This window comes from Somniosus microcephalus, chromosome 9 (assembly GCF_052327205.1).
Source record: "Somniosus microcephalus isolate GS21.2 chromosome 9, FLI_Smic_1.0, whole genome shotgun sequence".
In the NCBI taxonomy this organism is placed as follows: Eukaryota; Metazoa; Chordata; class Chondrichthyes; order Squaliformes; family Somniosidae; genus Somniosus; species Somniosus microcephalus.
In genome coordinates, this window is record NC_140995.1 from 42,830,206 (window position 1) to 42,938,303 (window position 108,098).

The 108,098-nt window shown below is 46.8% G+C and overlaps 1 protein-coding gene across 1 annotated transcript; it reads right to left on the bottom strand.

Moving 5' to 3' along the window:
• Positions 1-6,302: 6,302 nt before the first annotated feature.
• lgsn (lengsin, lens protein with glutamine synthetase domain) lies at positions 6,303-87,303 on the bottom strand. The gene is made up of 4 exons (XM_085996536.1): positions 86,835-87,303; positions 20,823-21,573; positions 19,819-19,991; positions 6,303-11,020 (listed from the first exon to the last, which is right to left on the bottom strand). The coding sequence occupies exons 2-4, from the start codon at positions 21,484-21,486 to the stop codon at positions 9,866-9,868; spliced, it is 1,992 nt and encodes a 663-aa protein (XP_085852662.1). The 5' UTR covers positions 21,487-21,573; positions 86,835-87,303; the 3' UTR covers positions 6,303-9,865.
• Positions 87,304-108,098: the final 20,795 nt, after the last annotated feature.

Consider the following 108,098-nt stretch of genomic DNA (forward strand, 5'->3'; position numbering starts at 1 on the left):
TGCACCCTCAGAGGTTGGAGCTTCCTCTGAGGAGTCTGGCTGCACGGCCTCTTCCTCCTCCACAGTGAGGACGGGGGTTCTGGATGGTACTGTGGGGGAGTAAAGGAAGAAGTTAGAGATATAATGCCAAGGTTCCTCTGGTGACTCCCAGCGAGTTGGCATCTGCTGACACCTGCATCCATGCAGCATTGGTCTCAGTGGGAGGCCTCTTCCTCCCTGACCTAGGGAAGAGGACCTCCCTGGGGGCCCTAACCCCATCCAATAATGCCTGCAGTGAAGCCTCGTCGAATTTGAAGGCAGCTCGGGGCCTGGCACTGGCCACAGCTGCTGCAGGCTCCTTATGCCATCCTGTATGGTTCATTTGGAAGCCTTCAGAGGATGCAGTGCTTGCCATGGACCTTGAAAGCACCACGAATGATGACATCATACTGTGGGGATTTCTGACTCGATTTAGACAATTAGCAAGGCTTCCCACCTGCTGGGAATTAATTGGCCACTTGAGGGAAAATTGCGTGGGGCTGGCTGACACTTTTTTATGTGTGTCAGAAACCCCACATTCGGGGAAATGCGACCATTTCCCACACAAGCTGAAAATCGGGGCCAGTATCTCCAAATTTGCAGACGACACAAAGCTGGGTGGGAGGGTATGCTGTGAGGAGGATGTCGTGAAACTCCAGTAATATTTGGACAGGTTGGGTGATTGGGCAGAAACATGGCAAATGCACTATAATGTGGATAAATGTGAGGTTATCCACTTTGGTGGCAAAAACAGGAAGGCAGATTATTATTTGAATGGCAATAGATTGGGAGAAGGGGAAGTGCAAAGAGACCTGGGTGTCCTTGTGCACCAGTCGCTGAAAGTAAGCATGCAGGTGCAGCAGGCGATTAAGAAGGCAAATGGTATGTTGGCCTTCGTAGCAAGAGGGTTCGAGTACAGGAACAAGGATGTCTTGCTGCAGTTGTACAGGGCCTTGGTGAGACCGCACCTTGAGTATTGTGTGCAGTTTTGGTCACCTTATCTGAGGAAGGATGTTCTTGCCATGGAAGGAGTGCAGCGAAGATTCACCAGGCTGATACCTGGGATGGCAGGAATGACGTATGAGGAGAGATTGGGTCGATTGGGCTTGTACTCACTGGAGTTTAGAAGATTGAGAGGGAACCTCATCGAAACCTATAAAATTCTGTCAGGCCTGGACAGACTAGATGCAGGAAGGATGTTCCCGATGGCCGGGGAGTGCAGAAGTAGGGGTCATAGTCTAAGGATAAGGGGTAAGCCATTTTGGACTGAGATGAGGAGGAATTTCTTCACCCAGAGAGTGGTGAACCTGTGGAATTCTCTGCTACAGCAGGCAGTGGAGGCCAGTTCATTAAATATATTCAAGAAGGATTTGGATATATTTCTTAAGGCAAAAGGGATCAAGGGATATGGGGAGAAGGCAGGGACAGGGTACTGAATTTGGATGATCAGCCATGATCTCATTGAATGGCAGAGCGGGCACGAGGGGCCGAATGGCCTACTCCTGCTCCTATCTTCTATGTTTCTATGTTTCTATGTACAACACAGAAATATACAACACAGAAATATCCAACAACACTGAAATGTACAACACAGAAATAAAGAACAACACAGAAATATACAAAACAGAAATATACAGCACAGGAATATTCCACAACACAGAAATATATAACACAGAAATATACAACATAGGAATATTCCACAACACTGAAATATACCACAACACAGAATTATACAACACTGAAATATACCACAACATAGAAATATACCAGAACAGAGAAATATACAACAACACTGAAATATACCACAACACAGAAATATACCAGAACAGAGAAATATACAACAACACTGAAATATACCACAACATAGAAATATACCAGAACAGAGAAATATACAACACTGAAATATACCACAACATAGAAATATACCAGAACAGAGAAATATACAACACTGAAATATACAACACAGAAATATACAACAGCACTGAAATATACCACAACACAGAAATATACAACAGCACAGAATTATATCACAACACAGAAATATACAACATAGAAATGCATAACAACACGGAGATGTACAACACAGGAATGCACCCCAACACAGAAATATACCACAACAGAGAAATATACAACACCGAAATATACCATCACACAGAAATATACAACACAGAAATATAGAACTACACAGAAATATACCACAACCCAGAAATATACCACAACACAGAAATATACCGCAACACAGTAATATACAGCAACAGAGGGTTGGATTTTCTCATTAGGGGCGCGTTGAGGGTGGGCTGCTGGTTGTCGGGATTCATTCCCGCCCCCAACAATGTCTGGCCAACCCATGATATTTTCCCTTGATTGTCCTTGTTAAGCCCGGGCTTAGCAGGCTCGTTAAGGGAATGCCAGGGCTGGGAAAATTCCCCCCACAGAAATATACCACAACACAGAAATGTACAACAATACAGACTTATATCACAACACAGAAATATACAACAACACAGAAATATACAACAACACTGAAATATAACACAACAAAGAAATATACAACACAGAAATATACAACAAAGAAATATACAACACACAAATATACCACAACGCAGAAATATAACAAAAAACAGAAATATACAACAACACAATTATATACCACAACACAGACCCGCTACAGCACGCCGGCCGGCAGCTCCTTGGCGGGAAGCTCGCAGTCCGACTGGGAGGAGAGGAGCCAGGCATGGTGGCCAGAGGTCGGATCGTGAGCGGGAGAAGCGGGCCACCACACGTGGAGCCGGCAACAGTGAGGAGGCCGCGGTGACGAGGAGGACAGAGCGGCTGAGGAACATCGTGCTCCCACTGCCACTGGATGCCATTGAATTGACTTTCTGAACACGGCGCTGTAAGCATAGCTGACGTGTCCCTACGGGGAGTAAGCATTCCATTGTATTTGTACTAGTACTAGTTACATATGGCAAATAAAATTGAATTGAATTGAATTGAAATATACCACAACAGAGAAATATTCAACAAGACTGAAATATACCACAACACTGAAATATACAACACAGAAATATACAACACAAAAGTATACCAACTTTCCACACTTGCACCCATCACTCACCTCCACAGCAGACTTTTTGAACCCTCTCACCCCCGTAGACCCACTGCTCGCCTCGCTGACCCTGGCAGGGTTTCCCGACATCGGGAAGCCTCCACTTGCAGGGGTAAAATGGGATTAAGCCTCTTAACTGCCTGTTAACAGGCAGTTAATTGGCTATAATCCCCTCCCCGCCGCGAGGAGGTGAGTCCCTGCACGCGTCGGGGACCCACCTCCCGAGAAGATGTCACGGAGGCTGGTTGGGAGCGGGGTTGGTACCCGCTCCCAGTTTCTGCCGTTTTCCTGGCAATCCCACCTCCATACCCGCCTCCCCAGGGCTGGGAAAATTCACCCCATAGAAATATACAACAACACTGAAATGTACCGCAACACAGAAATATACAACACAGAATTATACAACACAGAAATATACCACAGCACAGAAAATATACAACACAGAAATGTACAACAAACAATTATATCACAACACAGAAATATACAACAACACAGAAATATACATCACAGAAATATACAACACAGAAATATACAAGAACACTGTAATATACAACACAGAAATATACACTAAAATATCCAACAACACCAAAATATATCACAACACTGAAATATACCACAACACAGAAATATACAATGACACAGAAATATAAAACAACACTGAAATATAACACAACAAAATTTACAACACAGAAATATACAACAAAGAAATATACAACACGCAAATATACTAAAACACAGAAATATACCAAAACATAGAAATATACAACACAATCATATACCACAACACAGAAATATACCACAACAGAGAAATATTAATCAAGACTGAAATATACCACAACAGAGAAATATACAACAGCACTAAAATAGCCAACAATACTGAAATATACCACAACACTGAAATATACCACAACCATGAAATATGTCACAACATAGAAATATACAACACAAAAATATACCAACTCTCCACACTTGCACCCATCACTCACCTCCACAGCAGACATTTCGATCCCTCTCAACCCCGCAGACCCACTGCTCGCCTCGCTGACCCTGGCAGGTTTTCCTGACATTGGCAAGCCTACACTTGCTGGGGTAAAATGGGCTTCAGCCTCTTAGCTGCCTGTTAACAGGCAGCTAATTGTCTGTAATCCATTCCCCGCCTCGAGGGGATGGGCCCCTGTGCGAGTCAGGGTCCCGCCTCCCGAGAAGATGTCACGGAGGCTGGTTGGGAGCGGGGTTGGTACCCACTCCCAGTTTCTGCCTTTTTCCTGGCAATCCTGCCTCCATACCCGCCTCCCCAGAGCTGGGGAAATTCCCCCCACAGAAATATACCACAACACAGAAATGTAAAGCAACACAAAAATATACAACACAGAAATATACAACACTGAAATATACCACAAAACAGAAATATACCACAAAACAGAAATATACAACACAGAAATGTGCAACACAGAAATATACAACACAGAAATATACAATCACACAGCAATGTAGAACACAGAAATATACAACAACACAGAAATATACAACACAGAAATATATCACAACACAGAAATAGACAACACAGAAATGTACAACATAGAAATAGACAACACTGAAATATACCACAACACAGAAATATACAACACAGAAATATAAAACACAGAAATATACCACAACACAGAAATATACAACACAGAAATATTCAACAACCCAGAAATATACAACACAGAAATATACAACACAGAAATATAAAACACAGAAGTATACCACAACACAGAAATATACAACATAGAAATATACAACACAGAAATGTACAACACAGAAATATTCAACAACCCAGAAATATACAACACAGAAATATACAACCACACAGAAATGTAGAACACAGAAATACACAACACAGAAATATACAACACAGAAATACACAACACATAAATACACAACACAGAAATATACCACAACAGAGAAATATACAACACAGAAATATACAACACAGAAATATACAACACAGAAATGTACAACACAGAAATATACAACACAGAAATATATAACACAGAAATGTACAACACAGAAATATACAACACAGAAATATATAACACAGAAATGTACAACACAGAAATATACAACCACACAAATGTAGAACACAGAAATATACAACACAGAAATATACAACAACACTGAAATATACCACAAAACAGAAATATACCACAAAACAGAAATATACAACACAGAAATGTGCAACACAGAAATATACAACACAGAAATATACAATCACACAGCAATGTAGAACACAGAAATATACAACAACACAGAAATATACAACACAGAAATATATCACAACACAGAAATAGACAACACAGAAATGTACAACATAGAAATAGACAACACTGAAATATACCACAACACAGAAATATACAACACAGAAATATAAAACACAGAAATATACCACAACACAGAAATATACAACACAGAAATATTCAACAACCCAGAAATATACAACACAGAAATATACAACACAGAAATATAAAACACAGAAGTATACCACAACACAGAAATATACAACATAGAAATATACAACACAGAAATGTACAACACAGAAATATTCAACAACCCAGAAATATACAACACAGAAATATACAACCACACAGAAATGTAGAACACAGAAATACACAACACAGAAATATACAACACAGAAATACACAACACATAAATACACAACACAGAAATATACCACAACAGAGAAATATACAACACAGAAATATACAACACAGAAATATACAACACAGAAATGTACAACACAGAAATATACAACACAGAAATATATAACACAGAAATGTACAACACAGAAATATACAACACAGAAATATATAACACAGAAATGTACAACACAGAAATATACAACCACACAAATGTAGAACACAGAAATATACAACACAGAAATATATAACACAGAAATATATCACAGCACAGAAATAGAAAACAACACAGAAATGTACAACACAGAATTATACAACAACCCAGAAATGTACAACACAGAAATATAAAACACAGGAATGTACAACATAGAAATATACCAGAACAGATAAATATACAAGAACACTGAAATACATCACAATACAGAAATATACAACACAGAAATATCCAACAACACCGAATTATACAACAATGAAATATACTACAACAGAGAAATATACGACATAGAAATATACAACACAGAAATATACCACAACACAGAAATGAACAGCAACACAGAAATATACAAGAACACTGAAATATACAACACAGAAATATACCACAACACAGAAATATACCACAACACAGAAATATACAACACAACACAAAAATATACAACAACACAGAAATGTACATCAACACAGAAACATACAACATAGAAATGCATAACAACACAGAGATGTACAACACAGGAATATGCCACAACACAGAATTATACAACAGAGAAATATACAACACAGAAATATACAATCACATATGCAGCAACACAGAAATGAATAACACAGAAATGTACATCACAGAAATATACAACACAGACATATACCACAACACAGAAATATACCACAACACAGAAATATACAACACAGGCCTGCATTTTCTCAATAGAGGCTCATTGGGGCGGGACATCCTGGTTGTCAGGTCCCTGCGTGAGTCGGGGACCCGCCTCCTGAGAAAATGTCACAGAGGCGTGTTGGGAGCAGGGTTGGTACCGGCTCCCAATTTCTGCCATTTTCCTGGCAGTCCTGCCTCCATACCCGCCTCCCCAGGGCTGGGAAAATTCTCCCCACAGAAATATACCACAACACAGGAATGTACAGCAACACAGAAATATACAACAACACTGGAATATACCACAACACTGAAATATACAACACAGAAATATACAATGACACAGAAATATACAACACAGAAATATACAACACAGAAATATACAACACTGAAATATACAACACAGAAATATACAAAACACAGAATTATACAACACAAAGACATACGACACAGAAATATACCACAACAGAGAAATATACAACACAGAAATATACCATCACACAGAAATATGCAGCAACACAGAAATGAATAACACAGAAATGTACATCACTGAAATATACAACACAGAAATATACCATAACACAGAAATATACAACACAGAAATATACCACAACACAGAAATATACAAAACACAGAAATATACAACACAGAAATATACAACTCAGAAATATACCAAAACACAGAATTATCTTACAACACATAAATATACAACACAGAAATACACAACAGCTCAGAATTATACCAGAAACACAGAAATATACCACATACAGAGAACACATTTATGTTCCTTTTAATACATCTTGCAGTTTTACTCTTTTATTTTACAGCAATCATCAATTATTCAGAAGTAAATCAAACTAAACGTATTTTGTTCTGAGCAAAGTTTATGCAGGTAATGCAGGACAAAGTTCCAGGATTGAAAATAGGTCCAACAGGAAGTAATAGTGCTTCACTGATGGAAGACATTCACCCTCGTGTCTCATTTCATCTGCTCTTTGTCTGGACACCAGAGCAAGTTGACTAGACGTCATCAGTCCTGGCAGTTTCTGGTAGCCCATATCTCTGAGGAGGCAGACGGCCATCCTTCTTTCTCCTGTATCTTGTTGTATTGCTTCAGACTGAAAGCGTTGAAAGTGTTATCCAATTAGTCCCACTCTCCTGCTCATACCCCATAGCCCTGTAAATTTTTCCCCTTTAAGCATTTATCCAATTTCCTTTGAGAGTTATTTTTGAATCTGCTTCCACCACACTTTCAGGCAGTGCATTCTGGATCACAATAACTTGCTGCATAAAAAAAAATCCTCACCCCCACTCTGGTTCTTTTGTCAATTATCTTAAATCTGTATCCTCCGGTTACCGAACCTCCTGCCATTGGAAAGTTTCTCCTTATTAACTCTACCAAAACCCCTCATGATTTTGAACCCCTCTATTAAATCTCCCCTGAACCTTCTCTGCTCTAAGCAGAACAACCCCAGTTTCTCTAGTCCTTCCACATAACTGAAGTCCCTCATCCCTGATACCATTCTAGTAAATCTCTGCACCTCTCCAAGGATGTCTTGATATCCTTCTTAAAGTGTGATGCCCATAATTAGACACAAAACTCCAGCTGAGACCTAACCAGTGTTTTATAAAGGTTTAGCGTAATTTCCTTGCTTATGTACTCTATGCCTCTATTTATAACGCTGAGAATCCCATATGCTTTTTCAACAGCCTGATCAACTTGTCCACCCTCCTTGAAATCACAGCCTACGTGTTCAGTCTAAGCTTCATCATGAAATGGTCCTCTACGATGTTCAAGTGGCTGATTCTATTGTGGTAGTGTAGCGGTCGTGTTGCTGGACTAGTATTTATTCCAGAGACCCTCCCCACCACAGCAGTATGAGAATTGTAATCCAGTTTAAAATAAAGAATCTTGAAATAAAAAGTTGATATCAGTATAAGTGACCATAAAACCCAACTAGTTTACTGATGCCCTTTAGGGAAGGAAATCTCTCATCCTTAACCGGTCTGGGCCTATTTGTGCCTCCAGTCCAACTCCAATGTGATTGTCTATTAACTGCCTTCTGAACTGGTCTAGCAAGCCCCTTTCAGGGCAACTAGGGATGGGCAATAAATGCCGGCCTTGATAGTGACGCCCACACCCCGAAAATGAATATATAAAACAGATCAGCTACCGAGGATATTTTGCTCAGTGACTGGTTCCCTTCTGTGTGTCCAGGACACCTTGCTGTCCTTATGACAACTGACAGTGGTTGCTATATCCATTCTATGAGGCTGCAGAGTCCTCTGTAGAATTCACTTCTGTCAGTGTTGTGCTAATACAGTATTTCAAAGGCTTATCCTTCCTTCATATCGCCAATGCCAAGTCTGAATGTGAGTTCAGGAATCCATTTTTGTTTATGTTCTCCCCCCATCTTCCCATGCAAGTCTACAGAAATGCCTCAGGACTTGTTTTCATAAAGCGCCCAATAGTCCTTAACAGTTTTTGTTTTGCTCATCTCGTTTACCCATTTTAAGATGGGGGCAAGTCTCAAGAGTCATTGTAATATGAAGAATCCATCCCTGCTTTCTGCCAGTCCTGCTCCTCTGTTCATTCTTGAGAACTGTTTTGTTAAACTTAATGCCCAGAGGAAAATATGGCCCAATATTTTTCATATATCTCCTGATATAAAAGCAAAAAAGTCAATCTTTGGTTAGCTAGAAGTACATACAGTGCTTGTTTTTTTTTAAAGAAAAAAATAACGCCTTGTCTTCCCAGTTTACTTAATCTATCAAATTCCATTAAAATGTTACATTATACAAGTTTGTCATGCATTGTAGAAGTATCATGTGAAGGGACAGGATTTGAAGAGAAATGATTTCCTTCCCAAATATCAGACCTCCAACCCAGATTCCTAGACAGCAAATCAAGTGGTAGAAGCACACCTGCCTTAAGGATTTACCCCCTCCTCCCACCGCACCCCAATTCAGAGAATGAGGACTTATTTTCTGATTGGAGAGCTTTGAAACATTGTTATGAAGAGGAAGTGTCTATATATATTGTACATGATACATTGTATTTGATATATTGTATATTATATATGATCTATTGTATGCTATGTATTGTATATGGTGTACTATAATTACATATTGTGTATGATGTATTATATATTGTATATAATACATTGTGGGGATATATTGTCTATGATATATTTTCTAGATGAAGTACTCCAGGTATTTGTCCTCCTCGCCATCCAATGGCTGTGTCTTCAATTCAAACCGTTTGACGGCAATGAAATGCTGTGTGAAGAGCTCCCCCAGTGCTCTCCGGATGCAGTGGTCATGCTCTAGCGCTTCGAGTGTGTCCTCCAGCTGCACGGGAATGGCATAGGGTTTCAGTGTCTCACTGTCGGATAACCCCCTCCTGAGACCATCCAGGCCCGCGGCCACGGTGGCGGCGAGGGCAACATAAGGATTCGCCACCGCCGATCCCAACCGGTTTTCAAGGCAAGCGCCTCCGCCTCCGTGGAACTTGCTGTTAAAGATGCAGCTGCTGTCATTGGACCCGCAGGTCACATCGATGGCCCCTTCACCCTTCCCGTTTCTGTAGCGCTTGCGGCAGCTCATGCCAGACGCCACGAGACAACTGAGGGCGGCGGCATGCAGCACCAGCCCAGCCTGCCACCTCTTCCCGATGCTCGACAGCTCCCGTGCTGCTGTCGAGTCGTAGAAGAGATTCTGCTTCCCGTTTGCATCCCACAGGCTGTGGGAAAGTGCCCCCGAATTGTCAAAGCTCGAGGGCGTGAAGAAACTGGCGGCGTGATCATGCTTCCTCGCCAGCTCTTTGACACCAGTCCTGAACGCAAATGCATTGTCCGCTGCACCCATCCCAAATTCGGCGCGAAGTGAAACTTCCATTTGGCCAGGCCCGCTCGAACAGGAAAAGCATTCAACATCGACCCCAGCACCGTACATGCTTTCGATTAACTCCTGCACAAAGCACTGATTGTGGTTGTTCAGGAGGGTTGCAGCAGGGAAAAGTGCCGGTGCGTCTAATGTCTGAGCAAAGCTATAGAGGCAAAACTCATAGGTGAAGGATGAACGCAAGGCAAAGCCATATGCTCGGAGCTGCCTCAGTTGAAGCTTTGCTACTTGTCTAGGGGACGTCAGAAGAGGGCTGCCTGTTATTGAGCATGAATCGCAAATGATCCTTGCGGTTTTCTCAGCCCACGGGAGGACTCTAAAGGTCGCTATGTCAGGCATTAGGAGTATGTCGCTATTGAAACTGGAATGGTCTACTTCATTTTCCTTCGGGCTCAACGTAAGCTCCAGATAACCTCTTGGCATGGGCACACCGTGTAACACTTTCTCCTGTGAAGGAAGCACAAGTTTGGCTGAGCTAATCTCCATGCAATTCTTTTGCAATTCTAAAGCATTTAGTGTTGGTAATTTAAAAGAATATTTATGTCACCAATTTAGCACACAGTAAAATGGTTGACTGCCTTGATGCACTGCAAAGTTAAAGCAATGTGTACATTTGTATCACAAATAGGGCTGGGAGCTAATTCAATTGGATCTACAAAATTAGATGGTTAAAACCAACACTCTTTCAGTATCTAAGAAATACTGCTTAAAACACGTGAATGAGAAAAGGCCATTTCGCTCATTAAGTCTGCACCTTCCACAAACCGATTTTACCCCAGCCTTTTAACCTCCCGAGGGGCAGTTATGTGCAAAAAGTTCCTAATCCCCGAAACAAATAAAACAATACTCCAGACAATACATCCATCTTCATTCTCTGACCATTCAACGCTGGACTGCAGCAAGCTGCATCCCTCCCTCCCATCTCCCTACTCTGCAGAGAACGATGGTGAATTGTGGAGTATTTAATTGGGAACATGGGAGCAGGTGTAGACCATTCAGCCCCTCAAGCCTGTTCTACCATTCAATCAGATCATGACTGATCTGTATCTTAGCTCCATCTACCCGCCTTAGTTCCGTAACACTTAATACCCTTGCCTAACAAAAATCTATCAATCTCAGTTTTGGTATTTTGACTTGACCCCCCAACCTCAACAGCTTCTTGGGGGAGAGAGTTCCAGATTTCCACTACCCTTTGTGTGAAGAAGTGCTTCCTGACATCACCAGACAAAATAGAAATGACCTCAGTCTACATCTAAAAGGCAAATAAAATAACTGGGGCAAATTAATTGGGTCCGCGTATGTAAATATTTCCTGTGAGTAATTCCTGATCTCAATCAGACTGTTGAGAAGCAGGAGAAGGAGAAAATGGAAGGGGTTGACCCGAACAGGTCATAGCAAAGGATTGCAAAGGCAATGATGGCAGAGGCCCAGGGCTGATCAGGTGCTTTCTTTCCTTGCTAGGATCAACCATGGCTCAGTGATTAGTAGTCTCGCCTTTGAGTCACAAGGTTGTGGGTTTAAGAGTCACATTAGAGATTTGACTACATAAACTAGGCTGACACTCCAGTGCTAGTACTGAGGGAGTGCTACACGGTCGGAGGTGCTCTCTTTCGGGTGAGCCATTAAATCGAGGCCCCGTCTGTCCTCTCAGGTGGACGTAAAAGATGCCATGGCACTATTCTGAAGAGAGCAGGGAAGTTCTCCTGGTGTCGCGACCCAACATTTATCTGTCAACTAACATCACTAAACTACATTGGCCAAGATTATGGCCACCTGAAAAAAGAGCGCAGGCAGCACCGGTGTTTTGGTGCTGCCTGCTGATTTAAATGATTGGAGTGCAAAACCTACTGTGTAGCGCATTGTTTCGGGTGGTAGTATCAGCAGGAAGCTAACTGTAGCATGGCCATAGCGTATTTGGAGCAAGGCAGCGTTGTCTTAAAGCTAGCCTGTCATTTTAGAAACCAGTGTCAAACCCTTAAAGGGGAACAGCCTTCTAAATTAAAATTTTTAAATCATTTAGAAATGGCAGTCTTTAGCCCTTAGAGCGCTAACACAAATGGCTCAACAAGCCATGGAAGGTGCACCCAGGGTCTCACATGCAGCACTCCAGTTTTGTGCAGGAGGTTAACATTGCAAGAGAGGTCCTCTACCCACAGGGGCCAGGAGGCCCTCCAGAAAGAATAATGTGGGACCAGATCACTGAGACCATCACTGCCAGCAGTGTCACTCCCACGACCTGGCTCCAATGCCCAAAGAAGCTTCATGACCTCAGATTAGTGGTCAAGGTCAGTGAATGCATCTTCAAAAGCTGTCTCCTACCAACTGCGCCACTAGCCTCACACTCTGCTCATTGCACGACCACCCATCAGTCACCTACCAACAATCTGTACCAAACACGAGGCATACCTCACATTCCTAGCTTCACCCTCACCCACTTGGAGGAGATGTTGTTGGCCATTCTGGGCAGGAGCATGGCTGAGCCCTTGGCCAGTGGCGGAGATGAAAGAATGCAAGATGCTGGTAGCCTCATACATTATCCCCCTTCTCACACCCCACTCCCCCGCATCCCACAATATCTTCTGATTTACAAGGTGCACATGGTGTAAGCATGCAGTTCTTGCTTTCCCGCCCTCCGCTCACCACAACTCTACCCATGTGCCTTCCTCATTTCAGACCCCCAATAAATGCGGCCTGCCCAGCCAGGGGTTGACCAAGAAGAAGAGGGAGAGGGAAGAAGAAGAAGAAGAAGAAGAAGAGGGAAGAAGAAGAGAGGGGAAGAAGAAGAAGAAAGAAGAACAAATAAGAAGAAAGAAGGAGAAGGAGAAGAAGCAGAAGGAGATGAAGGAGATGGAGAGGGAGAGAGAGAGAGACAGAGAGAGAGAGGGAGAAGAAGAAGAAGAAGAAGAAGAAACACCATCATTCAATTTGACACACCCAGCCACCAGCTCCTCAAGGTTGACCTACAAAGCCATCTGCAGTGTCACCCACTGAAAGTCAGCAGCCTTCCACCAGCCATGCTGCAGCCACTGGGTTATCACTACATGACATCACTACGATGGGCAAAGGCACACATAAGACAGTCACTGAGGCCGTGATTTTGCTGACCTCGGCAGGTCTGTGGTGGGCAACGTCAGTGGCGGGTTCTGACCTCGCTGTTGGCTCCATCCTGCTCTGTGAAATGAATTTCCCTCGAGAGGGCTTGTTAAGCCCACCCAGCGCGTTTCCTGGCCAATTAGAGGAAGCGGGTCTGGTGACATCATTTGATGACGCGTCATCAGCCGGTTTCCTTAAAGGGACCATGTCCAAATTTATTTTGACATTTGTGCTGTCAGTGTTCTACAGCATTGAGGTGCTGCAAACACTGACAAGCACTGCACAGAGGTGCATGGCTGCACCCAGGTTCTCCCATGACTCCCTCCATATGCTTATGGAGGGAGTCACAGCACACGGGGAGGTCCTCTTCCCTTCCCATGGGCGGAAGAGACCTCCCCAGGAGATCAACACAGCCTGGTTGCACATTGCAGAGGAGGGCACAAGCAGGGATGTGGTCAGGAGGACCTGGGTGCAGTGCCGCAAACATTTCAATGATCTCAATAGATCACGAAACGTTAGTGCAAAGCCACACTCAACCTCAGCCTGCTGTGCCTCTCATCACATCCCCATCACTCTGCCTTCCCTGCCCTACTCCTGCACATCCTTACTCACACCAACTCACCTTGCACCTCCACCCATCCCTCTCTATCTATATTATCACATCCCCATCACACTCGCCACCCATCACATTCACCCTCATCCTAGTGCAATCATACCAACTAACAACACACAAGGGTAGGCACTTGGGTGTTTTATCTAATGCTCATGTAAAGTTTCTGTTAATGTGGTGTCAAACATGGAAATCTTTATTTTCAACACTGCGTTCTTGGACAAATTTGTGTGCATCTTTGGAAGTGGCTTAGTGAGTTGCAGTGAATGGTGAGACATGACGGTACCCCCCGCAATGGTGATGAGTGTGAAAGGAATGGCTTGGGGATTGTAAGGATGCTTTATGGTGTTGGTGTGGGGTGGTGCCAACCTGGTGCATCATGTGGCAGCCAGGGTGTACAGTATCAAGTGAAGTAAATCTGGACGTGGTGAGGCCACCCTGTCCTCCTGGGCAGCAATGTGGTTGGGTGCTGATGCCCTGTGTCCTGTGCAGCATCAGGTGAATGCAGAGAAGTTTGGTGTTGTTGTTGGTGCTGCTGGTGTGCCTGGTGCTGCTGGTGTTGGGACTGATCATGGTGGGATTCTGAAGACCAAGGTGAGAGGGCATAAAGGGCACCCCTGTTGATGGAATAGATGGCAGGTGAAGTTGAGATGACAAAAGCATTCTGTCAATGGTGAGAAAGGTTGTTCCAATGACACTGGATAAAGAGTTTGCTCCAAACACTTACAACCTGCATAAAGCGCAATCTGTGTTCCAAATGCAGTAAGCAACAGCTTCTGAGCTTGGAAAGTGAACAACTATGAGGTGGGAGCTTTTATAGCACATTTCAAGCTATCAAGTAATCAGCTGATTTATTGGCCATTCATCTCCCGTCTTAGCTTAACAGATGTGATCCCCAAGCAGCGAGGATCCCATGGGCGAGCAAGTAAAGTCAAAAGGTAAGTTAAAATGTATTCTTAATGATGTCTAAGCAAGGTCATAATGAGTTTAATTGCATCCCCCGCCGCTGAGTATCAGGTCTGCTCAGCGCTGACAGACCCGACATTGGGAAAGGTGCGTGGCAGTGGATTGACAGTCAGGTCCCGACCCGTTGTCAAAAACAATCCTTTTCCACTCAACCCGCCACTGATCATGCCCACTGACCCCCTGCAAAACTCCGGCCTCAGGGAATGCACAAGGGTGATTAGTTGATTTATTTAATGTAATATTGGATGCATATATGGATAAAGTTAGATTGGAAAGTTTGTTTTGTGATGGCTTTTATTTCAGCATTATGGCCAAGAGGACGTTGTGATGGTCAGTAACAGAGGGAAGGTAAGGTGTGGGACAAATGTTGAAAGGGGAATTGATGTTGTGGTCACTGGTACTGCAGGTGGATGATTCCATCCCAGATACAGGAAACTTTCGATTTACCGGCACCTAAATAACCGGAAATCTCGGTTAACCGGCAAAATTCAGGAGTAGGTTCAGGCAAGTTTTATTACTTGCCTTCCTCCATCTGCTGCTGTGCAAGGGTGTGGCTGCAGCTGTTGCTAAGCTACAGAGACGCTTGGAACTTGTGGCCATTGTTCTGAACCTGTTGCTAAGCAACAGGGTTTGTTGCTTTATACGGAGCTCTCAGCTCCGTATTTTTTACTATAGCTTTCGGTTATCCGGAATTTTTGATAAACCGGCACCACGTCGGTCCCGTCGGTGCCGGATAAAAAAAAGTTTCCTGTATCCCAGCCAGAAAAGGGCTGTCTGGGTTGCATCCTTCCTTCCACTTCCTCCTCTTCGGCTTCTTCCTCTTCGGTGTCTTCCTCTTCGGCATCTTCCTCTTCCCTCTGCGAGCAGCTTGTCCCCTTTGCTGCCTCTGCTTCATCGCCATGTGCCCTCCGGGACTGTGAGCAAGTGGTCTTCTCAGAGGCAAAATAATGTGGATGCTGGAAATCTGAAATAAAAGCAGAAAATGCTGGAAATACTCAGCAGGTTAGGCAGCATCTCGGCCTGAGATGTTAACTCTGTTTCTCTCTCCACGGATGCTGCCTGATCTGTTGAATATTTCCAGCATTTTCTGTCTTCCCAGAGGCCTTCCTTTACCATCCGAAGTCTTGCAAGTGTCCAGCAGCACTCCCTGCACACTTTAACAACATTTTTAATCTATTGCACCAAGCCACTACTTCAATAAAATATTTTTTAAAACAGTCCAAAAGCTGAAATCCAAACTTACATGAAAGATGTGTGTGTTCTTTAAGAAGCGCTGACAGCGTCTCCGCAGGGCTACTTCTGTGCATATTCAGGACACAGCGAAATGGAAAGTGAGAACATCCAAATTAGCAGTTGTGGGACAAATCAGGCATTGGATGCCGATTGACGTCACAATCTGCTTATTTAAATTTGAGAGGCCAGCACAGTCAACAGCAGCGCTATGGCCCTTACCAAAATGTCGGCCGCTGTGTCCCATGCCGGAAGCGAGGCGGCTGCCATTTTTTCTATAAAACCGGCTTTAATAGCCGACATTACAACATCGAATTTCATCTGGTCATTATCACATTGCTGTTTGTAGAACCTTGCTGCGTGTAAATTGGCTGCCGAGTTTCCCACATTACAACAGTGACCACACCTCAAAAGTACTTTGTTGGTTGTAAAGTTCTTTGGGACGTACTGAATTAGTGAAAGGCACTGTTGAAGTGCAAATCTTTCTCAATATAAATGCAAGGACAATGTGGTCAGTGTAGCATGCTTCGGAAGAACAGGCGACTTTGGACCTTATTTTCCCAAAGCTCTCCACCACTGGGGTTTTCCTCGCCTCATGTCTGGGTCTGTTGTTGACTAATTGATAGAGATTGATTGCCATGATTAGTCAACAACTCCATTATCATTGTATCAAGCGACTACCAGGATGATAGAAGAGGAACTAGATGGACCGTGGTCTTTTTCGTCGAGCAGTTCCTATTTGCTCTGCTCTACCTGATCTGGAAATACTTCATGCTGAAATCCCCCAGTGCTGACATCCTTTAATGTGTTAAGCACAAACATTCCCACAATTAAACAAATAATTCAAGACAGTTATTCACCAGATAGGGGGGAATCTTAACCCAAAATAACGGGTGGATTGGGGTCGGGTGGGAAGTTAAAGTGGTAAAAAACTGAATCCCGACCAGAACTCAGCTCCAATCCACCCACTCCTGGTTTTAACAGAGTCGGGACAGGGGGGCGGGGAGCCAACCCGCTCCCAGGAGGCGAGCCGTCCATTTAAATATTATAATGAGACTGCCATGCCTCAGATTTAACCTCCATTTTAAATTAAACTGTAGCTGGTTGGGTTTTTCAGGTCTCGTGAAACCTATCAGCTAAAGTAAGGCGAGGACTGCTGGATCTAGGAGGTAAGTGCCTTTACACTTACCTCGTGGATCCAGCGTTCCTGCCTAACTCACATCCCACATTCAGAGACCACCCCAAAAGGCCTTCAATCCCCCAATGTGACCTCCCCCACCTATGCTCCTCCAGCCCCCCCCGATGTCATCTGCCTCCCCCCGCACAAACCTCCGCCTCACCCCCCGATGTCGTCTGCGCCCTCCCCTCCTCAATGCTCCACCGGCCCCCCAATGTCGTCTGCCTCCCACCCCCACCCTCACCCCGCTCCTACGGCACCCCCCAATGTCATCTGCCTCCTCCCCTGCTCCTCCAGCCCGCCTCATGTTGTCTGCCTCCCCCCAATGCTCCTCCGGCACCCCAATGTCGTCTGCCTCCCCGCTCCATGCTCCTCTGGTCCTCCATGTCGTCTGCCTCTCCACCCCCTACTCCTCTGGCCCTCCATTTCGACGCCCCCCCTTAACCCCAACCCTCCCACCCCACTCTGGCTCCTCTGCCCCGCCCCCCCCCCGATCATTCTTCGGCACCCCCTACTCCTCTGGCCCTCCGCTCATTCTCTAGATCCCACCCCACCCCAGCACCTCCAGCCCTCCATGTTATCTATCTCTCCCCTTCCCCCACCCCACCCCCACACCCCACTCCTCCAGCCCTCCGATGTCATTTGCCCCCCCTCCACCCCGCTCCTCCGTGTAATGATCAATAACATGTCATTCTGGAGTGGTACACTAGATGGAGCTGTAGAGCTGTATAGAGCTGTATATTTAGTTGTATGTGTTTAAGACTACACTACCCATGATGCACTAGGCTACCCAGAAGGCAGTAGTCAAGATGGCTGCCTGCACACAGAAGCACACATGCTGGATCTCTACAGATGCTGTACCTAGAGAACGTGTACTGAATAAATGTCTAGCTAGAAGCTAGCTGTTCATAATAAGAATGTCTAGTTATTAATGAACATAACACTCCGCACCCCCCACCCCACCCCGATCATTCTCTAGATTCCCCCTGCACCTCCGGCCCTCCAATCATTCTCCAGACCCCCGCCCCCATGTTCCTCTGGCACCCAACTGATCAGCCGCCTAGCCCCCCTGTTTCTCCGGCCCTCTGTCATTTTCCAGACTCCCCCCCGCCATGCTCCTCCGCCGTCCCCCCACCCCCCAACCCCGATCAGCCCCCAGCCCCTCTTGATCCCTCCCTCCTCTCTGCGGCCTAGTGCCACAGGCCTACCCGCCCGCAGCCAGCCAGCCTCTCCATCTGGATTGGCTGCAGGGGAGGGCGGGAACAGGGGTTTCCAATGCAAATCAAGCCCTGCCGTTAAATTCAGCAGGGCCTGCGGGGTACCCGTTCTCCCAGGTTTCCCGACTACTGCCAAGCTCCCCCACTCCCACCCCGCCAAAGTATTAAAATTCAGGCCTATTGAAAGTGGCAGTACAATGAGTGGTTTGATTAGTGTTAAATGTACGTGGGATAGAGACCTGTATAGAAACGATGCTTTTTATTTCTATACAGGTCTTATACCTTCTCACTCAAAACTGAGAAACTCTTTTCCTCCCTCAAACTTCGCTAACTTCTACAATTAACAGGCTTTGAAAACCCACAAGTGGTGTCACCTGAACATGACTTCTTGATTTATCCTGTCTTCTTTCATACTATTTTCAACTTAGGTTGGACATCCTAAACTATGGTCCTTAGCCTAGACTTCTGAAAATAAAAAGTAGCAAAGAAACTTTTCGAAGTACTTTGCATATATTGAGTCGCTTTCAGGCAGGGAAACATGGCAGCCATTTTGCACTCAGCAGGATCCCAGAAATAACGATGAAATGAATGTTGGGCAAGAAAACTCCCTAGTCTTTACTGCTTATCACAGAGCCTTGATGTCTCACCTGAAGGATCGCACCTTTCTCAATATTGTACTGTGGTAACTTAGTTTTTGCACTCAATCCAGAGGCGAATTTTGAACCCACTGCCTTTGGACTCAGAGGCAAGAGTGCTACCAGTCGAGCCAAGCTGTACGACGGAGCTCGTCGACTCACCATTAAAATATAACAGAATTAACTCATGTGTTTCCAGATTATTTTCCATCGGTATAAATGTGGGATTGATTTGAAAGTGTTGGCTCAAAATTCTAAGTGGATTTCTTCAGTCGGTGCATTACCTTGTCCACTTAATGGCAAACGACCTATCATACCTGAAAAAAACGAGACGGAATAGTCTTCGATCTTGAAATCCCATGAAAGTCACTTGCTTCAAAACGGATAAACCGTATGTCTTCTCTTGTGATCTGTTGCTTCACTTGCTCAATAGTAGTGCTTGTTTGTGGGGTAGTTGAACAGTTGTTCATAGGTAGTTCTCTCATGTTATCTGTAAGATAAAAAGAGATTATTACATAAAATGGAATTACATAGAGGCTACAGCACAGAAACAGGCCATTCGGCCCAACAGGTCTATGCCGTGTTTATACTCCACACAAGCCTCCTCACAATTATATAGCACCTTTCACGACCTCAGGACATCCTGAAGTGCTTTACAACCAATGAAGTACTTTTGAAGTGTAGTCACTGTTGTATTGTAGGAAACGTGACATAAATATTGGATAATCCTGGTCAAGACAAATTACCATCTCATGTAAGTGGAGAAATGAGATAAATGGTTCTTAACACCATTTCTCAAGGGTTTCCACCAAAGGTATGCCGGGATATATCCCTCCATGGCCTCGCCCCTCCCTATCTCTGTAACCTCCTCCAGCCCTACAACCCTCCAAGGTCTCTACGCTCCTCCAATTCCAACCTCTTGTGCGTCCCCAATTTTTCCTTTGCCCCACCATTGTCAGCCGTGCCTTCAGCTGCCTAGGCCCTAAGCATTGGAATTCCCTCTCTAAACCTCTCCGCCTCTCTACCTCTCTCTCCTCCTTTCAGTTGCTCCTTAAAACCTACCTCTTTGATCAGGCTTTTGGTCACCTGTCCTAGTATCTCCTTATGTGGCTCAGTGTCAGACTTTGTTTCGTAACGCTGCTGTGAAGCTCTGTGGAATGTTTTACTATGTTAAAAACGCTATATAAATGCACTATATAAATAGTTGCTGCTGTTGAGATCGGGAGATCCCCATGGAAATTCTCCCCCTAAAATTGACTGGTTTGCATTGTACCTGTATTTGCATTCGGTGATTGGATTAGCAGTGAGGTAAAGTACTAACCAGTCACATTTGAACTCCAAATTGGGTCATGCTTTGATCCTTGCCCGCTGTCAGTGCGACAAGGTAATGTTGATGTCTTCAAGCTCGTTGGTTTGATGTTGGTACTCTCGGGTTTTTGAGCATCCGAAGTAGCCACTGCAGGCTTTGGTAGCTCATCTCTAGCAGACGTCTTTTTTGGTCTCTGTGCCGTCAGCTGTTCAGGGACGCTGGAATATGCTGTTGAGCAGGTGGAGGGTTTACCAGCTCCCTCTCTGGGTTTCTCCTCAGGAGTCTGCACCTTCAAATTGGAGGGCGAACAGATGGGTTTATTGCTCACTTTCTGCCGGCTGCTAATTAAAGGACTCTCCTTTAGAAGGGCTTTCAATTCTTCCATTGTGTCTTTTGAAATCCCGCCCTTTGAAACAAATATGCCTTTGTTCTTTTGCTCATCGTTCCCATTGCTCGTTTCCCATTCCTCCATGGACCTCTCTTCTTCCCTTTGACTGTCTACTCCCTGTCGATCACACTTTACATCCGCAAGTTGCTCATCTGCGAGAGGGGGTTGGGCTGGTTTGTGAAGGGGATCTCCTGTGACTATTGACAGACCTGGTCTATGAAGGTAGGAATGACCTGTCGAGCTTGATGGGTGTTTCCTCTCGACTCTCTCCCACTCCAGGGGCGGCATGTATTTTCCGCTGACTCTGACACCCCTTTTCCGCCCAGTGCAGGATATCCCACTGCCATCGATTTCGTCTGCTTCATCAGTCGCTTCCTATCAGTAAGACATTGCAACTGGTTACTAAATGGAAAGAAGACATTTGCTTGAATAAGCCAGGCTGGAACAAAGCATGCTCATCCCTCGGAGAGAGGAGCAACAACTCAAAGCTCAATTTAAATATTTCTGCCTGTGTAAAATGTTTGCCTGTAGCATTTTTAAAACTAATTAGTGTTCTTCATTCAGTCAGGAACAGAATACCAAGGCTTCCTTCACTTTTCAGGTAAGATGCAGCAAGTTGTTGTGATCTGGAATGCACTGCCTGAAAGGGTGGTGGAAACAGATTTAATAGTAATTTTCAAAAGGGAATTGGATAAATACTTAGAGAGGAAAAATTTGCAGGTCTATGGGGAAAGAGCAGGGGAGTGGGACTAATTGGAGAGCTCTTTCAAAAAGCACAGGCACGATTGGTCGAATGTCCTCCTACCACATTGTATCATTCTCTGATTCTGTGATGCTTTATAATTTCACTCCCCGACTTGATTAAGAATAGTAAATTCGTCGAGTATGGCATAAACCCTTTTAATAGTGAAGTGGCTCATGTTCCCCCCTCTTCCCCCCTCTGCTACTGGGTTTGTTTGCATCTCTACTTTCAAGGCTAACAGTTACCAGGAAGTTGACCCAAATCAGTAACACATGAGTTTTAATAGATCAAAAAACAGTGATACTAGTGCTGACACAAAGTACTTCCTAGCATCTAGTAGCATAGGAACATAGATACAGGAGTAGGGTATTCAGCCCCTCGTTAGATCATGGCTGATCTGTGCCTTAACTCCATCTACCGACCTTGGTTCCGTAACCCTTAATACCCTTGCCTAACAAAAATCTATCAATCTCAATTTTTCAATTTTCACTTGACCCCCAACCTCAACAGCTTTTTGGGGAAGAGAGTTCCATATTCCCACTACCCTCTGTGTGAAGAGGTGCTTCCTGACAGCACCCCTGAATGGCCTAGCTCGAATTTTAAGGATGTGCCCCCTTGTTCTGGACTCCCCCGCCCCCTCCCACACCAGACGATATCGTTTCTGTTTATCTATCCTATCAAATCCCATAATCATCTTAAACATATCAATTAGGTCGCGCCTTAATTTTCTATACTCAAGGGAAAACAAGCCTAGTCTATGCAACCTGTCCTCATAATTTAACCCTTTTAGCCCTGGTATCATTTGGTACTGCAACCTAGAGTTTGTGTCAGAGTCAGAGGTTGAATTAGAATCAACATCACTGTATGATAACAACTTCTTTGCAAAATCTTAGGATGCAAAATGTTACTAATTTTCCTGACTTTATGTTAAGGAGATGCATGTGTTTTGTCCTTTTTTACAATCCTAATTTATTTTCTCCCTCTACTTATTCTGGCCGTCTTATGCCATACATAACAACAATGTGCGTTTATATAGTGCCTTTAAAGCGTAGTAAAATATCACAACTACCCAGCGATCCTCTTTGAACTAGTTAGCTCAGTCAGTGCCCATGACCATGACGGATGGCAACTCACCAAGTCTAGAATAAATTCAAATCAAATTTCTACTTCACGCTTCACAGGAGTGTAATAAGAGAAAATTTGACGCCGAGTCACAAAAGGAGATATCAGGATAGGTGACCAAAAGCTTGGTCAAAGAGGTAGGTTTTAAGGAGTGTCTTAAAGGAGGAGAGAGAGCACTTTTGACAGTGCAGCACTCCCTCAGCATGGCATTGGAGTGTCAGCCTAGATTATGTGCTCAAGTCTCTGGAGCGGGGTGTGAACCCACAACCTTCGAGGCTCAGAGATGAGAGTGCTACCCACTGAGCCATAGCTGGCACCATGACAGATGACAGCTCTGGACTGTTCCCAGCTTTCCAGATGATTTTTCATCCAATTTTTTTCTGGATGATGAATATGGATTGTGTAATGCAGACAGTACAGAACTCAGAGATAACAGGCAGCATAAAAATGACAATAAATGTCCAGCTGTTTGTACCACACTAAGCATCTCTTTTTTCCTCTCGACAAGGTGAAGGGCTTGTCCACAAGCAGGAGTCTGGGATTTGTCTTCAGCTATTTGGGGTTTTTTTTTGCCAGATTTCTCTGCAGTTGTCATTTGAAGATCCCAGTTCAACAGTCAGGGGATAGATTCCAAAATGATTTCTGGAGACGCAGCCCCCACTTTTGACTTTGCTGTAAGTGTGTTAAAAACAACCCAGTAATTTGGCTTTAAAAGACAGGTACAGCCCTTCAACAACACGCCTGCCCATAGCCTGTCAGGTGGGGAAGCGCAGAATCTGCACAATGTGCTTTTGGATAATATTTACCACTCATGTACAGCCAGGGACTCAGCAATCCAAATTGTTATTCTGCAACTCAATCTTTATCATAATCTGGAATTTCGTGGGTAACTATCATTTATAAGGACGACTCGAAGAAGAACAGGGCAGTTCTCCTCGGTGTCCTGGCCATTACCTCATTGCTGTTTGTGGGCTCTTGCTGTGTGCAAATCTGGCTGCTGCATTTCTGATATTACAACAGTGGCTACACTTCAAAAGTACTTCATTGGCTGTAAAGCACTTTAGGATGTCGAGGTCATGAAATATAAATGTAAGATTTTCTTTCTAAACACCTTCACTGCTGCCTACTGTGTACAGGTGTGCTGGGCCCTGAAGATTCTGCAACATCTCAAGGCTAATTATCAACGCCCACCAATTTCTATGGCACAAGATTGTGGGAAATCTGTCCAGAGTTGGGAAATTTCCAGCAAGCTATTTTGGAGTAGAACAAGCAAGTAGGAAAATAGGAAAATGGGAATTGTTAAATGAAGGAAGTGCTCTCCCTGGGCCCTGCAAGGGTACTTTGAGCCTCCCCTTCCCTGGGTTCACCCCTCCCCCTCCCCCTCCCACCTCCGACCAGCCCCCCACCAACTGCAATCGTTCCCAGTCCCCTCCTTTCCCACGCTTTACAGCCAATGAAGTACTTTTGAAATGTAGTCACTGTGGTAATGTCAGAAAGGCGGCAGCCAATTTACACACAGAAAGGAGGGGACTGGGAATGATTGCAGTTGGTGGGAGGGGGAGGGGTGGTGTGAACCCAGGGTTGGGGCGGCTCAAAGTATCCTTGCAGGGCCCAGGGAGAGCGCTTCCTTCATTTAATGATTCCCATTTTCCTATGTTCCTACTTGCTTGTTCTACTCCAAAATAGATTGCTGGAAATACAAATTAATTTTCATTCTCATCAATATATTTCATGAGCTTCAAATCTCAGCAGTGATGTTATTGAAAGTATATAATTAGTGTCTTCATTGGTAAGGAAGCTAATATTGGTCATAAATGTAGTGTTGTGGCGGATCGCCACCTAAACGGGCGCAATCCACTTTTCCATCCGTGGACAATAAATCGGGCACCTTGCCTTTAAGAAGCATGCTGCCTTTAAGGCATGACAAAGGAGCGGGCGTCGCCCTCAGTGTGTACTCAAAAGCGCGGGTGTCGCCCTCAGTCTGTTTTCGGGTTTAGCAGAGAGAGGAGCTGGGGCAGCCATCTCTCAAGAGAATGTAATAAAAGCCATGTGTTCCTCAGATCGGTTCGGCCTCCATTCGTGTTCCGCGGCAGCCGCAACAGTGTACATGCAACGTGACATTTATCTCTCTTCAATTATACATACGCACACAATGGCACACACACACACACACACACACACAGTTGGTCTGTGTTTTCTTTTAACACGCTCGCCATGGTTCAGTTGGTGAAGGGACCGCCTAATGTGGAAGTGACCATGGAGGCCAGAATGGTCCCACCACGAACCCCAGTCTGCACCGCGTCAGTTGATCTCAGCCGGGGCCACATAGCCTCATTGTCCCTTGGTTACGTGGGCCTCAGAATCGTCCGTAATGCCCTCTGTGGCCAATAGCCTGGGACTTTTTGGTCTAGGCTCATACATGAAGAATGGCCATTTAGTGTCGATACGGGCAGCAGCTAATACCTGGAATCATAGAATAATACAGTACAGAAGGAGGCCATTTGGACCACCATGCCTGTGCCAGCTCTTTGGTAGAGCTATCCAATTAATCCCACTCCCCTACCCATGGAATTGTGCCCTGGCCTGAGTCAGCACCTTCAGAAGAGGAGGACAGAAACAATGAGAGGTCTCATCACAAGCCAAACATCTTGCGCCAATACTAAATAGTCTCTAGATGCTCCCCCGTACTGCACGAGACTTGCTCCTGCAGACTCTGCCCCTTGATCCAATGACACTCAGCGGGGTCAGAGACAGACTTCCATGGCGGACGCTGAGGTCACACCCACATGGATTTTTAGGACCGATATATTTAGTCGGGAAGCAAGTTTAGGGCCTAGAAATTCACTGGTGCCCCGTTTGGGGCGCCAGCCTCGCCAGGGCGCTGGAAGTAGCGCCCCGGAAGGAGTCGCAGCCGCCCACCGCAAATTCAGTTTCAGCGCCCCAGATGGAAGCACGGCGCTACTTGAGGCGCCCCGCATCCCTCTTGGGGTGCTGCAACTGAAAACACGCTGCGGCACGGTGTGCTGCGGTACTGCAGGCCTTCCTCCCCTTCTTAAAGGGGAGGGGCCTGCTGCAGCGCGCTCGAAGAGCGCGAGTGCCGGCAAAAGAGCCCGGCACCGAGGAGAAGCGTCGGGCTCTTGGGACACAGCCGGCACTCCGCGGGGGGGGGGCGGCTCAGGAGGCCGGGGACAGCGGCGCGGAGAGGTGCTGGCAGGCAGCCAACAAAAAAAATGGCCGCCCCACACCTCAGTGCCTCTACCGCCGCAGGTAGGCCCCCCTGAACCGGTCACAAATTGTGACCGGTGTTAAAGCAGGGGGCGCTACTAAATTTCGCGATCGGGGTGGTAGCGGGGCGCTGTGCACACCGATGACGTCATCGGTAGCGACGCAGCGCTAACGGCTAGTGCCGCCATTAGCGTCCCGCTAAATTTAGCGGGAGGCATGGCCAGTGGCGCAAAACCCACTAAGTGCCCTCTTAGGGCGCTAACGGGTGGTGCAGGCCACTGAATTTCTAGGCCTAGATCTCTGGCTCCGAGACTCAATGAGGCTCACTAATTATTCTATCAACATAGGAATGTATTTTAACATGAAGTTCACACAACAACAACTTGCACTTATATAGCGCCTTCAACATAGTAAAACGTCCCATGGCGCTTCACAGGAGCATTATCAAACAATGTATCACACTAAGACAAAGGAGGAGATATTAGGACAGGTGACCAAAAGCTTGGTCAAAGAGGTAGGTTTTAAGGAGTGTCTTAAAGGAGGAGAGAGAGGTAGAGATGGAGAGGTTTGGGAGGGGTTTCCAGAGTCCAGAGCCTAGGCAGCTGAAGGCAAGGCCGCCAATGGTGGAGTGATGAAAATCAGGGATGCGCAAGAGGCCAAAATTGGGGAAACACAGGGGAGCATTTTTACCTGAAAAAATGCGTGGGTTTGAAGCGTGGGGGTAGTTAAATAGTTAAAAATCAGAATCCCGCCTCCAACCTGCCCACTTCTGGTTTTAACAGAGGTGGGATGGGGTGCAAGATGGGGCGGGCAGCCAAATCCACTGCCGGGAGGCAGGACGCCATTTACATATTACAATGAGGCTGGAAGCCTCTTCTTTAACCACCATTTTGTTTTTAACTCTATTTGGTCAGGTTTTACACACTTCATAAAACCCAGCAGTTACAGCAAAGTGAGGACTGCTGCATCCAGGAGGTAAATGCTTTATACCCACCTCCTGGATCCAGAGTCCCTGCTAAGCCCACCCTCCCATGATCAGAGACCTCCCCACGAGGCCTCCGATCGCCTTTCCGCCCCCCCCCCCCCCCGCCATCCCGCGCAACCGATCATCCTGAGCCGGCCCACATCCTCTGGTGGCCGGCCCCGATCTGATCTTCCCTCCCACCCCCCCAACCCTCCCCCCCCGGATGATCTTGAGGCTGGCCCCAATCATCCTCCTCCCCCGCAGGCCCAGATCTTCTTCCTCCCACCCCAACCCTCCACAGGCCCCAGTTTTCCTCCCCCCGTCTCCACCGACCCTCCGGAGGCCAGCACCAACCCCCACCTGATCCCTCCCTCCCTCCTCTGTGTGGCCTAGTGCATGCCAGTTGAGTCTGAGGTAACAAAGGCATGGATGAGGCTTTCAGCAATAGATGGGCTCAGGTGGGGCGGAGAAGGGCGATGTTACAGAGGTGGAAGTAGGCGATCTTAGCGATGGAGAGGATATGGGTTAGGAAGCTCAGCTCAGGCTCAAATAGGACGCGGAAGTTGCGAACAGTGTGCAGTTCAGTTCCACATTTAGCAAGTGAAGAAAGGCTGCCTGTTACCAACGGTTACCGATAAGGCTGTCATTTTAAAAGCAATTTAGATTTCTTTTCTCAATACTGCAAGTCTTGATGAGTCACAAAGCCAGAGATTGAAACTAGCTCTGTAATAGATTATTAAAAGATAGTCTTCTTGTCACCGCACTTGCCCCCACTTCAATTCTTGTTCTAGAGAATTCCCATTATATCCACCAATAAGATGAGCCTGGCTTGTGGAATGCGAATGCTTCGTGTTCCTCTTGACCTGAAACATGAACTCAGCAAGCAGAAGAAAAATTGAGATGGGCCAAAGCTCAGAATTCAGGTTCTCATCTTTAGCAAGTGAAGAACATTAAACTAATTACATACGACAGAAACAGGCCATTCGGCCCCACTGGTCTATGCCGGTGTTTATGCTCCACACAAGCCTCCTCCCACCCAACTTCATCTAACTCTATCTGCATAACCTTCTATTCCTTTCTCCCGCGTGTACTTATCAAGCTTCCCCTTAAATGCAGCTATGCTATTCTCTTCAACTATAATTTCTTTTAGCCTTGCACGGCCCCTTTAAGAGGCTGCATGGGCCATTCAAAATATCACGTGTGCACGGGTTTTACATTGAAATGCCAGCAAGGCGGCTGCGCAGGTTCCTTGGAGCAGTGCGCAGCTGCGCAGCCATGCACCTTACAGGGAACACCCCTCTTCAACCATTCCATGTGATAGCGAGTTGCACATTCTCACCACGCACTGGGTAAAAAAAGTTTCTCCTGAATTTCCTATATGGATTTATTAGTGACTACCTTATATTTATGACCTCCAGTTGTGGACTCCCTGCATAGCAGAAACATCTCCGCTACATCTACACTATCAAACCCTTTTGTAATTTTAAAGACCACGATCAGGCTTCTCTTTTCTAGAGAAAAGAGCCTCATCCTATTCAGTCTTTCCTGAGAGTTATAACCTCTCAGTTCTGGTATCATCCTTGTAAATCTTGTTTGCACCTTCTCCAGCACCTCGGTATCCTTTTTGTAATAATGGAGAGTGCAAAAGCACTTTCTCCACTTATGGTATTCCTATCATTATTAAATAGAAAAACAATGGGAAAATAAACTTTGTTTTCAAATAAGCAGCACATTTATGCTCAGTATTATTTATCCCACCTATGACTGGGGCAGACACAAGCCACTCGTGATTATCACTTTGACCAAACCCCTTACCCTTGGCATAAATTCTATATTTGTGCCTAGAAATTACGGCCCATCTTAGGTACAGGAATGGCGCAATCTGCGTGGGGAGGGAATAAGGAATTAGGAGGCGGAACCTGATTCTCCCGGCTATCTGCCCTCTTTCTAGCCACTTTGCGGGCTTGTTCCGACTGCTGCCCTCCATCGTTGTGTCACAGTCGTAGGCGGGGCTGGCTGGGTTGACTGAGAATCCCGCCACTTCTGCCCCTGATGCCTTGCGAGTGCAGGTAGTCCCACCCACCCCCTTGCCCGTACTCACAGAGCCACCACTTCCGAATCGTAAATTCTAGGATTCTGATACCTGGGCCTAGAGTTTCCTCCGTGGGCACAACCCAGAAGTTAGACCTAAAAATACGCCAAATGTCGCCCTCATTTTCCCCATGTCAACTTATGCCCAAGTATCCCCCCAATCTCATTAGAATACGCCCGAACTTAAAATGGGCATAAATCAGCGTAAACAATCGGGGGCCAAGGAACCCACACCAGTAAATTTCTTCTTTAGGTCTGAAAATTTTAATTTCAACTCGTTTATCCATCATTCACGCATGCCAGGCACAACATGTTTGAGAACCTGCAATCGGGGCAGCTTACTGTGACTTACACTTATGCCATAACAATACACTAAAATAAACAGTTAGTACAACGCAGCTCTCAGTTGAGGATAAATATTTTAAATAATTAAAAAGAAATGGCAATTAAAAGACCAGAAGAATGATTTTCTTTCCTGCTGTGCCTGAAAATCTGGTCCATTATTCATACATGCCCCTTGACTGCGGGTGTCAGCGGGCTATTCGACTGCTGAAGCATCACCACCAAGCCCTCAATCCTTTCCGCACACTCATCCACATTCGGGCACTTCCAGCAGAGGGTTGTTGCCAGATAGAGATCAGGAACGGGAATCCTGGCCGATTTCGCCCTCATTAAGCGAGGGGTTTCTGAGGGCCAATTGTAGCTTCTCTACCCATGCCTCAGTTTGAGGCCATCTAACTCAGCGCTTAACCCCGGGGAACAAACCTAGGAACCTTCTGATCTGTATGCCTCAACTATTCACAAGGTAGACGAACTGAGCCAGACAAGGAGCCCCAGGGTAACACTGATATGATACAGGCAATTGCTCTAGGTCTTACTGTCACAGTGAGGACCTCCTCTTCTTCTGTACCTTCCATCTCCTCCATTCAAGCCACCATCCAACATAATGTAAATTAGGTAGAATATTGAAGGAATAGATGTCATCTGTTGAATATTTATAGACAGCTGGACAATGGTGATCAGAGAGAAAGTTCCGTGTTTAGTTTTATCAGTGTCTGTTTCTTTTGTTTCACTGGACAGTGTGATGACGAAAAGAAATTTAGTTCCAAAGCATCTGACTCCTTTACAACAAAAGCAGTGACTAATCCAGCTGACTCGCCCTGGAAACCAGAGTGGAAACTGCCCGAAGTACAGTACTTGTACTATTCAACGCAGTCCAACAAAACAAGTTCACGAATTTGTTTGATTGTGAAGGGGAAAAATAAAACTTGTTAAAGAGCCAGTGCAACATCCAGGCCATTTTGTTTGTGTCCGTTTCAAAGTGAAACTTCTCTTTTCATTCAAGAACAAATCAGTCAAAATTAAACCGTACCTCGCAAAAGTCTATATGGGCGGTGCAATTGGTTACTGCACTCTGGGGTCGAACTCGACATTGCAAGATAGTGTGAAATGGGCGATAGCGGGTCGGCAGCCCGCTTTACATCGCCCCCTATTTTTATTTCCATTATCATTCATTCCCTGTAGACTCCCTGGGTGAGGGGGAGTTCGTAATGAGATCTGCTCAGTCTTTGGTCATGGTGCCTCACTTGACCCGCCTACTCCCACTGCTCCTCATCCAGGTTCTCCATTATGATTAATAACAGCAGAATAGAATCATAGAATCTTACAACACAGAAGGAGGCCATTTGGCCCATCGTGCCTGTGCCGGCCCTTTGAAAGAGCTGTCCAATTCGTCCCACTCCCCTGCCCTTTCCCCATCGCCTTGCAAATTTCCTATTCAAGTATTTATCCAATTCCCTTTTGAAAGTTATTGAATCTGCTTCCACCGCCCTTTCAGACAGTGCATTCCAGATCATAAGAACTCGCTTTATAAAAAAAATTCTCCTCATCTCACCTCTGATTCTTTGGCCAATTATCTTAAATCTGTGTTCTCTGGTTACCAACCCTTCTGCCACTAGAAACAGTTTCTACTTATTTGCTCTATCAAAACCCTTTATGACTTTAAGCCAATTGATAGGCCATTCCAATACTTTCACCCTCTTATGAGTCTAGAAAGAGTTTTGGGTCCTGAAATGTATTTGACTTCCAACACTAACAGGACTCTGGATAGCAAAACCAGCAAAAAAAAAGACTGCAAAATAGAGAGAGAAATAATAAAAAGGTTTAAGCTTTAAGATAATGGCAAAAGAACCAGAGGCAAGATGAGGAGAATTTTTTTTACGCAGTGAGATGTTGTGATCTGGAATGCACTGCCTGAAAGAGCGGTGGAAGCAGACACAATAATAACTTTCAAAAGGGAGTTGGATGTCTACTTAAAAAGGAAAAATTACAAGGCTATGGGGAAAGAGTGTGCCTAATTGGATAGCTCATTCAGAGACCTGACACAGACACGATGGGCTGAATGGCCTCCTCTGCACTCTGTGGTTCCATGATAGGAATAATTTCCAGACTGCTAGAGTGAGCTGTAATGGTCCCTGGTTCAGGGTCATGTGAGGGCCATGAATCTCATCATTAATGGGTAACCCAAGCCATTTATTTCTAGCCCTAAGTGGCTGCGTTGTGATTAATATGCAATATGGGCATATATCCAGCAAATCCACGATCGCCATTGACATGCACTGTGACCTCAGCGGCGTGAACAAAACTATAACAGCTACTGCGAGCCTATCAACAGAGCGGCACAAATCATGGAAACATAAAATCTTCCCGCACATAAGGAGGCCATTCAGCCCATCGTGCCTGTGCCGGCTCTTTGACAGAGCTATCCAATTAGTCCCACTCCCCTGCCCTATCCCCTTCAATTTTTTGCCCTTCAAGTAATTATCCAATTCTCATTCGAAAGTTACTGTTGAATCTGCTTCCACTACCCTTTCAGGCAGTGCATAAAAAAATTCACCTCTTTGGGTTGATTTTGCCAATGGGGACGTGATGGAGGCGGGACTGCTGCTTGTCGGGTTTTAGTCCCACCTCCATCGACGTCTGGCCAACCCACGCTATTTTCCCTTGATTGACCTTATTAAGCCCGCCCAGCGGGCTTAGCCGGCCAATTAAGGGAAAGCCGGTGACAGAGAACGTCAGCGAATGACGTTTCATCTGTCAAGATTTTTTGACAGATGAATTGTCATCGTTTGACAGCTCTGTGAAGCTTCAAACACTGACAATCTGTCTTCTAAGTTGAGTCCTTTACTGAAGACTCAATTAGAAAGCTTTCCTGAGCAGAAAGCAACAGGCTGCTGTATTTAAGAATGCAGCGGCCATTCCGCTTTCTCTGCAGTGAGATGAGGCAGCTCCGCAGCCTAAAGGGATGAAGCCTGGAGGAAAAAGCAAAGGTAAGTAATCTTATTAAAACACTTTAGACTCACCTCACACACTTACCTCTCCACACTTGCACTCATCACTCACCTGCACAGCGCACTTTTCGGCCCCTCTGACCCCTGTAGACCCACGGCTCGCCTTGCTGACCCAGGCGAGGTTTGGAGCTGTCGGGAAGCCCACACTTTAGGTGGCAAAATAGGGATTAGCCAAGAAACTGTCTGTTAACCGCCAGGTACCTGCCTCCCGGGAAGATGGCACGGAGGCGGGTTGGGGGCAGGATGGGTACCTGCTCCCAGTTTCTGCCATTTTTCTGGCAGTCCCGCCTCCTTACCCGCCTCCCCAGGGCTGGCAAAATTGCCCCCCATGTCTTTGAAACAGCCGGCACAGATTCGATGGGCCAAATGGCCTCCTTCTGTGCTATTCTGTACTATTTTATGATTCTATCTCACCTCTGGCTCTTTTGCCAATTATTTTAAATCTGTGTCCTCTTCTGCCACTGGAAATGGTTTCTCCTTATTCTATCAAAACCATTCATGATTTTGAACGCCTCAATTAAATTTCCCCTTAACCTTCTCTGCTCAAAGGAGAACAATCCCAACTTCTCTAGTCTCTCCATGTAACTGAAGTCCCTTATCCCTGGTACCATTCGAGTAAATCTCCTCTCTGCCCACTCCAAGGCCTTGACAGCCTTCCTAAATTGTGGTGCCCAGAATTGAACACACTATTCCAGCTGAGGCCTAACTAGCGATTTATAAAGGTTTAACATAACTTCCTTGCTTTTGGACTCTAGGCCGCGATTTTGCCGGCGCTCAGAGGGCGGGTTTGGAGGCGGGTCAGAGGTTAAAGTCATTTTGATTGACAGCGGGTTCTGCACCCGCCGTCAACCTGCCTCCACACAACCTTCCCAAGTGTCGGGTCCCCAATTTGTGAATGGACCTGACACCTAGCGGTGGGAAATGGATTAAAGGCAATTAACTGCCTATTAACAGGTACTTGTGAGCAGTTTTCAGGTTGTTTTTTGATTTTCAAGCTTCTGGGTTGGGTTTTACGATGTCCAGACAACACACCAGGTAAGTGTGGCATGTTGACGGTCTGGTCTGACGTTTGTGAAAAGATGACAGCTGCAGAAGTGGTGTCAAGGATGCCATGTTGCACATTGTGAGTTTCAGAGCAAAGAAAATGTTGGTTATTGCATTTTTAATACATATACAGATTTCTTTAGCTTACAAGTTTTTTAATCCAACTGTATGTCCAGTGCCACCTAGAGAACCTCTCTCACCAGTGACAGATCACTTCTGTCATCTCACCTGCAGCTGCCATCTATTCCAGCAACATCGGAGCCAATGAAACAATCAGACCTTGGTCCTCCGAATCCTTCCACAATCATCCCCAACACCAACATCACCAGGCACACCATCATCACCACCCTCATCGCCAACCTTCGCCACCATCACCTGATGCTGCACTGGACACAGGGCATCAGCCCCTGATAAAATTGCTGGCCGGGAGGCCAGCGATGGCATCACCATGGCCAGACTTTCTTCACTTGATGCTGCGAACCCTGGCTGCCACATGATGCGTCAGGTTGACACGATCCCACACCAGCACCGTGAAGCATCCCTTTAATGTCCAAGCCATTCCATGCACATACATCAATACAGTGGGGCGGGGGGGGGGGGGCGGAGTTATGACTGAACAATCACTGGAACTCAGTAAGATATTTTTCAATGTGCGCTCAGATCTGTCCAATAAGGGGCACTTTTTAAAAACAAGATTTCACTGTATGACAACACATTACCAGGAACTTCACATGGATATTGGCTAAACCTCTCAAGTGCCCACTCTTGTGTGTTGGTAGTTGGTATGCTTGCAGTAGGATGAGGGTGAGTGTGAGGAGTGACTAGTGAGATGGGGGAGTGATAAAGTAGATAGAGAGCATTGGTGGAGCTGCAAGGTATGTTGGGGAGGTTTCTTCCGCCCTTGGAAGGGAAGAGAACCTCCCTGCGTACTGTGACTCCCTCCATAAGCATATGGAGGGAGTCATTGGAGAGCCTGGGTGCAAGAGTTCACCTTTGCGCAGTGATTGTCAGTGTTTTCAGCACCTCAATGCTGTCAAACACTGAAAAATCAACTGTTAAAATAAAATTGTGCATGATCCCTTTAAGGAAACCGACAGATGACGCGTCATCAAATGATGTCATCAGACCCGCTTCCTGTTAATTGGCCTGTAAACCCACAGGGCGGGCTTAACAAGCCAATCAAGGGAAAATCACGTCTGTAGAGCAGAGGCAGCTAGAAGCGGGACTGGAACCCAGTAAACAGCTGACCCACACCCATCCCGACACCGATGAGAAAATCATGGCCTATGACTCTGTTTATAAATCCAATTATCCTGTATGCTTTTTTAACAGCCTTATCAACTTGTTCTGCCACCTTCGAGGGTTTGTGTACATACACCCCCAGGTCTCTCTGTTCCTGCACCCCCTTTAAAATGGTCCAGCAAATTGCAGAGGATCGGAACTCACAGCATATCTCCGTTTCTCCGCTGATCGCTGGAATTGTTTTATGAATAGATAAGGACATATGACGTTAAAGTGTCATTGCTCTGGCATGACTTCCCAGCAATTTCAAGCCCAATATCTACATAAATATACATTCGCATGACTGCAGAAATGAAGTGCCACAGCTATCTTGGTCCTCCCAGGCAGAGAATCGTGTAAGGTAAATAAATCACGTGGTTACCAGGTGAACAAGGGCCCACTTGCACCATTATTCTAAGTGGCTGCGGTCAAAAAACTAGCATAAATCCAGGAGATTTGCGATCACCTTTGACGTGAATGGGGGTGGGGGTGGGAGCTACAATAATTAGCTGCTCACAATTACGGTGAGGGTATCGGTCCCAGGAATTTACGGTGCAGCGTGAATAATGGCATAACTCACCCATGCCATAATTTCCTGGGATCTTTGCACTAGAAAGCGGACGCAATGCCGTGGATGTGCAGTTCCAATGGCGCAAGTCTCCAGGAAATTCTGGGCCATTGTACTGCACAGCACTTACGCTTAGGAAATACAACTGACTTTTGATGGCACGGTGCTTGTGGGAGGATTGCATCGATACACCCCGATTTCTTAGCCTGATTGGAGCGATGCAAGTCATGTGGTTGTAGGCGTTGGGGGAATGACCCGCAAGTTTGCAGACAATACCAAGATATGTCCGAGAGTCAGGACTGCAGGGGATGCTCAACTACTACAAGCAGATCTAGATGTGCTGGGGGATTGGGCTTGTGATGTTTAACTTAGAAAAGTGTTGTGTTACGCACATGAACATACAGACCCTCGACAGGAAACAAAGTTTAAGCCAGTGGTGAAAGAAAGATATATGGACATTTTAGTGCATCAATCTCTAAAGGTTCATGACCAATGCCATGAAGCTATAGCTAAAGTGAATCGGGTGCTAGGGTTTATTTACAGGAAAATTCACTACAAAACAAAGCACACCATGTTGTCCTTGTACAAGAGCTTGCTTAGGCTTCAGTTAGAATACTGAGTCTGGTTTTCGCCTCCTCACACGGTGGAAATGCTGCAGAGGAGGAGCACAAGATTAATTCCCAAATTTAAAGTATCTTAGTGAACCAAACTGGCTCAAAAAGCTGGGACTCTACACTTCAGAGAAACATAAGAAATAGGAACAAGAGTAGGCCATACGGCCCCTCGAGCCTGCTCTGCCATTCAATAAGGTCATGGCTGATCTTTAACCTCAACTTCACTTTCCCGCCCAATCCCCATGTCCCTTGATTCCCCATGAGTCCAAAAATCTATCGCTCTCTGTCTTGAATATACTCAACGACTGAGCATCCACAGCCCTCTGGGGTAGAGAATTCCAAAGATTCACAATCCTCTGAGTGAAGAACTTTTTCCTCATCTCAGTCCTAAATGGCCGACCCCTTACCTGAGACTGTGACCCCTGGTTCTAGACTCTCTAGCCAGAGAAGCCTAGAATTAGGGCTGATTTGATCAAGGTTTATCAGATAATGAAGGGACTATGATGATTATGTTTCAACTGAATAGATTAGGGAGGACCAAGGGTCACTTTACAAGTTACGTCAGACAAAAGAGGTTAGATGTCAGGAGGTGGTTCTTATCCCAGAGAATAGTGAGCCTCTGGAACAGGCTGTCATTTTCTGAGTTTTACACCGATAATCTACATTCCATCAGGCAAGAGCTGGACCTGTTTCTGGCTGAGGCGAAGAGCACCTTGTACAAGAGGTAGGTACCTGGTAACATTAATCAGGGCCAGCCTGGTCTCCTGGTCTAGTTTTGAGGTGGTGGGGGGGGGGGCTGTTGAAGAGGAATTTTCCAGATTTTTCTCTCCTAATTGGCCTGGGTATTTATCTGGTATTTTGCCTCTCCCAAGAGATCTCATGGGGTGGGAAGTGTCTGTATTGTTATACACAACTCTATGGGGCAGGCTGGATGGATCAGAGGGTCTTTTCATGTCCATCATTTTCCGTATGTTTGTATGGCGTTGAGGTAGCTTATTTGGTCTTAGGCCTGAGGATGGGGCGAGGTCAAACATACTGAACAGCTGTGTTTTTAAAAAATTTATGGATATCAGTGCTTGCAGAATTTTGTTAAAGTTTTATTGTTAAATACACATTGTTCAGATTTGCAAGAAAGAGGAATTTTACCCCATACGATAATTGTCTTAAACCAATGTCCTCGACATAAAAGTGACTCTGAGCACCATTTTTAATTCCTTGGTAAACGCATTGGTAAAATTTCTAGCTGTGTCACCTGATCAAAGTCCTTAGGTTTTAAGGTGCATCTTAAAGGAGGACAGGGAGGTAGAGAGAAGGAGAGGTTTAGTAAGGGAATTCCAGAGCTTAGGGCCAAGGCAGCTGATGGCACGACCGCCAATGGTGGAGCGATTAAAATCGGGGATATGTAAGAGGCCAGAATTGGAGGGCTGTCGGGCTGGAGGAGGTTACAGAGATAGGGAGAATCAAGGTTATGGAGAGATTTGAAAACAAGGATGAGGATTTTAACATACAGGCATTGAGATAATTGGAGGAAAGGGGCGAGGAGAAACAAAAAAAAAGAAGAAATTCAAGTTTCATTACAGAACAGTAGTTTGAAGTGAGTACTTGAACTATTAAAGCCATTAGTGCCCTCCAAATTAATAGGCTCATGACCTTACCTGTTATGCTTCCCCCTGCCTTTTGTTTCAATAGTGGATTTGCTGTCCTTCCATCATCAGTTCAGATGAAGGATCTACACGCAAAATGTGAACCCAATTTTCTTTCTCTTTCCACCTGCTGACAGACATAGGCTAGAAATTCGGCTCTTTTGCGCCTGCCGTTAGCGCCTCCGGGGGGCGCTAATGGGGCGCAAAGGGCTTATCGCCTGTGGGGGGGGGACGACAAAAAAAAGCACCTCCCGAGAAATTCGGTGGGGCGTTGCTGAGGCGCTACCAGATAGCACCGCGTCCCCACCGGTAGCACCCCAGACCGCTGCGCCGCCGGTGATGAAGTCACAGGCCGGGCCGACCTCCGCTCGCAGGGCGGTATTTAAAGGGGAGGTGTGGCCGTGACACCACACCGCCCTGGAGGCCTAGTGTGGGCCATCAGAGGCCCTGCAGAGTGCGCAGCGGCCCTCCCCTTTAACCACGGAGCGCTGCCGATTACCCCCTGACATCGCCTCGGTTACCGCTCCACCAGGAAGTGGAGCGCACGAGATTGCACTCCACTTCTTGTGCAGGGCGGTAAATCGAATTTAGCGGCCGGGGCGGTACTTCTGCGCCAGGTGCTAAATGTCCGGCCTTAACTCAGTTACGGCCTCCAAACGGGGTGTAATTGAACTTTGTGCCCAAGTGTACAATTCTATCTTCATTGTTTGAGCGTGAATGTGACTCTCCCTCAGCTATAGATGAGCACAGTCTGCAGCAGGGGGCGCTGTTCTCAAAGGCTCAGGCAGTCAGTTTGACTTCAGCATAAATAGCCATTAAAAAGTTGCTCTGATGGGAAAAAGAGAATAGGAGCTTCTGATGAAACACAGCCATCCATGGCAACTGCTGCTGTGTTCATGCACTTACATTGTTAGATAGCTGCTTCCCACAGCATGTTTCATTTCTAGCCTTAGAAAGAAAAAAACATGCTTTTACATAGCGCCATTAATCACCTCAGGACGTCCCAAAGCGCTTTACAGCAATGAAGTACTTTTGAAGTGTAGTCACTGTTGTAATGTAGAAAAACAGCAGCCAATTTTCTGCACTGCAAGCTCCCACAAACAGCAATGTGATAAATGACCAGATCATCTGTTTTAGTGATGTTAGTTGAGTGATAAATGTTGGTCCAGGAGAACTCCCCGGCTCTTCTTCAAAATGTTGCCATGGGATCTTTAACGTCCACCTGAGAGGGCAGACAGGGCCTTCCTTGGTTTAGCGTCTCATCCGAACGGCGACACCTCCAACAGTGCAGCACTCCCTCAGTACCGGCACTGAGAGTGTCAGCCTGGATTTTGTGTTCCAGTCTCAGAAGTGGGATTTCGAACCCACAACCTTTTGCCTCAGAAGTGTAAGCGCTATCAACCGAACCACTGTTGAGATGGAAGATGGATATTTAAACTGGTAAAACTCCAAAGAAACCTCACTCACTCTCTACAGATCAGCCATGATCTAATTGAATGGGGGAACAGGCTTGAAGGGCTGAATGGCCTCCTCCTGGTCCTATGTTCCGATATTTCTATGTTCCAGATCAAGGAGACGATCTGGAAGAAAGGCAGGTGGGGGTGCTGGGGATATATGGGTAGGAATGGGTACTTCACTTGACAATAATCACAAATAAAGTGGAGGTGTCGACAGTGATTCATGTTGGAAATTGTTGACGCGGCATCTTTAAATTATGCCGAGCTCAGATAATATTTAGAGGTTAGCCGGATAAACAGAGTTTCATAACAGGCTTAAGACGCTGCCTTTTTAAGTCATGTTGAAGTGAGTCACCAGCTCAGTAATCTGGATTATGTTCTTTATGCTTCACTCTTAAATTCAATGAAGGTCGACATGATGTATTGGTCACATGCATTGGTATCAAGTTGTACTTTCTACAGTCTGTTTATCTTTCCCCTACATAGTCAAAACTTGGTTATTCCTAGCTGCATAATCAGATTTATACACAAGCATATATAGATCTGACATTTGTTTTTCGTGGTGATCATACGTTCACTAAGAAAGAACGACTTGCATTTATACAGCGCATTTCATATCCTCAGGACATCCCAAAGCACTTCACGGCCAATGAAGTACTTTTGAAGTTTTGTCATGTAGAAAACACGTTAGCCAATTTGCGCACAGCAAAGTCCCACAAACAGTAATTTTGGTTGTCGGTGGAGGGATAAATATTGGCCTGGAAACCAGAGAGAACACCCCCCTGCTCCTCATCGAAATAGTGCCTTGGGATCTTTTATGTCCACCTGAGAGGGCAGATGGAGCCTCGGTTTAACGTCTCATCCAAAAGATGGGAGGATGGGAAGCTAATGGAGACCAGTGGGAAATAGGGGCGATAGGTAGGTGGGACTGTGTGGATAGGATATCAGCAGCAGAGTTTATGTAACAGCCTTGACGCGATAAAGGCACAGACAAGGGTTTCAGCCGGGGGCTGTTATCGGGATTTAAATGGGCAACATTGCAAAGTTGAAGTAGGTGATCTTGGTGATGGGCAAAATGTGGCCTTTGATACGTAGCTCAAGGTCAAACAGGACACCGAGGTGGTGCAGAATCATGCAACAGAGGATCCAAGAACTTGATAAGCAGGCCTCAAGTCCACTTGGTGCCTGAATCCTTCTGGCTTTGAATGTGTGACTGGGTTTGTTTGCCATGCCAGGCTGCTTGCCCACATTCCAGGCCTCAGAATTCATACAGAAATATTTCACTGAGTACTGGCCACAATTTCCCAATGTCATTTAGCGCCAGAATCGCACTTTCTGTTTTCAAATCCCACTTTGAAATGGACGCAAGAGAAGTAGCTTCTACGTTGGAGTTTTTTAGGGAGAGCGTGCTTGGTATGTTTTTGTTTCACACGCTCATACAGCCTTTTTAGTATTGTTTTTATTAAGGCGGGAAGATAGAGTTGAGGTACAGATCAGCCATGATAAATAGAGTGGCGGAACAAGCTCGAGGGGCTGAATGGCCTCCTCCTGATACCATTACATTATCCAATCACACTGTCAGTTCTCCCGCCATCGGCTACACTAGGAAATATAAAAGTACCAACATACCTCGCTCCAAGCTGGAGTGGAAATCATCTCCTCTTGGCTCTTATGAACTGCCTCTGGATTCACTGATGGAGAATGGCACCAGATAGCAACACAAATCTTTAAAAGTAGCAACGCAAAATAACAAGGCCATAAAAAATGCAAACCAAGCACTGGGGTTCATTTCTAGAGAGATAGAATTGAAAAGCAAGGAAGTCATGTTAAACGTGTATAGAACCTTGTTTAGACCACATTTAGACTGGTCACAGTTCTGGTTTCCATATTATGAAAAGGATATAGGGGCCCTGGAGAAGGTGCAAAAAAGATTTATAAGGGTGATACCAGAACTGAGAGGTTAGAACTAGCAGGAAAGGCTGAACAGGCTGGGGCTCTTTTCTCTAGAAAAGTGAAGGCCGAGGGGTGACCCGATAGAGGTCTTTAAAGTTATGAATGGGTTCAATAGGGTTTCCACTTGTGGAAGAGTCCAAAACTAGGGGTCATAAATATAAGATAGTCACTAATAAATCCAATAAGGAATTCAGGAGAGACTTCTTTACTCAGAGAGCGGTGAGAATGTGGAGCTCGCTACCATAAGGAGTAGTTGAGGTGAATAGCATAGACGCATTTAAGCAGAAGCTAGATAAACACACGAGGGAGAAAGGAATAGAGGGATATGTTGATGGGGTGAGATGAAGAGGGGTGGGAGGAGGCTCATGTGGAGCATAAACATCACCATAGGCCAGTTGGGCCGAATGGCCTGTTTCTGTGCAGTACATTCTCTGTAAAAAAAAATGAGGAAGAGCAGCCCCAGGAAGGTGGCATGCTCCCAAATGCATAGCTACAAAATAAAAGAGCCTCAACATTTATCAACAAAGTTGCTTCAAGACACATATTTAGCTTCATCAGGCCCCCTCCTCACCCATTTAGGGCTTCTAATGTCAGCCAGGACTCAGTGGGTAGCACTCTCACCTCTGAGTCAGAAGGCTGTGGGTTCAAATCCAACTCCAGTGACTTGAGCATATAGGCTGACACTCCCAGTGCAGTGCTGAGGGCGTGCTGCACTGTCGGAGGTGCAGTCTTTCGGAGGAGACGTTAAACCGAGGCCCCGTCTGCTCTCTCTGGTGGACGTAAAAGATCCCATGGCACTATTTCGAAGAAGAGCAGAGGAGTTATCCCCGGTGTCCTGGCCAATGTTTATCCCTCAATCAACATCACTAAAAAATAGATTATCTGGCCATTATCACATTGCTGTTTGTGGGATCTTGCTGAGCGCTAATTGGCTGCCACGTTTCCCACATTGCAACAGTGACGACACTTCATTGGCTGTAAAGCGCTTTGGGACGTCCTGAGGTGATGAAAGGCGCTATAGAAATGCAGGTTCTTTCCTTCTTTCTCCTCACCCAATTTTGGGCTTTTAAGTCATTCACCAGAACCTCCTCCAATACATTTGTTCCCCACAAGATAAATGTATTAGGATGCCAATCAAAACTCACTGGTGACACTGTGCAGACTGATACTGTTCTACCTTGGCTTGCTTGTAAAGCACAGTCAGCAGTAGACTGCAAGCTGACGATCAAATATAGAATAAAGTATTGGGTAACAGATACCTCAAATTGTGGTACTAGGCTGTAATTCAATCAAGGGTTTGAATGACATCATAAACCTAAATTAAAACGCAAACAGTTTATATCACCTGCACCCCATAATACAGTGTGCCCTTTTAAGATACTTCTAGTGATATGTTTTATACAAAACAGACACCAGTTATTACAATTAATGTTGAACCAATAATGGCTTGCCTGGCACATAAATCTTATGGATAACAAGCTGTTTGCTTTGACATGCTCTTTACTGTCATTATGGGAACTTTTCATAGATCACTCCTCAAAGATGTTTAGCTGTAACTTGAGTGCGAGAATGCACTAAAGCAGTGTTTCTCAAACTGAAATTGGGTCATGGTAGACAGCATTCCCGGCTCATGGAAACCATTACTGCAAATTGCATAACACCCCACTACACACCAGAGCTTAACAAATTTTCTGTTCTGTGGCTGCTGTGTGATAGAAATAATCCTGGATAACCCACATGAATAACAGTAGTTAGAATGTGGAACTCGCTTACCCGAGGAGTGGTTGAGGCAAATAGTACAGATGCATTTAAGGAGAAACTAGATAAACACATGAGGGAGAAAGGAATAGAAGGATATGCTGATAGAAACATAGAAACATAGAAGATAGGAGCAGGAGTAGGCCATTCGGCCCCTCGAGCCTGCTCCGCCATTCAATGAGATCATGGCTGATCATCCAAATTCAGTACCCTGTCCTTGCCTTCTCCCCATATCCCTTGATCCCTTTAGCCTTAAGAAATATATCTAACTCCTTCTTGAATATATTTAATGAATTGGCCTCAAATGTCTTCTGTGGTAGAGAATTCCACAGGTTCACCACTCTCTGGGTGAAGAAATTCCTCCACATCTCTGTCCTAAATATCTTAACGCTTATCTTTAGACTGTGACCCCTGGTTCTGGACTCCCCCGCCATTGGGAACATTCTTCCTGCATCTAGTCTGTCTAGTCCTGTTAGAATTTTATAAGTTTCAATGAGATCCCCTCTCATTCTTCTAAACTCCAGCGAATATAAGCCTAATCGACACATTCTCTCCTCATACGTCATTCCTGCCATCCCAGGTATCAGTCTGGTGAATCTTCGCTGCACTCCCTCCATGGCAAGAACATCCTTCCTCAGATAATCTGCCTTCCTGTTTTTGCCACCAAAGTGGATAACCTCGCATTTATCCACATTATACTGCATCTGCCATACATCTGCAAAATCACCCAACCTGTCCAAATCATACTGGAGTTTCTCGGCATCCTCCTCAATGCACACACGCCCACCCAGCTTTGTGTCGTCTGCAAACTTGGAGACATTACATCTAGTTCCCTCGTCTAGATCATTAATATATATTGTGAATAGCTGCGGTCCTAGCACCGATCCCTGCGGTACCCCACTAGTCACTGCCTGCCACTCGGTAAAAGACCCGTTTATTCCAACTCTTTGCTTCCTGTCTGCCAGCTAGTTCTCTATCCAAGTCAGTACCTTGCCCCCAATCCCATGTGCTTTAACTTTACATGCTAATCTCTTATGCGGGACCTTAACAAAAGCCTTCTGAAAGTCCAAATACACCACATCCACTGGTTCTCCCTTATCTATTCCACCAGTTACATCCTCAAAAAATTCCAGTAGACTAGTCAAGCACGATTTACCTTTTGTAAAGCCATGTTGACTTTGTCCGATCCTGTCACTGTTTTCCAAATGCTCTGCTATTACATCTTTTATAATGGACTCTAGCATTTTCCCCACTACCGATGTCAGGCTTACCGGTCTATAATTTCCCATTTTCTCTCTACCACCTTTTTTGAATAGTGGGGTAACATTAGCTACCCTCCAATCCATGGGAACTGTTCCAGAAACTATAGAATTTTTGAAGATGACCAGCAATGCATCTACTATTTCTAGGGCCATTTCCTTAAGCACCCTAGGATGTAGATTATCAGGCCCTGGGGATTTATCGGCCTTCAATCCCATCAATTTCCCTAACACCATTTCCCTACGAATACTGATTTCATTCAGTTCCTCCCTCTCATTAGACCCTATGTTCCCCGACATCTCTGGGAGGTTATTTGTGTCCTCCTTTGTGAAGACAGAACCAAAGTATGTATTTAATTGGTCAGCCATTTCTTTGTTCCCCATTATAAATTCCCCTGATTCTGACTGCAAGGGACCTACGCTTGACTTCACCAATCTTTTTCTCTTCACATATCTATAGAAGCTTTTACAGTCAGTTTTTATGTTCCCTGAAAGCTTACTCTCATACTCTATTTTCCCGCTCTTAATTAATCCCTTTGTCCTCCTTTGCTGAATCCTAAATTGCTCCCAATCCTCAGGTTTGCTGCTTTTTCTGGCCAATTTATATGTTCTCTCCTTAGATCTTCTGCTATCCCTAATTTCCCTTGTTAGCCACGGTTGAGTCACCTTCTTTGTTTTATTTTTATGCCAACCAGGGATGAACAAATTCTGTAGTTCATCCATGCAATCTTTAAATGTTTGCCATTGCCTATCTACCATCAAATCTTTAAGTAACATTCCCCAATCCATCCTACCCAACTCGTGCCTCATACCATCATAGTTTCCTTTATTTAAATTCAGGACTCTAGTCTCTGAGTCAAATACTTCACTCTCCATCTTAATGAAGAATTCTATCATATTATGATCGCTCTGCCCCAAGGGGCCTCGCACAACAAGATTGCTAATTAATCCTTTCTCATTGCATAATACCCAATCTAAGATGGCCTGATCTCCAGTTGGTTCCTCGACATATTGGTCCAGGAAACCATCCCGTATACACTCCAGGAATTCCTCCTCCACAGTATTGTTACTAATTTGGTTAGCCCAATTTATATGTAGATTAAAGTCACCCATGATAACTGCTGTGCCCTTATTGCACGCATCTCTAATTTCCCGTTTAATGCCATCCCCAACCTCGGCATTACTGTTTGGAGGTCTGTATACAACTCCCACTTACGTTTTCTGCCCCTTGGTATTTCTCAGCTCTACCCATACAGATTCCACATCATCAGAGCTAATATCCTTCCTTACTATTGTGTTAATCTCCTCTTTAACCAGAAATGCTACCCCAACTCCTTTTCCTTTTTCCTATCTTTCCTGAATATTGAATACCCCTGGATGTTGAGTTCCCAGCCTTGGTCACCCTGGAGCCATGTTTCCAATCATATCATATCCATTTACATCTATTTGCGCAGCTAATTCATCCACCTTATTACAAATGCTCCTCGCATTAAGACACAAAGTCTTCAGGCTTGTTTTTTTAACACTCTTAGACCTTTTAGAACTATTATTTACTGTGGCCATGTTTGATTTAAACACTTGACTTCTCTGCCTGCCACTTTTGCTTTTCTTCTTCCTGTCTTTTGCTTCTATCCTTGTTTCCCATTCCTCTGTCTCCCTGCACAGGTTCCCAACCCCCTGCCATTTTAGTTTAAACCCTCCCCAACAGCACTAGCAAACACTCCCCCTAGGACATCGGTCCCGGTCCTGCCCAGGTGCAAACCGTCCCGTTTGTACTGGTCCCACCTCCCCCAGAACCAGTTCCAATGTCCCAGGAATTTGAATCTCTTCCCCTTCCACCATTCCTCTAGCCACATATTCATCCGAAGTATCCTTCTATTTCTACTCTGACTAGCACGTGGCACTGGTAGCAATCCTGAGATTACTACCTTTGAGGTCCTATTTTTTAATTTACCTCCTAACTCCCTATATTCAGCTTTTAGGACCTCATCCCGGTTTTTACCTATATCGTTGGTACTTATATGCACCACGACAACTGGCTGCTCCCCCTCCCCCTCCAGAATGCTAGAGTTAGATGAAGAGGGGTGGGAGGAAACTCGTGAGGAGCATAAACACTGGCATGGACCTATTCGGCTGGGTGGCCTGTTTCTGTGCTGTAAATTCTATGTAATTCTATGTGCATCCCAGATGAAGACATTATGATATGGGCTGAGAGCTTTTAATTTCTAAAAAGTTGTTTAAAGAGCATGTTGATACCCTTGTGAGTTGTGGCACTAAACTTAGGGTCACCATGTCAAATAATTTGGGAACCACTTTTCCAGAGGTTAAGAGAGATGCACAAGGAACAGGGAGAAGCCACATAGGTGTGCTAAGCTCAAACATACAATTCAGTTAATCCAGAAGATAATTGAGTGCTGTGCAATCACTCTCTTGCTGACTTTCCCTTCCTGTGAGGAGACACCTTGGGCTCGATTTTGCCAGTGTGGGCGGGCTGGGGCATGTCAGGTGGCATTCGTGTCAGGACCCCAACTCCGAAGTGAAGTGGGGAAAAAGTGCGATTTTCCCCTAATTGGGCAATTGATTTCCAGCATGTGGGAACCCCTGGCCCAATGAATCTTTTCATACAGAAAGTCGCCTCGGATGATGTCATCAATGCTGCTGGATTTAAGGCCTGCAAGCAGCCTTGCTTCTTCTGGAGACTGCAAAATTTATGGTGATTGTAGTATGGAATTCATTGATCGACTATATACAGCAGCAGGCAAAAGTGTGCTCCACGCTTCGATGAGCCCTCCCTCCAAGCTCTGGTGGAGGGAGCAAGATCGAATAAGGAGGTGCTCTTCCCATCCTCAGGGAGAAAAAGCCACCCCAGCAGACTAAAGCTGTGTGGCTACAAGTGGCTCAGGAGGTCAACTCCATATCAACGAGCCACAGAACCTGGCTGCAATGCAGGAAGAGGTTTCATGACCTACTCCGCACAGGAAAAGTGAGTATGACTTTCCCACCACCCTCAATCTGATCTCCATCACCTCTCCTCACCAGCACGCTGCTTTGCTAACCTCTTCCTCCACATCCACTTGACACTTACATCTCTGCACCTTTACCCATTGCCTCTCTCTCTATGGTCACATTCACTTAACTATTCAACCACGTAGCCCTCACACTCCCTATCACGGTGATGTAACAACAACAACTTACAACACACAGAGAGGGCCCTTTGTCTCCATTTAAGCATCTATGTTGTGCATTCTCTACACTCATTCCTTCATTCTCACTCAAACTCCACTTGTGTCCCTCATTACAGGAAAAGAGAGGAACATAGAAACATAGAAGATAAGAGCAGGAGTAGGCCATTCGGCCCCTCGAGCCTGCTCCGCCATTCAATGAGATCATGGCTGATCATCCAAATTCAGTACCCTGTTCCTGCCTTCTCTCCATATCCCTTGATCCCTTTAGCCTTAAGAAATAGATCCAACTCCTTCTTGAATATATTTAATGAATTGGCCTCTACTGCCTTCTTTGGCAGAGAATTCCACAGGTTCACCACTCTCTGGGTGAAGAAATTCCTCCTCATCTCTGTCCTAAATGGCTTACCCCTTATCCTTAGACTGTGACCCCTGGTTCTGGACTCCCCGACCATCGGGAACATTCTTCCAGCATCTAGTCTGTCTAGTCCTGTTAGAATTTTATAAGTTTCGATGAGATCCCCTCTCATTCTTCTAAACTCCAGCGAGTACAAGCCCAATCGACCCAATCTCTCCTCATACGTCATTCCTGCCATCCCAAGTATCAGCCTGGTGAATCTTCGCTGCACTCCTTCCATGGCAAGAACATCCTTCCTCAGATAAGGCGACCAAAACTGCACACAATACTCAAGGTGTGGCCTCACCAAGGCGCTGTACAACTGCAGCAAGACATCCTTGTTCCTGTACTCAAACCCTCTTGCTACGAAGGCCAACATACCATTTGCCTTCTTAAATGCCTGCTGCACCTGCATGCTTACTTTCAGCAACTGGTGCACAAGGACGCCCAGGTCTCGTTGCACTTCCCCTTCTCCCAATCTATTGCCATTTAGATGATAAACTGCCTTCCTGTTTTTGACACCAAGTGGATAACCTCGCATTTATCCACGTTATATTGCATCTGCCATGCTTCTGCCCAATCACCCAACCTGTCCAAATCATACTGGAGTTTCTCGGCATCCTTCTCACAGCACACACGCCCACCCAGCTTTGTGTCATCTGCAAACTTGGAGATATTACATCTAGTTCCCTCGTCCATATCATTAATATATATTGTGAATAGCTGGGATCAAAGGACCGATCCCTGCGGTACCCCACTAGTCACTGCCTGCCACTCGGAAAAAGAGCCGTTTGTTCCAACTCTTTGCTTTCTGTCTGCCAACCAGTTCTCTATCCAAGTCAACACCTTGCCCCCAATCCCATGTGCCTTAATTATACACGCTAATCTCTTACGCGGGACCTTATCGAAAGCCTTTTGAAAATCCAAATACACGACATCCACTGGTTCTCCCGTATCTATTTTACCAGTTACATCCTCAAAAAATTCCAGTAGATTAGTCAAGCATGATTTACCTTTTGTAAATCCATGTTGACTTTGTCTGATCTGGTCACTTTCTTCCAAGTGCTCTGCTATTACATCCTTTATAATGGACTCTAGCATTTTCCCCACTACTGATGTCAGGCTTACCGGTCTGTAATTCCCCGTTTTCTCTCTACCACCCTTTTTGAACAATGGGGTAACATTAGCTACCCGCCAATCCATAGGTACTGTTCCAGAGTCTACTGAATTTTGGAAGATGACCAGCAATGCATCTACTATTTCTAGGGCCACTTCCTTAAGTACCCTAGGATGTAGATTATCAGGCCCTGGGGATTTATCGGCCCTCAATCCCATCAATTTCCCTAACACCATTTCCCTACAAATACTGATTTCTATCAGTTCCTCCCTTTCATTAGACCCTATGTTCCCCGACATCTTTGGGAGGTTATTTATGTCCTCCTTTGTGAAGACAGAACCAAAGTATGTATTTAATTGGTCAGTCATTTCTTTGTTCCCCATTATAAATTCCCCTGATTCTGACTGCAAGGGACCTATGCTTGACTTCACCAATCATTTTCTCTTCACATATCTATAAAAGCTTTTACAGTCAGTTTTTATGTTCCCTGAAAGCTTACTCTCATACTCTATTTTCCCCCTCTTAATTAATCCCTTTGTCCTCCTTTGTTGGATCCTAAACTGCTCCCAATCCTCAGGTTTACTGCATTTTCTGGCCAATTTATATGTCCTCTCCTTAGATCTTATGCTATCCCTAATTTCTCGTTAGCCACGGTTGAGTCACCTTTTTTGTTTTATTTTTATGCCAAGCTAGGATGAACAAATTCTGTCGTTCATCCATGCGATCTTTGAATGTTTGCCATTGCCCATCCACCGTCAACCCTTTGAGTGACATTCCCCAATCAATCCTACCCAACTCGCACCTCATACCATCGTACTCTCCTTTATTTAAATTCAGGACCCGAGTCTCTGAGTCAACTATTTCACTCTCCATCTTAATGAAGAATTCTATCATATTATGATCGCTCCGACCCAAGGGGCCTCGCACAACAAGATTGCTAATTACTCCTTTCTCATTACATAATACCCAGTCTAAGATGACCTGATCTCTAGTTGGTTCCTCGACATATTGGTCCAAGAAACCATCCCGTATACACTCCAGGAATTCCTCCTCCACAGTATTATTACTAATTTGGTTAGCCCAATCTATATGTAGATTAAAGTCACCCATGATAACTGCGGTGCCCTTATTGCACGCTTCTCTAATTTCCCGTTTAATACCATCCCCGACCTCCACATTACTGTTTGGAGGTCTATATACCACTCCCACTAACGTTTTCTACCCCTTGGTATTTCTCAGTTCTACCCATACAGACTCCACATCATCAGAGGTACTATCCTTCCTTACAATTGTGAGCCCACAATAAGAGGGAGAGAGCCATGACAGGAGGAGGGCCACCCTCAGTAGCCCAGCTGACTGCCTGGGAGGAGGCGGCCCTGGAAATCGCCAGGATCTAGGAGAATTCCCAAGTGGGGGACGGACAGAAAGGCGCATCACAGCAAGCTGGCGACAGAATAGTTTGGCATCTCTCTCATTGACATTGCATGAGTCACTGATAATTAATCTGATGCTCTAACAGATTGACTTATGATCATCTGCACTATTCAATGTGCATGTAACCTTGACCTCACATCTCTAACTCTTTCCTTTACTCCCACACAGGACCACCGAAAGCTCCCGTCCCCACTGTCAAGAAGGAAGAGCCTGAACTTCCAGACTCCTCAGAGGAAGCTGCAACATCTGAGGGCTCAGCATCAGTAGAATTCAGCGCATCCAGCACCAGTGCAGATACTCACATCTCGGTGGGATCTTCGCGAGATAGAGTAGTGTTGGAACCTGGTGTATCATAGATCACAAGTAAGCATCAGCAGATAGTGGAGACAGGGACAGCAGTGGAGAGTCCTCATCGGAGGGCGCAGGACTCTGCCAGCTCGGCTCAGCTGCATGTCGACCCGGTGCCTCCGGGTCCATCCAGGAGGAGAGCGGTGCTGGAACTCCAGGAACAGGTGCAGGAGTCTCTGGCAGGTTTTGTCTCCAGGTTCACTGCCAGTGTGGAGCGAATGGAGGAGTCCATCGCAAACATGAGCAGAGCCTTTGTGGAGGCATTGGCGCATGAACACATCACCACGGAAAGGATGGCAACCTCCATGGAAAGGATGGCTAACTCCGTGATAAGGCTGGCTACCGTAGAGGAGAGGATGGCTACGGTAGAGGAGAGGATTGCTATGGCCATGGAGGAGCTTAGTCGCCAGGGTCTTGAAAACATGGTCATTGTTCAGAATAGAATGACATCTCCTGAGGAGCGATGGTCAGCTATTGAGCAGCGAAACCAGACCTTCACGGAAGTCCACTGGAGTAGGACTTCCAGTGCAGAAACGGGTCCTCATGGTCCCCCTGAAGTGCAGCAAGGTGCTGTCAAGCCACTTGCTAGCTCTGAAGTGGGGCTGACCCATGAGAGGGATGTTGGTGGTGTTGCGTCCATGAATAATTGAGACACGGATAGCAGGAGTGAACAAAATAAGTCTTTACGAGTGGAAGTCCATAGTGAAACAAAAACACAGAGGCTCACTAGCGCCTTTTATACAGGGGTGGTCACTGCCGGTACTGCAGTCTGAGACCAGTTATTCTCTTAAAGGTACATACACAACAATTCCTCCCCTTTTAGATAAACAGTACATAACATTCATTTAACAACTAAATGATAACTAATTACAATCACAATTACTGTTGCTAGATACATTGGTTAAGTTTAAGCAATTATAAGTTCAGTCTTTGAGGAGGCTTCCTGATTCTGTCTGGATAACGCCTCTTTGGGGTATCAGGTTCTTCTGGCAATGTTGAGTCGGGATCAATGTCGTTGTTTGGTTCATCTGCTTCCAATATTACCGGTTCTGCGGTAGCTGCAATTGGAACGTCGATTTCATTACCAGGTGTATCAGATCGTGGTGTGGAGTTGACGTTTTCCAGTGACTCTAGAATCTGGTCAGCATGGCGTCTTACAATGCTCTCCCCAATGTCCACGGTATACATGAGAGGTCCTTGTCGTGTACAAATCGTTCCTGGCTGCCATTTCTCAGTGCGGTAGTCCCGGGCCAAAACTGGTTGAACTATCTTAAAACTCCTGGTCGGCCTTTCATTCATATTCTGAAACTGCCTGTTCTCCACATCTCTTCGGACGTTTGGCTTAACCAAATCCAAGCGGCATCGTAGTCTTCGATTGAAGAACATCATGGCTGGAGTTTGGTTGGTAACCGCACGTGTCGCATTCCAGTAGGCAAACAAGAAGTTGTCCACCTTGTGTTGTAGGGGTATATCTTCATTACACATTGCCTTGATAGCCTTCTTGAATGTTTGGACAAACCTCTCAGCCAATCCATTAGTGGCTGGATGATATGGGGCAGATGTGTAATGCTTAACACCATTGTTCTTTAAGAACCTCCGGAACTCTTCAGACACAAACTGTGGTCCATTGTCAGAGCAAATCTGTTCAGGCAGCCCATTCCTGGCGAATATGGCTCATAAAACTGTGATCGTTTTTTCCGTGGTGGTTGAGGACATTTTTATTACCTCTGGCCACTTTGAATGTGCATCCACCGCAATTAAAAACATCGAGTCCATGAAGGGACCAGCAAAATCAATGTGCACCCTTTGCCATGGAGATGAGGGCCACTCCCATGGATGCAGAGGAGCTTGTGGTGGGGCGTTTTGGACCTTCTGGCATCCTGCACAGCTCTTGGTCATCTCTTCGATTTCTCTATCGATTCCCGGCCACCACACAAACGCTCTGGCTAAGTTCTTCATTTTTACCCCACCCAGATGACCCTCATGAAGCTCATTGAGCACTCTATCCATCAACTTAGGTGGAATTACTACTCTGGATCCACACATCAAGGTTCCTCTGCACACTGACAGCTGTTCTCTTCTCAGCGAGAATGCTGGCAGCAGTGGTTCGCCATGTGCCGGCCATCCCTTCACCGTTAAATCAGAGACCCGTGATAGTGTCGGGTCATTCCGTGTTTCCTTTTCTATGTTTGCATTCGTCACAGGGAGACATTCGACTATGGTCGAGTGGAATAACTCCATTGGATCCACTGCAAGGTCTTCTTCTTCCACTGTCGGCAATGGTAGACGTGACAATCCATCAGCATTTCCATGCTGTTTAGTTCCTTTGTACTCGATGTCATATTGGTGTGCTCCTAGGAAAAGGGACCATCTCTGCAGCCGTTGTGCTGTCATTATCGGTACGCCCTTCTGAGGGTTGAAAATGGAGACAAGAGGTTGATGATCGGTTAGTAGAGTAAATTTTTGACCGTGCAGGTAGTGATTGAACTTCTTCACCCCCCACACTAGGCTGAGGGCCTCTCTGTCAATCTGGGCGTAGTTACGCTCGGCAGAAGTTAACGAGCGTGACGCAAAAGCTATCGGCCTCTCTAAACCATCAAGGAATTTATGTGACAGTACCGCCCCAATGCCGTAGGGAGACGCATCACGCGCCAGCCTGATTGGCAGTGCTGGGTTGTAGTGAGCCAAAACTTCCCTTGAAGTGATTAAGTCCTTACTCTTCTGAAAAGCACGCTTACAATCATCGCTCCATTTCCATGCTACCCCCATTCGTAGCAGGGCGTTCAGTGGGTGCAGAATTGTCGACAAATTCGGCAAAAACTTATGATAGTCTTTCACCAATCCGAGGAATGACCTCAGTTGCGACACATTTTCAGGCGCTGGGGCCTTAACAACAGCTTCAATTTTGTCAGGGGACTTATGTAACCCCTCTTCATCAATCACGTGGCCACAATACGATATCTGTTTCTTAAAAAATTCGCACTTGGGGCGGTTGGCTCGCAGCCCATGTTCCCGTAGTCTAGTGAGCACCTGTTCTAGGTTGTTAAGGTGTTCACTGTCATCTTCACCTGTTACAAGGATGTCATCCAAGTAACACTGAGTCCCCGGAATCCCTTGCAGGACTTGTTCCATCGCTCTTTGCCATATCGCCGGAGCCGATGCTACTCCGAATACCAATCGATGATACTGGTAAAGACCTTTGTGAGTGTTTATCGTGAGATACTTCCTAGAGGACTCTTCAACCTCCATCTGCAAATATGCTTGTGCTAGGTCAATTTTTGTAAAACGCTTCCCTCCAGACAGTGAGGCGAAGATGTCTTCTATCCTTGGAAGAGGATATTGTACTGTGTGAAGGACTGGGCTCACCGTCACCTTGAAATCCCACAGATGCGAATCTTCCTTGGCTCCCCGGACTTATTGCTTAACGTTTTCTTCATGACAGGAACGATGGGTGTCGCCCACTCGCTCCAGTCGACCTTAGACAACACGCCCGCCTTCTCCAGATTCTCCAGCTCTGCCTCGACGGCTGGGCGAATTGCATATGGTACCGGTCTTGCTTTGAAAAACTTGGGAACTGCATTCTCTTCTATTTTTATCGAGGCGGTTACGCCTTTAAGCGTGCCCAGTTCTTGTTGAAATACCTCTTTGGCGTTAGCTAAGATTGTTGACAATCGTCCAGGAGTGACGTCTTCATCTTTTTCACTGTCCACCGTCATTGCATGAATGGAATGCCAATCTAAGTTTATCTTCCTGATCCATTCCCGTCCCAATAACGGTGGTCCACCATTTGGCAGTATGTAGAGATACAATTTCCATATTTTCTTGCCATTGTATTCGACAGGCACCCTTATTTTTCCTCTGGGGTATACTTTTTGCCCCGTATACGTCGTCAAGACGATGGATGTCTCTCTCAAGGGTATGTGTGAAAATAGCCGCTCGTAGTCTCATCGATTCATGACGGTTAGCGCTGATCCTGCATCCAATTCCATTTTAACTTGGGACCCTGCTATCGTGAGGGTGACCCAAATGGTTCGGTGATCCTCTTTTGTGATTACATTGTGAAGTTTGAGACAGCTTAGTCTCCTGTTCCCGGATTCACTATCGCTCATCTGGTCTTCGGAACTACTGTCCGTCATCTTTTGTACTTTCTTGTACAGTTCCTTAGTAGCCTTTTTGTTGTCGCTGGTCTTCTTCCCAGACCTGCAAACTCGTGCAATGTGTCCCTTCTTCCCGCATTGCCTGCATATTTTGTCTTTGGACCAGCAGTCCTTCTGGTCATGGTTAGTTCTGCCGCAGCGATAACATTTTGCAAATCCCCGTGTCATTTCGTAGGTGCCGTATTCCTGTGGTTTTTGTTGAATTTCTGCAGCTCCCCTGGCTGCTGCTTCATACGATACTGCCACGCTGAAAGCCTTATCTAGCGTCAGCTCTTTCTCTGAGAGTAACTTCTTCTGTGTTCCTTCACTCAGGAGTCCACAGACAAATTTGTCCCGTAGGGTATCTGCCAGTCCTGCTCCGAACTGGCAGTGCTTTGATAGCTTGCGTAGTTCCGTAAGATACTCAGCATTGCTCTCATCTTTGTGCTGAGTTCTCCTGTGGAATTTAAATCTTTCTGCTATCAACAGCGGTGCAGGGTTTAAGTGTTCCTGTAGGACAGCAACAATTTCGTTAAAACTCTTCGCCTTCGGTTTGGCTGGAGTAATCAGGTCCCGCAATAGGCCGTACGTTCTATCACCCATTAAGTTTAGCAATATCGATGCCTTTTTTCCCTCCGCTATATCGTTTGCCTCGAAATATACCTCGACTCTTTCCACATACGTGGTCCAGTCCTCTATTGTATTATCAAAAGCAGTGATACAGCCAGTCTTCGGCATCTTGCAAATCTAAAATGGCGCCTCCCGCGCTTTGCCTTCTTCCCCGATTTAACAAAATGGCGCCTCCCGCGCTTTGCCTTCTTCCCCGCTGTTGTTAGCGCTGCTTTCCACGGTTTCTTGCGCGTTTAATGTTGATTTTTTTTTCTTTTATTATTTTCCCGTCGTGGCGCGGACCCTCTGGGACACTTCCCTCCCTCTTCTTAGGTCCGAACGCTGCCCGGCTTCGAAGCACCGGCTGCGCCCTGTGTGCTCCACCCTCTCTCGCTCTCTTTGCTTCCCGACTCGCTGCCCGGCCCCGTTGAAAAGCCACCCGATCGAGCTCTAGCCCGCCGCAGCCCAGGAAGGATCAGTGTACTACCTGCCACAAGCCCGATTAGCTGGGAAACCACAGACCGAGGAACCAAGCCTGGCTCTGGGCAGTCTCTCCTGCAAGTTTTCAATCCGACGATTTGGAGGGCGGTTGCCCACGGTCGACGCCCGTTTCTCGAGTTTCTTTGGATTTTATTTATTTATTTTTTTTTTTTTTTCTTTCTTCTGGCTTCGACCTTCAATAACGTCGTCTGAGGTGCTGCCGAGTTGCAGGTAAGTTCGTTTCTTACTCGTCGCCAGTGTTACGTCCGTGAATAATTGAGACACGGACAGCAGGAGTGAACAAAATAAGTCTTTACTGGTGGAAGACCATAGTGAAACTAAAAACACAGAGGCTCACTAGCGCCTTTTATACAGGGGTGGTCACTGCCGGTACTGCAGTCTGAGACCAGTTATTCTCTTAAAGGTACATACACAACAGGTGGCAGGCAACAAGGAAGTGGGGGCTCCTCTCCAAGCACTCACATGACCATGCCACTGCAAAGCCCTCGGTCAGAGCCCCACCAGAGTCCTCACCCAACTGAGATGGGCGTCTTAGCCCCTGCACAGCCGCAGGAGCAGCAGACTATTGCCAAGCCCCTACAGGTTCGCAACCCCAGAGGACGCCCGCCAAAGGCGTCAAGACAGGAGCAAGAAAGTGAGCAAGGGGGCTCTACATCTGCTGAAACCACAGGGGAGGCACCATGTAGGAGCACGTGTAAGAGGAAGATAATGCACAAGTAATCACAAGGGTAGTCACTTGGGTGCTGTGATGTATTGTATTTGGGCCAGCCATCCTTGTCATGGTATCATAAACAGATTTGATGGCAAACTGTTGAAGTTGTGGCCTGTGTCATTTTGCAAATGGGACTTTCACATTGAGGGCTTAGGACGACTTGCAATTGCCAGTATGGTGGCCAGAGTGATAGAAATCCGCAGGTTCTTGTCCATTGTCGATGCACTGGTAAGAAGGTGCGAGACAAAAGTGTTTGATTGTGCAGGCTAAGCAAATCTGGCCAACATGAGTGCATCCTGGGCAGCAATGTGGTCGCGCGCTGGCGCCTTCTGGCCTGTGCAGCTTCAGGTGGGTGAGCAGCAGCTTGGCGCTCCTGTTGTTTCTCCTGCTGTTGGTGCTGCTGTTGTTCAGGGTTCTGCTGCTGCCGCGGCTGGTCTTCATCCAAATCTGATGTCCAGGAGGAAAGGAAATAAATGGTTCCCATGCTTCTGCTATATACCTCAGTTGAGTAAGCGCTCAGTCAAGGTGGGGAGAGGGGTTTCCCAGGAGGTCACACTGGAGATGGGTCTCAGGATCCAAACTTCCACAACAATGAGTAGGCCGCTAAAAGTTCCCCCAGACCTGAGACAACAAAGTTCTGCCACCTGCAAATGATGATTGCTGAAAACTCCTTTTTAATGGTTGAGCTGCAGCTGTTACTAAGCAATCCACTTGTGAAGACACCAGGATTACTTGATGTGTTCCAGAGGAGGTGTGTGGGATGGGGTAAATGTCTAAAAATCAGAAAGGCCTCTCAAAATTGGATTATAGAGGCAATTAAGTGGTTGTTAAGGGCCTTAAGGGTCTATCCCGCCTCTTGGAGGCGGGATGGAAACGGGATCTGAAACCCCGATTCTGGGAAAATTCCTCGGAGGCGGGATGGAGACGGGATCGGGCCCGCACGCCATTTTTTGCGATTTTAACACCTCACATGCCTCCAATCCCGCCTACTCGGGCCTGGCAAAATCAAGCCCCTCCTCTCCCCTCTCTGTTTCCCTCTGATAGTATCAGCAGGTTTCAGTAACTTCTGTGTGAAAAATCGTGGATGCAAATCTACATTCCACAACAACAACTTGCATTTATAGCGCGCCTTTAAATAGAAAACTGTCCCAAGGTGCTTCACAGGGAGGACTGAGGGATAAAATGAAAAACCGTGCCAATGAAGGAGATATTAGGAGGGAGACCAAAAGCTTGGTCGGAGAGCTGGGTTTTAAGGAGGGTCTTAAAGAAAGAGAGGAAGGTGGAGAGATGGAGGAGTTTAGTGAGGGAATTCAAGAGCATGGGGCCTTGGCAGCAAAACGCATGGCTGCCAATGGTGGGGTGAAGGGAGAGGAAGCTGCACAAGAGGTCAGTGCCAGAGGAATGGAGGATACTGGGAGGGGAAGGGCGGGTTATATTGCAGGATGAGGTTCAAGAGATAGGGAGGGGCCAGGCCAAGTAGAGATTTGAGCACATTTTAAGAAAAAAAAACTCACATTTTGCCTCAGTTATCTCTCTCTTCTTTTGTTGTCTTCTCTCTCTCTTTCTGGGTATGTACATTTTGTGCCACTTTTGCTATAGAGCCATTTAGGTGCTGCCACAAACTACTGGTGTAACAAGGGACTCCATTCCAGGGATTATTTTCCCTTTGTTGGAAGGAGTTAATCCACGATATGGAGCAACAGTGAAGCAAACAAACAGCATGCCTTTGGAAAATAGAAAATAACAAATCCTCAACCGCATTAATAGTAGAACTGGTTTGACCAGTATTTCTCAAATGTTTACCTGCCTCAGCAGCTTGGTACAAAGGTCTTGAACACTGGTCTTGACCCACACAATGTATGTTCTACACTTCGGTTAATAGCCACTTCTGTTGAAAGTTGGAGAATGTTAAATGAACTCTCTCTCCCCCAAAAAGCTGATGAGGCTGGGGGTCAATTGAAAATTTCAAAACTGAGATCGATAGATTTATGTCAGGTAAGAGCATTAAGGGATATGGGCCTAGAAATTCAGTATAGCCACTTTTGGGGCGGTAAAGTCGGGCGGCCGCTAAAGTTTGCGCCCGGCGCAAAGTCGCGCCCCGTTCGCCGATATTCAGTCGCATCGCCCCAAGAGGTTGCTGCTGCGCAAAAACAGGCGATGCACGACTATCTTTAGGCGCTAAGCCGGCGGTGCTGAGCGATACCCCCGAGGCCGGGCGCAGCGCAGGTGCGGCGAGTTCTTGATTGACGGCAGACACTCTGGCGCCGATCATCTCTTAAAGGGGGAGGGTGTATTTGTTTGCCTGCCACGCCCTGCACACTGAAGCCCTCAACATAGGCCTGACCACTTCAGCTTCACCTGCACAACGCCCAGGGCTATGGAGAAGGCCAGGGAGAGAGCGCAGCGCTTCAGTGATGGTGACCTGAGGCTGCTGGTTGGCGCAGTGGAGCGCAGGCGCCATGTTTTGTACCCAGAAGGTGGCAAGAGGCCGCTGCCCAGCGCCTACCGGAAAGCCTGGAGGGAGGTCTCAAACAGGGTGTCTTCCAACAGCGTGGTTGCCAGGACTCCTGTACAATGCCGGAAGAAGTTCAACGACCTCACTCGGATTGTCAGGGTGAGTACCCTTTCCAGTGTCCTCCTCATCCTTGCATGTGCACCTCACATTATGGGCAAAGGGACCTGAAAGCCCTAATGGCCAGCCCTCATCCAGCAGCTATGGGCCTGGCATGAAAATCAATTGCACATTCAGCACTTTACACTCTGTCCAAGCTATTCGACCATGGGAGGCATTGCAGACAAGATCAGGGCTACACACTGTCCAAGCTTTTCGACCATGGGAGGCAGTGCAGACAAGATCAGGGCTACACACTGTCCAAGCTATTCGACCATGGGAGGCAGTGCAGACAAGATCAGGGCTACACACTGTCCAAGCTATTCGACCATGGGAGGCAGTGCAGACAAGATCAGGGCTACACACTGTCCAAGCTATTCGACCATGGGAGGCAGTGCAGACAAGATCAGGGCTACACACTGTCCAAGCTATTCGACCATGGGAGGCATTGCAGACAAGATCAGGGCTACACACTGTCCAAGCTATTCGACCATGGGAGGCAGTGCAGACAAGATCAGGGCTACACACTGTCCAAGCTATTCGACCATGGGAGGCATTGCAGACAAGATCAGGGCTACACACTGTCCAAGCTATTCGACCATGGGAGGCAGTGCAGACAAGATCAGGGCTACACACTGTCCAAGCTATTCGACCATGGGAGGCAGTGCAGACAAGATCAGGGCTACACACTGTCCAAGCTATTCGACCATGGGAGGCAGTGCAGACAAGATCAGGGCTACACACTGTCCAAGCTATTCGACCATGGGAGGCAGTGCAGACAAGATCAGGGCTACACACTGTACTTAGAGGCCGTCCTTTCTCTTGCAGGCCAAGGTTGCGCACAACCGGCGCAACCAAACTGAGACCGGGGGAGGCCGTCCTGACCTCAAAGAGCTCTCCGACCTCGACCAGCGTGCGGAGCGCATTATGGGAGGCCGGCTGATTGGCCCCGTCGCCACTGGAGATGCCGACCCTGTTCTGGGCACCAATGGTAAGGGCATCACCTTTTGGACCTCTCTCGTTCCACTTGCGCATCAGATCAGCATCCTTTGCCACTGTCCGACCAATGCGGTGAATGGCACCACTCATGCCTCCCTCGCTGCCGCCCTGTCCTCACTCTAAAGCTACTCTTGTGCCTTCCTGCTTTCAGATGGTGAATCGCCAGGTGAGGAGGCGGGCCCTCAAGCTGCCACTGTCAGCCCTTCGGAAGACGAGGAGGAGGAAGAGGAAGCCGGCCCATCAGTGCCACCCTCAGCCGTGCCAGCCCATGGCGATGTAGGGGACACGTCTTCCCTGGAGGGGAGCCAGGGGGAAGGGTCGGAGGAGAGTGAAGCTCCGGGGCCCAGCGGCCTACAGCAACGCGGGAGGGGTGGGGAAGCTCGGCGGACTTCTCCCCAGAGGGTGAGTGCAGCCTCCAGTCCTGCGACGGTGAGCGCAGAGGAGGTGCGCCTCCTAGAGGAAATGGCCGTCCAGGCTGAGCGCAGGCACACTGAGCTCATGGCTGCAGTGGCAAGGATGCCTAACTCCATAGAGTCACTGGCAAGGAGTGTCCAGGAATTCGGGGCAGCACAGGCCAGGAGTCTGCAACAATTCAGTGCAGCACAGGCCAGGAGTCTGGAACAGTTCAATGCAGCACAGGCCAGGAGTCTGCAGGACATCAATGCAGCACAGGCCAGCAGTCTGCAGGACATCGCGGCAGCACAGGCCAGGAGTCTGCAGGACTTCGCGGCAGCACAGTCGGCTTCTAGCCAAGTGCTCAGTCGTGCCGTCCATTCACTGGCTGGTGTGATGCAGACACAGACCAGGGCCACACGGGCACTAACTGCTGCCACCCTCGCTGGATCAGCCAGGCATCGCCAGGGCACTCGCCGCGCAGCAGCAGACCAGCAGTCTGTCCTTCAACTGTTTGCTGCGCATGCTGCAGTGCTGGCCCGTGCGAGTGCCAATGTGTCAGGCGACCAGCGAGCACCTGCGATCTGCCAGGTTGCCACCATTCCTGCAGCCGACACTGCCACTCCGCCATTGCAGCTGCCAGGAGCTGCTGGACACACTGCTGCCGCCCAGCCAGAGTTGGAGCAGTCAGCAGCCGGCCACTCCAAGGCCAGAGCTGGTGCAGGCCGACCCCCAAGGGCATCTGCCGTCTCGCCATCTGCCCCTCAGCAGCCTTCCCCAGCCTTGCTGCAGCCGCTGGGGTCCCATTGAGGAGGAGCTGCAGGGCAGGAAGGGGCCACTCGCGGAAGCGAGGTGGATCACCCTCGCAGGAGAAAAAGTAGAAGGTGTGGCTGTGGTAAACCACTGTTTGTTATTGTTGTTGTTGTTGTTGCACACTGTTGTGCCTATGCATGCCTCAGCTGACTCCGCCCCTGGCTCCACCCACATGCCCGGGTATAAAGGTGACTGCTCTGCAGCCCCCTGCCCTTTTGGATACCAGGCAACCACGAGAGGCATGCTCTGTTCTTTGCTAATAAAAGCCTATTAATTAACTCTCTGTCTTTTATGAGGAATTGATAGCGCATCAATTTTATTAGCAAACCAAAATGTCGGGTCCAAATGCTGAACAGCAGGAGCTGCATCAACCGACGGCGCCAAACGCTGAGCAGCAGGCGCTGCTGCGAGCCCTCAGACCAACATGCCTGGACCTAGACCCCCAAGAAGCGGGTTCGGCTACCAAATTCGCACAATGGCTGCGTTGCTTCGAGGCTTACCTGGAAGCCTCAACTGTGACCCTAGACGAAAACAAGCTGAAAATCCTGGCCTCAAAGGTGAGCCACCAAGTTTATACACTAATCCAGGACGCGACGACCTACGCGGCGGCTATCGATCTGCTTAAAGGGCAATACGCACGCCCGGTAAATACGGTCTATGCCAGGCACCTCTTAAGATCCCGCAGACAGCAGCCCGGGGAATCGGTGGAGGCTTTCCTACGGGCACTACGGATACTCGGCCGAGGCTGCGATTGCAAAGAAGTATCAGCCGCAGCACACACGGAGGGACTGATCCGAGATGCTTTCGTTGCGGGTCTAAGGTCCGACTACTCCCGGCAGAGACTGTTGGAGAAGGGAGAAATAGACCTGAAAAAGGCAGTGTCCCTAGCGCTCTCGCTCGATGCGGCCCACAGGAATATGGACGCTTTCTCCCCTAACCGCTCCGCACCGTGGACGCCGCAACCTTGGGTCATGGGACCGCCACCTCCAACTGCTGCAGCGATGCCCAAGGCACAGAAATGTTATTTTTGTGGCCAGGCAAAACACCCCAGAGCACGCTGCCCGGCGAAAAACGCTACCTGCTCCAGCTGCGGGAAGAAAGGACACTATGTCAGCGCCTGCAAAGGTAAAACCGCTAACGCCAGCAGCGCCGCGTGCGAACCGTGGGGGCAGCCATCTTGTCCACCATCTTGGGCTCCCCCAGCCGCGTGGGGATCGGGATCATGGGCGCCGCCATTTTGTCCGCCATCTTGGACGCCTCCAACTTCAATCACGGGGGACCCGGACTCAATCACCGCCTCATCTGATGACCACATCGACTCGCTTGACCATACGCTGGCCTCCGTGATGCTGGACCAATCTCTCCCTCATCAACTGTCCAGGTCCATGATGGACATGACGGTAAACGGCCGCGCCACTACCTGCCTTTTTGACAGCGGGAGCACGGAGAGCTTTATCCACCCCGACACGGTGCGCAGTTACTCTCTCCCGGTCCTGCCGACGCGCCATCGGATCTCTATGGCTTCCAAAGCCCAGTCAGTGGACGTCGGTGGCTACTGTGTAGTGACCCTTTCGGTACGGGGCACAGAATACAAAAATTTTAAACTTCTGGTCCTGCCCCATCTCTGCGCTGCCGCTCTACTGGGGTTGGATTTTCAGTGCCACCTTAAAAGTGTCACATTAGCGTACGACGGACCCCTCCCCCCACTCACAGTCTGCAGCCAGCAGCTTTTAAATCGCCCGCCGCGCACCATCTGCAGCCTCTCCACCCTTAAAGTCTTCCCCCCCTCCTTGTTCGCTAACCTCACCCGCGACTGTAAGCCCATCGCTACCAAAAGCAGGCGTTACAGTGCCGGGGATAGGAGCTTCATTAAATCCGAGGTAGCGAGACTCCTGAAGGAAGGGATTATTGAGAGTAGCACCAGCCCATGGCGAGCACAAGTGGTGGTAGTGAAGACTGGCGGAAAACAGCGCCTAGTTATTGACTACAGTCAGACGATCAATCGCTACACCCAGTTGGATGCATACCCACTCCCCCGCATATCTGACATGGTCAATCAGATAGCACAATACCGGGTGTTCTCGACGATTGATCTGAAGTCGGCATACCACCAGCTCCCCATCAGGGCTGAGGACCGCCAGTACACAGCTTTTGAAGCTGACGGTCGTCTCTACCACTTCCTCAGAGTTCCCTTCGGCGTCACCAATGGGGTTTCAGTCTTCCAACGGGAGATGGACCGGATGGTTGACCGGAACGCGCTCCAGGCCACTTTTCCCTATCTAGACAACGTCACCATCTGCGGCCATGACCAGCAGGACCATGATGTTAATCTAGAGAAATTCCTCCGTACGGCCCAGCGGCTGAATCTAACATACAACAAGGACAAATGTATGTTTCGTACCACGCGCCTTGCCATTCTTGGCTGCGTAGTGGAGAACGAAGTCATCGGCCCTGACCCCGACAGAATGTGCCCCCTTATGGAGCTCCCCCTCCCCCACTGCCAAAAAGCACTGAAGAGATGCCTAGGGTTTTTCTCGTACTATGCTCAGTGGGTGCCCAACTATGCGGACAAAGCCAGACCCCTCATCAAGTCCGCCTCCTTCCCCCTGACAGCAGAGGCATGTGCAGCCTTCACTCTCATAAAAAGAGATATTGCGAAGGCCACAATGCACGCAGTGGATGAGTCCATCCCTTTCCAAGTGGAGAGCGACGCATCCGACTTTGCCCTAGCTGCAACCCTTAACCAGGCGGGGAGACCCGTGGCCTTTTTCTCAAGGACCCTCCAGGGCCCCGAGATTCGACACTCCTCTGTCGAAAAGGAGGCTCAGGCCATTGTGGAAGCTGTGCGACATTGGAGGCATTACCTGGCCGGAAAACGATTTACCCTGCTCACTGACCAGCGTTCAGTAGCTTTTATGTTTAATAATAAGCAGAGGGGCAAAATCAAGAATGACAAGATCTTGAGGTGGAGAATCGAACTCTCCACCTACAATTACGATATCTTGTACCGGCCCGGGAAACTCAATGAGCCCCCAGATGCCCTATCACGTGGTACATGCGCCAACGCGCAGGTTGATAGACTGAAGACCCTCCACAATGACCTCTGCCACCCGGGGGTCACCAGGTTCTTCCATTTCATCAAATCCCGTAACCTGCCCTACTCCATCGAGGAGGTCAGGACCTTGACCAGGAACTGCCAAATCTGTGCCGAGTGCAAACCGCATTTTTATAGGCCAGACAGAGCGAGCCTGATCAAAGCCACGCGCCCCTTCGAGCGGCTGAGCGGCGATTTTAAAGGGCCCCTCCCCTCCTCTGACCGCAATGTGTACTTCCTCAATATAATTGACAAGTACTCCCGTTTCCCTTTTGCCATCCCTTGCTCAGACATGACCAGTACCACGGTCATTAAATGTCTGAATGACCTCTTCGCCTTGTTCGGTTTCCCTAGCTATATTCATAGCGACAGGGGCTCATCCTTTATGAGCGACGAACTTCGTCAGTACCTGCTCGCGAGAGGTATTGCTACAAGCAGGACCACCAGCTACAACCCCCGGGGGAATGGCCAGGTGGAAAGAGAGAATGCGACGGTCTGGAAGGCAGTCCTTTTAAACTTGAAATCTAAGGGCCTTCCGACCTCTCGCTGGCAGGAGGTCCTCCCTGTGGCGCTCCATTCCATTCAGTCTCTGCTTTGTACAGCCACCAATGCCACCCCTCATGAGAGAATGTTCTCCTTCCCCAGGAAGTCCACATCGGGGATCTCGTTACCGACATGGCTGACTTCTCCAGGACCCGTCCTACTGCGGAAGCACGTGAGGTCCCATAAGACGGACCCCCTGGTCGAGAGGGTGAGCCTCCTCCACGCCAACCCTCAGTATGCTTACGTGGTGTACCCGGACGGGCGGGAGGACACAGTCTCCATACGAGACCTCGCACCTTCGGGTGCTCCCGAAACACTTCCTTCGCCACCCACCACTACCCACACCCCGACCCCTGTAGACGGCATGCCGCAGCCCCAGGACCCGCCATTGACTACACAACCTCTCAACGAGACGCCGGGTTCGGCATTGGATGCTGCACCATCACCGCCGCTGCTACAACGATCAGGACGGCATACAAGGCCACCTGATAGACTTAATTGCACAAACTTTTAGTTTACACGAACTTTTAGTACACTTCACCCCGCCGGACTCAATTTTAAACAAGGGGTGAATGTGGTAAACCACTGTTTGTTATTGTTGTTGTTGTTGCACACTGTTGTGCCTATGCATGCCTCAGCTGACTCCGCCCCTGGCTCCACCCACATGCCCGGGTATAAAGGTGACTGCTCTGCAGCCCCCTGCCCTTTTGGATACCAGGCAACCACGAGAGGCATGCTCTGTTCTTTGCTAATAAAAGCCTATTAATTAACTCTCTGTCTTTTATGAGGAATTGATAGCGCATCAGTGGCCATGTGTTTTTTTTATATATGAGGCCGAGAAGGTTTTTTTATATATGAAGGCCGAGGCTGTTGTGTTTTTTGATATATGAAGGCCGAGACTGGTGTCTATCTTTTTTTGTGTAAGGCCGAGACTGGTGTCTTTCTTTATTTGTGTAAGGCCGAGACTGGTGTCTTTCTTTATTTGTGTAAGGCCGAGACTGGTGTCCTTCTTTCTTTTTGTAAGGCCGAGACTGGTAGTTTTGTGTTTTTGGAGGGGGCTTCTCCACATGAGCATGTAATGTGGGAAGGGCAGAGGTGTTCAATAAATTTTTGTTGTTAAATTGCAGTGTGCATGGTTTTTTGGTTAAGTCCTGGTTGCCCTGCTCGGCTGAGGGCTTGTGGAGCGGCTACATTCATCTGCTGACATTGGCACAAGCCAGTCCCTGAGAGGGGGCCTAGAACCGACGTTCAATAAGCCGGCGACGGGCGGCCCTTGCACTTTGTGCCTCCCTCCTGTGCTGGTCCTCCTCCTCCTCCTCCTGCTCCTCCTCCTGAGGTGGTCCTCCAATCTGTGGTGGCAGTGGCTGAGTCCTGCGGATAGCCAAGTTGTGCAGCATGCAGCAAACGACCACGAAATGGGAGACTCGCTCCGGAGAATACTGCAGGGCTCCACCGGAACGATCGAGACAGCGGAACCATTGCTTCAGGACGCCGATTGTTTGTTCGATGATGTTCCTGGTCGCTTGATGGCTCTCGTTGTATCGCTCTTCAGCAGGGGTGCTGGGCGCACGGAGCGGGGTCATCAGCCAGGTACACAAAGGATAGCCTTTGTCCCCGATAAGCCATCCCCGTGGGCGAGGCTGTGCCTGGAACATGTCTGCCACAGAAGTCTGTCGCAGGATGAAGGCATCATGGCTGCTGCCTGGAAAGCGGGCATTGACAGCTAGGATGAGCTGCCTGTGGTCACACACCAGCTGTACGTTCAGCGAATGGTAGCCCTTCCGGTTGTGGTAATCCTCGGCATTCTCCAGAGGTGCGCGCAAAGCCACATGCGTGCAGTCAATGGCGCCCTGCACCATGGGGAAGCCCGCGAATGCTGCAAAGCCCATTGCACACTGTTGCTGCTTGTCAAGGGCCATGGAGAAGGAGATGAACTGACGTCTCCTTTTGAAAAGGGCATTGGCCGCCTGGCGGATGCAGCAATGCACGGCGAACTGGGAGATGTTGGCAATGTCCCCAGTAGCGGATTGGAAGGAGCCGGTGGCATAAAAGTTGAGAGCCACCGTCACCTTCACTGCCACCGACAGAGACGTCCTGCTCCTCAGCTGTGGCTGCAGATCAACGGCAAGCAGCTGGCAGATCTCTGTGACCACCTCCCTTCTGAATCGCAGCCTCCGAACACACTGCTCCTCAGACATCTGGAGATAGGAGAACTGCTGGCGGTATACCCTGGGTGGGTAAGGCCTCCTTTGCCGATGCCTGTTGCCCCCTCTCCATCTAACCAGGGCTGCCACTCTCTCACGGCGTCTGTGAGCCCCTTGGATGTAATTGAGAAAGCCTGCGTTGACACCCATTGCAGCCCCCATAATATGCTGGCAAACAATGAGATGTCAATGAAGGCAAAAACTTTTTGAAAGCTGTGGCCTGAAGCCTAGAAGTACCTGTCCGAGTGTTGGGCCAAAGCAGAAAGCTATCTACCTTGGTCTCTCTCCAATGATCCGTTTCGCAAGAAGGTGTGCTGCAAAATGGCAGCCTTTTATATTGCAGGATGAGTGCCCTTTAATTTGCGCCCCCGCATCGGCTGAGCACCGTTCCACTTCACAGTCGCTAGGGGCGCCAGGTGCACAATGGGGCGGCGCAACTGCAGTTCCGGTTGGGGGCGCACAAAGGGCGTTGCACGAGGAAATGACGTCATGATCTGCGCGCGCAGCTGAGCGCGTGCAAAGACTTTGCGCCGGCGCTAAATCTCTAGTGAAGTTGGGGCGAGGCGCAGTTCGCGCTGCGCCCGGGCGCAACCCGCCTAGCACCCGACGCCTACTCCTCCTAAGGCACTAACGGCTGGCGCAGCCAACTGAATTTCTAGGCCATAGAGCTAAGGCAGCTAGATGGGATGATACCAAGAAAGCAAATCCACATTTCCAAAGGCTTCAACTGTTCAAGGCATTAGAAAATGTGCCTCCTTGCTATTGGCTCTCCAATGTGAGTCCCACATTCCTGACAGCTAAGTGGTGAAAAAGAGAGTAGTGCCCTGAGGTCAAAGGTCTGCTTGACCACCACTCTCGCAGGGTCACCACCTCACCTGAATTTTTTGATGAAGTAACAGGGAGGATTGATGAAGGGAATGCAATGGATGTTGTCTACATGGATTTTCAGAAGGCGTTTGACAAAGTATCACATAGAAGGCTGGTTAACAAAATTGAGGCTCATGGAATAGGTGGGTCAGTGGCAGCTTGGATAAGTAATTGGCTTAAGGACAGAAAACAGCGAGTTGTGGTAAATGGCTGTTTTTCAGACTGAAGGATGGTAGACAGTGGTGTTCCCCAAGGGTTAGTGCTGGGGCCACTGCTTTTTTTGATATATATAAATGACCTGGATATTGGAATACAGAGTAGAATTTCTACATTTGCTGATGACACCAAACTTGGGGGTATGGCAAACAGTGAGGATGATACTAATCGACTGCAACAGGACATAGAAAGGCTAGTAGAATGGTCAGACAAGTGGCAGATGGAATTTAATACAGAGAAGTGTGAGGTGATGCATTTTGGCAGAAGGTACAGGGAGAGGCAATATACACTTATTTTAAAGAGTGTGCAGGGACGGAAGGACCTGGGAGTTCATGTGCATAGGTCCCTGAAGGTGGCGGGACATATTGAGAGTGCTTAGCAAAGCATATGGGATCTTGGGCTTCATAAATAGAGGTATTGAGTACAAAAGTAGAGAAGTTATGCTGAACCTTTATAAAGCGCTGGTTAGGTCACAACTGGAGTATTGCGTCAAGTTCTGGTCACCACACTTTAGGAAGGATGTGAAGGCACTTGAGAGTGTGCAGAGGAGATTTACCAGAATGTTTCCAGGGATGGGGGATCTTCACTACAAGGAGAGATTGGAGAAGCTGGATTTGTTTTCATAAGAGCAAAGGTTGAGGGGTGATTTGATAGAGGTGTACAAGATTATGATGGGTTTGGATAGGCTAGACGGGGAAAGGCTGTTCCCACTAGTTGATGGTACAAGGACTAGGGTACACAGATTTAAGGTTTTGGGCAAGAGATACAGGGGCATGTGAGGAAAAACTTATTTACGCAGCGAGTGGTGAGGACCTGGAACTTGCTGCCGACGGAAGTGGTGGAAGCGGACACACTCAATGTTTTCAAGGGGAGACTGGAAAGGCACTTGAAGGAAATAAACTTGCAGGGCTACAGGGATAGAGCGGGGGAATGGAACTGACTGGATTGCTCTACAGAGAGCCAGCATGGACTCAATGGGCCGAATGGCCTCCTACTATGCTGTTATGACTCTATGACTCAACATGAACCACACTCCTAGGTGCCCACACCAATGTAAAAGCACCTTTTCCTGTCCCCCAGCTGTCCCTGTTCTGCTGAAGTCCAGTAATTGCTTACTTTCCATTTTCCAATGGCTCCATAAGAAATAGTGGATTTTTTTCAGAATGTTTAATTACAAACTTTCGGTGATGACGAAATAAACATTTCGCCCCCCAAAAATATTTCTCAAATAACAACAATTTGCATTTATATAATACCTTTAAAGTAGAAAAACATCCCACGCTCTTCCTGAAGGTGTAAAGAAAGACTTGCATTTATATAGTGCCTTTCACAACCTCATGATGTCCCAAAGTGCTTCACAGCCAATGAAGTACTTTTGAAGTGTAGTCGGTGTAACAGTGGGTGGAAGTAGGTGGTCATAGAGATGGAGAGGATATGGGGTCAGAAGCTTAGCTCAGGGCCAAACTGGGATGTCAAGGTCGCAACCAGTCTGGTTCAGCCTGAGATAGTGACCAAGAAGGGAGTTGGGGTTGGTGGCCAGGGTGTGGAGTTTGGGGTGGGGGCTGAAGACGAGGGGTTAGTTTTCCTAATGTTTATCTGGGAGACATTACATTCAAGACTGGAAGTCAGAAAAACAATCCGACGGTATAGGTGTGGTGTGGAGAGGGGTAGTTTCATGAGAGCTGGTGGGGAGATAGAGCTGGGTGTCATTAGCATACATGTGTAAATTGACCCCATGCCTGTGGATGATGTCGCCAGGAATTAGCATGTAGATGAGGAAGAGGAGGGGGGGCCAAGAATGGATAAACATTTCAAGATAATAAATATTTCAAAAGAATTTTAAAAATCTGTGACAAGAACATGGTACTAGCTTTGAATTTTTTTAATTGCAACAAAATAGAAGCATGAGAAGCCTGTTCACCTTTAAGAACTCCTTCACACCTGGAGTTTCACTGGCAGCCAATCAAAGTAGACTATGCAGGCAAAAAAGCCTAATCTCAGCAGGAAATTGTACCAAGTATTTCATTAAATGTATTTGCATGCGTTTTGAAGCCTCAACGATGACATTTTAAAATTTTAATCCTGACATTTTTTTTCTCTATGAAATATAATGCTCTTCAATCTTTCGCTGCTAAAGATAGGGCTTTAAACTAAATGGGGGGGGGGGTGGTGTCCTGGTGGAGAGAAATCTAGAATGCTAAAGAGAAAAGACAAGGAAGCAGTGCAGGAAAGTTAATGGTTGAGGATAACCAGATTGTGTCAGGAAGGGACAGAGCGTACAAACAAAAGAGTGCACTAACAAATAGGGTCCGGGTAAGAAAAATGGTAATAAGACAAATAGGGCTGTAGTATAAAAAAATGATAAGATGTCTAAAAATGTTAAAAAGACAAATCTAGAGGCACTGTATCTGAATGCACAAAGCATTCGTAATAAGGTTGACAAATTAACAGTGCAAATAGATGTAAACGGATATATCATTGCAATTACGGAGACATGGCTGCAGGGTGACCAAGGCTGGGAGCTGAATATCCAAGGATGTTCGATATTTAGGAAGGACAGGCAAAAAGTAAAAGGAGGTGGGGTGGCGTTGTTAGTAAAGGATGAAATCAGAGCAATAGTGAGAAAGGATATTGGCTCAGAAAATCAAGATGTAGAATCAGTCTGGATGCAGCTAAGAAGCACCATGTGGCAGAAAACATTGGTGGGAGTTGTCTATAGACCTCCAAACAGTAGTGGTAATGTAGGAGATGGCATCAAACAGGAAATTAGAGATGCATGTAACAAGGGTACTACAGTAATCATGGGTGACTTTAATCTACATATAGACTGGCCGAATCAAATTAGCATTAATACTGTAGAGGATGAATCCCTGGAGTGTGTACGAGATGGTTTTTTAGACTAGTATGTTGAGGAGCCAACTAGGGAACAGGCTATCCTAGATTGGGTATTGTGTAATGAGAAGGGGTTCATTAATAATCTTGTTGTGCAGGGTCCTTTAGGGAAGAGTGATCATAACATGATAGAATTCTTCATTAAGATGGAAAGTGAAGTAGTCCAATCCAAAACTAGGGTCCTAAATCTAAACAAAGGAAACTACAAAGGTATGAGGAGTGAGTTGGCTATGATAGATTGGGGAGCTTCATTAAAAGGCATGATGGTGGATAGGCAATGGCTAACATTTAAGGAATGAATGCATGAATTGCAACAGTTATACATTCCTTTCTGGCGCAAAAACACAAAAGGAAAAGCGGCCCAACCATGGCTAACAAAAGAAATTAAGGATAGTATTAGATCCAAAGAGGAGTCATATAAAGTTGCCAGAAAAAGTAGCAAACCCGAGGATTGGGAACAGTTTAGAGTTCAGCAAAAAAGGACCAAGAGATTGATTAAGAGGGGAAAAATAGAGTATGAGAGTAAACTTGCAAGGAACATAAAAGCGGACTGTAAAAGCTTCTACAAGTATGTAAAAAGAAAAAGATTAGTGAAGACAAATGTAGGTCCCTTACAGTCAGAAATGGGAGAATTTATAATGGGGAACAAGGAAATGACAGAGCAATTAAACAAATACTTTGGTTCTGTCTTCACAGAAGAGGACACAAATAACTTCCCAGAAATGCTAGGGAACCAAGGGTCTAGTGACAAAGAGGAATTAAAGGAAATTAGTATTAGTAAAAAATAGTGCTGGAGAAATTAATGGGGCTGAAATCCAATAAATCCCCAGGGCCTGATAATCTGTATCCCAGTGTACTAAAAGAGGTAGCCATGGAAATAGTGGATGCATTCGTTGTCATCTTCGAAAATTCTATAGATTATGGAACAGTTCCTGCAGATTGAAGGGTGGCAAATGTAACCCCACCATTTAAAAAAGGGAGAGAGAAAACAGGGAACTCCAGACCGGTTAGCCTGACATCAGGAGTAGGGAAAGTGCTAGAGTCAATTATAAAGGATGTGATAACAGGACGCTTGGAAAATATCAACGGGATTAAACAAAGTCAACATGGATTTATGAAAGGGAAATCGTGTTTGACAAACCTGCTCGAGATTTTGAAGATGTAACTGGTAGAATAGATAAGGGAGAACCAGTGGATGTGGTGAATTTGGATTTTCAGAAGGCCTTTAATAAAGTCCCACATAAGAGGTTAGTGTGCAAAATTAAAGCACATGGGATTGGGGGTAATATACTGGCATGGATTGAAAATTGGTTAACTGACAGGAAACAGAGAGTAGGAATAAATGGGTCTTTTTCGGGATCAGTGCTTGGGCCCCAGCTATTCACAATATATACCAATGATGATTTGGATGAGGGAACCAAATGTAATATTTCCAAGTTTGCTGGTGACACAAAATTAGGTGGGATTGTGAGTTGTGAGGAGGGTGCAAAGAGGCTTCAAGGCGATTTAGACAAGTTGAGTGAGTGGGCAAATACATAACAGATGCAGTATAACGTGGATAAATGTGAAGTTATCCACTTCGGTAGGAAAAACAGAAAGGCAGAGTATTATTTAAATCATGATAGATTGGGAAATGTTGATGTACAAAGGGACCTGGATGTCCTTGTACACCAGTCACTGAAAGCAAACATGCAGGTGCAGCAAGCAGTTAGGAAGGCAAATGGTATGTTGGCCTTCATTGCAAGAAGATTTGAGTACAGGAGCAAGGATGTCTTACTACAGTTGTACAGGGCCTTGGTGAGACCACACCTGGAGTAGTGTGTGCAGTTTTGGTCTCCTTACCTAAGAGGAGTATAAAAAGTGCAGGGGGATACTTAAAAAAGAAATTAGGAGAGCGAGGAGGGGCCATGAACTAACACTGGCGAGCAAAATAAAGGAAAATCCTAAGGTGTTTTATAAGTATATTAAGGGCAAGAGGATAACTAGGGAAAGAGTAGGGCCCATTAGGGACCAAAGTGGCAATCTGTGTGTGGAGCCAGAAGATGTAGGTGGGGTTTTAAATGATTTTTTTGCATCTGTGTTCACTATGGAGAAGGACGATGTAGACATAGAAATCGGGCAGGGGGACTGTGATATACTTGAACATATTAGCATCGAGAGGGAGGAGGTACTAGCGGTTTTAGCAGGCTTAAAAGTGGATAAATCCCCAGGCCTGGACGAGATGTATCCCAGGCTGCTGTCTGAGGCAAAGGAGGAGATTGCAGGGGCTCTGACACAAATTTTCAGAACCTCTCTAGCCACAGGGGATGTGCCAGAGGACTGGAGAACAGCTAACGTAGTACCATTATTCAAGAAGAGTAGTAGGGATAAACCAGGGAATTACAGGCCAGTGAGCCTAACGTCAGTGGTAGGGAAATTATTGGAAAAAATTCTGAGCGACAGAATTAGTCTCCACTTGGAGAGGCAAGGATCAATCAGGGATAGTCAGCATGGCTTTGTCAGGGGAAGATCATGTCTGACCAATTTGATTGAATTTTTCAAGGGGGTGACTAAGTGTGTGGATGAGGGTAGTGCAGTGGATGTGGTATACATGGATTTCAGTAAGGCTTTTGATAAAGTCCCGCATAGGAGACTGGTCAAGAAGGTAAGTGCCCATGGGATCCAGGGTGCCTTGGCACACTGGATCCAAAACTGGCTTAGTGGCAGAAGGCAGAGGGTGATGGTCGAAGGTTGTTTTTGTGACTGGAAGCCTGTGTCTAGTGGGGTACCGCAGGGATTGGTGCTGGGTCCCTTGCTGTTTGTGGTCTACATTAATGATTTGGATGTGAATGTAAAAGGTATGATCAGTAAGTTCGCAGAAGACACGAAAATTGGTGGGGTGGTAAATAGCGAGGAGGGTAGCCTCAGTCTGCAGGACGATATAGATGGGTTGGTCAAATGGGCGGAACAGTGGCAAATGGAATTTAACCCTGAAAAGTGTGAGGTGATGCATTTTGAAGGGACTAACAAGGCAAGGGAATACACAATGCATGGTAAGACCCTAGGAAAGACAAAGGATCAGAGGGACCTTGGTGTGCATGTACATAGATCCCTGAAGGCAGCAGAACAGGTGGATAAGGTGGTTAAAAAGGCATATGGGATACTTGCCTTCATTAGCCGAGGCATAGAATATAAGAGCAGGGAGGTTATGATGGAGCTGTACAAAACGCTGATTAGGCCACAGCTGGAATATTGTGTGCAGTTCTGGTCGCCACACTATAGAAAGGATGTGATTGCTTTGGAGAGGGTGCAGAGGAGATTCACCAGGATGTTACCTGGGCTGGAGTGCTTCAGCTATGAAGAAAGACTGGACAGGCTGGGGTTGTTTTCCTTGGAGCAGAGAAGGCGGAGGGGGGACCTGATTGAGGTGTACAAAATTATGAGGGGCATAGATAGGGTAGATAGAAAGGAACTTTTTCCCTTAGTAGAAGGGTCAATAACAAGGGGGCATAGATTCAGGGTAAGGGGCAGGAGGTTTAGAGGGGATTTGAGGAAGAACTTTTTCACCCAGAGGGTGGTTGGAATCTGGAACTCACTGCCTGAAAGGGTGGTAGAGGCAGGAACCCTCACAACATTCAAGAAGCATTTGGATGAGCACTTGAAATGCCATAGCATACAAGGCTACGGGCCAAATGCTGGAAAATGGGATTAGATTAGACAGGGCTTGATGGCCGGCGCGGACGCAATGGGCCGAAGGGCCTCTTTCTGTGCTGTATAACTCTATGACTCTATGATATACTTGCCATAGAGGGAGTGCAGCAAAGGTTCACCAGGCTGATTCCTGGGATGGCAGGACTATCGTATGAGGAGAGATTGGGTCAACTAGGCCTTTATTCACTAGAGTTTAGAAGAATGAGAGGGGATCTCATTGAAACGTATATCATTCTGACAGGGCTAGACAGACTGGATGCAGGGAGGATGTTTCCCCTGGCTGGGGGTTCTAGAACGAGGGGTCACAGCCTCAGGATACGGGGTACGGCATTTAGGACTGAGATGAGGAGACATTTCTTCACTCAGAGGGTGGTGAACCTGTGGAATTCTCTACCACAGAAGACTGTGGAGGCCAAGTCACTGAATATATTTAAGAAGGAGATGTAGGAATGTCTAGTTCCTATCCAAAAGACTGAGGTCCACTCAGGCGATCAAATAAACGAGGTTTAATGAAAACAAACAGAGTTTAACAGATAACTACAGGAGAACATCGAATATAGGTCTAGTCAGTTCGGAGGCTCCATGAGGACTGCTTGTGCGGTCCCGTGGCTGACGTCATGATGTCATCACGTTTTTCCCGCCGGTGAGGGATCACATGACGAACGGCGTGGCGTCATCGCGTTTACCCGCGCTATTAAAGTGATCGCGCTCTGTACATGTAAACAGTGAAAACAAAGATACAGACTTAGGCTGTAGCTGACATATTATTAAAGGGAATTATATACAACTGATCAGAGTCCCTTAATGGCTCCACCACATGCGCCCCCCAGAATTGTCTTTAATAGCAAAAGTAAAACGGCGAGGAGGCCTGACAAGCCTGTCAGATCGACTTCTGTAGCCTGGAGGTGGAAGCTGATGATCGGCGGGCGAGCTGGCGGGCAGTTGCGTTTGATCTGGCACGGCGACTGTGGGCGGTCGGCCACGTTTCGGCGGTTGTGCAATCTCGACTGGGCGGTCAAGGTCCAAGTGAGCCGGCTTCAACCGGTCAACCGAAATGTGGTCCGGTTTACCTCCGATATCGACCGAAAAAGTTTTGTCTCCCGGCTCCAGCACGCGGAAAGGACCAGTGTAAGGGGGTTTGAGCGGATCCCGATGCACGTCGTGGCGGATAAACACATAGTCGGCATTCTTCAGCTCAGCTGGGACGTGGGAGCTCTGCAAGCCGTGATGTGACGTAGGCACTGGAGCGAAACTTCTGGCCGCCACCTGATGGCTGATGAGCTGCTGGGATGCGGACCATGGCTCTGTTGGAGTCGGAAGGAAATCTCCTGGTACACGTAGCGGCTGGCCATATACAAGCTCCGCCGAGGACGATTGAAGATCTTCTTTAGGTGCCGTATGAAGACCCAAAAGGACCCATGGAAGCCTGTCCACCCAGCCCGCGCCTTGAAAGCTGGCTCGCAGTGCGGCTTTGAGCGACCTGTGGAATCCTTCACACAGGCCGTTCGCCTGTGGATGGTAGGCAGTGGTGCGATGTAGCTTGACGCCGAGCCCCTGAGCCACAGCGTTCCAGAGCTCAGAAGAAAACTGCGGCCCACGATCGGAAGAGATGTCCGCCGGCACCCCGAAATGGGCGACCCAAGAGGAGATGAATGCCCTGGCGACGTCTGCGGAAATGGTGGATGATAAAGGAACCACCTCCGGCCATCGAGTGGTGCGGTCCACCATTGTATGAAGATGAGTAAACCCGTGCGAAGACGGAAGTGGCCCCACCAGGTCCACATGCACATGGTCAAACCTACGTTCCGGAACAGCGAAAGTGGCCAATGGAGCCTTGACGTGCCGCTGCACCTTGGCCTTTTGGCAGACCACGCAGGTGTTGGCCCAGTCGTGAACATCCATGTGCATGCCCCGCCACACGAATTTGGACGACATCAGCCATTGCGAGGCCTTCATGCCAGGGTGCGACAACCCGTGTATGGCGTCAAAAACTTTTCGGCGCCAGGCGACCGGCACGATAGGGCGAGGATCTCCTATGGAGACATCGCAGAGTAGCGTAGTGCCCACGGCGTGGAATTTGACGTCGGCCACTTGGAGGCTAGAGGGGTTGGTTCTGTAAGATTGGACTTCCGGATCCGAGGCTTGATCCGCAGCCATGAGGGCATAGTCGATGCCGAGCTGGACTGCATGAACGGTCGCGCGGGAGAGGCAATCTGCCACCAGGTTGTTCTTACCAGACACATGCTGAATGTCAGTGGTGAATTCTGAGATAAACGTCAACTGACGTTGCTGCCGAGCTGACCACGGTTCGGCAGTCTTGGCCATAGCGAACGTTAGTGGCTTGTGGTCCACAAAAGCCGTGAACGGACGTCCCTCTAGCAAGAACCGGAAATGGTGGATGGCCAGAAAAAGGGCCAGCAACTCCCGGTCGAACATGCTGTACTTCCGTTCGTTTCGCCGTAGTTGATGGCTGAAAAACGCCAGTGGTTGCCACGTCCCATGCACCCACTGTTCCTGCACTGCGCCGATGGAGTAGTCCGACGTGTCGGTGGTAAGGGCGATGGTGGGACCTGGCAGCGGGTGCGCCAGCATGGTTGCGTTGGCTAAGGCGCCTTTTGTGTCGACGAACGCCCGGTCCATGTCGACCGTCCAGCTAATTGGATCCTTGCCGGACTTGCCCTTGAGGGCCTCGTACAGGGGCTGCATGAGCAGAGCTGCATTAGTGACGAACCGGTGATAAAAATTGACCATCCCGAGGAACTCCTGCAGGGCCCTGACTGTCTGCGGGAACGAAGTAACTGCCTCCACCTTCGTTTGCAGGGGAATGGCACCGTCCGATGTGATGCGATGGCCTAAGAAATCAATCTGCTGCAGGCCGAACTGGCACTTAGCCGGGTTGATGATCAAGCCGTGTTGACTGAGGCGTCTAAAGAGGGTGCGCAAATGGCAGATGTGTTTCTCTTTATTAGGGCTAGCGATGAAGATGTCGTCGAGGTAGACGAATAGAAACTTGAGGTCCCGAAGCACGGAGTCCATCAAGCGCTGGAAAGCCTGTGCAGCGTTCTTCAATCCAAACGGCATCCACAGAAATTCAAACAGGCCGAATGGGGTGATGACTGCAGTTTTCGGGACGTCTTGCGGGTGTACGGGGACCTGGTGGTAGCCACGGACAAGGTCGACTTTTGAAAAAATGGTATTTCCCGCCAAATGGGCAGAGAAATCCTGAATATGAGGGATCGGGTACCGATCAGGAATAGTGGCGTCGTTCAGGCGTCGGTAGTCGCCGCATGGCCGCCATCCGCCGCCAGGTTTCGGAACAATGTGGAGAGGCGAAGACCAGGGACTATTCGACCGGCGAATAATCCCTAGCCGCTCCATCGTGTCGAACTTCGCTTTCGCAGCCGTGAGCTTGCCAGGTTCGAGGCGCCGGGCCCGTGCGTAGACCGGGGAGCCAGTAGTGGTGATGTGATGTTCGACACCATGTTTCGTGGCCGTGGAAGAGAAAGTGGGTCTGGTCAGGTCTGGGAACTCTCCGAGGAGGCGAGTGAAGTCATCCGGAGGTGGGGACGCGCAGTAGACAGTGCGCACCACGGTGTTACCGCGGTAGCACGGGATGGAGTGAAAAGTGGCCGCATTGATCAACCGGCAGTGCCGTACATCCACCAGGAGGCCGTTGGCGCACAAAAAGTCTGCCCCGAGGATGGCTTGAGAGACTTTCTGTTACAGGTGGGGTAGTGGACCCAAATGCAGTCAGACAGCCAGAGACCCGAGATGGAGTAAAACTCAAAAGATGCTTTAGTAGAAGGCTCTTCAAATACAGGACGTACAGAGAATTCTTCAAACAAAAGATCAAAGTTACAATTCAAAGAAACAAAAGCGAGTATACAATACACAGGGCAATGACTAGAAACTAACCTGTGCCTTGCAGGCATGAGAACACAAGACTGAGGGACTGGGGCCGGAAATAGTCCGCTTAAATAACAGGCCCGATTACTCTGATGAGACAATTACTCTATTGAGACACAGGTGAGGAGAGAGGTACAGAGACATGGCAGCAGAGTACTGAGGCCTCCTAAACTGCCCTCTGGCGGCCAGCAGAGGGACGTGTAGCTGGGACCCTGACAGTACCCCCCCCCACTAGGGACGGCACCTGACGTACCCACAGTAGCCTCTGGCTGGCGCCGGTGGAACCGCCGGATAAGCCCAGGATCCAGGATGTCCCAAGCCGGAACCCAGGGGCGCTCCTCGGGGCCGTAACCCCCCCAGTCCACCAAATACTGGAGTCCCCCGCGGACCCGGCAGGTGTGAAGGAGACAGCGGACAGTGTAGGCGGGCTTGCCCCCTACTAGTCGAGGGGCTGGAGGTGGTCTGGTGGCTGGAGATAGGGGACTGGTCCGCACAGGTTTGAGCCAGGGAGACATGAAAGGATGGATGGATCCTTATGAATCGAGGCAACAGGAGACAGTAGATCACTGGGTTTATCTTCCGGAGTATCTTGAATGGACTTCATTATGCCCAGGTGATTCAATATGCCCAGGTGATTCATTATACCCAGGTGATTCATTATACCCAGGTGATTCATTATACCCAGGTGATTCATTATGCCCAGGTGATTCATTATGCCCAGGTGATTCAATACGCCCAGGTGATTCATTATGCCCAGGAGATTCAATATGCCCAGGTGATTCAATATGCCCAGGAGATTCAATATGCCCAGGAGATTCAATATGCCCAGGAGATTCAATATGCCCAGGAGATTCAATATGCCCAGGTGATTCATTATGCCCAGGTGATTCATTATGCCCAGGAGATTCAATATGCCCAGGTGATTCAATATCCGGTGATTCAATATGCCCAGGAGATTCAATATGCCCAGGAGATTCAATATGCCCAGGAGATTCATTATGCCCAGGAGATTCAATATGCCCAGGTGATTCAATATGCCCAGGAGATTCAATATGCCCAGGAGATTCAATATGCCCAGGAGATTCATTACACCCAGGTGATTCAATATGCCCAGGAGATTCAATATGCCCAGGTGATTCAATATGCCCAGGAGATTCAATATGCCCAGGTGATTCAATATGCCCAGGAGATTCAATATGCCCAGGTGATTCAATATGCCCAGGTGATTCATTATGCCCAGGAGATTCAATATGCCCAGGAGATTCAATATGCCCAGGAGATTCAATATCCGGTGATTCAATATGCCCAGGAGATTCATTACACCCAGGTGAATCAAAATGCCATGGCGAGAGTACGGAACTCTATGGCGTAGTCCGATACACCATGATTCCCCTGATGGAGCTGGAGCAGTCAATTGGCCGTCTCTCGCCCGCTAACTGGATGGTCGAAGACTCGCCTCATCTCCTCGGTGAACATCCGACAGTTGGAGCAGGCAGGGGTTTGTCGCTCCCACATGGCCGTGGCCCAAGCGAGGGCTCTCCCGGTGAGCAGGGAGATGATGTAGGCGACCCTAGAGCGATCGGAGGGGAATCTGGAAGGCTGGAGCTCGAATGCCAGGGAACACTGTATGAGGAAGCCGCGACACTTGCCCGGGTGACCGTCGTATCGTTCGGGAGCTGGAAGGTCTGGATCCTTGTCTTGTCGAGGATTAGATGCTGGAGGTTGTGCGGAAACCGACTGCTGGCCGTGCCCGACAGCTTCGGTTAGGGAATGCAAGCTATCACGAGTCTTCCGCAGCAGTCGGTCATGCCTCCCGACCGTGGCTCCCTGGCTCATCAGGGCAGAGCGCAGTTGATTAATCTCCTCCCTTGGTTGGCTGGTTTCTGCTGGGTCCATGTTGATGACTCAGTCTTGCTGTTATGGGTGGGGTAGTGGACCCAAATGCAGTCAGACAGCCAGAGACCCGAGATGGAGTAAAACTCAAAAGATGCTTTAGTAGAAGGCTCTTCAAATACAGGACGTACAGAGAATTCTTCAAACAAAAGATCAAAGTAACAATTCAAAGAAACAAAAGCGAGTATACAATACGCAGGGCAAAGACTAGAAACTAACCTGTGACTTGCAGGCATGAGAACACAAGACTGAATGACTGGGGCTGGAAATAGTCAGCTTAAATAACAGGCCCGATTACTCAGATGAGACAATTACTCTAATGAGGCACAGGTGAGGAGAGAGGTAAAGAGACATGGCAGCAGAGTACTGAGGCCTCCTAAACCGCCCTCTGGCGGCCAGCAGAGGGACGTGTAGCTGGGACCCTGACACTTTGGCCGTGATGAAATCCCAGTAAAACCGCTGGCCACCGAAGCACACCTGGACCCGCCGGCTTCCGAAGGTCTGAATGGCCCCGCCATTAGTTGCCTGGAGGGAGGGGCCGTGCCCCCCGGCTTGTAGATCAAGATTTGACGCGGGTAGGATGCTACACTGCACCCTACTGTCACAGAGGAAACGTCGACCAGATAGGGAGTCGTTGATGAAGAGTAGTTTTCCCGAATTACCGATTGCCATCGCAGCCGCGGGGCGCTCATTATAACCGGTCCTCTTTCGACAGGGTGGCTGCTGTGTTTTTTTTTTTGAGCGAAAAGCTGCAGGGAGGGCGGCAGCATCGTGCTTTCACGCCAAAACGGGCATGGTAGAAGCACAACCCCGCAGGTTCAGGGGCTGGAGCAGCGTCCGTGGGGAATGAGCGCCTCATGGCAGCGCAGTACTGCTGTGTCACCGCGAAGATCTTGTCCGCATCGGCAGCCAGCTCTGCGCAGTCTGTGACTTCCGACCTGGCTAGGGCAGCCTGAACTAGCTGGCTGAGGATTAGCTCCCTGAAGAGGAAGCATTCCGGTTAGGAGCCCAGGAGCGTGAGCATTTGGCTCATGAGCTCGGACGGCTTGGAGTCCCCAAGGCCGGGCATATTGAGCAGCCGACGGGCGCGCTCCGACTTCGTGAGCCTGAAGACCTGTAACAACCGCGCCTTTATCGTTTCATACTTGCGATCTTCTGGTGGATTACCAAGCAGGCTGACGATCCGCAAGGCTGTGGCGCTGTCGAGGGCGGAGACCACGTAATAGTAACGGGTCTGATCCGCAGCGATGTTCCTGATGGCGAACTGGGCTTCAGCCTGGATGAACCACGTGGCTGGCTGTTGCTCCCAGAACTGTGGTAGCTTCAAAGCAACGGCATTTGATTCCATGTTTAGTAATTTCTGCGAAAACCGTTCGCAAAAGTCGGGGTCACCAATGTAGAAATGTCTAGTTCCTATCCAAAAGACTGAAGTCCACTCAGGCGATCAAATAAACGAGGTTTAATGAAAACAAACAGAGTTTAACGGATAACTACAGGAGAACATCGAATATAGGTCTAGTCAGTTCGGAGGCTCCACGAGGACTGCTTGCGCGGTCCATTGGCTAACGTCATGATGTCATCACGTTTTTCCCGCCAGTGGGGGATCACGTGATGAACGGCGTGACGTCATCGCGTTTACCCGCGCTATTAAAGTGATCGCGCTCTGTACATGTAAACAGTGAAAACAAAGATACAGACTTAGGCTGTAGCTGACATATTATTAAAGGGAATTATATACAACTGATCAGAGTCCCTTAGTGGCTCCGCCACAGAGATAGATATATTTCTAGACACAAAAGGCATCAAGGGGTATGGGGAGAGAGCGGGAATATGGTATTGAGATAGAGGATCAACCATGATCATACTGAATGGCGGAGCAGGCTCAAAGGGCCGAATGGCCTACTCCTGCTCCTATTTTTCTATGTTTCTATTCTGCACCCCGTACTCCCAAGCCTTACACTATAGGCCCAGATTTTATTGGGAAAATAATGGTGAGTTTAATGCGGTCGGCATTATTAATGTGCAAATCATCCAGCGAGGAAGCGATACCCCATGAATTGTGAATTGTCACAAGTTGCTGGATGATTTACGCTGCTTCACGATTAGCCTCGTGAAAATGGCAGCTTACCCTCAACCTCCCCGTGAGTTTCATGAAATTGCTGAATTTGCACATTAATTACCCATTAAACTCACTGCAGAAAGTTAGGGCTAGTACTTAACAGTTTAAGGACCTTTTTAATCACTTTAATGATTTATGTTCCTGCATTGCCAATCAACCTCTCCAGCTAAGAAAGGGAACAATTGAAACTATGGAGTCTCATTCTTACAGGTAGTAAACTGTTCTTAGCGATTTTTAAAATTTAATATTTTTTAAAAAGTCTTACTTTTCCTTTCTGTCACTTTTTTCTCTCTCTTTCTTAATCCAATCTTTCTTTCCCTCTCTTTATTTCTCTTTCTGTCTCTAATTCACCCTTATTTCCTTCTCCATCATTCCTGTTTCCTTCTCAATCCTTAAATCTCCTTGGTTGAGGAGATAGATTGTTGGCCCCGTCGTTCACTAAGGTTCCAGATGTCCTGTTGCTCTCGCCGTGCCGTTATCAGCTCGCACTTCCAGCATGTTATGGTGCAAAAAATTTTTCGAGCTGAAGGGTGAGGAAAAAAGTCTAATGGGGCATGCCACGAGATGTCCCGCTTCAGCAAGATCTGGCCATTATCTGATTGAATGATGATACTACCTGTAACACCTCTGTCAATATCTTCAAATTCTGGAGCTACAGAATACTTCCCGTCACTAAAGACAAAATAATCAGCAAAGGGGCAAGCACAGTATCAGCAGCAACAAAAGTGGAAAGATCGGGTAATGGAAGAAGACAACACCAACAGAAGCAGCACTGTCCAGGAGTAGGTAGTGAGGCAAACAGTCCTGCTGAGAAGTGGGATTGTGGTAGTTGATGCCAGAAATAGGAAGCCTTAAGGAACAGTACGCTAGGAAATGTTAGACGGCACAGGCAATGACATCAAGAAATCTATCTAAAGAAAGAAACAACTTTATACAGTGCCTTTCACAACCTCAGGACACCCCAAAGTGCTTCCAGCCAATTAAGTTCTTTTGAAGTGTAGTCACTATTGTAATGTAGGAAATGCCAATTTGTGCACAGCAAGGTGCCACAAACAGCAATGTGATAATGACCAGATAATCTGTTTTTAGTAATGTTGGTTGAGAGATAAATGTTGGCCTGGATACTGAGGAGAAATCTAATTTATTCCTAATTTTGTGGTCTGGGGGGTGGGGAGGGGAGGGGAGTGAGGGGAGAGGGGGTAGGGGGGAGGAGGAGAGGGGGGAGGAGGGGGGAGTGGGGGGAGGAGGGGGAGGGGAGGAGGGGAGGAGAGGGGGGATGACGGGGCGAGGAGGGGGGAGAGGGGGGAGGAGGAGAGGAGGAGGTGGGAGGGGGAGGGGAGAGAGGGGGGAGGAGGGGGAGGGGGTGGGGGGTGCATGGTATGTCTCTGCAAATAAAAGTTTGTAAGTGACTAAAGACTAGGCTCTAATACTCTATCCTTCACCACCTTGCTATCCGACGTTTACATGCTGCACTGTCGGAGGTGCCCTCTTTCGGATGAGATGTTAAACTGAGGCCCCGTCTGCCCTCTCGGGTGGACGTAAAAGATCCCACGGCACTATTTCGAAGAAGAGCAGGGGAGTTCTCCCCGGTGTCCTGGCCAATATTTATCCCTCAATCAACATAACAAAACAGATTATCAGGTCATTATCACATTGTTGTTTGTGGGAGCTTGCTGTGCGCAAATTGGCTGCCGCGTTTCCTACATTACAACAGTGACCACACTCCGAAAGTACTTCATCGGCCGTAAAGTGCGCTGGGAAGTCCTGAGGTCTTGAAAGGCGCTATATAAATGCAAGTTCTTTCTTCTTAAATTAAATTGTGGGTGTAGGATATGATTAAATGAGTTAAACAGATCATTTTAGTGACTACACTTCAAAAGTGCTTCATTGGCTGTAAAGCGCTTTGTGATGTCCTGAGGTTGTGAAAGGCGCTGTATAAATGCACGTCTTTTGTTTGTCATGTTATTTATCTCTTGCACCATCATATTCAGGAAAGGTGTCAGAGCTGCAGGTCTCTGAATTCAGGTTAGCAAAAACATGGAGCAATTGATTTGCACTGGACCATGTGCAAAGGCTTGCCAGATACCTTCAGTCTACATTATATCCAGTTTAGTTGGAGCCATGACATTTAACAGTTTAGGTAAACAAGGGTGGCTCCTGAGTATAGTTTGTGTCACAATCAGACCTTGCTTACTTTGGTTTAAAAAAGCAACCCATTTTAACGTGCCTTCCTCTTCAAGATCTAACAGAGGGAATTTCCAAAGGGACTTTGGCAGAAAAGCCACAGAAAACCCGGAAAAGGGTTATTTTGCCTTCACGACCCTATCTGGAAGTCTGTTCCAGATGTTGATCACTCTGTGTGTGAAAAGGAATTGCCTTATATGGAGCCTAAAATTATCTGTTTAATTCATTTAAACATGTATCACCTTCTTCTGCCCCCGCAATTACACTTAACAAGAAAGAACTTGTATTTCTATAGCGCCTTTCACAACCTCAGGACATCCCAATGCACTTTGCAGCCAATGAAGTACTTTTGAAGTGCAGTCACTGTTGTAATGTAGTAACTGGAATCGCTAATTTGCACACAACAAGCTCCCACAAACAGCGATGGGATAAATGGCCAGATAACCTGTTTTAGTAATGTTGTTTGAGGGATGTTGGCCAAGACACCAGGGAGAACTCCCCTACTCTTCTTCGAAATAGTGCCACAGGATCTTTTACGCCTACCTAAGAGGACAGCCTGGACCTCTGTTTAACGTCTCATCCAAAAGACAGCACCTCCGACAATGCAGCACTGCCTCAGTACTGCACTGGGATTATGTGCTCAAGTCTCTGGACTGGGGCTTGAACCCAAAACCCTTTGACACAGAGGCCAGAGTGCTAGCAACTGAGCCACGGGTATTCTGGATTTACCTCTTCCATTTCCTTAACAATCTTAGATACGTCTACAAAATCACCTCAGAGGTGCTTCCTTTCTTGGCTGTATATCCCAAGTTTCTCCAATCTTTCCCCATAAGTCAGACACTTGAGTTCTTCTCTACACTATCCTCAGTGCTTCAATATTTTGATTGTTTCTTGGCTACTAGAACTGAATACCTAAACCTTTGGGCTAAACTACTAAAACTTATGGATGTGTAAAAATAAGTTTTAATGGAAACGCCATGCTGTGGAAATTTAGATTATCAGAGACATTCACCGAAGTACAAGACTCCTGTAACTTGAACTAATGCCACAGGACCACGTGTTTGTCTATAGTTTCCCTCTTCTGCTATTTTAGATGGGACATTTTACTACATTAATGGTGCATGTTTAAATGCTTGTTGTTGATGCTGATGATGATGATGAGATAAAACTGCAAATGCTGGAAATCTGAAACATTGTCCCAGAATTTGCGGTCCTGCTGATGGCGAACTGGCGGCATTCACTGTCAGAAGTTGCGGTCTTTCATTAACAGCTCCTCCATGGGCTGTGCTGTGCCGCACACCCCACCTACCCCACCCCCCCCCTCCCCCTCCAACCACAGAGCCAGCAATCAGTGAAATCTCTCAAATCATGGAAACCGACAAAAACTTAGGTTTTTCCACAGTAATTACGCTGTCAAATGTCCTCACTAAAAGTTAGACCCAAAGGGATTAGTTATATTGGGGTTTTAGCAGCGTATTGACTGCTAAACAAAGGTTATGACCCTGAAAAACTAATTTTGATTTTGTGCAGTCAAATTTATCCATTTTAATAAAAATTAAAATTTTTAAGAAACTTTTTTTAAAATTATTTTTAAAAGATTGTTCATCTTTATTTCAGGTTTGCCTTTTCCCCATGTGATAACCCCAAATTTTGTTTTGCTCTCTCTAACATATTTTAAAAGTTAGAATTTTAAGAGCTTACTCACTTCCTTGTTCGCTGTCTGTGAGAACTCAGCGGTTTGATTGGCTGCTTAGACAGCTTGTTGACATCACAGCAGCTCGCACCATGCAAGTTGTTGTTGTTTTCTCATTATATTGTTGACTGACCTTTTATATGCCTCTAATATTTACTGTTATTAGCCCGGAATTTGCGGTCAGCGGCGAAGCAAAGGCATTTGAATTACGCGTCGGAAAACCCAAACTCCTCGACACAGAGATCGCGAGATCTTTGCACGAAGCTTACTTTGGGGCCAGCGGTGAACTCCAGAGCTTAGGGCCGAGGCAGCTGAAGCCAGGGCCGCCAATGGTGGAGCGATGAAAATTGGGGATGCGCAAGAGGCCAAAATTGGAGGAGCGCAGAGATCTCAGAGGATTGCAGAGCTGGAGGAGGTTACTGAAAAGCCGAGTTTTGAATCCTCGATTGTGTAACCCTCATTAGGTCTGATCAGAGACACCCCCCCCCCGATGTGCCAAATGTCTGTCTTTCCTTTAAACAGGTGCTGACCCAAGCTGTTTATTTAAAATGGGTGAAAACATCCAATGAAAATAGCAGAATGAGGAATTTTCAGATAAAAGCGTTTGCATGTGATGTTCAGTGGCATCATTTCAAGGACGGAATGTAACAGTTTAAACATGTACAATGTGCGTTCGCAAGAAGAAAGGAAAAAAAAGATTACTCAAGATTCGTCGAAAACATGGCCCAGAGGTGGAATCAGCAAAGTGTAGAGGAAGACTGAACTGCTTTAAACTAGTTGCTAACCTGCTGCCTGAACAACCATTTTATTTAATTAACCCCATCTAAAATATCAATAAAGTAGGAAGCTACAGTTGCCACCTGTCATGCAACTATATGATCTGATGAAAAAGACGTACTTTAATAATTGAAGTTGGATATTAGTGTTAAGCTGTGTTCAGTGTGCTATTGTAATGTTGAACTGATTTTTTTCATATTCAAATTTACAGTTTTCACAGAAAATTTGACAAAGAAAACACTCTTTGATTTTCCAAATCACCAGTAAAAATCTCAGAGTAAAAACAGAATTTAACTTATTCCATCACAGTCACAACATCCAGTTTAACCCAGTTAGTGCAAATTTTGAAACCAACTTGTTGTTCTGTTGGTAATGATCACAGTGACAATGATATTATCCTTGCTTGTAGAAGTAACAAAACAAAATAATTGTTAGTTGGGAAGGCATCCTTGTGTTCGGTCGATCCTTGATAGCTCTCGGGTGAGATGATGGCCCGTATTTTCTGATCGCAGGCCTCCCGCAGGCAGAGGCCTGCGATCTGGAAAAATCTGCGCCCTTACCTGAGGGCTCCCGGGACGCACGCATGTAGTTCGCAGCGTCCCTGGGATCACGTGGGCCATGGGGAGCCAATCACAGAAGGGAATCTCCCTTCATACATTTGACAGGAAGACCTGTCAAATATATGAATGGAGATCAATGAAAAAACATAGTAAAACTTCAAATAATTTTTTTTTTTTTTAAATCACATTTTTAAAATGACTTGAAATTACAATAAATTAAGTATTTTAAACAAAAATGTAATTTTTTGAAAAAAATAATTAAAGTTTTTTACGGGGCTAAAAATAAACTTACCTTTTTAAAAGTATTTTAAATGATAAATCAGTGAAAAAAAGTTTTTTTTTACTTTTTTTCCAACTCTTATCCTGGTAAAAGCAGGCCTTATGCCTGCTTTTACCAGGCGTAAGAATTGTAAGGGTTTTCTGCGGGCGGAGGGTCTCCAAAAAGCGGAACTATCTGCCCGCAGAGGCCCTTCTCCAGGGCAGCCGGAGAATCTGTCAAGAGGATTCTTGACAGATCGGAAATGCCGGTTTTCGGCGCATGCGCTGTGCATGCCTGAAACTGGCATTTCCAATGGCCCTACAGGTGTGTACACAGCGCATACCCACCTGTAGTGTTCGGAATATCTGGGCAATAGCTATATATATGGCAACCAATGCAGTGCCTCATTCGTGCTCATGCTGAACAGCAACTTAGTCAATGCTAATTGAGTCGGTTAACATACTTCAATTATGTAATTAATACATTTGTACTACATTATACTTACAAATCACCTGTTTGTTCTTCAGGCAGTAAAATGTCCTGTTCACCCATCACCCCTGTGCTCACTGATCTACATTGGCTCCCAGTCCGGCAATGCCTCGATTTTAAAATTCTCATCCTTGTTTTCAAATCCCTCCGTGGCCTCGCCCCTCCCTATCTCCGTAACCTCTTCCAGCCCCACAACTCCCCGAAATCTCTGCACTCTTCCAATTCTGGCCTCTTGGGCATCCCCGATTTTCATCACTCTGCCTTTGGCGGCCATGCCTTCAGCTTCCTAGGCCCTAATCTCTGGAATTCCCTCCCTAAACATCTCCACATTTATACATTTATCTCCTCCTTTAAGGAGCTTCATAAAACCTACCTCTTTGACCACATTTTTGGTCACCTGTCCTCCTAATATCTCCTTGTGTGGCTCAGCGTCAAATTTTTCTTTAACGCTTCTGTGAAGTGCCTTGGGATGTTTTAATATGTTAAAGGTGCTATATAAGTGCAAATTGTTGTTGGTGTTGAGTGTATATACTGTGATGCACAAAAGAAAGAACTTGGATTTATATAGCGCGTTTCTAAACCTCAGGACGTCCCAAATCGCTTTACCAGCAATTAAGTACTTTTTGAAGTGTAGTCACTGTTGTAATGCAACAAATGTGGCAGCCAATTTGCACACTGCAAGATCCCACAAAAAGCAATGAAATTAACGACCAGGTAATCTGTTTTTCAGTGATGTTGATTGAGGGATAAATATTGGCCAGGACACCAGGGGAGCGCCCCTGATCTTCTTTTTCATTTTTTGAAATAGTGCCACGGAATCTTTACATCCACCGGAGAGGGTAGATGGGGCCTCGGTTTAACATCTCATCCAAAAGACAGCACCTCCGACAGTGCTGCACTCCCTCAGTACTGTATTGAAGTGTCAGACTGGATTAAGTGTTCAAGTCTCTGGAATGAGACTTGAACCCACAACCTACTGACAAACAGCCAAGGCTGACACTACACCACAGCTGTGTGGGACATGCTAGATGGACCAGTAGGTCGTTCCCTCTCCGTCATTGTTCATATGATTAAGTGGTAAAGACAAATTATATGGTAGAATTATGCTTTAAAATGTCAACCTCTAACATGCAGAACCATTAAACAATATGGTTAAAATTTTAAAAATGTCTCTTAAATGCTAATGACAGGAAATACATGGTCAAATTTGTTTTGTTTTCATGAGTAACTGTTATTTTATTTACTTAATGTACTTTTTTGAAACTTTGCTCTTTTTATTCACATGCAATCTCCTACTTTGTTGCCAGCCTTTTTTATCACATTGTATTGATTTTGTTAGACTGGGGACACGGGTGTGTGAGAATTACAGAATAGACTGTCCAGCTATTTTCAAAGATAACAAAATGCATGTGACTGTGTACAAAATGACATATTATGCGGGGAATACTTTACAGATCTTGCTGGAGCGGGGCATCTCGTGGCGTGCCCAGTTAGTTAGACTTTTTCCCTCACCTTTCAGCTCGAGAATTTTTTTTGTGCCACAACTTGCTGGAAGTGCGAGCTGATAACGGTGCGGCGAGGGCAACAGGGTATCTGGGACCTGAGTGAACGATAGGACGAACAGTCTAGTTCCTTAACCAATGAAACTTAAGGATTGTGAAAGAAACAGAGGAACAACGGTGTAATATATGTGGGTAGAACAAATGAAGGACAGAGACAGGATGAGTTGCTAGTTCATGTGCTTGCTTTACTAGGCCAGAGTGAACTGAGCATGCTCATACTAAACTATGTGACAAACCATGTAAAGGGGACTGCTTTCCCCTTTAAAAAAAAGTATGTATTCCCCTCTCAAATACAACCAAACTATGGTCCCAACTTTCCCAGCATTACATGTACCACATAACAAAACCCCTGGCTTTTTAAAAAAATAAACTACAAATCCAGTTTAATAACAGGTTTGCGGAGCCTTCCTGATCTCCTTACAAAAGGTTTTGGTGTTGAACCAATTTTCGGGCTGTTTTGTTTTGGTTCCGAACTCAAAGAGGTAGGTACCACAACTCTGTTTCCCCCTTGATACAACCTTGCTCACAAGACAATTCAGTAAGACGGTTATGGAATAGTTTCAATTCTGTGTCCAGACACCGATCAGTCCATCCATTCAAGGTGTTTTCCTACACTCTTTTCAGTACTGAGTCTTTTTTTGTCTCATCTGCAATCTCAGTTGCATTCACGGGAAAGTAAATGTCAACTGCACCTAGCGTGAAAATCTCACCGTCACTCCCAACATGAGTCTTCATCTGGCATCCTGGACAAGGCATCTGCGATTGCGTTTTGCTTTGAAGGGCAATATTCAATCATATAGTCATATTGTGACAACAACACTGCCCAACGTTGCATTCTTGATGCGGCCATTGCAGGGATGGCAGATTTGGGTCCCAATATTGCTAGGAGCGGTTTGTGATCGGTTATCAGGGTAAACTTTCTGCCAATCAGGAACTGTTGGAATTTCATAATTCCAAACACTATGGTGAGTGCTGCCTTTTCAATTTGCGTGTAGTTTCTTTCGCTCGTTGTGAGGGTTCGTGATGGAAACGCGATTGGTTTCTCTTGGCTGCCATCCAAAAACAGGAAGGCAGATTATTATCTGAATGGCAATAGATTGGGAGAAGGGAAAGTGCAACGAGACCTGGGTGTCCTTGTGCACCAGTCGCTGAAGTTAAGCATGCAGGTGCAGCAGGCGGTTAAGAAGGCAAATGGTATGTTGGCCTTTGTAGCGAGAGGGTTTGAGTACAGGAACAAGGATGTCTTGCTGCAGTTGTACAGGGCATTGGTGAGACCACATCTTGAGTATTGTGTGCAATTTTGGTCACCTTATCTGAGGAAGGATGTTCTTGCCATGGAAGGAGTTCAGCGAAGATTCACCAGACTGATACCTGGGATGGCAGGAATGACGTATGAGGAGAGATTGGGTCGATTGGGCTTATACTCGCTGGAGTTTAGAAGAATGAGAGGGGATCTCATTGAAACTTATAAATTTCTGACAGGACTGGACAGACTAGATGCAGGAAGGATGTTCCCGATGGTTGGGGAGTCCAGAACCAAGGGTCACAGTCTAAGGATAAGCGGTAAGCCATTTAGGACAGAAATGCGGAGGAATTTCTTCACCCAGAGAGTGGTGAACCTGTGGAATTCTCTACCACAGAAGGCAGTACAGGCCAATTCATTAAATATATTCAAGAAGGAGTTGGATATATTTTTTAAGGCTAAAGGGATCAAGGGGTATGGGGAGAAAGCAGGGACAGGGTACTGAGTTTGGATGATCAGCCATGATCGCATTGAATGGCGGAGCAGGCTCAAGGGGCTGAATGGCCTACTCCTGCTCCTATCTTCTATGTTTCTATGTTTACGTGGCTCTCACACTGTAACTGGAAGCATCACACACTAACTTAAGCTTACGCTCTGTGTCATAGTGCACAAGTAGAGCATCGCTAGAGAGACTTCTCTTACTAGCGTTGTAAGCTTCCTGTTGCACTTTCGTCCACTTCCATTGGACATCCTTCTTGAGGAGCTCATGCAATGGAGCTAACACGGTCGCTAACTCAGGTAAGAAACATTCATAGTACTGGACCATTTCAAGGAAAGATCTTAACTCAGACACATTCTGTGGCTTTGGAGCCTTGATGACAGCATCAACCTTTTCCTTAACTGATTGCAAGACAGAAAGGAAAAGTAAAACAAAATGTAAACATTAGGGCCTAGAAATTGGGTTGGTAGCGCCGGCGCTGAGCGCCTAAAGAGACCTAGAATTGGGGCGAAGCCCTATGTTGGGGCGAGCGCTATGAAGATAGCGCCAACTCAGATATTGACCATACATTTAGCGCCTGCGCTAAGTGTTTGCGCACGCCCGCGAGCGCAAGCAGCTCATGACGTCATTTCAGTGTGCAACGCCTTTTAGGAGCGCCTGAGCGCATATTGGGTGGCGCCCGGAGCCTTAGCGCCCAGCGCTATTAGTGACAGTTCGAGGGAGGGCTAACAGGCCCTTCTCGGAGTAGGGCGGCGCTATTTAAAGGGGACAGCTCTAGTGCAGAATCTTCTGCCACTTGGCCTGCTCATTGCGATCGCTGCTAGAGAGAGTTGGCGAGCTAATGTGGAGTGGAGTTCTGGGAATTTAGCTTTACAGTACTTGGGACCTTCAACCCTGTCCGAACCACTTGCACCACTACACCTAAAAGCCTTTTGACCAACTGGCATCGGAATGGGAGCTTGTTTGGAGGGCGACGGCCTCATCACCCAACACTGTGAAGGGGCAGAGAGACGGCGGGAGAGAGGGCCGGGATTGGCCAGAATGAGGAGGGGCAATGGAGGTCGCCCAATCCGACGGGATGCTGCGAGGGTCTTTAGGCAGCAGGTGACAAGCCTACATGTCGGAGGAGCAGTGTTTGCGAAGGCTCCGAATCTGGAGGGACATGGTTACTGATCTGTGCCACCTGCTTGGTCAGCATCTGCAGCCGCATGAACGCTGCAGAACCTCTCTGTCCGTTATGGCTAAACTGACTGATGCCCTCCATTTTTATGGCAACGGATCCTTTCAGTCAGCCATTGGGGACAATGCGACTGTCGCTCAGGCTGCAGTCCGCTGTTGCATCTGGCAAGTGACAGATGCCCTTTATAGGCGAACGCGTCAATTCATTACCTTCCCTCGGACCCTGCACAAGCAGGCGGAGGAGGAGGAGTATGAGGAGGAGGAGGAGGAAGAGCAGGCGGAGGAGGAGGAGGAAGAAGATGGAAGGGCTGCTGAAAGTGGAAGGTCCATTCGTCAGAGGCTCCTCTGGACTCGCGTCGACACCCCTGTGGCGGAATGATGAGAGTCTTAACTCTTGCGCACTTTGGATGTTTCAGGGCCTCTGAATGCCAGCATCACTAAAAGTAGTCACATGCACCATGCAACATTGAAACTTCTGTTTATTGACAAAAAGTCTTTCATTACAGCTAAACAACGTAATGTGAGCACAAACCATAACTTTCAAAATAACTGTTAACTGTTCGGCCAAGCCGCAAAACTCAACAACCCTCAGCAAATATAACAGCAGGTGAGGGTGTCCTTGAATTTGGACAAACAAACATCTCAGCACCTCCCTGTACAACTGACCCCTTCAGGGACAACGACTTCTCTTCTGCGCCCGGCCCCTTCCCTCCCTGCTGCTCCTACGTAATTGGACCCCAGTGGCGGGCTCAAGGCTGGGGGACGCCTCCTGACTGTCTGGAAGCGCAGAAGCCCCCGAGGGACGGCCTGGCCGACCTCTGGGCTTGGAGGGTGCGGACGCAGGATGCTTGCTGTGACCATGGCTGGGAGCAGTGTGGCCTGCAGGTGGTGCCAGCTGCAATGCAGGCGTCCCAGCGCTGGCATGTGCAATGCTCTCCTGCCGAGAGAGGACACCTGCACCATGGTCGGACGACACACTGGCTATCTGAGGGGAGCGGCTCGGCTCATCCGCCACAATCGCATGCTCCACTGATTCCTGGCCTTGTACGGGAGTGGAGGGCCCGGGGTGATCCTATCTGATGCAGAGAGGGTGGCTGCAGTGAGAGATCGCGTTGCGTCAATCTGGCTGTGGAGGAGCCCAGCAAGTGACTGCGTGGCAACAGTGAGGACCTGTGTGCCAGGTGCCAGTGCTTCGGAGAAGGCCTGGACAGTTCTTCCCATGGCTTCGGACAAGGCAGGTGCCGACCGCTCCACTGCCTCGGACAAGCCCTGCACAGACCTTTCCAGGGATTGTCCGAAGCCCTGAACAGTCCTTTCCATTGCCGACTCAAAGCCGTGGACAGCCCTCTCCATTGTTGGGCCGAAGCCCTGGATAGTCCTGTCCATTGTGGCCCCGAAGCCCTGGATAGACCTGTCCATAGTTTCCCCGAAGTCCAACATACTCCTAGCCAATGAATCTATTGACTCAGGCATCTTCTCCACTGCAGCCATCAGCTCCGTGTGTCTGACCCGGGCCTGTTTGCTCATCTCCGCCAGGCGACGGACCTCATCCGCACTCTGTGCAGCAGTCATGACGACCTGCCTTGCCCTGCGGGGAGACGGTGGCCGAACTTGCCTATCCCCTGTGCGTTGCTGCATGCCGCTTGGTCCGGCAACTGGTTCATCCTCAGAGCCACCCCCCCTCCCCTCCAGGGGACTACTATCCCCAGTCTGCAGATGTCTCAGCTCCCCGGATTCTGCAGCGGCTGGTCCGGATTCCTCCTGGTCCTCGCCTCCGGTGGCACTGGCACTGGCACTGGCAGCTTCAGCGCGTTGAGCCCGAGTTGGTGCTGCTTCATCTGAAAGTGGGAGGTGGAAGAGTGGCTTTAGCAAAAGGACAGCTTTGCTGAAAGGCATGCCAGATTGCGGCAAGGCTCTGACATGGCTGCACACTGAGGATGCATGCTGGTGGGGGGACCAAGTGGAAGGCAGCAGGTGAAAAAGCTGAGAGTCTTACCCTCGCTGTCGGTAATGGGGTCAGCAGATGCAGTGGTCACAGGACCAGACAGACGTCCTCCAAGTATCTGGTGCACTCTCTCCTCCAGATCTGTGAGAGTGACCACTTGTGCAGGTCTGCCACCGGTTCGACGCTGCTCCTTTCGAATCATCACCAGCTTGGCCTGCAGGGGAAAGAAGGGGAGGTTCTGTTAGATCAGGCCTTGAGACATCATCGCATGCCCCCCATGGTGCAAGAGCCCTTACATCAGGCCTTGAGACCTCATCGCATGCCCCCCATGGTGCAAGAGCCCTTACATCAGGCCTTGAGACATCAGTCCATGTGTGTGCCCAGAAAGGGCCATGGGTGCATACTGACAGATGGCCATTGGCGCATCATTGCAGCAGGGTGCCCGAAGTCAGCTGCAGATGGAGGGAAGCACAAGTTTGGTAAAGTATCACTTACCCTAACGATCCGTGTGAGGTCGTTGAATTTCTTCCTGCACTGAACAGGGGTCCTGGTCGCCATGCTGCTGGAGTTGACCCTCACAGCAACCTCCCTCCAAGATCGTCGATATGCCTTCTGATTCGGCCTCTTGCCATTATCCGGATACAGGACCTCTCGACGGTGTTCAACTGCAGCCACCAAGTGGTCCAGAGCCTCAGTGCTGAAGCGCTCTGCTCTCTGCCTAACCTTCTCCATGATGAACAAGTTTGTACCGCCAGACAAGGGTGAGCGCCGAATCTGAGGCCTACAGGGCGTTGGGTGTTGAAGCTCAGGCTGACTGACCCACCCCTTTAAGAGCCGGCCGGCACCTGGAGGTCTCGTGCTTTCCCGTAATTGAGTTCACCTGCGCTGCGCCCGTCCACAGCGATATTGAGTAGCGCCTGACCTTTTGCGCCTTAAGAGCACCGTGCAGTGGCTGATTTAGCGCCTCAATCCCCTTTGGGGGCGATGCAACCCAATATCGTGCCAGGCGGCGATAAGTTTCGTCTGGCTATAAACTTTGCGCATCGCCAGTTCTAACGCCTCAAGCGGGGCTATACCCAATTTCTAGGCCTAAAAATTTGACATTTTAAAAATCTCTAGCAAGAATTTATTGCATGCAGCAATGAGATTGAACAGTTTAAATTGTTCCCTTTCTGGGCCCGAGAGGTTGAATCGGCATTGCGTTAACAATTATCACATTGCTAAAAAGATACTTATGCTCTTAATTACCAGCCCTAACTTTCTGCGGCGCATTTAATGTGTAAATCCAGCAGCTTCTTATAAATAATGGGGAGGTTGAGGGGGGAGATGCTGTTTGTGTGAAGCAAACTGTGGAGCAGCGTAAATCAACCAGCAAGTTCTGGAGATTCACAACTCGCAGTGCATCTCTTAATCCCCTGAACTTGCTGGCCGCTTCGTACATTAATAACGCCATGTGTTATCAATACTATTTTTCCAGCAAATTCCAGCACACTGAGTGTGTTGTAAGGGAGCTGCATTTCAATGCTGCCGTGCCTACACAGAGATCCAGTATTGTACGAGAAGAAACATTTCATTGCTGTGTAGAAATTATAATCATTTAGTTGTTTTCATGTTTAATGCATTTTTATTCATTATGTATAAAAAATGGAAACATACTAGAAAATCATCAAAACTTCAGAAACAAAGTATGGAATGATAAAAGGGCTAGTCAAACCTTTGGAACATAGGAAAAGGAGTAGGCTTTTCAGCCCCTCTAGCCTGTTCCGCCATTCAATTAGATCATGGCTGATTTGTATCTTATCTCCATCTACCCGATTTCATTCCGTAACCCTTAATACCCTTGCCTAACAAAAATCTATCAATCTCAGTTTTTTAATTTTCAATTGACCGCCCCCCGCCCTACAGATTTTTTGGGGGGGAGAATTCCAGATTTCCACTACCCTTTGTGTGAAGATGTGCTTACTGACATCACCCCGAACGGCCTAGTTTTAATTTTAAAGTTACACCCCCTTGTTCTGGACTCTCCAACCAGAGGAATAGCTTCTCTCTCTCTCGACCCTATCAACTCCTTTTAACTATGCTTCTTGCCACAGACTAAAGATTTGCATGATTTTGCACTCTCCTACTTTTATCTTCTGAGGCAAGTGAATAACCTAAGGTGAAGCTGACAAAAAAGGCACTGTGATATGTTTCCTTACTCTGAAGGTAAATGAGGACAACTCCAGAGTAGCAAAACCAAAGTTGCCATTTAGAAGTCTCAACCCTTGGCTATGCTGTTCCAACACTGGCATCTACCCAACAATGTAAAAAATCGACCAGGTATGTCCTGTTCACAAAAACCAGGACAAATCCAATCCATCCAATTAGCGCCGCATCAGCCTAATCTCAATCATCAGCAAAGTGATGGAAGGTGTCATCCACATTGCTATCAAGTGGCACTTATTCACCAATAACCTGCTCATCGATGCTCAGTTTGGGTTCCGCCAGGACCACTTGAAGGGATAATTACTAGTCCTAGCCCTTTTCGGGCTACCCCGGATCTGGCGTATTCCCCAGACGTTCACCTTCAACTAAAGTTAGAGATAGCTGAATCCTATAAGACGCTTAATTGGGTCTAAAGGTCCAGACTATCTCTCCCTAAAGGAAAGGAACGACTTGAAGATGTTACCATCCTCCAGATAGCACTTTTAATAAGTTTAACTAGACTGTAACCTTCTGGATATTATGAGGGTCCAGAAAACTCCCCCAGAATTCTGCAACTCCTCACCAAAGAGTGTACAGAGATTGAGTTTGTGAGTTTGATACAGAAGTACTATGTGAGACAATTCTAAAAATATATAGATTTATTAAAGAACCGACATGTAGTTAACAGCTGGTGATTCAATCGCAACTTTAACAGTTCCAAAAACAAATAGCTTACAATTCTTATTCTCAGAGATCCTTATTCTCAAATCTTAACTTCGTTACATTTTTACATTTCTTATTTATTTCTAATCCAGGATATCTACCAAAATCAAATAAAAGTACCTTTTTGATCCCCGAGACTCAAAGAGTTAAAAACTTACAGAGCCTGCCTCTGAAGAGTGAGAATCGCTTTGCCCCTTTCAGCAACTTCTGACTTCCTATTTGAAAGTTCTATATTTTATACTCTTTTTTCAGTGGTATATCCTTTGAAGTTTTCTGCGGATGTAAGCTAATTACCTCTAGTCATCTTTCTGTTGACTTCTTTCTATTCTTACTGTCAATTCAGCTGTTAGCTTGCAGAATTCTGTCTGCTGTGTAGGTGTTCAAAACTTATTATAAAAATATCTATTTGATGCCATTTTTACGATGGGCTTCCATTCAATTCTTAAATCACCTTAGCTGGTTGTAAGCAGACTTCACGTCTCCTATGTGTTCCAAGTTCAATACAAAAACCATGTGATTGTTTGGTGCATCTATTGATGTCATATTTATGAAGGCATATGGTTCTTTAATGTTCTATGTTTCTGTTTTCCGAAGTGTTGGTTTATAACACCTTAACATTATACCATTGTGCTCTTTCATGTGCCCGTTTACCAAGTGTTGGTTAAAAACAATTTAACTGGGTTATCGTATTGTGTTCTTCCCAAAGCTCAGACTTTCTGGAAGCTCCAACCCTTTGCTTCAATAGGGCCATTGTTTCAGTGTCAACAACCAATTTCCATTTCAAAAGCTTGTATGGTGTTTACAGCTTTATGTTAACAACTCATCTTATCTCAAAAGCCTGAATTCTGTTTACAGCTTTGTGTTGTTGAGGCTTTTAGATTTTTAAACCCAGTTTGTCATGTTTTAATACAGTCAGAATTCTGTTCATAGGATGGTGTATTTTTCTGAATAGGTATGACTCATTCCTTTACACACCCGGCTCCAGACCCCATTACAGCCTTGGTCCAAACATCGACAAACAAGAGCTGAATTCGAGAGCTGAGGTGAGAGTGACTGCCCTTGACATAAAGGCAGCATTTGACCAAGTGTGACACCAAGGAGCCCGAATAAAACTGAAGTCAATGGGAATCAGGGGGAAAACTGTTCAGCAGCTGGAGTAATAGGAAGATGGTTGTGGTTGTTTGAGGCCTATCATCTTAGCCTCAGGACATCACTGCAGGAGATTCTCAGGGCAGTGTCCTAGGCCCAACCATCTTCAGCTGCTTCATCAATGACCTTCCCTCCATCATAAAATCAAAAATGGGGATGTTAGCTGATTATTGCACAGTGTTCAGTTCCATTCGCAACTCCTCAGATAATGAAGCAGTCCGTGCCCACATGCAGCAAAACCTGGACAACTGATGGATTTATTTTACGAATAGATAAAGACGTACAACATTAAAGCCTTGCTGTTCTGGCATGACTTCCCAGCAATTTCAGGCCCAATGTCTGAAAGAAGTCTAATAAAATGATCCCAGACTGAGGAGATGAAGCTCCACAGCTATCCTAGGTTGAGAATCATGAGAGAGAAATACAGCATGGCCCAGAATTTTCTGGAGTGGGGCACCTCGCAGTGTGCCAAGTTATTTAGACTTCTTGCACCCTTTAACTCAAAAATGTTTTGCCCATAAAGTTGCTGGAAGTGCAAGCTGATAACAAGGCTTCTGAGACCTTGGTGAACAACGGGACTAACAGTCTATCTCCTTAACCAATGAGGTTTAAGGTTTGAGAAATAATCAGAGGAAGGACCGAGAAGGAGGGTGAATTTGAGTCAAATCAGGTATAGAAAGGGAAAGAAAGATTGGATTAAAGGAGGGAAAGAAAGATACAGAAATGAAAAGCAAGAAGAATAATTGACATTTAAAAAATCTCCAGCAACAATTCACAACCTGAAGGAATGAGACTCCATATTTATAATTCTATGCCTCTACTTATAAAGCCAAGGTTCCTTAAATCACTGAGGGATTGTTGCATCATCGGGGGTGTTATCCTTCAGCGGAGACATTAAACCAAATTATTGTTAATCAAAACTGATTATGCCTGTCTGTATCAGTCGCTCAGATAGATTAAAGATCCCATCACACCATTTGAAGAGCAGAGAGTTCTAGTGTCCTGGGGATAATTCCTCCCACAACCAACATCATCAAAAATAATGTCATTTATCTCAATGTTTCAGGTCGGTGATCTTTGAGTTCTGATGAAAGGTCATCAACCTGAAACGTTAACTCTGTTTCTCTCTCCACAGATGATGCCTGACCTGCTGAACATTTCCAGAATTTTGTTTTTATTTAACATTTAAACAATATGGCAAAGGTAGATCCAGATGATTATTTCATATTAAACCACAGGAATAGGACAAGGGAATGTTCAATTTAGTTAAATGCAAATTTAGGACTAATATCTGGAACCAATTACAAACGTATATTTCTTAAAACTATTTGTACCTAATTGAATATTAATTAGAACTTCTTTTTGATATTAGGGTCTCCGCTCGGTAAATCAATGGGGGCAGAATGAGTGTCAGCTGTGGCTCAGTGGGTAGCACTCTTGCCACTGGGTCAGAAGGTTGTGGGTTCATAGTCCCACTCCTGAGACTAGAGCACAAAAATCTAGGCTGGCACTTCAGTGCAGTACTGAGGGAGGGCTGCACTGTTGGAAGTGCCGTCTTTTGGATGTTAAACCTGCTCTCTCAGATGGGTGTAAAAGATCCCATGGCACTATTTCAAAGAAGAGCAGGGGTGTCATCAGTGGTGTCCTGGCCAATATTTATCCCTCAATCAAAATAACAAAAACAGATTATCTGGCTGCTGCATTTACTACATTACAACAGTGACTACACTTCAAAAGTACTTCATTAGCTGTAAAGTACTTAGCGATGTCCTGAGGTTGTGACAGGTACTATATAAATGTAAGTCTTTCTTTTTCAGAAATTCTGAAATAATTTAGGAATATGAGGCTGAAGGAGGAACTATAGGATCTTTCTGGAAGAATGAGTTGAATGTTCTTCCTCGTTCTTAATTATCTCGTGAGTTCACTAGACAGTAAGAGGGTATTGCTGTAATGGTTTTTGAAGTCTAATTATTCCTAGGGCATTGGGCCCGGTTCTGGGGGAGATGGGACCTGTACAGGCCAGATGGGTTGCAACTCAACAGAACCAGGACCAATGTCCTTGTGGGGGGGGGGTGGGTTGCTAGCACTGTTGGGGAGGGTTTAAACTAATTTGGCAGGGGGAGGGGCAACAGGATGTAGCATTAGGAAAGAGAAACAAGGTGCACAAAGGATTGGGAGAGACAAATACCACTAGTGTAAGAAATAGTAAGGTACGAGGTGGGGTCAGACTAAAAGAGAATACAAGGTCTAAAATAGGTTTACAGTGCATGTGTGTGAAGTGTGGTAAATAAGGTTGGTGAGCTGCAGGAGTAAATAGACACGTGGGAATATGATGTTGTGGTGATAACAGAGATCTGGATCAAAAAAGGGCAGGATTCGGTACTAAATATTCCTGGATATAAAGTGTTCAAGGAAGATTCTTTCTCTTTCTTAGGCAGTCCCTCGGAACCGAGGATGACTTGCTTCCACATTAAAAATGAGTTCTCAGGTGACTGATGAGCCCAATGCGGGACCTACAGTCTCTGTCACAGGTGGGGCAGACGGTGGTTGAAGGGGCGGGTGGGTGGGGTGCTTGGGTTGACGTGCGCTCCTTCCGCTGCTTGCGCTTGGCTTCCGCTTGCTCCCGGCAAAAAGACTCAAGGTGTTCGGCGCCTTTGCAGATGCTTCTCCTCCACTTTGTGCGGTCTTGGGCCAGGGATTCCCAGGTGTCGGTGGGGATGTTGCACTTTTTCAAGGAGGCTTTGAGGGTGCCCTTGAAGCGTTTCCTCTGCCCACCTGGGACTCTCTTGCCGTGTCGGAGCTCCAAGTAGAGTGCTTGTTTTGGGAGTCTCGTATCAGGCATGCGGACGATGTGGCCCATCCATCAGAGCTGATCGAGCGTGGTCAAAGCTTCGATGCTGGGGATGTTGGCCTGAGCGAGAATACTGACATTGGTGCGCCTAACCCGCCAATGGATTTGCAGGATCTTGCGGAGGCAGCGTTGGTGGTACCTCTCCAGTGCTTTGAGGTGCCTGCTGCACATGGTCCATGTGTCTGAGGCATACAGCAGGGTGGGTATCACTGCTGCTCTGTAGACCATGAGCTTAGTGCTGGGTTTGAGGTCCTGGTCTTCAAACACTCTCTTCCTCAGAGAAGGTAGGGAAGGAAAGAAAGGAGGTGGGGTGGCTGTATTGATTAAGGAGAATGTTACAATGCTGGAGAGAGAGGATGTCCTGGAGGGGTCAAGGACCGAATCTATTTGGTTAGAGTTGAGAAACAATAGAGGTGCCATTACACTACTCGGTGTATTCTATAGGCCACCAACTAGTGGGAAGGATATAGAAGAGCAAATTTGCAGGGAAATTAAAGAGAGGAACAAGAACGAGAGAGTAGTGATAATGGGGGACTTCAACTATCCTAATATAGACTGGGATAGTAATAGTGTAAAGGGCAGAGAGGGGGAAGAATTTCTGAAGTGTGATCAGGAGAACTTTCTTGATCAGTATGTTTCCAGCCTAACGAGGAAGGAGGCATTGCTGGATCTAGTTCTGGGGAATGAGGTGGGTCAAGTAGAACAAGTGTCTGTAGGGGAACATTTACGGAACAGTGATCACAGTATCATATCGTTTAGACTAGCTATGGAAAAGGACAGGGAGCAATCTAGAGTAAAAATATTTAATTGGAGGAAGGCCAATTTCAGTGGGTTGAGAATGGATGTGGCCTGGGTAAATTGTAATCAAAGATTGGCAGGCAAAACTGTAATCGAACAATGGGCTGCCTTTAAAGAGGAGATGGTTCGGGTACAGTCGAGGTACATTCCCACGAGGGCAAAAGGTAGGACAACCAAAACCAGAGCTCCCTGGATGACGAAAGAGATAGAGAGTAAGATGAAGCAGAAAAAGGGGGCATATGACAGATGTCAGGTTAAGAATACAAGTGAGAACCAGGCTGAATATAGAAAGTTCAGAGGGGAAGTGAAAAAGGAAATAGGAGGGGCAAAGAGTATGAGAATAGATTGGCAGCTAACATAAAAAGGAAATCCAAAAGTCTTCTATAGGCATATAAATAGTAAACTGGTAGCAAGAGGAGGGGTGGGGCCGATTAGGGACCAAAATGGAGACCTATGCATGGAGGCAGAGGGCATGACTGAGGTACTAAATGAGTACTTTGCATCTGTCTTTACCAAGGAAGAAGATGCTGCCAAAGTCATGGTGAAAGAGGACGAACTAGAAAGGCTGGCTGTACTTAAAGTAGATAAGTCACCAGGACCAGATGGGATGCATTCTAGGATGCTGAGGGAAGTAAAGGTGGAAATTGCAGAGGTACTGGCCATAATCTTCCAATCCTCCTTGGATACGGGACTGCTGCCAGAGGACTGGAGAATTGCAAATGTTACACCCTTGTTCAAAAAAGGGTGTAAGGATAAACCTTACTACAGGCCAGTCAGTTTAACCTCGGTAGCAGGGAAGCTTTTAGAAACGATAATCCGGGACAAAATTAACAGTCACTTGGACAAGTATGGATTAATTAAGGAAAGCCAGCATGGATTTGTTAAAGGCAAATCGTGTTTAACTAACTTGATTGAGTTTTTTGATGAGGTAATGATGAGGTTGATGAGAGCAATGCAGTTGATGTGGTGTACATGGACTTCCAAAAGGCGTTTGATAAAGTGCCACATAATAGGCTCGTCAGCAAAGTTGAAGCCCATGGAATAAAAGGGACAGTGGCATCATAGATATGAAATTGGCTAAGTGACAGGAAACAGAGAGTAGTGGTGAATGATTTTCGGACTGGAGGAAGGTATACAGTGGTGTTCCCCAGAGGTCAGTACTAGGACCACTGCTTTTCTTGTTATATATTAATGACTTAGACTTGGGTGTACAGGGCACCGTTTCAAAATTTGCAGATGACACAAAACTTGGAAGAATGTTGAACAGTGAGGAGGATAGTGATAGACTATCAGAATGGGCAGACACATGGCAGATGAAATTTAACGCAGAAAAGTGTGAAGTGATACATTTTGGTAGGAAGAATGAGGAGAGGCAATATAAATTAAAGGCTACAATTCTAATTCTAAAGGGGTACATGAACAGAGAGGCCTGGGGGTATATGTGCACAAATCGTTGTAGGTGGCAGGGCAGGTTGAGAAAGCGGTTAAAAAAAGCATACGCTTCATAACAGAGGCATAGAGTACAAAAGCAAGGAAGTTATGATGAACCTTTATAAAACACTGGTTCGGCCTCAACTGGAGTATTGTGTCCAATTCTGGGCACCACACTTTAGGAAGGATGTGAAGGCCTTAGAGAGGGTGCAGAAAAGATTTACAAGAATGATTCCAAGGATGAGGGACTTCAGTTACATGGATAGACTGGAGAGGCTGGGGTTGTTCTCCTTAGAGCATAAAAGATTGAGAGGAGATTTGATAGATGTGTTCAAAATCATGAGGGGTCTAGACAGAGTAGATAGAGAGAAACTGTTCCCATTGGTGGAAGGGTTGAGAACCAGAGGACACAGATTCAAGGTGATTGGCAGAAGAACCAAAGGCAACATGAGGAAAAACCTTTTTACGCAGCGAGTGGTTAGGATCTGGAATGCAGTGCCTGAAAGGGTGGTGGAGGCAGATTCAATCGTGGCTTTCAAAAGGGAATTAGATAAGTACCTGAAGGAAAAAAAATATTCAGGGCTACAGGGAAAGGGCAGGGGAGTGGGATTAGCTGAAGTGCTCTTGCAAAGAGCCGGCACGGGTTCAACAGGCTGAATGGCCTCCTGTGCCCTCTCCATTCTATGATTCTGGCATATATTTTTAGTTTATCTGAAAGGAGCGGAACAATGTGCAGGAAAATATACAAATCCCCACTTCAAATTTCTTGCAAACACTTGGATTTTTAAAAATAAATGATCAGATAATCTGTTTTCGGTGTAGGCTGAGGGATAGATATTGGTCAGGACACCAGGGTAACTCTCCTTACCTTCTTCCAATAGTGGCCGTGTGATCTTTTACATCCACTTGAGAGGGCAGAGAGTTTAGTCTGTTTAGCGTCTCCACCGAAAGACGGCACCTCCGACAATGCAGCACTTTCTCAGTACCGCCAGCCAAGATTTTGTGCTCAAGTCTCCAGTCGGGGCTCAGACCCACAAAACTTCTGACTCAGAGGCAAGAAGTCTACCAAGGCTGACACCTTATAAACCCTTTGCTAAATTTAAAACTAAAAAGGGACTTTTAAAATTCTGACGAACTTAGGTGGGGGGAGGGAAGAAATCTCAGATGGCTTCAAGCCTGCAGGGCACTGTGCAGGGAGGTACTATCATCACATGGAGGTGGCCCTTCCCTGAAATTAATCAGGATTTTCCGGATAATTCAGCGCAGACTGGTGATTCATTCCACAAATTCCTTACATTCTTTTCCCTTTTTCCCATTGTTCCTTTTTCCCCACCAAGGTTAACTAAACGTTCAGAGAAACACCCAGTTCCTGTTCTTCCGGCTCAAAGGGGAACTGCTCCTTAATCAATGACCGTGGCTCTGCCCTGTTGCATCATCTGTTCAACAAAATTGTGGACGGTCGCAATCAGGTTTCTGATTTACAGCTCCGAATTAAGGAAATATTAATTGCCACGTTTCCGAAATGGACCTCAAACTGCGTGCAGCCGTGTCCGTTTCTTATCCTCTTCCCTTGTACTGTAGCATTCGGTAATGGAAAATAAACAGCCTTCATACCACAGGGAAATTCATTTCATCCGATTTGGGAGAGTTTGTCTTTTGAACTCAAGCGATCGTGTTTCTGGCCAATTAAGCGATGACTCAGGATCACGCACTGAACACATCGCCTCTAAATATTACCGTGACTCATTCACATCACACTACCTGTTCCTGATTAATTAATGGTGAAATATATAGTCTATATTCTTACATTCCTCACGATATCGCCACCCCCCGCCCCCGATCCTCTTCACTAAAGCAATGTTTCAACGATTGATTACAATGTATCTATTTCTTAAAGAAAGACTTGCATTTATGCAGCGACCACGGACCTCCCAAAGCACTTTACAGCCAATGAAGTGCTTTTGAAGTGTAGTCACTGATATAATGTGGGAAACGCAGCAGTCAATGTTGTGCACAGCAAGGTCCCACAAACAGCAATGTGATAATGACCAGATAATCTGTTTCAGTGATATTGGGCCAGTAATTCCGGTCCCAACGCGTGAGTACGGACGGCGTACTCACGCGTGGGCCCGTTGGAAGTGCCGGATTCCAGCATGCACAGCGCATGCGCGGGAAACCGGCATTTCCTCTCCATCGAACTAAGGGTTTAAGAGGTCCAATGCGTGCGCGCAGGACTCTGCGCGCACGCGTTGAACTTCCTTCGTTTTGACAGGTTTGCGCGTGTGCAAGGGCCTGGACTTTTTGGAAATGAAAAAAGGAGGCATAAGGAGTGGATTCTTGAAGGTAAGTGGTCTATTATTTAAAATTATTACATTTTTTCCACAGCTTCATTGTTTTTAAGGACTGTACAGTAAGGTAAGTTTATTTTTAGACCCGAATTCGTTAAAAAAAAAAAATTCAAAAATTTTATTAATTGTTTTAAATAGTTTTTTAAAGTTATTTATAGTTTATTTAATTATTGGGATGTTTTTTTAAAATTTTAATTAAAGTTAAACTAGTCTTTTGGGCGCCCGTACTTTTCATGAGTTTGACAGTCTTTACTATCAAACTCATGAATGAGTTTCCCCTCCCCTGATTGGCTGCAGAGTGCTCACCTGATCCCAGCCGGCACATCGCACTAACTATGCCGCTGGATCAGGTAAGCACATCGCGCCGACATTGGAACCGGGTCAGGGACAGGAAATGCAAGCAGGCCCGGGCTTCAGATGTCAGCGCGCAGGGTTAGTGCAGATCGGGGGCTTGCACGCGCGGCAAGCACCCGATCCTAATTTCTGGCTCATTGTTTGAGGGATAAATATTGGAGGGGAGAACTCCCCTGCTCTTCTTCGAAATAGTGCCATGGGATCTTTTACATCCACCTGAGAGGGCAGACGGGACCTTGGTTTAATGTCTCACCCGAAAGACGCCATCTCCAACAGTGCAGCGCTCCATCAGTCATTGCACTGGAGTGTCAGCCTGGATTATATGCTCAAATCCCTGCAGTAGGACTTGAACTCACAACCTTCTGACTCTGAGACAAGCGTGCTACCCACAGAGCCACGGCTGACATCACCAGAAGATCAACAGAAGATGCATTTTGGCAACTAGTAAGTTACTGGTGTGTAATTGCAACAGTACAGCACTCCCTTGGCTGTAAAAGTACTGAGGTTGTGAAAGGCGCTATATAAATCCAACAATACCGTGCATTTATATAGCGCCTTTAACCTAGTAAAATGTCCCAAGATGCTTCACAGGAGTATTATCAAACAAAATTTGACACCAATCCACATGAGGAGATATTAGCAGAGGAGACAAAAAGCTTAGTCAAAGAGGTAGGACTTAAAGGAGGAGAGAGGAATTCCAGAGCTTAAACCCCAGACAGCTGAAGGCATAGCTGCCAATGGAAGATGCACAAGAGACCAGAAATTGGAGGAGCACAGAGATTTGTAGGGCTGGAGGAAGTTACAGAGATGGTGAGAGGGGGCGGTGGTGGGTTACTCTAAGTATTTCTAGTTTGTGGTGCAGCAGCCTAGATTATGTGCTCAGGTGTCTGGAATCGAGATTTGAAACCACAACCTTCTGACTCAG

Coding starts and splice junctions, on each gene's coding strand:
- lgsn (XM_085996536.1), bottom strand. CDS start 21,486: ATGCCGCCCCTGGAGTGGGAGAGAGTCGAGAGGAAACACCCATCAAGC. Junction 19,992..20,822: donor TTGGAGTTCAAATGTGACTG/GTTAGTACTTTA, acceptor TTTATCTTACAG/ATAACATGAGAGAACTACCT. Junction 11,021..19,818: donor TTCCGTCTCGTTTTTTTCAG/GTATGATAGGTC, acceptor CTTCCTTCACAG/GAGAAAGTGTTACACGGTGT.